General features: G+C 31.1%; 7 protein-coding genes and 2 pseudogenes across 17 annotated transcripts; 6 read left to right on the forward strand and 3 right to left on the reverse strand.

Annotated features, from left to right (window-relative positions):
* The first annotated feature begins 4,358 nt into the window (after window positions 1-4,358).
* LOC148195639 (disease resistance protein RPV1-like) lies at window positions 4,359-11,399 on the forward strand (annotated as a pseudogene).
* A 123-nt stretch (window positions 11,400-11,522) lies between these two features.
* Window positions 11,523-22,839, forward strand: LOC148195640 (disease resistance protein Roq1-like). The gene is made up of 5 exons (XM_088094047.1): window positions 11,523-12,295; window positions 12,882-13,980; window positions 14,283-14,564; window positions 14,654-15,418; window positions 21,515-22,839. The coding sequence occupies exons 1-5, from the start codon at window positions 11,799-11,801 to the stop codon at window positions 22,091-22,093; spliced, it is 3,222 nt and encodes a 1,073-aa protein (XP_087950173.1). The 5' UTR covers window positions 11,523-11,798; the 3' UTR covers window positions 22,094-22,839.
* On the reverse strand, window positions 21,725-29,099 carry LOC148195641 (disease resistance protein RUN1-like). 9 transcript variants are annotated; one of them, XM_088094043.1, is made up of 9 exons: window positions 28,404-29,099; window positions 26,185-27,286; window positions 25,754-26,029; window positions 24,867-25,628; window positions 23,748-24,372; window positions 23,132-23,303; window positions 22,846-22,965; window positions 21,924-21,971; window positions 21,725-21,815 (listed from the first exon to the last, which is right to left on the reverse strand). In XM_088094043.1, exons 1-5 carry the CDS (start codon window positions 28,889-28,891, stop codon window positions 23,902-23,904), a joined length of 3,099 nt encoding a protein of 1,032 aa, XP_087950169.1. In that variant the 5' UTR covers window positions 28,892-29,099; the 3' UTR covers window positions 21,725-21,815; window positions 21,924-21,971; window positions 22,846-22,965; window positions 23,132-23,303; window positions 23,748-23,901. The 9 variants fall into 9 exon arrangements, with proteins under 9 accessions (XP_087950169.1, XP_087950168.1, XP_087950171.1 ...); XM_088094042.1 differs by having other exon boundaries at window positions 22,846-22,998; XM_088094044.1 differs by having other exon boundaries at window positions 21,766-21,815; window positions 21,924-22,012; window positions 22,846-22,998; window positions 23,132-23,287.
* Window positions 29,100-32,327: 3,228 nt separating this feature from the next.
* LOC124820733 (putative mitochondrial-processing peptidase subunit beta, mitochondrial) lies at window positions 32,328-37,744 on the reverse strand (annotated as a pseudogene). The gene is made up of 9 exons (XR_015780656.1): window positions 36,807-37,744; window positions 35,609-35,773; window positions 34,679-34,816; window positions 34,438-34,589; window positions 34,234-34,342; window positions 33,572-33,670; window positions 33,363-33,428; window positions 32,794-32,901; window positions 32,328-32,683 (listed from the first exon to the last, which is right to left on the reverse strand). The product of XR_015780656.1 is annotated as a putative mitochondrial-processing peptidase subunit beta, mitochondrial (transcript).
* A 4,985-nt stretch (window positions 37,745-42,729) lies between these two features.
* LOC124846749 (autophagy-related protein 8-like) lies at window positions 42,730-44,642 on the forward strand. The gene is made up of 3 exons (XM_047324086.2): window positions 42,730-43,148; window positions 43,227-43,323; window positions 43,902-44,642. The coding sequence occupies exons 1-2, from the start codon at window positions 42,869-42,871 to the stop codon at window positions 43,319-43,321; spliced, it is 375 nt and encodes a 124-aa protein (XP_047180042.2). The 5' UTR covers window positions 42,730-42,868; the 3' UTR covers window positions 43,322-43,323; window positions 43,902-44,642.
* Window positions 44,643-92,040: 47,398 nt separating this feature from the next.
* Window positions 92,041-95,534, forward strand: LOC148195642 (transcription factor bHLH62-like). Its single transcript, XM_088095418.1, has 8 exons — window positions 92,041-93,339; window positions 93,569-93,784; window positions 93,875-93,940; window positions 94,043-94,111; window positions 94,243-94,314; window positions 94,415-94,645; window positions 94,943-95,045; window positions 95,161-95,534. The coding sequence occupies exons 1-8, from the start codon at window positions 92,383-92,385 to the stop codon at window positions 95,196-95,198; spliced, it is 1,752 nt and encodes a 583-aa protein (XP_087951544.1). The 5' UTR covers window positions 92,041-92,382; the 3' UTR covers window positions 95,199-95,534.
* Window positions 95,535-106,455: 10,921 nt separating this feature from the next.
* LOC148195643 (uncharacterized) lies at window positions 106,456-107,355 on the reverse strand. Its single transcript, XM_088095260.1, has one exon. The coding sequence runs from the start codon at window positions 107,353-107,355 to the stop codon at window positions 106,456-106,458; it is 900 nt and encodes a 299-aa protein (XP_087951386.1).
* A 4,262-nt stretch (window positions 107,356-111,617) lies between these two features.
* Window positions 111,618-115,543, forward strand: LOC124846534 (disease resistance protein RPV1-like). 2 transcript variants are annotated; one of them, XM_088094027.1, is made up of 5 exons: window positions 111,618-112,182; window positions 112,260-113,319; window positions 113,385-113,642; window positions 113,765-114,490; window positions 115,007-115,543. In XM_088094027.1, the coding sequence occupies exons 1-5, from the start codon at window positions 111,698-111,700 to the stop codon at window positions 115,454-115,456; spliced, it is 2,979 nt and encodes a 992-aa protein (XP_087950153.1). In that variant the 5' UTR covers window positions 111,618-111,697; the 3' UTR covers window positions 115,457-115,543. The 2 variants fall into 2 exon arrangements, with proteins under 2 accessions (XP_087950153.1, XP_087950152.1); XM_088094026.1 differs by having other exon boundaries at window positions 111,619-112,182; window positions 113,418-113,642.
* Window positions 115,544-116,423: 880 nt separating this feature from the next.
* LOC124846523 (disease resistance protein RUN1-like) lies at window positions 116,424-121,978 on the forward strand. Its single transcript, XM_088095261.1, has 6 exons — window positions 116,424-116,459; window positions 117,356-117,882; window positions 118,696-119,758; window positions 119,857-120,081; window positions 120,204-120,929; window positions 121,446-121,978. Exons 1-6 carry the CDS (start codon window positions 116,424-116,426, stop codon window positions 121,875-121,877), a joined length of 3,009 nt encoding a protein of 1,002 aa, XP_087951387.1. The 3' UTR covers window positions 121,878-121,978.
* Window positions 121,979-125,208: the final 3,230 nt, after the last annotated feature.

Raw genomic sequence — 125,208 nt, forward strand, 5'->3', positions numbered from 1 at the left:
AAGATAACTACTAGTTGTACCTACACTTAGTAGTCACTTTAAGTCAATTGATAGTTAAGTTGATTTAATAAAATAAGTATATGTTGCCATTTTAGAATAATAAGAAAAAATATTATAGTTTTAATACAAAAGTTTTAATTCAATTAGTTTTTGTTTAAAATTTGTTAATTGTTGAGTTATTTGAACGTATGTGTGGTTTTTTAATAATTTTTATTTGTATTTATTAAATAAAAAATTAACAATGCTTTAAATATTGAAAGGTGTATTTACCTCTACTTGTTGCTTTCTAAACATAAATGTTTAGTGATTTCTTAAAGATTAATTACATCTTAAGTTTAATTTTTCTTTTACTAAACATATTGGTAATTCTAATAAACACGAAATATTTACTTAATTATAAATTAATAAAATTAAAATTATTGTATGTGATTGTTTTTTTACTCAAAATGAAATATGTTAATGCTTATTCTACTATACTAGTTGTTTACTCTTATTATTTACTAAAAATAAATTGAGTTGTCTTTATGTTTTCCAAAACGGCACTTATACTTTCTACTTTTTTTCATTTATAAGAATAAACTATTTCATATATATATATATATATATATATATATATATATATATATATATATATATATATATATACGTGTGTGTGTTTATACTGTGAAATATGCTCGTGTTATTTAAAGGGATATTTGCATACTATAAAAAGAGACTCGATGTTTTTAAACATAAAAGTAAAGTTAATATGTAATTTTAAATAAAATTAATAGATAATATTTCATAGCAATTATTGTAATATTTTTTTTGTAGATGAGACTGGATACTCTTTCCTCCTTAACACATAATCATTTTAAAATTACCTATATAATATATTGTGTGTACCGTATGGTCCGGACGACCATATATACACCCCACACCAATCATGCTGAATGACTCCAAGGACAACAAGCAACCTAGTGAAGGAATGCGACAGAATTGATAGGCAAGACCGAACGACCGAATATAGGGGCGTCCGACCTTAGCTGATAAACATGTTTTTCTATGAGGATTAAGATAAACGGTAATTAGAGGTATTAGGCTGAGGTTGGACCGTGATTAAGGTTTCACTTATCTCAAGCCCACTGTTAAGACCTCAGCAAACATACCGAATCGTATCAAGTAATAAATTGGTAAGACCAGATATCATTTCCTAAGTGACTCGTGTAACACTAAACGATCGTATAATTGTTTAACTAATTAAGACTAAAGAATGATTCCATTAAGTAAGATTTAAATGCACTTAAAGTAAACAAATTGCATGAATAGTAAAATGATCTTTTGTAGCCAAAAATACTTGGAAATGAATGAGATTTGAAACAATGGAATGGTAATGTTGGGGTTAGACTTCACCTACTTCACTTTCATGCATATTAGAACTTATATTCTTCATTAAAATGCTAATGTCAACTTACTATATTACTTAGAACCCAATTCTTTGGTGTAAAAAGCCTAGACTTGCTTATATGACTCCAATCTCTTGAAAACCCTAATAATCAATTTTGTAGTAAGAAAAAAAGTTCATGACAACTAAAGGTCCTAGCTCCATTTCTAAATACTATTTCCTTTAGGTAGCTTACTTCAAGTCATGGTTCATGAGCTATCTTCCAATAACAAACAAACCCAAACATCAAGTTATGAATGACCAAAACATAACAAGCATTAAGAGTGGGAGAAAACCACTTGCATTCAATGAACGAAGCTTAATGTATTCAAAACATGTTCATATACATGAAGTTTAGAGGTTACATCTTTCCGCAACAAGAAATGAAGTTAGCTCTCCATTGCCATGGAGCTTGAGCTTACAATGGAAGATAATGAAAGAGATTTAAGACCCAAGGAAGAGAAATGGAGAGCTCCCACACGCCCAAACTTGCTCCAAGAGGTCCAAAACTCTAAGGTTCGTGCTTCAGCCGCTAAAAGATGGCACCTCATTGCATGGTAGCCTTAAATAGGTCTAGGGTGCCACATCAGCAAGTGTCACACTCAACGCCAAGACAAGAGGGCGCCCAGGCGAGCTTACGAGGCAATGACGCTCAGTGCCCCTAGAGGGGGCGCCTAGGCGAGACTACAAGGCAATGGCGCTCAGCGCCCCTAGAGGGGGGGTGTTGCTCCCTCCACCACCCCAAGTGCTCCTGGACCTCTCCACTATTTTCTTTTATTCCAAAAATACTCTACACCTCTCCATTATTTTTTTTATTTCAAAAATACCCTACACCTCCCCACTATATTCAACAATCTTTCTCTTTCTCTCTCCATATTAATGGAGCATTCACATGACTCAAATTTAAACTTGTGATATATTGCAAAATTTTATTTACACTTTCCCTTAAATAAGTTTGATTCAATCTTATTTTCACTGTTCAATATATATATTTTTTCTTCAAATTACTTAATAAATGGTAAAATTTTGTTCTAAATTTCTAGAAAAATGTTTATATATATGTGTGTTTTTTTACATTTAATATTTATAATTTTTAATATTATATTATGTTTTAACTTATTGACATGTTTGACTCAAATAACTTGAATAATGTATTTAATTTATTAGATAAATAATATAAAAATATTATTAAATACTTAAAATATAAAAGAAAAGTTATATTTGTTAAAGATTTGGAATTTATTTAGTTCTTTCGTCATTATAAAGTTAGTATATAATAATAATAATATATTATTTACTATTAACATTATTATGTTTATTATTTTGTATTTGCATCTAACTTTTAAGTTTATAAAATGAAAGTGGTAGAAGCATTAATGTTGAAGTTTTCTCATATTTTGCAATATATCACAAGTTTAAATCTAAGCCATATAAATGCTCCATTAATGCAGAGAGAGAAAGAGAAATATTGTTGAGGATAGTGGGGAGGTGTAGGGTATTTTTGGAATAAAAGAAAATAGTGGGAAGGTGTAGAATATTTTTGAAATAAAAGAAAATAGTGGAGAGGTACAGAAACACTTTGGGGTGGTGGAGGGAGCAATACCCTAATACCAATATCCGTGTTGGCCCAATAATAACTCAATACTCATAGGGTGTTGCTCCCTCCACCACCACCCTATACTTCCTCCACCTCCCCACATTATTTTAAATATAATTATATCCTTAAGTTAAATTTTTTTTACACTTTTACCCTATTTTAAATAATTTGAAACCCTAATTTTACTTTCCCAGCACCCACCCACGAAACTCTCTTCCCCTTTCCCCGTTTTCGTTTCACCTCCCCACCTCCCGCACTTCCATTCCTTTTTCTTCCCAGTTTTTTTTTTTGTTTGAAAGCTTCCATTGTTGTCTTGGTGTGAAGGAGCGTCGCCGCCGTGGTGTGGAGGAACATCGAGGAACGACTAGAGCATCAACCAGCGAGGAAGTATACATCAATGGAGGTGACATTCTTCAACGGATGTCCCCTAATAAAACAAACTCTAAAATAAAAAACGTAACCTTTAAACAGGAGGTGACATCTTCAACGGATTTCAACATCCGTTTAAGGTAAAACGGATGTCGACATCCGTTTTTCCTTAAACAAATGTTGACATCCGTTGTTCCTTAAACGGATGTTGACATCCGTTGTTCCTTAAACGGATTTTGACATCCGTTGTTCCTTAAACGGATGTTGACATCCGTTGTTCCTTAAACGGATGTTGACATCCGTTGAAGGATGTTCACATCCGTTGAAGGATGTTGACATCCGTTTAAAGGTTACGTTTTTTATTTAGGGTTTTATTTCAAGGTTTATTCGAATACGAGGAAGCACTCCACGCACTGCACCACGAGATGGAGATTGCATGATAATTCTTTCCACCACCACCAACCTTTGCAACTTGTAGTATCTCACAACGACGAAAGAAAGAGAAAAAGAAATATAATGTTAAAATGAAAGAAAAGTATTTTACTCATATGTACGAGACTAGAATAAGTTATTAATGAAATAGGTTGTGAATAAATAAAATTAAAAAATAATAATCCTAAAAATAAAATTTTACTAAGAGACAAAATAATAAAGAGATGTGAAAAGAAAAAGGTGTGGTGGTGGAGGGAACCACACCCATAGTCATAGGCTATTTTACCAAATAGAACAAACGGGCTTAAATATCTTTAGAACACGGTTCAGTAATATGTCATGTTTGTCGGCGGCGATGCATTGTTGCAAAGCCTACCGGATCAGACACTATAGCATTAAAATATGTAATTTTAAATAAAATAGAAAATATTTCATAGTAATTAGTGTAATATATTTTTTTGTGGTTGAAAGTGGGTGCTGGTTCAAAGTAAAAAAGGTTCTGTGATGGTCTTAACGCGTTACGAGGATAATTAAAATATGTACTTTGACTCGCTTAGGTGTCTGTACGGATAATCTCTTTGGGAGTGATTCATTATTGCTTTCTCTTCTAACAGTTCATTACCTCTCAATTCCCTCCATGGAATTCGCGTCTTCATCATCCAAACTCCCACGGTATTACGACGTGCTCATCAATTTCAATGGAGAAGACATCCTCACGAAATTTGTTTCTCATCTAGATTCTGTCCTCTCGTCCGTTGGACTCACCACTTTCCTTCACCATCAGAATGCAGTGGAGTCAACGCACGTCCAACAACCTATTCTCGATCTGTGTCGGGTAGTAATAGTTGTTTTCACCAAAACCTATTCTGAATCTGCTTGGTGTCTTCATCAGCTTCAACAAATCATTCAATGGCACCAAACTTATTGCCGACATGTTCTGCCTGTATATTACGAAATTCAGCCATCCGATGTACGTTTTCAGAAGGGTGATTTTGGAAAGGCCTTCAAAGAAACTGCACATCAAACATTTTCAGCACAACAACTTAAGCATGGCATGTCCAGATGGAGCCACGCACTCACCAAAGCTGCAAATTTGTTTGGATGGGATGAGAGTAATCACAGGTAAATCACTCACTCACTCAACCATATTTCAGGCTTTTGATTTAACATTGTTAATACATGACTTCTGTTAAACTTGAAGGAGTGATGCTGAACTAGTGCACGAAATTGTTAAGAGCGTTCGTAATTCATCAGTTTTTTCTGCTACTAAATTCCCAGTTGGATTACAATACCCAGTGGAAGAACTGATTCAAACTATAAAAGATAAATCCATGGATGTTTGTACAATAGGGATATGTGGAATGAGAGGATCAGGTAAAACCACCCTTGCCAAAGCCATCTACCATCAAATCCATGGTACATTCATGCATAAAAGTTTCATTGAAGGTATTGCACAATTTAGTGAACCAAGAGGGGGTATACATTTTCAGGAACAACTTCTTTCAGATGTCATAAAAACAAAGGTGAAGATAGATACCCTTGAGATGGGAAAAGATATGATTCGGGACAGACTTTTGGGGAAAAGGATCCTCATTGTACTTGACGATATGGATGACTATCTTTTATTATTATCTCTAAGGGAAAGTCTTTCATGGTTAAGTAAAGGAACTGTAATAATCATGACAACAACAGACGACGACCTATTTAACGAATATCAAGTTCAATCTGTTTTTCGGATAAATCCAATGAATGAACATAGGTCCCTTGAACTTCTTAGTTGGCACGCATTTAGAGAAGCAAAACCGAAAGAAGAATACGATTACCTTGCAAGAAGATTAATTTCTCTTTGTGGAGGACTACCTCTAGTTCTTGAAGTCATTGGAAGTACCTTATTTGAAAGGACGGAAGTGGAATGGTATAGTGTATTGTTTAAATTAGAGAAAATTCCCTCTTACAATGTTCAACAGAAATTGAAAATAAGCTTGGACCGTTTAAGCAATCAATTGGAAAGGAATTTATTCGTTGATTTATGTTGTTTCTTTGTTGGTAAGGACAGAGCCTATGCTACGAAAATCCTAAGTAGCTCTGTAGTAGAAGCTGATAGTGAAACAGGTGTTCTACATCGGTTTAGAGTAGATGCTGATAGAGGAATAAGAGTTCTGATGGAGGGTAACCTTATTAAAGTCAAAAGGAATAACAAATTGGGAATGCATCCTTTACTACAAGAATTGGGAAAAACAATTTTTCATGAAACTTCAAGAAGGAAACTTTGGAATAACGGTCAACTGTTGTTTTATGTGGATGCAGAATATGCATTGAAAGTGAATGATGTAAGAACATTCTTTATATGTGATTTGAAACATCTTTTGAAAGTGTTTAATTTCTCATCTACGCAATGCATTTTTTTCTTTTTTTACTCTTTAAATCACAGGGGAGAAAAGACTATGAGGTATTGCTATCGACAAGAAGAGAACCATCAAGACTTCCGAAAGACGGTGTAAATTCTGAGAACCTTTCTCCGAAATTGAGATGGATTAGTTTCCGTGGATTTTCTACAGAATACTTACCCAACGACTTTAATGCGCATGATATCATAGCGATTGATCTAAAACACAGTCTTCTTCAATTCTTTTTGGAAAAACCCCAGGTTTTATTACGAGCCATTCTTCATTACAAGATAAAGCTTAATTAAAATAAAATAGTGACTTGCTACTGTCTCAATTTTTATTTTCTGTCTCTAATATTTATCAAAAACTATCTTGGTGTAGGTTTTGAAATCACTAAAAGTCCTTAACCTTAGTCACTCCATGTACTTAACAGAAACACCTAACTTTTGGAGACTACCAAATCTTGAAGAACTCATTCTAAAAGATTGTCCGAGATTGCAGGAAGTACACCAATCTATTGGACATCTCTGTTATCTTATACTACTCAATTTGAAGGACTGTAAGAGTCTAAGCAATCTCCCCCAAGAGATATATAGGTTGAAATCTTTAAGAACTCTTATCCTCTCTGGGTGTTCGAAGATTGACCCAATGGAGAAAGATATAGTGCAAATGAAATCCTTGATAACTCTAGCTGCTGAAAATACAACTGTGAAAAAAGTGCCGTTTTCAATTGTAAGTTCAAAAGCCATTGGATATATATCCTTACGAGGATTTGAGAGATTGTCATGTAATCCTTTTCCTTCCATCATTATTCGGTCTTGGATGTCGCCAACAATTAATTCCATATCTTATATTAATTTGAATTGTGTGGATATGGAGGATAATAGTTGGGATGATATTGCGCCATTGCTTGGCAACTTGGCAAATCTTCGAACTGTTTTGGTGCAATGTAACACCGAGTTTCAACTATCTAAGCAAGTAAAAAATATTCTGGTCGACTATTTTTCAAATATTACTGAATCAGAAATTTCAAAGCAGCATTTCAGGTCTTCTTTGATCGGTGTTGGAGCATACCATGAATTCTTCAACGCTGTCAGCAATAACATATCTGAGGTTCTTCTCTCCCTTTTCCTTTGTTTTTTTCATTCTCCATCATTTTAGTTATTAATTAAGAGAACGGAAAATAATCATAAGTGTTAGATATATTATATCTTTTATCTTTTAGTTAGTTTGTTATTATTTCTCATTTGTATTTTGAGCTTAGCCCATATTTCTTCTATTTTAAATAGAGAACCCTATGTGTGTATTTTACACAAGGGAGATTAATCCAAATATAGTTTTTCACTATATTCAACATGGTATCAAAGCAAGTTCTCTGATCCTCTTCTGGTGGTCTCTGCTGTCTGCCAGCGTCCGGCCGCCGGCAGCCCCTAAAATCTCAGTGGGCAGTCCATTTTTTCTTCTTAAATCTCTGTCACAGTCAGCACCAGTCCAAACCTAGTGTGCCACTGCTGTTGCCGCCACTTTCCGCTGCCGTCGCTGCTAACTCCGGCCACCGTCGCCGCAGCTGGCGCCGCTGCCGTCGCCGCCGCCACCGCCGGCCACCGTCACAGTTTCGACGGGTGACCTGCTGGACCGTCTCTTCGAGCGACGGCCAACCACGCCGGTTTCGAGAGCCGCTTCTCAGTCACGCGCTGTCACGCAGCGCTTCTTTCAGGCCACTCCGCTATCGCCAGCCACCGCCGGCCGCCGTCACAATTTCGACCGGTGACCAACGGATCTGAAGCGTCTCCTCGAGCGACGGCCAACCCCGCCGGAGTGAAGCATATACTCCGCTCAACGCGCCTCCATGTGCTGCCTTCTTCTCGTCAGATCTCGGGCGCGTGTTCTGCACGCGCCGCCTTCCCGGTGTCGGAGTTTCACCGCGACACCTCCATAGCTCTCGCCGGACCTCCCTCTCTCTGTTCAGACCTTCCAGAGTAGCCATTGCTGCCATCTTCGTCTGTCTTCGTCTTCGCCGTTGATTGTCCAGGCACCGTTTGCCGCTGTCCAGGCGCCGTTTGCCGCTGTCCAGGCGCCGTTTGCCGCTGTCCAGGCGCCGTTTGCCGCTTTCCAGGCGCCGTTTGCCGCCGTCCAGGCGCCGTTTGCCGCCGTCCAGGCGCCGTTTGCCGCCGTCCAGGCGCCGTTTGCCGCCGTCCAGGCGCCGTTTGCCGCCGTCCAGGCGCCGTTTGCCGCCGTCCAGGCGCCGTTTGCCGCCGTCCAGGCGCCGTTTGCCGCCGTCCAGGCGCCGTTTGCCGCCGTCCAGGCGCCGTTTGCCGCCGTCCAGGCGCCGTTTGCCGCCGTCCAGGCGCCGTTTGCCGCCGTCCAGGCGCCGTGTGGTTCCAACCACTGTAGGCGCCCATCACACAGTTAGTGATGGCAGTCCCTGTAGTTTTGTCGCTTCCAGCCACTATAGGCCCCATCAGTCAGTGATGGCAATTTAGTCCCTGCAGTTTTATAGCTATCAACCGCCGCTTCAGTCGTTACCGTCTCAGACAGACGCAACTGCGTCAGTTCTTCTTGGGCTAGAGTTTAGCCCGATCTTCTTGTGATACACTGCTAAGTATCACCACTTGGGAGTTGTCCAACAAAGAATTTTGGACCTCCAACATGTCTTTGGATCTTTGATGCCTTTGTTTCAGCATTGTAGCTTAATATTTTGTTTTGTTTTAGTGGTTCAGCAACTGTGATCTTTCACATTTCCACCTTCACACTGAGGGGGAGTACGTTTCCAAGACACTGCAAGTCACATAAATATGGGTGTAGTCCCTGCAGTTTTGTAGATTTCAGCTACTACTGTTTCCCGTCACCCATCCATCATTGATGAGGATTTAGTGTAGTCCCTGCAGTTTTGTAGCTCTTAGCTTTCAGCTACTACTGTTGATCCCATCACTCATCCATCATTGATTGGGAATCAGTCCTTGCAGCTTGTCATTGTCCACCACTGCTCTCCTTCAACACTGAGTTCATCTATTCCAAGCTTAGTTCATACAATTTGTATGCTCCAGCTTGAGGGGGATTGTTAGATATATTATATCTTTTATCTTTTAGTTAGTTTGTTATTATTTCTCATTTGTATTTTGGGCTTAACCCATATTTCTTCTATTATAAATAGAGAACCTTATGTGTGTATTTTACACAAGGGAGATTAATCCAAATATAGTTTTTCACTATATTCAACAAATAAGAAAGTATCTAATAGAAATTACAATTCTATACTTTTAGCACTTGTTGCTTCTAGAGCTATTCAACTTTATCCAAAAATTTTAATAATCGAATAACCAATTGATCATGCTTATACTAAGTACTAGGAAATTGATTTCCTCTTTCTTGCTTGACTAGTTTTTTCATTTTTTAATACTCAATGATTATATATACTGAAAGAGACGAAAACAGAAATGGATTCTAAATCCCTAACGACAAGATGGTGATATATACACAACGAAACTACTAATCAAATTTATTTTAATTCCATTGGTATGCTTTAATGGAGTATTGGATTTTGTAATCTTTATCGACAAATAATGATTGTAGATGACAATATGAATAGGAAAATTAAATAAATGACTAAGCTTTTATCTCATGGTACAGGTATTGGCAAGTAGTGAGTCTTCTGATGTCTCTCTTCCAGGTGACAACCCCCCTTATTGGTTGGCCTATATGGGTCAGGGAGATTCTGTTTCTTTCACTGTGCCTCCGGATAATGCCATGAAGGGAATGTTTTTGTGTGTTTTTAATGTATCAACTCCTGAAATTGTGGCATCTGAAGGTTTTAGAAGTGTGTTAATTGTTAATTACACAAAGTGCACATTGCAGATACACATGCATGGCAAAAGAATTTCCTTTAATGATATAGATTGGCAGGCTATAAGGTCAAATTTAGGATCAGGAGACAAGGTGGAGATTTTTGTGACTTTTTCTCAAGGAGTGGTGGTCAAGAATACACATGTCTATCTTATATTTGGTGAATCACATTACTTGGAAAAAGTGCCTACTCCAAAAAAAAATGATCTCCTTAGATTCATAAAGAAAATTGTAATGTGTGACTTTTGGTAAGTCATTTATCTTCTTTGAGAACTGCAGATCCCTTTTGGCAATCCATAAAAGGCTTTTAGTTGAATTTCACTTTCATGGACCTCTGCCAAGAGGAAGCAACTCATCATTCATATCACTCATCCCTAAGGGGGAGAATCCCTAGAGATTTAATGATTACAGACTCTTATCTCTAGTAAGTTGCATGTATAAAGTCTCGGGGATTTCTTCTCCACATGCTTAGAAGACTAGGCTTTTATGAAAAGTGTTATTTTGGATCATGCTCTGTATCTATTTCTGTCAATGAAAGCCCTACTATGGAGTTCGGTATGCAAAGAGGCATCAAACAAGGGGATCCGCTTGCTCGTTTTGTGCTAGAACATTTAAGTTTATCGTTAGATGTTATAGGTAAAAGACTCTTTAGTGTGGAAGTTGAACTTCTGTTGTTTGTTGATGATATGATTTTCCTTTGGGAAATGTCAATGAATAATACATGATATAAAATGCTTGATGAGATGGTCATACGGCACAATTGGGATGAAGAGGAAGAACGTGGAAGAAGAAATTGATGGTAATGAAGGAGAAGTGGATGAAGATGATGATGTTGCCTAGTGTTTTGACTATGCAGATGTTGATAGGAGGTTGATAGCAGAGTTCCTTCTGTTTTATGTGTTCTTGAGGGATTAAGAGGATGAATATGTGTTCAGGAAATTTGTACTGCATTGCCTATTGTGTTTTTCAGTTGCTGACAAAAATGAAGAGGAAAATGGATGAAGAACGGAAGAGGGTCTGGTTTTGGAGGATGGGAAGAATCTGTGTGGATGTCTTGTAGAAGAAAAAAGGAATTGTTGGTGATGGATGAGCGAGATAAAATGTGAAGAACCCGTAATGATGGTCTCTGCTTTTTGTATGAAGATGGAAGAGGCAAAGGAGTGGAGACCGCTGAGGATTTATGTTATTATTTTTATTGTGCAAGCAATTAGAGTTTTCTTGTTAGGATTCACGTTGTTAATGAAAAGACAATTGTCTATTAATCCTTAGATACTTTGACGAAGATATATCCATTATTTATTATTGGCGAAAAGTTTTTAATAGATTAAATTAGTAGATTTTTCCTTTCTGTTGTGATTTTTTTGTCTGAAAATGTTGGTTTATGGGCATTTTCCTCTTTCGTGTAGGGTATACTGGCAACAAGTGGTGTGACTTTTGCTTCCAGTTGTTACTTTTCTAATCTTCCTAATAATTATACACTAAATATCTACAAGCGAAATTGAAACTGAACTGTGCCAGCTATTATTTCTTTCTTCCTCTGATTCTATTTTGCTTCCTCGTAAAAACCGAAAAGCAAGAAAAACAAAATGGACTTCTGTCATATGCTTCGGAAACATCGTTGTAGTTTCGTTAATAGCCGGAGTTACGAGGCATTCAGCCCCTCATATAAGTTGTAAAAAAACACCAAAATGAAAAAACATGCTTTTTCACTTTTACTGGCTTGGTCGTTTTTCATCGAATTCAACCAATGCCTTCTTATTCTTCGTCGCCATCCTTCTCAAAATCAAGATCAAAATCAAAATCAAAACCCCAGTTCACATATGATGTCTTCATCAGTTTTAGGGGAGAAGACACTCGGAGGAATTTCGTTTCCCATCTCTATTCTGCCCTCAAAGACACTGGAGTCAACGCTTTTCTGGACGATGAGAAGCTTGATAAGGGAGAAGAGCTGAAATCTGAACTGTTGCATGCAATAGAAGGATCTCAGATAACCATCATTGTTTTCTCCCATAACTACATTCACTCTACATGGTGTCTTGATGAACTCCTCAAAATCATGGAATGCCATGCTTTTAGAGGACAAGTGGTTATGCCAGTGTTTTATGATATTGGCCCCTCATTTTTACGTGACACCCAACATATTTCTTTCGAAGTCATTTCTGACCAACAGAACAAGATAAAACAATGGAAGAAAGCCCTGACACAAGCAGCAAATTTATCAGGTTGGGATTTGAAAAATTACAGGTAAGCAATCTATTCTGTTTTATTATTATTATTATCATTTAAGTTCAGCACCAGCACTGAAAGAAGTAAAATCTGAGTGAAATTTCCCCGAGTCAATGTTTGCATTAGAAGAATGTTTGTGTAGAAGTAGAGAGATAGTATACAAGAGGCCTACTAATATCATTCCCTTGTAAGCTACCTCTTGGAGTAAATCCCATGAAGGCTTTTATTGTGATACTTTGCTGTTATACCATAAAATTCTTCACGTGGGCTTAAGGGTAGGTCAAAAATTGAACATTAATATATTGAGAAGTATATTTTATATTTCGGAATATGTGAACTGAGAGCAATTTTAGATGAAGAAAGTTCAGTCCTAGTTATGAATATAGTCTTAGAGGAGTCCAGTATAGTTTATGAAACCACACACATCAATTTGCTATTTACGAGATTTCTGATGTACTTGTAAAAGATTTAGTAAAAGTGCTTCTGCTATGAACACTGCTACAGAAAGTGTTTCTGAGGTTGTATACAATTGAAATTTTATTCGAAGCTTATAATCTTTTGACAATTTGTGTCCATTCTCATTTTGGGTTATTTTTTGTTGCAGAAATGAAAATAATCTTATGAAGGAAATTGTTTGTAAGGTTTTGAAAAGACTGGATAGAACATACTTGTCTATCACAAACTTTCCAGTTGGACTAGAATGTCGTCTGCAGCATGCTATTGACTTTATTAGAAATAAAAAAATAGGAACCTGTATATTAGGGATTTGGGGAATGGGAGGGATTGGCAAAACAACCATAGCCAAATCCATTTACAATGAAATTCGTCAAGAATTCAAATATAGAAGTTTTCTTGCAAATATTAGAGAAGTTTGGGGAGGAGATCGGGGCCCAATTGATTTGCAAGAACAGCTTCTTTCAGATATCCTTAAAACAACAAAGACGAACGTGCATAGCATTGATTGGGGAAAAGGAAAGATCAAAGAAATGCTTTGCACAAAAAAGGTACTTGTTGTTCTTGATGATGTGAACATCTTTGAACAATTAAATGCATTATGTGGAAATCGTAATGAAATCAGTCGAGGAAGTGTAATAATCATTACCACCAGAAACGTACGTCTACTCAAAGAGATTGGAGTTGACTATGTGCATGGAGTCGAGAAAATGAATAAAATTGAGTCCCTTGAGCTTTTTAGTTGGCATGCTTTTAGGAGAGCAAATCCAACTAGGGACTTTTTTGAAGTCTCAAAGGAAGTAATCACATACTGCGGAGGGCTACCACTAGCTCTTGAAGTTCTTGGATCTTACTTATACAAGAGAAGCAAAGAAGAGTGGCAAAGTGTATTATCAAAACTAAAAGAAATACCAAATGATAAAATACAAGAGAAATTGAAAATAAGCTATGATGGTTTATCAGATCATATGGAGAAGGACATATTCCTTGACATATGCTGCTTCTTTATTGGTAAGGACAGAGGCTATGTCTCAGAGATACTAAATGGTTGTGGGCTTCATGCTGATATTGGAATACCAGTACTAGTAGAAAGGAGCCTAATCAAAGTTGAGAAGAATAACAAGCTCGGAATTCATGATTTACTACGTGATATGGGAAGAGAAATTGTTCGTCAAAGTTCACCGCTACGACAAAAGCGCAGTAGATTATGGGTTCATGATCACGTACTTGATATATTGACAGAACATACCGTAAGAACTTTCTGTAACTATTTTAAAATTTCAATCATCCATTGTGATCTTATCAAGAACATAGTAACACATTCTGTTTTTATTTTTTCAATCATATTGTTTTTCTTAATCTTTTGGGTGAAAGCCGTAGGACTGTTAATTTTTGGGTTTTGAATGTGTTTGTCTTGGTAACGCACACTATATGCATGCTGAGGCTATAGGCTTTGTGAAAACAGCCTATAGCTTATTACCTTTCTACTTGAAAATAGCATATGGTTAGCTTCATTGAATTGTCAAATTTTCCTGTGCTTATTTGATTACAGGGAACAGAAGCCATTGAGGGATTAGCTTTGAAATTGCATAGACATGGAAGAGTTCACTTCAGTGCCGAAACATTTGAGAACATGAAAAGACTGAGAATTTTGCAATTTGATCATGTCCAACTTGCTGGAGATTATGGGCATATTTCCAAACAATTGACATGGGTCTATTGGCGAGGATTTTCATTAAAATACATACCTGACAACTTTTATCAGGGAAAAGTAGTTGCTATTGACATGAAACACAGTAATCTTAAGCTAGTATGGAAGGAGCCCCAACGACAGGTATATCATCAACAGAGTTTTCTATGGTGAGCGTACTAATTGTTTCCCCATCTACTTTACTAATACTCTTCTAAATATATCTCTTGCAGATACTGCAAAGTCTAAAGTTTATCAATCTTAGTCATTCCAAGTTGTTATCAAAGACCCCTGACTTTTCAAAAATACCAAATCTTGAGAGAGTCATTCTAAAAGATTGTCCAAACTTGTCTGAGCTGCACCATTCCATTGGAGATCTGCCTAATCTTCTTATTTTAAATTTGAAGGACTGTAAATGCCTTCGGAATCTCCCAGTGATAAAATCGAAGTCTTTAAGAGTACTCATCCTTTCTGGTTGTTCAAAGATCGACAAGTTAGAAGAAGAAATAGTGCAGATGGAATCGTTAACAACTCTAAGGGCAGAGAATACTAGCCTAACACAAGTGCCATTTTCTATAATAAGATTAAAAAAGATTGGGTTTATATCACTTTGTGGATATGAAGGATTAGCAAGTGTTTTGTTTCCTTCTATCATATGGTCTTGGATGTCGCCAACAACAGGTCGTGTATCCTCTATGCAATCATTTGGAAGCATGTCAACATCTTTAGTCTCTGTACATCTACAGGATAATAATTTGGTTAACCTACTATCAAAGGTTAGTGAGTTTTCAAAACTTCGAAGCATTTGCGTGCAATGTAACTCAGATCTTCAACTAACTCAAGAATTAAGAAGAGTAGTGGATGACTTCTGCAAATTACATTCTGCAATGGAAACAACCTATGCACCACATATTTCAGAAAATTCCATGGTATCTCGTTTAATTGGATTTGGAAGTCACTACCAAGTCATGGATATGCTTAGCAATGATATGACAGAGGTTCATTCTATCTCTCTAATCTCTCGCCTCTCTTTTTCTGTGTGTGTGACTCATATTAACTTCTTAATTTTTTTAGAGAGCATTGGATAACCTTTACTTGGAAAAATGGAATATGCTTCACTTTTTTGGCATTTAGCTTGGTTGGGAGCACTGCTCTATCACTTCTATTACAAACTGAATCTCATAAAATATTTCAGAAGATAAGTCCCACGTTAAGAAAAATTTACGTTGATGCTTACTTTTCTTGTTATAAATTAGCACATTATTTTCTTAGGAAGACAACAAAATCTATTTCATGTTTTTTCAGTGTACTTTACTGCTTCAGAGAAAAGAAGAAGAATAGTTTCTCCTATAAGGTTCTCCTCTTAGTTATTTTTCTGATTTCTGGGGAGAGGAGAGTACTGTAATTTTCTTTCCTTCAGTAAAATTAAATTATTGTCTATTATCTGCTTATTCATCTTATCATCTTTTATTTTAGTTGTGATAGTTTAGCTGGGACTTCATATGTTCTTACTCTCCTAATTCATATTACACCTACACATCGTGGAAGTTCTAAAGGTTCTTATTGTAACAAGAATATAGTATTCTTCATATTTTAAGTGTGTCCTACTTCAACCCATCATCAATATAAAAATAATATTGAAGACACCTACACTTTAAAGTATGTTCGTGTGTCCATTGGTGACCCACTTCTACTTCAGAATTTACCTACTACTTCAGAATTTACCTAATCAACCCATCATCAATATAAAAATAACAATATTGAAGGACACCCTTAATTAATCATCAATATAAAAATAACAAAGGCCTTGAGAATGATGTTCCTGAAAGTTCAAAGTATGCAAAAAAAAAAAAAGCAAAAAAAGGCCTTAAGAATGAAGGTAAGCAAAAAAAGGCCTTAAGAATGAAGGAGCTAGATTGGGAATGATGTTTCTGAAAGTTCAAAGTAAGCAAAAAAAGGCTTTAAGAATGAAGGGAGGTAAATCAATAGGACATTTTGAGAATGATGTTACTGAAAGTTCAAAGTAAGCAAAGGCCTGAATGGTGATTTTGAGGATGTTTGTGGAAGTTCAAAGTAAGCAAAGACCTTGAGAATGGAGGGAGGTAGATCAATAGGGCATAACTCTAGTGGGAAAAGTAAGCAAAGCATGTTTGTGAAAGTTCAAAGTAAGCAAAGCCGGTTTTGTAAGGTTGAGTTAAGCTTAAAATTCACTTCTTAATATGGTATCTAAAGCTTAAGGTTGTTTTGAAAAATTTTCGTCACCCCTGTCCACTGCAACTGTCACCGCCATCAAAGTCGTCATCATTGCCATCACCCTAGTGTCAAACCCAAGTGTCAACTACTATGTCTTCTCTAGCTCTGACAACTAAGTTTGACCTCTCAATTGCTCTCTGTAAAGGTATACGTTCTACCTATAATCCTTCTCCACATTATATTTCTTTAAGTTATCATAAATTACCTTCATTTTTTTATATTTGTCTTTCATCTATTTATTTTGTGACCATTCCCAATATTTGTTAGTGATGCCTTAGCCCATCCTAGTTGATGTCAGGCCAATGAACTAAGTGCTCTACAGAATAGTGAAGCTCGGGAGCTCATCCCATTATTGTCCAGGAAATTTGTTGTTGGTTGCAGGTGGGTTTTCTCTATCAAAGTTGGTCCTGATGGTAATATGATTGCCTCAAAGCCCGTATTGAGATCAAAGTTTACACAAATTTTTGCGTTAGATTATGGTGATACATTTTCTCGCGTGGTAAAAATGACTTTTGTTCGTTTATTTATAACTATGGTTGTTATTCAAGAATAGCCTATTTATCAAATGGATGTCAAAAATGTGTTGTTTAATAGATATTTGCAGGAAGAGATATATATGAAGAAACCTCCAAGATTTATTGTTCAAGGAGAGTCTTTCGGATTGGTATGTCATCTTCACAAATATTTATATGGCCTAAAACAGTTTCCTACGCCCTGGCTTGGAAAATTTAGCAATGCTTTTCAATAATTTGGTATGAAATAGTGTGAGGTAGCTCATTCAGTCTCTTATTCTCACTCAAGAGATGGATGTGTCTACTTAATAGTATATGTTGGTGACAATTTTCTTCTAGGTAGTGATAACCACAACATCTCCCATATCAAACAACATCCCAGACCAAAGATCTTGGTAAACTCAAATATTTCTTAGGTATTTAGGTGGTCCAATCCAACAATGGTATTGTTATATCTCAAAGAAAGCATGCATAAATATTTTGGAGAAAACTGAGTTGGTGAATTCAAAATTTGTTGACACACCTATGGATCCCAATACCAAACTCATAACAAATCAATGGTAGCCTATGTTAGATCTTGATCTTATAGTTACTCGTCCTAACATTTCCTTGCAATTAGTGTGGTAAGCCAATTTTTTAATTCCTCATGCAAAGATCATTGGCCTGGTTTTGAAAATTTAACAGTGTTATTCAACAATATGGGGCAAATCATTCAATCTTTTAACAGTGTTATTCAAATGTTGATTGGTCAAGATCTCCTTCCGATAGAAGATCAAGTTTTGGATATTGTGTCTCCATTGGTGGTAACTTGATTTCTTGAAAAAGCAAGAAAAAAAGTGTTCTGGCAAGATCTAGTGCAAAGGCAAAATATAAAGCTATGGCATAAGCTACTTCTGAACTTGTTTATCTTAAGCAATTGCTTAGAGAGTTATAATTGGGAGATGTCACTAAAATGACACTTATATGTGTGACAATCAAGTTGTTTTCAATATTAGTTCTAATCTTGTATTTCATGAGAGAACCAAACATATTTAGATTGATTGTCATTTCATTCGAGAGAAGATTGTATTTGGAGATATTAAGACTAAGTTCGTTAACTCAAATGATTAGTTAGCAAATATTTTTTCTAAGTCTTTACAAGAATCGAGAAATGAATATATTTGTAACAAGTTTGGTACATACAATTTATATGCATTAGCTTGAGGGTGAGTGTTTGATATCTTAGATTATTAGATATCTTAGATATCTTATATTTGTCTTTTATCTTATGTTACTTTGTATTATTCTTTAGTTTGTATTTTGGGCTTAGCCCATATTTCCTTCATCATAAATAAAGTTCTTTATGTGTATTTTCTATACAAAGGAGATTAATCCCATATATAGTTTTTTACTACATCTAATAATTATGATGTGAGAATTACCAGTATTATCCTTCGAAGGAGCAAAGTATTTTGTATCATACATTAATGATTACTTTAAGTGATTACGGGTGTACCCTATCAAAGGAAGTCAAATGTGTTTTCAATAGCATTGTGCAAGTAAGAAGCTATTACATGACAATTTAATGTTTCATATACACCTCAAAAAAATGGTGTGACAAAGCGGATGAATAGAACTCTCATGTATAGAACAAGAACTACGTTGAGTATAGTGGGAGTGACTATGTCTTTTTGGGGGATAAGTAGTTAAAATCGCCTATTACATGATAAATTGAACACTGTCAATAGTTATATGTTTGAAGGCCGCGATGGAGATTGGAAATGGCAAATCGATTTATTATTCTTTCTACATGCATTTGGTTGTACCTCATACGTAAAGTACAACTTTCAAGAAAGAGCAAAACTAGATCAAAAATTTAGAAAATATATATTCTTGGGTTATGATGACAATGTGAAAGGGTATCACTTGTAAGATTCTACTACCTACAAGGTTGTTGTTAGTAGGGATGTGGCCTTTGCAGACAATTAATAGCAAAATAAGTACACAAATGACAACTTTACAAAGGATACTACCATAGTACAAATAGAAAGCCTTTGGATAATTCTTCTTAGTCAAAACAAGAGCATGAAGAACAAGAGCCAAATGTAGTTAGTAAGGGAGGACACCAACGATCAACATGAGAAAAGGTTAAACCATCTTAGCACTTACAATATGTTTTGCAAGCCAAGATGTATATTGTCTTCTGAATGAGGAAGAGCCTTCAATTTTTCAAGAGGTTGTGAGCGGTTTAGATGCTTCTTTATGTATGATGGTGATGCAAGAAGAAACAAAGGCTCTATACAAAAATAAGACATGGAAGCTTGTTGCACTTCTAAAATGTCAATAAGTCATTGGTTACAAATGGGTCTATAAGATCAAAAAAGATGACAATGATCAAGTACAACAATGTCATGTTAGATTGGTAGTGAAGTGATATACTTATAAAGAAGGCATTGTCTTAAGCAAAATGTTTTTAATATCTAATTGTTAGATTGACAATTTAAGTTGTTTTAGCCTTGTGTGCTCCATTTGATCTACATCTTGAGTAATTGGATATAAAAATTGTTTTTCTTCATGAAGGCCTAGAAGAGGTAAAATATATTCTCCAAACAAAAGACTTTACAGAATAACAAAACTTGGTTTGCAAATTGACCATACCATTATATGGCTTAAAGCTCTGCCTAGGTGTTGATACAAGAAATTTGTTTCCTTCATTATTAGCTTTGGTTACAACATATTGAGTGAAAACCATTGTACTTATTACAATAAGTTTGATGAGAACGATTTTATCATCTTGTTGTTACATGTAGATGACATAGTGGTAGGCCCAAACAAAGCTTGAATTCAAGAATTGAGGCACAGTTGGATAAGAAGTTTGATATGATCAGTAAACAAGATTTTAGGGATGTAAATTATCCAAGACAAAAAAGATAAGAAGATTTGGTTTTCTCGTAATAATTACAAAAAATCTTGTGATGATTCAAAATACAAGATTGCAAGAAATTTTTTTGACTTATTTCTTGTCAATTGTAAGTTATCCTCAAGTATGAGTCCTAGCAATTAAGCAGATAAGATGAAAATATATTGAGTATTGTATGCATTAGCAATAGAAAACATTATATATGTCGAGATATATACAAGACCAAACATCTTATAAGCAATGAGAGTGGTTAGTAGATTCATGAAAATCCTAATGGAGAGAATTGAAGTGCTACTTAGATAATCCTTAAATAAGCCAAAGAGATATACTACTGACTTTGTGTTTATACTTCCAAGAGGGGTAGTAAGTTGGTTATGGTAGTAAGTTGGTTATCCAAGTTACAACATGTTATAGCTTTGTCTACTACAAAAGTTGAGTACAAGGCAACTACTCAAGCATGTAAGGAAACTATTTAGATTCAAAGGTTAATGGATCAACTCAAGCACAAGCAACAAAATCTTGTTGTATATTGTGACAATCAAAAAGCCTTTGCACATTGTAAGAAATCTTGTCTTTTACTCCAAGACAAAGCACATAGGTATACACTACCACTTTGTTTGAGAAGTAGTAGAGAAATATGCAAAAGATTCACATCAATGAAAACCTGACCAATGTTATGACAAATTCCATTAGCATTGACAAGTTTATGAGAGTTTGATACTACTGTGACTTATCAGAAAAATAGACAACATGATGACAAAAATAAATCATGATGTAAAAATTTAATTAATTTCATCAAAATCTTCAAGTGAGAAAATGTGAAAAGAGAAATTCATATCGGAGAAAATTTACTTTGATGCTTACTTTTCTTGTTATAAAAAGAGCAAAATGTTTGCTTAGCAAGACATCAAAATCTCTTCCTCTTCTTGTATACTGCTTTGATGTTTTAGTGGTTGAGAGAAATATTATTAAAAGAAAAACAAGTTTTCTTCTAAGGTTCTCCATGTCATTGTTTTTCCTATTATTTTCCCCTTCATGTTAGAGAGAAGATTGTTGTAATTTTCTTTCCTTTAGTGAGATTACATTACTCCGTTACCCAACAAAAATCTCTTTTTTCAAATGGGAGTTATGATGGGGAGTCTTATTTTGGAATTGTCAATGACAAAATCTTAAAACTCAATGCACAAGTATTACCTTGAACAAATTTATGGTTTGAGATGATCAAATTTTATTGTAAGCGGGTATCATAAATAAAGTGCATGTGGAAATCTCACCTAACTATTGACTGAATTCATTTCAATCCGTTTCCTTACCTAAATTTTATGCTGTACACTTTTGTTCCTAAACAGACACTATAGTGGCACAAAATATCCACTTGAATTGAATAGCATATAAATACGTAAATGACTAAGATTTAGTTCATGATACAGGTCCTCAAAACCCATAGTTCGAGTGATTTTCTCCTTCCAGGGGACAAGTATCCTTATTGGTTAACCTATACAGGGGAAGATTATTCAATACCTTTTCAAGTGCCTGATGATATTGACTGCCCAATGAAGGGGATGATTTTGTGTGTTGTTTGTTCATCAACCCCCGATAACATGGCAACTGAAAGTCTTGCTAGTGTATTCATCTTTAATTACACAAAGAACACCATTCAGATATACAAGCAAACAGCAACAATGTCTTTTAGTGATGAAGATTGGGTAGGCATAATATCAAATCTAGGACCTGGTGACAATGTCGACATTTTCGTAAGTTTTGAGCATGGAATGACAATAAAAAAAGCAGGTGTCTATCTAATATTTAGTCAGCCAATTGTAACACAAAGTCCATCACCTGAACAGAGCACACAGCCATCAGGAGAAGGGAGTGCGCAATCATCACCTGAAGCACAAATGGAGCCATCTCATAATATCCAAATGGAGCTACCAAAGAAGCCAAAGAAAAAAAAGAAAAAAAGAACTTCAAAAAGTGCAAAGAAAATTAAAGCATGTTTATGCTTCTAGTAGAACTTTTTTTATTGGACATTAAACAGCATCATGTGGGATTTAAGTGTTTCTAGTTGAGTGTATTAATGAAATATTCTTGTCAAGAAAAAAACATTGTTTTGTATGTACATAATTTAAATTATATATATATATATATATATATGAAAATGAATTAAATTACACTATATAACTTTTATTTACATCGGTTAATCTATTAAATCATCTTTTCTAAATTCATAACTAGTTTGAAAGTTCACTTTACAAATTATATATGCAAAATTTTTTATTAATATAAAGTTATCTGATTTCTTACATAAATAAATCAAATCGAAATCAGTGTAATCTAATGTATACTTTTAAAAATTTGAAATTTTAACAAAAATTTGATATGGATAATCATTATTATTTTTGTTCAAATTTAATCTGAGTAATCATATACGATTGTTCAAATTTAACAAAATTTATAAGGATAGAAATTATAATTTAACAATTAGATCAACAAAATTAATTTTTTTATAAAGTTATTTACAGTCTAACATTTAACAAAAACTACGCCTATCTAATTTGACTTTACATTTTTTGGAAAACTTTGTGTAATATACTGCTGTTCTAACTTCAAGCACAAGTTTCTAATATCTTCTCTGTGTATTTTCTAATACTCGACTGAAAGGGTCAAATAAAACAATATTTGTACGTAAACGTCATTATCAATGAACTACATTTTATTGTCATTTGAGGATTATAAGAGACTTTGGATCTTTAGGTAGTACCTTAAATTTAGATTGGAACCCCCTTGATACTTGAGATTATCATAAGCTTGATACAACAGGATACTATTGTGCAAGTCTAGGATAGAAAAGCTTGTTCGTCGGGTATTGTACCCATTTCTCCTATGTGAAGTTGAAAAATTGAAGAAACGGATTCTGAGGAAGTTGTCTTGTGAAGATCAGTCCACATTTAAAAAGTAAAAATAAAAACATCATTTTAAAATGTAAAATTTGGCCCAATTTCATCTAAGTATACTTTGTCAAATACTAGCAGTATTACCACTTTTACCTCTACATTGTTGGATAATGTTGTATTCCTTAAAATTTGAAAATGCCTCTAAGCCAAATCAGAGTTTACATTCCAACCAACATATGTAAATAACTTAAGCTTGAGAGAATATTGCCATTTTCTCCACAGCAGTGACAACATCATTCTGTTTCAGAGCTGAGCAAGAGAAAGCCTGTCAAAATTTTTTATTTTATATAACAATGAATCAATTAATCAGATCTAGTAGCACAAATAACTAAGCAGAATAAAAATTCAGGTTCAATCCTTACCCTGTAATTTTCATCATTGAAAATTAAAGGCAAATAAGAGAAGTATCATTAGAGTAAACAAGTATATTATACCCCATAAAACATCAATACCCAACTGCATATATAAAATACATACTAACTAAAACAAGAGTTAGGAAATAATGGAGGATACACACATCCTGTAAATGAACGACCTTCATCTGCTGAAAATTAGATACATACAACAATGTGCATGCACAAAAATTTCCTTCGGAAAATAGAAAGAAAAAGACAACTATTTGCATTTCTTTTTCTTCCATCTTTTAAATTTTACACAAAAAGTGCTACAATAAATTAATATTATTTGCTACGATTCTTATGCATCATACCTTGAGAAACCATGAGGCTAGCACAACGGTAAGAAAGATTGAGGAATGTTTGTAACATAGATATCCCTCCTCTCCCCATGAATACGAATAGGTATCCCAGACTGAATTTGGCGGTCCGGGCAAAATTGGCTGAAGCCTCTACCCTTTTGAAATCTTATATTAAAATTTTCTTTATAAATCTTTCAAAGACGTTTTTCTTTGGTTCCTTCTTTGGCTCAGGAGAAGGTTTGACTTCCTTATCAATTGATTCATCACACATTAGATAGATAACTGTCTTCTTGACCTCCAATCCATGGCCAAAATTCACAAAAATCTCCACCTTGTCTCCAGGGCCTGAATGTGATATTATGCCCTGCCAATCTACATCATTAAAGGAAAATACCGTCTCTCGCTTGAATACCTGGATAGTGTACCTTGTGTAATTAACCATTAAAACACTAATAAGATATTCAGTTGCTGTGATTTCAGGGGCTGATAAATAAACTACACACAAAGTCATTCCTTTCATGCGACAATCCTCTGGCACAGTAAAATACACTGAATTTCCCTCACCCATATGGGCCAACCAAAAAGGATCATTGTCACCTGGGAGAAAAGCATCACAAGACTCGCTGGTTGCCAATCCCTGTATCATGAGAAAAAAGTTTAGCCATTTATGTAATTGTTATATTCAAAATGGATTCCTACAATCATTATTTTGTCATTCCAGGCTTTTTAACAATATAACAGCATAATGCATAAATTAAAACATTGTTATGATAACTAACTCAAAATTTTGGATAATAGTTTTGTTGTGTACTCTATAACAGATCATTAGGATGCATTTCTGTATATATCACACAGGTCTTTCAACCTGTTTTTCTCTGGGAGTATAAGAAACATGAAGGAAGCATGGCAGGAAGAAAGTGGGAATCAATTTCCTAGTGCTTCATATGAGAATGATCACTTGGCTTGTTGAGTATTAAAATAAAGTATTTTTAAATGAAGCCGTGTGATTAGAGAAGGAAAAAGAACTAAAAGAACCAGAACATTTAAGTTTTATTTAGATATGTCATGTTCACTAAAGTAATAGCTAAATTGAAAAGTGAAGGAAAGCAGACAAAGGAAAAGGGAAGGAACCTCAGATATGCTAGCGCTTAGAATATTGAAGACTTCTTGATAACTTCCAATTCCAATCAAATAAGACCTAAAGTAATGATTTGATATTTGAGATGCTATTTCGACCTGTGTAAAATTTACACTGTTGCCCAAAAGTGCCCTTACTTGCATAGAAACTTGAGACTCTGTGTCACATTGAACCAAAACACTTCGTAGATTTGAGAGGCTGCTAAGCATTTGTTCAAGATCACCCAAACTATAACTTTGCATATCCATGGAAACTAGATATGACGATGTGCTACAAAATGGATGAACATAAGATAGGGGATTCATTGTTGGTGACATCCAAGAACGAATGATAGAAGGGAAAACATTACGCGAAAATCCTTCAAATCCACATAGCGATATATAAACAATGCTTTTTGACTTTACTATTGAAAAGGGCACTTGTTTCATAGAAGTATTTTCAGCAATTAGTGTTGTCAAGGATTCCATCTGCACTATATCTTCTTCTAATTTGTCAATCTTCAAACAACCTGAAAGGATGAGAGTTTTTACAGATTTCAACTTATAAACTCCCCTTGGCAGATTGCCAAGACTTTTACAGTCTTCTAAATTTATCAGTAGAAGATTGCGGAGACCTCCTATGGACTTGTGTACCTTGCACAAACGTGGGCAATCTTTGAGAATAAGCTTTTCAAGATTTGGTAGTTTGGAAAAGTCAGGAGTTACAGTCAAGTACTTGGAGTGACTAAGATTGAGGATTTTTAGCCACCTCAAAATCTACAAGAAGATAGTTTTAGTTAGGAAAAGATTAGAGAAGGAAAAAATTGAAACAGTGGTAAAGTGGAAAAAATTCCTAGATTAGTTAAATTGAGTTTTAAAAGAAAACGGAATGTGATACGTACCTGAGGTTCTTTCCAGAAAAGTTGAAGATTACTGTGTTTTAAATCAATCACAACTGCACCTTCCAGAAAAAAATTTTTAGGTATATATTTTGAAGGAAATCCTTGCCAACAAACCCACCTCAGTTGCTTAGAAAGATAACCATAATTTCCAGTAAGCTGTACATCATCAAGTTGCAACAGTCTCAATTTCTTCATTTCCTCAAAAGCATAAGCTTTGAAGCAATCTTTGCCAATGAAATCTGATTTCAGAGCCAATCCCTCAATAGTTTCAGTTCCCTGTGATGATAAGAAAAAAGAAAAAGAAAAATGGAAACCTCTTTTGTTAGCTCACGATAAAGTTATACTTAAAGCTCAGCCTAACCACACATATATTGAATGTAAAAAGACGAAAACTTTCAAGTTTCAAAACTGTATATAAAGAATGTACTTACTGTATTCTTTGTCAATACGTCAAGTACATCCTCACGAAACCACAATCGACTCCGCTTCCCAGGATCCTTTCTTGAACTCTCACAAATTATCTCTCTTCCCATGTCCCGTAGCAATTGATGCATTCCAAGTTTGTTGTTCTTTTCAACTTTTAAGAGACTACGCTCAATAAGAACTGTTATTCCAATGTCAGCATGTAACCCACAACCATTCAATATCTCTATAACATAGGCTTTGTCTTTACCAATAAAGAAACAACATACATCAAGAAATATATCCTTTTCCATGTCATCACATAAACCATCAAAGCTTATTCTTAATTTCTCTTGAACTTGATCATTGGGAATTTTTTCTAGTTTTAACAATACACTTTCCCAATCTTTCTTTGTCCTCTCTATTAAATAAGAACCAAGGACTTCAAGAGCTAGTGGTAGGCCTCCACAATAAGCAACTACATTTCTTGCGAGCTCATCAAAGTCTTCTCTTGGTTTCGCTTCTCTGAAAGCATGCCAACTAAAAAGCTCAAGGGACTCATTTTTGTCCATTTCCTCCATTTTATAAACATAATCAACTTTAAGTAGGTCAAGTAGGTGTAGATCTCTAGTTGTAATGATTATTACACTTTCCTTACCAAACCATTTACGATTTCCACATAGATCTTTTAATTGGCCAAAATCATTCACATCGTCAAGTACAATGAACACCTTCTTTCTAGAAAGTCTGTTCTCGATGACAGTTGTTCCCATCCCAACACTATGTATCTTGACCTTTGTTTTTAGGACATCTGAAAGAAGTTTTTCTTGTAAGTGAACATGCCCTCTTCCATCTGTTTCACGAACTTCCCTAATATTTTCAATGAAACTCTTATCATTGAATCTACGATGAATTTGATTGTAGATGGCTTTGGCCATGGTAGTTTTGCCCGATCCACCCATTCCCCAAATTCCTATGGTGCAGACCTTGGCGGATTGATTTTCTATAATTCCAACCACTTCTTGCACACGGGATTCCAATCCAACAGGAAATTCAGTTATAGACAAGAGTGCGTAGTCTAGTTTTGTCAGTATGTCATCAACAATGTCCTTCACTAGTTTAGCTGTATTCCTTCAAATTCAATAACGAGTACAAACAATCAAAATGACGACGTACTAGAAAGATACTCTTTTGTTTTTTATAACAACCAATATTAACTCATTCACAAAAAACTAAGAAACTTAATTAATTTACTTAGTAGCGTTATATCAGTCCTAAATTTATATGTTCTTCCAAAATTCTTCGAATAATAACAAGACATGCTCCTATTCATTTTTCAAATACTTTTATTGGCTTTATTTCTTGTAATCTCTCTCATATATATTGCTCTAATTTTATAAGATATGCATGTGAGCATGGAAGATTCCCAAAAACTATTTTGTATACAAGGCAAAGTTAGGCTTCCAAAGAGTTTTAAGACAGTTAGGTATTGCACTTATTATATGTTAAAGCAGATATGTCTCAAATTAGGAAAAACTGAGTGAAAATTTAATGCAAGACACATTTCTAAATTACTACTAAACTCAAATTACTTAATTCTACACTAATTAAGAATGTTATGAAACTTCCTGCAATATTCTTGATTTCATAAGTACATTCTACAAATTACAATAATTTAATAATTTAAAGGCAAATTAAGATTTTACACTGAAATAAATACATATATATGTGTGTATATACACACCAAATTTTAAAACAATTTTGGTAAAATAATTTTGAAATTAATTAAGTTTTTTAAGTAACTCATATTTTTAATTGATTTTTTATTAAAAAATTTCATTATATTAAGTCTCAAAATTTTTGGTTAAGAACCCTACTGTTCGCCATCAACTCATTTATTTCCTCTGTCCTCTTCCAATTTCAAGTTACTCTTTTTCTCTTTAATCTCTTTCAACTATCCGATTAATTTGTTCCTTCTCTTTTCAAGAATGACCAAGTTTGAGGAAATTAGAGAGGGAAAAAAAGCAAGTTCATTGGTGAGTTGAAAAAAGCAAGTTCATTGGTGAGTTGAAAAAGTAATGTTAGTGAAACATTTGTGGAGACAAATTTGGAAAAATTAGAGAAAAAAAAATGTCCAAGTGAAAATTAACAACTTCATTCAATTCAAAATTTGAAATCTTTTAAAAATATTAAAACTGCAGTATTAAGCTTAAAACACGATGTATTAAGTCTCAAACCTGTGATGTACCTGTGATTCTTCACATCCCAACCAGAGAAATTTGCAGCTTTCTTGAGCACGTTTTTCCATCTCGACAACCCATACTCCCTATGCTCTTCGGAAAACTTTTTCTTCGCAGCAGCTTCCAAAGCCTCACGAAAGCGACCTTTGGGATTGCGTAGAATGGACGGTTCGACGCCGTGGAATATGGGCACAACGATTTGGCCGTAGGATTCGTTGCAATCGATTATTTTCTGAAGCTCGGTTAGACACCAAGTGGATTCGGTGTAGGTTTCGGAGAAAACGACGATCGCAATCTGAGAGGCTTCGATCGCTCGCGTTAGCTCCTCCAGCGGCGTTCCCTTGAGCAGATTCTCGTCGTCGAAGAAAGTGTTGACGCCGGCGTTGGAGAGGGCGCAGTAGAGATGCGAGACGAAGTCTCTGCGAGTGTCTCCTCCCCTGAAGTTGATGAAGACGTCGTAGATCCATTGGGGTTGTGATGATGAAGAAGAAGACATTGGGGTCAACAATAATGCAAAAACACGCAGAGAAACTTGCAAAAGCTGCTTAAAAGAGAAACGCGTTTGACTGCAGATGAACTTATAATCTTGATTTCAGAAAGAAATTAAGTGTTGAATGAAGTTGAAATCAATAGAATTTTATCATTATTACCGGTTAATTTCTAAGTTCTTTTTCTCGGTTAGTATGCTTTTCAAATCACTTCGATTTCTTTTTAAATTACCTAAAAGGTTAAGGGAGTCTCATACGAACGACTTTTGAACAAGTCTTTAATTGTGAAGATGAAGTCATAAGATGATTTTCATTAGGATTAATTTTAATTACTTATATACTTAATTTTTTATTACGTTGAAGTTGTGTATTTTGTTTAAAGATTTTTTTTCTAAAACAAAGTCGTTTTAGGTATAGACGACGTCTTTCAAAATAATTTACATTGAAAGTTGTTTTTTTTATATGATAACTCTCATAAAATAAGTTTTATTGAAGTCATGAGTAGGTAACTTTTGTCAAATTTTGGCAAAAAAAGAAACTCTTAATCGTAATACCATGTCATGATATTAATCACAACTAAACTAAACACAAAATCGAAGTAATTATATCTTAACTTCAATTCAATTTGTATTAAACTAAAGTTATCTTTATTTTAAGAAAAGATGACTTCTCTTATTAATTTTTTTGAAAAATTTTAAATAAAGTTAATTATAAAGAAAGATAATTTCAGTCTTAACATAAAAGTCGTTATAAAAAAATCAATAAAATTATTGATCAAATTAGTTATTAGTGATTTTAATCTTATCATAATGTGTTTTTACGACTTCACTCCCATAGTCAAAAGTCGTCCATAAACATAACAACTTCTTCCTAATGAAGTTCATAATGAAATTATGTTATGTAAGCAATGATCTTTCAAATAATTCTTTTAAAAGAGAGTTTAGATATGCGATTTTGAAATGTAATTGACTAAAAACCTAATTTTTATATATAAGAAAGTAATTATATATGAAAAATATTGATTCTAATCTTATTTTTTTTAAAAATTTTCTTCTTATCTTTACATTTTGTTTTTTCGCAGTTATAATAATTAGGATGATTTTTTTAACAATTTTTTAAAATGAAATATAAATATATAACTATTTTTTATAAAAACAATTTTTTATGTAACAATAAGTAAATTATATTGTCTTAAATAATATAATAATACAAAGTTCATAAAATTTAAATAATATCTCTAAAAAAATTCGACTCGAATACCTGAAAAATGGTTGAATAAAAATATCTAATAATATCTACCACTAAGTAAAATAGTAGATTCAAGTATTATTGTTAGTCTCACTTAGGTACTTTTTTTAAGTTGGAAACCCACCTATCTTATCACCTTTAAACGTTCTTTTCTATGTTGCCTTTTGATGTCCTATAGTCTTTGACTTTAGAGGAACTTTCAAAAATACCAGACAATTATTTCGTTGTTGTTTTCACTCTTTTCCTAATATAATGGTTATTCATATGCCAACTTGGTGTATTAGTGAATGGGACAATTATTAAAGTTTTGGACAGCTATAAATTTTATACTAGAGTTACCTTCATATGTCAACATACTTCTACATAAAAATCAACTACAACTTACTGTAAGAATAAGTTTCAAATAATCTAATACAAGTTATATCTTGAATATCAAGAGCTTAAAGATGCATCCATGAAGACAACTCAAAATTTTGTTTTCTTCACTTCCACTTCTCCTTTCTTGTCTTTTATTTCTAAAAATATAAATTGTTTTAATTTCTATTACGGGAGCAATAAGTTGTATTGGTTATTAAGAAACGTGAATTTCATCGCTTTGTCGCAAACCCGTTATTTTCATATGGTTTCTCATTGAAGAAAACTGTCAAATAGGAAGTAAAATTTTGGCTTATTGCAATTGAGAACAAGATTAGATCCTTATATTGTGTCTTTGATTTCTTGTCAATTTTATCTTGATTAATAGGCTGTGATTTATCTGGGTTAATAGGTCGTGAACATTTATCAAATTTGGGAGTTCATGAGTATTTTTAGAAATGTAACATGTGAAAGCGCAACAATTATAGTGTTTTTTATCATGATGCTTGATGAATTTCTTCTTTGTATCAATTTAGTAGTTAATGCCCTTGGTTATTCAAAGCAATTTTGGCTGTACTCCAATAAGTGACATTGAGCATTATTACTTGCACACTAATCGAGTATAAACAAGTTTAGGAGAAGTTAATTGAATCTTCTACCATTAACATTGCTAAAAAAGATTCAATTATAACTTAGCATTCTATGTTAATGGATTAAAATAGTTCAACTCACGAAATTAGTATTAATGACAAATTTTTTAGCAATAGAGGTAATTTCAATATGCTAGAAATTTTAACCAAAAATGGTGATTTTGGATGACAATAGTAGTGGTACAATTACCTATTACGCAATATGAACAAGTTTGTACTATATACAAGTTTATCATACATATATTAGATGAATTTATTAATACATTTAGATGATTCTATTTATTATATAATTAAATGAGTCTTACAATATATATTATATAAGTTTGTACATTAAGAGAAAAATAAAGAGGAAGAGGAAAAAAAAGAAGAGAAGGAAGGAAAAGAAGAAAAAATAAAAGAAGAGGAGGAAGAAGAGAAAAATGACAAAATTTTAAAATATACCTATGAACAAAATTAATCAATAATTATCTATTGATTTTGGTTTTTGATAATTATTAATAGATTTTGGTCATTTGATATTACCAACAAAATTTTTTATTTGTCAATAAAATTTATCTACGCATTTTATCGATAGACTTTCTATGACAACGAGTTGTTAATAATTTTGATTTATCAACGAATTTTGATCATTATTTATAATTTTTTATTATTGGTAGTTCGTTTTTTTTTATTAATAAAGTTTCAAATATGTCATATTTTTCGTGAAGGTAATTATTTTGTTAACTTTTGAGATTCTAATATATTAGACTTAGTGGCCAATATATATATATACACGCGAGAGTGTACATGTACACCTCCTGATTTTATTAAAATTATTACTAAGTGTCTAAAAAAATTATTTTAATCCCACTAATCTTAGATATTTAATCCCGCTTGCCCTCCTCTATGATAAACCATATGTAGTTCAGAGTGTACAAATATACCACTTTACATTCAAAGTAAATTGCTTTCATTAACTTAGGGTCTCGTATCCACCACTTACTTGGTTTAATGTTCTTCATTTATTAGTTTAAACTTTAGTAATATGTATCAATTCCTAGATTTGTTTTATAACATTGTATTTATTAGAGGTTTGGTTGTATGTTTTTTTAACATGAATTTAGTTTGATCTCCATGTTTTTGTGTTTGTTTTTCCTTTTTCTTTTAAGCAGATTTCCATGTGATAATATGATTGTTGAACTTTGAATCATAATAACACCTAACAAGTAGATTTTTAATAAAAAATTAAACTACCATGTATCACTAACTAGACGCGCATTCTGAGGATTCGGAGTCAATCACAATTACACCGTGAAGAATAGCATATTTATTTCTCCCTGTGTTTTAAAAATGCCTATACCAAATAAATGAATAAATAGATAATTGAATGTTGTAACAACTATTTGGAGATACACAAGGTGTAAATTTGATTCCTTGGGCACATCTCTCGGGAAGTTGAAGAAACGTAAACTATGATTAAAACTAATATCGATTCCAGTATGTTCTTCGTCTGAACCAGTTGTAATCAGGCAAACGCTGAACAGGTCCCATGGCAGCAATTGCAATATCCTGCAAGGCCAAATGTAATGAGTTCAGAGACAAGCTGACGAAACAAATTGCCTAATGAACTAGCGTTCGTGTTACTGAAAGATTAACAAGATAAATGGTTCCAACAAAACCTTGTCATAAATAAATCTGTTAGCAACACGTTTTATTGTGCTTGCATCAACAGCATCAATTCTAGCAAATAATTCTGCAAATGGTATTCTTCTGTTGTAGGTGAGTAGCTGAAATAATGACCACATAAAAAGTAAATAAAAATTGGAAACATCAAATGGAAGCAACAAAACATTGTATTGATTCAATTATTTGCATGGTATAAACAGCAAGGAAATTTCAGCATGATATTGGCCATTGAAACGACTTCTAGAGAAAAGTAACGAGCCAAGATAAAAGAAGGTTTTATACAACCTCTTACCAAAAATATTAAATATTATGTAAGCGCAAAAAACTGTCAGCTTTTCTGCATTCAGAATTTGGTTCTACTATTATTACCTTTTATTTAATCATCATATTCCTAATCCAAAATGGGAATCTTTTTTTTTTTTCACAACTCATGCACCCATATATCTCCAAATCATAAGTATTTTTTTTCTTAAAATAAATTTGTGAACAGGGTAAACTACACTATTCTTATCATACCCTCTTGCTTTTTTTGTGTCATGAATGTTGTTAAGATTTATTGTACCTGGCGCCCAATATCTTCAGCTACTGGACTTGTTCCATCTATGTGGAGCAGGAGTGAAGATTTCAACTGTGAAAAATACAATTCTAAGTAGCTACCAGTGAACAGAATACAAAAGTAAATTGAGCACCAACTAATCCAACGTATCTTGCATGCAAAAGCCAAATTAGCAGGGTAAAGAGACTGTGAAAAGTAGGAGTAATGGTAGACACCTGATTACGAGCTCGAATAACATCATCTTGTGAAACCTTATACGCCAACTTGGTTGTCTCATTCATTATTGCATAGCTTAAGTCATCCAAGCAATCCTTCTGAAAGCACAAATTAAAAATGGATCTTCTTCATTAAAAAAAAATGTAAAACTTGTCGTAGAGCCAGAGGTTGCAGAAGAAAATATATTTTGCATACAACTTGTACATAATGTTCTTTAAAAGAAAATGCTCATACACCGGTTGAAATAAAGGAATTCATGTACATTGCACACAGTTAAGAATACCGTAGCCACAACACTCTAGATTCTAATAGGTTTATACAGATAAAACACTATATATTCTAATAGGTTTATATAGCTCTGCCCAAGTTTTTTCACCTATTTCTAGTTTAAATTTTTGTTTTAAACATTATATATCATTTATATCTTATATTTGAAGTATCTTTTCATTATATTTGAATTTTACGATTCTAAACAAAATTAGGATAACCATGATTGGAAGCATAATAAGAAAGAAATGTTGAAAAATCAAAGATGATTAGAAAGATTCAAGATGGCTAAAAGTTAGTATGTGATGTGGAGATAGATGGTGCTTGTATTCAAATCTATTTGTAAACAATAAACAAATGCATTGTGAATCTTAGAATCTACACAATGACTCACCTTAGCAACAGCATAAACACCAAAGAGACCTGTATCCTTGTAATTAGTATTGAAGGCCATAATGCTTTCTGCAATTTCATTAATGCCAACTCGTTGCGCCAACCCAGAGCTGTAACAAGTAAAATTTACTCTGTTATGTGATCATGAGGAGGCAGAGCAGCTATTTTATATTTTGGGGTTTGAAAAAGTGCTTAAGTGGTGTACCCCATGTGCTTTCCACCTCCTGTGGATTTATTCCAAGAACCCAACATAGCTTGCATGACCATCAGAGCAACGGAATCAGGATCTGTCCAGGCAGCACCTTCAAAAGCTACAGCAAATTGTGCAAGGGGAATATCATCATCCAAAATTCTAACCTGTTTTAAAAACACATTAAAATAGCATTAAATTTCACTACACAAGACAGGTTTTTCTGCACTCAACGTGTTTACTCTAATGATCTTGCCTCGGAACCGGTAAAAATGGCTGGTTCTTTTGCAGCTAATTGAGAAGCTGTGGTGGGATCTGTTGACAACTTAGTAAACAATGTTTTTACTTGCTCAACAATTTCTTCATGCTTGACAGCTCCAGATGCGGCAACCACCTAAGAAATCAGACCCAAACCAAACAGTTATAGTTCCATTTTGTGGTAAGGAGGATTAAATATGTTTACTTCCTAAACTTTAACGCAAAATTGAAATATGTCTATGTTTTAAAACTTTAATATATTTTAGTCTTCTAATTTAAAATATGAATAGTCCTCTTAATCTAAATGTCTTAACATTTCTTTTACATACTTTTTTTTTATTTAAACACCCTTAAGAATCTCTTAATATTTCCAATTAAATCTTCTTGTTCTTGAATTAAAAAAAAAAAAAAAGTTGTCTTTTCCTTACTAAGAAGAACCTTAATACCAAATTCAAGTTTCATCAAACAAGTATTTTTTAAATTAAAATGAAACATTTTTTTCCATAAATTTTATAAGATTAAATAGAATCTTATAGAGATAATAAAAATATATTAAATTATGTCTTTACTAACAAATAGTTGTGTTAAATGACTTTTCAGACTGACATTTAAATTAAAATATTTAAATAGTATAAAAAATTTAAATCTCAATCTAAAATACCATTTGATACATCAAAACAATTTAATGCACTTAGGTTAAAAAAATTATATTTATTTATTTTTAAAATTTGAGAACTAAATTGTATTAATATTTTAAAATATAAATGAATTTTTAAAATTTAGAAATAAAAATATATTTAATCTTATTTATAAATAGAAAGATATACTCTATGAAATGTCACAAAATAACAATGTAGTAAGAATATATATGATATGAATTACTAACAAGAGGACATGTACCAAAAGAAGCTCAAGAACTTCTGCATACCATTCTAGGAGCTGTGTAGTGTGCCTGAATATAGCTTTGCAGCTGATCTTTAGTGATTGTCTTGATATTCTGAGCAGGTCCAAGAATTGTTCTACCAAGTGGACTGTACTGGAAAGCAGTTGCATGTAAATGGTCAAAGATTACTTCTTCCATTTGTCCCTCAACCTATAAGCAGTTAGTGTTAGCCTTTCATAAACTAAATCATGAAAGAAACAGGAAGATAGAAAAAGGAATTAAATAAACTCAAATAAGTAAAAGAGTGATATTGTATAGCAATGCACTTAACACGACAGAAATATATACACACATAACATTAAAAATCTTTCTACTTGTTTATTAGTTTATTATTCATATATTTATCAAAACAAGATTAGGCTTTGAACTTTGGTTCCCTTTTAAACAGTACTATATATACTTTTTATGTTTGATTTAGATGCATTTTTATTCGAAAACTGAATTAAATTACATCTCAAAAGGCCCCTAATTACACTATTTCATAAACAGCTACCCTGCTAGATATAATGAAATTGGACCACATTTCATCCATCATTTTTTTAGTAGAAGAAAATAAGATTACAAATAGGAAAACCATTTTGGCATATAACATGTAAATGCAAACATTTGAACTTAGAACAAATGTGTTGTAGTTCCACATAACAACTTACTCATCCTACTCAAGCTAAAGCATTCCATGAACTTGTTTAACTGGTAAGAAGAGATAGACACGTTGCGTAAATTATCCTCAAACTCCATTAAATTGGAAACAAAAACCATTCCCGTTTGGATATCATTTGATAAAGATTCTTCCAAAAGACCAAAATCCAATCTTTTCTTCTAATGAAAAATCTTAAAAAATAAAAAAAAAACACAACTCAATTCATTTCATACTCTACTGTTCATCGGCTCTCTGACTTCCCATCTAAACCAGAAAACACCTCTACATCCAATTTCCCGAAAATAATACCTCTAACATAGAATAGAGAAAAAGAATCGTGAGATCCTAAGATTTTACTCTCACGAAACCTCTACACCGATCACATCAATAAATATCAACACATTCAATATTAGAATACACAACAAAATTTATCCCCTTCATCTCCCACAATTCAAAGCAAACAAACACACAATCGCATAAAAAAACTAACATTTAAAATCAACACAAGTAAACAAGAAGAAAAATATTACATTAACCATTTACCTCTTCCATTTCCCTCAGAATCACGTCACGCTCACGGACAATCCTATTATCATCGAACTTCGAATTCTGCAAGATGTCAGCCAGAATATCAAGAGCCTTGGGAACATCCTTGTTCATGACCTTAGCGTAGTACGTGGTCTGTTCGCGTGAGGTGTACGCATTGAGATGCCCTCCCATGTTCTCGATCTCCTCCTCGAGCCCTTCACGGTGCGCTTCGCGGTGCCCTTGAAGATCATGTGTTCGAGGAAATGCGCGGTGCCGTTGGTTTCCTCAGTCTCGAACCGCGACCGGCGTCGATCCAAACGCCGACGGTGGCAGTGCGTGCGGCAAGGGAGGACTCGGTAGCGACGCGAAGGCCGCTGGGGAGCGTGGTCACGCGGGTCTGGGGCGCGGCGAGGACGCGCGTGTGGTCGGTGATGGAGGGGACGGGGCTGCCGTGCTTGAGGAAGCGGGGGTCGGGGTGGTCGAGGCGGCGGAGCTTGGCAGTAGTGGCGGAGGCGAGGCGGTCGTAGAGCATTGGCGGGGCGGGGCAGGAGGAGGTCATCGGGGCGGCGGAGAAGGGGCGGGCGGTGGGTGGAAGGCGGAGGAGGCGACGGGTGAGGGTGATAAGGTGGTTGGAGGCCATGGCGGGTGGGTATGTGGGTTGGATCACAGTGAAGAGAATAATGATAACATTACTATGTTAAGGAGAGAGTTGTGATCACAGTGTGTTTGTGTTTGTGTTTGTGAGGGAAAGGGTGAAAGAGTGAGTTTCACTTAGTGTTCCACTTTCAATAGCATCTCATTCGGAATTCATTTGACCAATGCCAAACACACAATTTTGTTTCTTTTTTAAGCCACAGAGTTAGTTAGGTAGTTACCTTCCCCAAAAGGTGGAGGATAGAATGAGATTGAGATTCATATATCTCTCCATTTTCTATTCAAATTTCTCGTTTCCTATTATTATTATTATTTACGTATTGCAGCTTTTGTGATGTTGAGCATGGGCGATTTTTGTTTTGTACGTTGTTGTGCATGAGTTACTGTCTATTGTCCGTATAGTAGAAGGAAAGGTTTTTCGAACTCTTGTTTGTCTGTGCAGTGGAGGAGAATCGTTTGAGGGATTAACGAGTTCAAAGTTTTTCTTGTTCGAACTGAAACATTATTTGAAAAGTGAGATTTTTTAAGAGTAATTTTTGTGATGATGGGACACAAATATTGTGCAGTTCTTGTAAGTATGAACAGTATTTTAAGACAGAGAAAGTATATAAAAGAAGATGATCACTTTAATATGTAAGGATGGTTGTCAAAGATCTAAAAGTGATATTATAAGTATGAGGAGCATGAAAAAGATGTTTTTTATACTAATTAATCTAAATTGAAGATTAAAAAATACATATATAGTGTTTTAAAATAAGAAAACTCGCTTTCATAACAAAATTATTAATATTAAAACTTTTTGATATTAAAATAATTCAATCTCATTATTTTTATACCACCGTTGCTTCAAAAATGTTATTTTTCAAAGTTTTTATATATTAGAAATAAAAAAATTACAATTAAATAAGTTTATTAAATTTACAAAGTAAATATTAAATTGAACTTAATAAAACTGTAACACAACAAAATTGTATAAAGGGGTGATTGAATAAAGTTTTAAGTGTTTAATTTCCTTTGCAGAGGTTAGATAATTTGCAATGTAGTTAAATGAGTTTATAAAACAATGTTTAGGAAAACCTTTGAAAAATAAAAGTAATAAGAAACACTTGTTTTTATATTGGTTTACTTTAAACAAAGTTTTAAGTTCTTCCTTAAATACCTTTAAGAGGTTTCACTAATCACAAAAAATTGCAACAAGTTTAACTACTGCTAATATACAACTAATCCACTGACTAGAACAAGTATAATCACTCCTTGTATCAACTAGTCTAACTAACTATATGGTTTTGCAAAATACAAGAATAGAATTTGTAATTCTCTTAGAGAAGATTTGAAATCAATACAATAAGATTATGAAAACTTGTAAAGAAATTTCTTTGTCAAAGAACAAGTCCAAGAGACAGGGCTTAAAGAGAGATGTAGCTTGAGTGTATTCAATAACAATTGTTCTTCTTGTCTTCTTTTCAAGCAGTCTTCTTTATATAGACTTCTTCAAAACAGATTAGTTATTCAAATCTTTGACTTTTTCTAGAGGTGTAGCCTTTATAGTACTATGTTAGAAGCTATGTTGTATCTTGGCAAAAGAATTGTGTTGTGTGTACGGAAAAGACAGGTAGAAAGCATGAAGGAAACCTTCCTTGAATATCTTCCAATCTCTTAATGTTATTATGATCATAAGCAGACCTTTGAATAAAGGTAGTGATATGCACAAAATAAGAGAGCACATTACAATCAACAAAGAAGTACTACAACGTACATGTTTTAAAGCGTTAGACAATTATGCATAATACGTGTACTATCATTTAGGTGTTGTCTATTTAAGTTACTTACATTGTTTAAGATAATTTTAATATATAGCCTCTTTACTTTTATCCTAGACAATTTAAACTGTTTTAGATGCTACTGTTAATAGACGCTTTGTTGTAGTTCTTTATAACATTTAGGATACTGAAGTTATAACTTTTAAAACTTTTTATCTTAGACGATTCAGATTTAGACGATATTTTGTTTATACATTCTATTAAACTTTAAAACAATATTTGCTTTAATGATCTTCTCTTAAAAATAAATATTATGATAAAAAAAAAATCAAATACACAAGGCTAAATATTTCTGCTAGTAAAAAAGTAAATGCAAATTGTGGTTATTTTACTTTAGCAAATTCATATGTGCTCATTGTTCACATTTCTATTATAATTAAATGAGTGAAAATGTCATGCGTAATTATGTGTTTTTTATAATAATAAAAAATTTATCTATTTTGTAAATGATTTTTTGTTATATGTAGCTATTTTAATTTTAAAAAATATTTAAGTTCATAAAAAATAGATAAATTAAAACGAAAATGACTAAATTAAAAACAGAAAAATACTACTTAAAAGATAAAATTTGAATAAATTATTTTAATTTAAAAAAATTACTTATTAGAGTAAAATTAGAAAATAAAGTATAGAATGAAAAAGAGTGAATCCTTTATATATGATATAAATAAATTAATGGTTTAAACTCTCAGATTGTCCTCGTATTTGTTGGAGAATCTCAAGTGGGTCATTATTTTTGCAACTGTCTCAATTAGCTCCATATATTTGAAAAATTGAGTCAATTAAGCCCTATCCGTTAAGTTTTCACAGACAACATTAAAATTTGCTGACGTGGTGCATACTTGATCTGTTGATGTATACATCTTATATTACATGGAATTTGTTATTAAGTCTTGTATAAGTGTTATATGACGTGTTATGTTATACTATTTAATTGTTCAGATCAGGGATTTCCTTGGATTAGGAGATTTTTAATGAAATAGGGTTAGAGAAAGGGAATTATTGATTTGGTTAGTGCGAGAAGACGAATTGGAATCCTTGAGAGCATTCTCTTCAACTCCGATGAACCACTCATTTGCACCGAATACAACCCAAGCAGAGGAAGGAGCATTGGATGACCAGTTGGAAAGCTCAAGGCCAGAAGCTATGGCGTGTCGTGGCCGAAAAGGACCCCTCCGCCAATGACGACGATGATGGTTGTTAACGGTGGTGAGCGATGACGATCAGTTCGTAGATGATGGTCGGAATTTTGCCAACAATTGTAGGAAATGTTGCAGGGACGCCCTGGTAACATAGTGAAAAATAAAACATTAGAGAAATTTGAAAGCTTGGAGAAAAATAAAAAGGGAAAAATGAATTGAATCGGAAAAATGAAGAAAAAAAAAGAAAGAGATTGATAAGATATGGAAATTAGGAAATGGAAAAGAGGGATTTTGAAATGGAAAAGGGAAAAGATGAATCTGAATTAGGAGACTAATTGCTCTATATTTTATATCATGCAATAGTTATTTAATAAGATATTTTACCTTGTTATTTTGATAGATAATCTTTAATTGTATTTTGCATAAGAAAATATGCTAAATCTAATACTTGTTATATGAAATATATAGTTCCTAATATGGATGATAACGAGTCAACCAAGTAGGGTAAATAGTGTCTGCGGGCTATTTTTGGTCTAAAAATATGTATTAATATTCGTTGAGTATTTATGAAAAATATTTATAAATGTTTTTATATTCATATGTATATATGAATATCTGTAGATACTTTTATATTTTATTTTTAAAAAATATATATTGTTAAAGATCTTACATCGATTGAGATAAAGTGAATTTACAGTATATAGATGGATACAAACCTCATCTTACGAGGCTATTATATATATAAAGTTATTTAGACTTAAATTCCATTTATTAACATGATATTAAAATCATATATTAGAGTCTATCCTAACTAGATTGTTGATTGTTCAACTTATTATGTTACCATATACCGAAATATTTATTGTTTGTTAGACCTATCATGTCACCTACTATCGAGCTGCTATCAAACTATTCATTAAAGTCTAGTCTCACACTCAAAATGTATATATCTTTACATGAGAGGTGTGTTGGGATCCCTTAATAATTAAAAATAAGACGAGTTTATAGTATATAAATGAATACAAATTTCACCTTACAAGCTGATTTTGTGATATTTACTTAGACTTAATAAATAAAATCATTTAAAAGCAAATATTTAAAATATAAACTTAAATAAAAAAAAACTTAATTTTAAGTACAATTCAAATCAATTTACTCAATAAAATATTAATACAAAAAACAAATTTAAATGAGATTTAAAAAAATATATTTTTTAAAATAATTTTAATTTTATAGGTCTAAATAAAAAATAAAAATATATGAAATCAAATTTTAAGTTATTATTTTATTAGTAATTTCTCTTCTACTGATAATTTTATTTTAATTACTTGAATTTAAAAAAAAAACTTAAATAAAAGTCATTAATAATTATTAGAAAGCAGGGAATATATCAGATACCATGATACTCAATCCCACCTCATTAGTAAGTGGATAAATAAATACATGTATCCATTACTTACATATATCCATTAAAAATATTCATGTAGTATGAATTTTTTTTTCATTCTAATCCCGTAGTTCTTAAATACATTTTGGGTAATATTTTCAGTAATACACCAAAGATTTTAAAAGAGTGCATTTATTTTCAATATAAAGATTTTTTATTTAAACTATACTATTTGATTAGGAATTAATGAAGTATAGATTAGTAAAATGTTGGTAGTTTAAATAGGAACTGAGGAAGTGCCAATAGCATGGCCCAAGAACAATTTGTTTGATGGTCCTTATCCGTTTGGTTTTTGAGAAATAACACACCTGAAGGTATAGCGAAAAAAGAGAGAGTAAAACAATAACTTATCTAAATGACATTCCATTTAGTAATTGCACTATATTTTATTGTGTCGTTGTATTTTTAATTGCGTTATTTAACAATTGGAAAATCGTTTAACTGCAGTAAAAATTAACTTATCCATAGTACTGTTCTCATAATTGATTTAAGAACATCTGATGAACTAGGGCATAAATCCTGCCAAGATATTTTAGTGTCCCATTTATTATAATAGCGATGCAATAATATATATATATATATATATATATTTATTTATTTATTTATATATATACATATATATGCTAAAGTAGATATAGAAATATTTATCATGTATAGTTTTCCTTTAACATTATTTGTATAAACTATTACAAGTTACACAATAAAATAAAGGTTTAATCATTCAATAAGTCCCTATTTTCGCATGGAATCTCAATTTGGTCCCTTTCTTTCTGAAAATATCAATTGGGTCCCAAATTTATGAAAATTTTAACAATTGGATCCTTTCCGTTAAATTGTCTCCAACGACGTTAGTGTTTGTCTGATGTGGCACGCTGTAGTCAGTTTCTTAACTGACGTGGCTGACTGAAGTCACTTGACGTGGATAATTCAATTTTGGACGAACCCAAAAGCAGAGCAATAAACCCTAAGCCTTGCCATCTTCATTGCCAACAGTAATCATAGCAGAGATAAGAGATGAAGGGAGACGATGTCGCCGACACCTACTCCATTTGCAAGCCCGGTGGTGGCCATGGGTGGCGACTAGGGGCACCAACGGAGACGTTGACAGAACCTCTGGTGGTGGCTTGTTCCAAGGTGGAAGGCACAACGACATCCCCCAAGTCGGAGGGAAGACGCCGGCGGCAAGCTCCATTGGCCCTAGGCAACGCCGGCGACAAGCTCCACAGTGGCGACCACGCGATGGTGGTGGAGAAGGCTATTTTTGTTTTCATCAACGACACACTACCTTCAACTGGTAAGTATCCAGTCATGCCAAATGATGTTTTTACCTTTTTAGCAATGAGTATGTACTGATTCATTCGTGTTGTTGCAGCTGCTCTGATGTCCGCTATTTATGAGGAAAATAAGGATAAAGATGGCTTTCTTTACATGACTTACAGTGGAGAGAACACCTTCGGATCCCATTAGGCGTAATGCATGTTAACTTCTGTAAATAAATTCTGATATTTCTCTGCACCTAATTGTCAGTGCACGTTTTTTAGTATTGTTATCCTACATTCTGATTAAACTTATCTTTGAATTATGATTTGATTATCAATGCATTTCCTTTTGGAAAATTCTATGTTACCAAGGATGAGTCGTGTTGCTGGGTTTTAGTAACGTTGATATACTTTTTTTTTATACTGCTTTTTGCGTGAAAAGTATGGAAGAGCACTATTGATACAAAGTTTTGAAGTAGGAAAGTAATTTTTGCACAAACACTTCTCACAAACTCAGTAGTGGGCTCATACAAACTATTTTAAGAACAAATTAATAGGAGTTAATATCCAGTAACGAGGTTTCGGGGTTGTCCGAACTTAGGGTATTTCTTTCTACATTTCGTTAATTTCTTGTGGATTGAGTTTTCTGGAATCTAAAGTATATTTTTCAGAATGAATGGGACATTGGAATAAAAAAATGAAGTTTCTTTACTTCTAAAAACTAAACAGTGATTTACATTGAAAGAAAAATCTATCAATTTTTTATTAATGTTTTCTCTCTGAAACAGATCCACCTTATAAAAAGGAACATTGGGCTCCAATTGCCAATGATGCAGCGATTCGCAATACATATATCAACCCACTCATCTTTCAAGTGGGTTTCTGTCGAGCTCTCTCCACCACCATCGCGTGGTCGCCACTGTGGAGCTTGCCGCCAGCGTTGCCTAGGGCCAATGGCGCTTCCTAGAGCCGGTGGTGCTGCTCCCCTCTTCTTTTTCTGTGAGATATGTCTTCCCTCCGACTTGGGGGATGTCGTTGTGCCTTCCACCTTAGAACAAGCCACCACCAGAGGTTCTGTCAACGTCTCCGTTGGTGCCCCTAGTCGCCACCCATGGCCACCACCGGGCTTGCAAATGGAGTAGGTGTCGGCGACATCGTCTCCCTTCATCTCTTATCTCTGCTATGATTAATGTTGGCAATGAAGATGGCAAGGCTTAGGGTTTATTGCTCTGCTTTTGGGTTCGTCCAAAATTGAATTATCCACGTCAAGTGACTTCAGTCAGCCACGTCAGTTAAGAAACTGACTACAGCGTGCCACATCAGACAAACACTAACGCCGTTGGAGACAATTTAACGGAAAGGATCCAATTGTTACAATTTTCATAAATTTGGGACCCAATTGATATTTCCAGAAAGAAAGGGACCAAATTGAGATTCCATGCGAAAATAGGGACTTAGTGAATGATTAAACCTAAAATAAACTCATTTAAAGCATTCTACTAGTATCATAAATATCAATCATATGACATTCTCACTAAATATCTTTCTCTTTTTAATTTCATTTTCGTTTAAATTATGTTATCAATTATCAAAAGATAGATATAAAATAATTGGAGTGATAATCAAATTCAAACAATTAAACACTAATTATTTGATTATTAGTTATGCCTTTTAATTCAGTGATAAATATTGATTTTCAATGAAATAATTTCCTCGAGGAATCCTGATTAGGTAAACAAATTTATAAATTGAATCCTGATTAAAGAATGTATACCTTACATTGAAAGAAAAATGTATAAAACTATAAAATAGATACTTTTTGGAAAATCATATTAAATTTAAATTTGTCATATTTCATTCGCATGTTATTTTTCTGTTTTAAAATCAGTTTTCGAAGAAAAATTTAATACTATTCAACAATCAAATTCTCATCCAAATCTATTAAGTATTAAAATTTGTTTCCAAAATAATCCTCAAAAAGACACACACAGTGGGATGTTTTCTTATTTACTTCTTTCATTTTCATCATCGTGGCTAATTTCACACTTTACTTAGTGATTTCACCAACTAAAGAACAACATTATATTAAATTTTTCAAAATTAAAATTAATTTATTTTTTATAAAAAAAAATAAAACATGCCTTTACATTTTTTTTCTTTGCTTCTACTTTCACATGTTTAATCACTTGAAATTAACACTTAATGTATCATAATTGAAATAAGAGACTTTACTTAAATAATCAATCATATTCCCTTCCACATTTAGCAATCAAAATTAAGTTTATTTTATTCAATTTTTCTGTTTCTCAGTATTAATATCATAACTATTGCAGGAACTGTTATTGTGAGCTATTTTCACTGGACTGTTTTTTTTTTATTATTTATTTTAATATTGAACTTTTCACGTATTATTATAAGGAAATAATAGAAGCAGTTTCGAAAAGTTCAAGATCTGAGTAGCAAAACAACATCATCAGCAACCCATGGTTTTGCCAAATTCTGCTGGCAGACAAGGCACCGACATATACATATAATAATAATTAAAGTTATTATAATACTTACTTTATTTTAGTAAAGACATAATATATTACTAATGAATAATGACAAGCAAAAGTGCAAAGCCAAGAGAATATTTTTTATTTTAATTATAGTTTATATATTCGTAGTGCTTGTGAAATTTTAAATTATAAAAATACTTTCGACACGTATCCTTTTTTGTATGTATCCTAAGAGCTAGAATGAAAGAAAATGAACACACAAAATATTTACTATGAAAATAAAAAGTTTATAAAAAACAGAGAGAAAAATATTTTAATATTTATAAATACAAAACAATTAAGTTTTTTGTGCTCCTACATATATATATATATATATATATATATATATATATATATATAATCTAATTATATTGTTTATATGGAATTTAAAATTTAAAAAACTAATTACTTTTAAGTTTGTCATCTATTAAGTAATTTTTAATTTTGTTGTTAAATTATTATTTTTGAATTGGACTCCACAACTTGTATTCGTTTTTAGTTATTAAAATGTACTTTTAGAAAAATAATCACATACACATGTTTTTTCGAATGTGATATGAATACCAAGTTTAAGTCAATTGATACTTTTGCTTAGATTTTTTGAATTTTAACTTAATTCAAGTGTTTTTTCTCTAAATTGTTTTTAGGCTAAACTCAAATAACAATTTGGCATTATAAGGTGGAATCATTTTAATAGTATTTCAATCTGATCATTAGAAAAAAAGAATTATTTATTATACTTTTCTTATCTTCAAGTTGAATAAGATTAGTATAATATGTAGTATTAAAATACTAATAAACTATGTTGAATAATAACTTGACATAAGACTCTCACAACTTCCTCAATAATGAATACAGTACACTTCAAAACTATTTGTTTATTAACTAAACTTTTAATCTAGTATTTGTAGTTAAATTTCCTTAATGACATTTAAATAAATTAAATGAATTCAATAATAATAGTCTTCAATATGAAAAAGTAACGTCATGATTGTTTTCATCTTCTAAAAAACTGTGGATAGGACAATAAACCATTATTTTTATTTATGCTTTTATTTGAGACAAGGATGAAAATTCTGACGTACACTAACTTAATAAGGACAATTTAGTACTACGATACAAAAAAAAATGCATTTTTTATAATAATACTCGTGGAATTCTCTACTTATTTTTTTTTTATTTTCCAATATTTCTCTATTTTTCAAACATATAAAATATATTGTTAGGATATATTCATAAATCTTACATCCCTTATAGAATATATTTTCATCTTTAATTCTTCAAATATATTTTTTAAAAACAACATAGTAAAAAAATCTCAATTTTCAAAAAGCATTTAATAACTTAAATGTAACATAACTCTAACACTTTTATTTCAATAGTAACGTAAAAACATATATCTAATTCTAGTTTTCTCTTTCTACTTTTATAAAAGAATCTTATAAACTTAAATGTGTTTATGTCTCTCCCATAATTTTTATTTTGCTTTAAGTTACATATTCTTTGTCGAACTGTCAAATACATATCATATATTATATTATATATAGTTGAATACTTCGCAATTTTTTAATTATATTTTTTAGATTATTTAAGACAATAATATTATACATGTTATTGGATATTTAATGTAGGATAGCTTGTAATTAATAATGCGCTTATTAAATATTTCATGAATAAATCACTTAGTATTGAGTGGCGAAAATTATGCTTTCTACATTAAAAACTGTATTTATTTTGATAATAATATTGCACATTAAACTAAGTATTGCGTATTAGTATCTCATCATACATGTTAAAAAAATTATCTTATTAGATAGTTTAATTAAAAACTAAATTGACCATAAAATCTGTAGGCCAATGTGTTATAATTGTGACTGTAAAATATCAAATTCTCACAGATAATTCATAATTTATACATTGAAGCATTACATTTAATCTTACATTTGAAAATTTATAGTTGATTTATATATATGTTTTAAACTCAGATTTCAACTATAAATTCATAAATATAACTCGAATTCTTCTACTTTATTTTTCTATCTCTCCCTTCCTTGGCATTGAGTCAGACGACATTCTTTCATCTGCTTCCGTATAACGAATTATACGATCATCGCACATACCCAAACACAAACACAAACAAGTAGGGTGAGCTAACATACAACCAATCATTTATAAAACATGCATATTTACTTTGATGTACTCAACAAACCTCATATAATAATTATGTCAGACACACTCATACCATCATACAACAATCGCATCATAGATACTCATTAATTACTTTGATACACTCAATAGAAACTCCTTCCACAATTCCCAATAGACACTCTTTCCACAATACCCGATAGGCATTTATCCCGACGATATGTTGATGAGCGGTTAACGGGAGGTTACGCACTTGTGATGCCTTCTTAGTCCTCAACATTATGTCCAAAACCAACACATAGACCAGGACCTCCTACCCTCCATACCATCCACAAGGTTAGTCCTCAACACTATGTCCAAAACTGACACATAGACCAGGACCTCTTGCCCCTCTCACCACATAATTCATCCTTTTCTACTTGAGACTAGATGATTATTAGAGAATCAGGATAACCTCCAACTCAAGACCCTCAACATCAACATATACACACATACCATGACATTACAGAATCTCTCCGCGAGACTCATACCATGCTCACATTCCTCAACTCATATTATACCCTTACGAAATCTCCCCATAATACTCATATCATGTTCAGATGCATAAATTCAAATCCAATATAATAAATTACAATCATCACAGAAATCATACAAAATGAATATATCACAAAATAAATTAACAATACTAAAATATCACCATAAATGGTCACCGGAGAAGAATCAAATGTTTGACGAATCAAACTCACCATAAACGCCAGTACATATGACTAGTCACAACTGACTGGATTTGACCAGGGCTGCTCTATGACCAGGGATGTACCAACTCTGGTTTTTAAGATTCCTCTATCCTACCATCACAATTATAATTCATAATTTCATATCTACCACAACAATATGAATTCATCACACATTCACATTCCAACGAAATATATTGCACAATAGTTTAACAATACATAATCTGTTCAACAAGATTTAAGTTAAAAACTTGTCGAGTAGACTTTCAGACTTGTCAAAAATTTTACTATTCATCAATTTTTTAATATTATTTCTTATTTTCATATTATTTTATTATATTAATATCTTAATCACCACTTACATAATTGATTCCTCAATAATATCTTCAAATCTGAATGTTTTCTTCATTATCAATATTTTAAATTTTATTTTACTTTTCTTTTTTCTTTTTTTTTAAACAAAAAAGGTAGAAAAGAGTTTGAACTCATCACCAAAATTTTCTACCAAACTACCAAATTTTTTTATTTAACTTTTCACATTTTATAAACTTATTATATTTTCCATTCACAAAAATATTTATTATTATTAGTAATAAAATTGTTACTGTCAGTTACTCATTTGAATAGGAACTTATGACAAACAACATTGTGACTCACTTGAGTAGGAACTTATGGTAAATAACATAAACCTGGAAATAATATTTTAGTTATAATTTGATTCCACTTTTATATTTAATTTAAATTTGATCAAAATTTTTGATCAATGACTTGAATGTTGGAAGATAGTACCTTACCATTCGATAGTAGATAGAGAAAGTTTGGATGACTAATATTAGATAATGAAGAGTTGGTGACAGTAGAAAATAATTTTGCAATATACGTTAAATTATGAAAAACATATACAGTATAATAAGAATTAATAATTCCATTAATGATTGTTTATGGGAAAATGACAAAATTATCCTTGTTTAATTAATTTCAACACCTTGAACATTTATTAATCACAGTTTTAAAACTATAAGCTGTAATGAAAAGTATGTTTCTAGTTCTTCATTTTTTTAAACTTAAATTTAATATTTCTCGTGTTCCTAAATTGACGAAATCCTCTTTCATCTTTTAAGAGAGCATTAATTTATTTATTTTATAAATAAAATTAGAAGAAAAATCTGAGATAGAAATTAATAATTAACAAAAGCAAAGAAGTACTTTATACCACCTTTATAAAAATCTTAACAATTTAGGAGTAATATGTTATGTCTCACATAATTGAAAGAAAACTAATTCATACTTTGAAAACTGAAGAAACTAAAAGTATTATAAGCATATATTTTATTTTCCATAGCACTGCTTCCTGTGAGAGCTGGATTGTGATTGGTGTCACATTAGTTGGAAAATATATAATAGTTTATGAATGAGGTTCGAATAAATTTCAATCTTTTGAAAGAAAAAGACAATTAAAAACAAATAAGTACGTTATGCTAAAGTCAAGTTGAGTTGTAACTCATCGATAGAAAGCCAAACAATGTCTTCGTCAGCAGTGTCTATTTTTTCTGATTAAAAATAAATAAAATACATTTTTTTTTATCTTGGAAAGAAAAATAATAGTTTAATTGAGCAGAATATAAAGCAAAGATACTTAAGTTACTAACTACCCCACTTTAAATTAAAAAATTAAGACTAATTTACTTATTAGGGTTTGGTGATGATGAGGCATAACAAACATATTACATTATCATCGTAATTTCAGGACAAAAAAGGTAGGTAGAGATTTATGTGTAGTTTCTTTTGCAAGTATCCACCAATTTATCACATACATTGAAGGAAAAAAAAATAGTAATAGTAAAAGAAAGTTTCATTTTCACAAAAAACTTCAATATTTGTTATATATATAAGACTTATATGCTATTGTTTTTTAAGATTTTTAACCATAGATAATTCTATTTGTTTCCTTATATGAATTTAACTTGGATGTTATTGTTGTTAAATATAATAAACGATTAATAGATTTAAATATAAAATTACACTAATATTCTCAAATGCATTGATAAATTCTCTAATACTTTTAAATTTGACATTGAAACATAAAATAATAAAATCTCAATCAGATGTTTCAAAAATCAAATAAAATGTTAGTCAAATTATGGTTCCAGTAAAAACAGTTATGTTTTGAATAAGTTTACTCCATATTTGTATGATATATACTAGCAATTTCTATTTCAGTTTCTTTACTTTGATGTGAGGCTATATAATAGTGAGATTTACTTTTCAATAAATAGAGGGTGATTTTTTCTTTCCTTTTATCTTTTAGGTATTTTTTTGTGAGATTCTAAAATTCTGGTATCAAAGCTTCATCATAGGGCTTGATCCATAGTAGAAGCAACTATCTTCTAGGTGCACAAAGCTATGGCATCAAAGAGTTTGTTTGTGCAGTCCGTTATTCCAAAGAATGTATGGTATTCTTTAAAACAGAAGTACCAAGACACTTCACGAGTCAAGTGTGCACAAATACAAACTCTAAGAAAAGAGTTTTGAAATCTCCATATGAAGGAGGGAAAATTTGTGAACAAGTATTTTGCTTAAGCACTCACCATAGCCAACAAAATGGAGACTAATAGTGAAAACAAAGGAGATGTTGCAGTAGTTGAGAAAATTTTGAGATCCATGATCCGAGTTTTGATTATGTTGTGTGTTCCATTGAAGAATCTAATGATACAGACACGTTGACCATTGATGAATTGCAAAGTAGTTTACTCATGCATGAACTTTTGTGGACCAATCAGACCTATCTCTAATAGAAAAAGGAGGTTTTTGCTCACTTTATTGATGATTTCACTAGAAAAACTTGGATTTATGTCTTGAAAAAAAAATAATCAAAAGATCTCCCTATCTTTAAGAATTTTAAAATTAATGTTAGAAAGAAGACAACTCTTTAATTCGAGGTTTACACACCAATCGTAGATGAGAGTTTACATCTTGGGATTTCACAGACTTTTTCTATGACAATGGTATTCATAGACAACTAACATCTGCATACACACCATAACAAAATTGAATCGTTGAACAAAAGAATATAACCATTATGAACATTGTTCATAGCATTCTGTTAGAGAAGAAAATGCCTAAAACCATTTAAGCTAAAGTTGTCATCTGGTCTGTGCATATTTTGAATCGGCGACCCACACTAGTAGTTCAAAATAAAACACCGAAAGAAGCTTGGAGTGGAGTCAAACCTTCAATTAAGTATTTTAGAGTTTTTGGATGCATTTTTCATGTTCATTTGCCTGATGCTAAAAGAACTAATCTAGATGACAAAAGTCTATGTTTTGTTTTGTTTGGGGTTAGTGAAGTATTAAAAGCATACAAACTTTATGATCCAATTTCACAAAGGATCATAATAGGCAGGGGTGTTGTCTTTGATGAAGATAAAAGTTGGGATTAGGATAAGAAGTATGAAGAAACCATCTTATGTGATTTTGATTGGGGTGATAGGGATGTGGCAACAACTCTTGCAGAAGAAGAAAACATTGAATAACATGAGGCATGACATAATACTATTATTCTAGAAGAGGATATTAGTTCCTTTGATTCTATGGCTAGTCCCGCTTAATGAAGGTGTAGAAGACCATCCATTTTGATGGAAGAGTATGCAATTATCCAAGGTTTTTCTGAAGGTAGTACAAAAGTTAATCTGACTATATCTGATAGTGATTCTACTCACTTTGATACTACTGCTCAAATTGAAAAAAGGAGGAAGGCCATGGATGAGGAGATGGCAACCATTAACAAAAATGGCACATAGAAATTGGTATAATTACCTAACCGAGCAAAGAAAGTTGTAGTCAAGTGGATTTGCAAGAAAAAAATTCAAAGAGAATGAAGAAGTGGGTAAGTACAATGTCGGGCTTGTTTGAAAGGGTATGCATAAGAATACGGGGTAGACTACATAGAAGTATTTGCACAAGTAGCTTGCATGGAGACAATTCATTTGGTAATAGCACTTATGGCTCAAAAGGGATGAACCATCTATCAACTAGATGTAGAATCAACATTCTTAGAAAATGACGAGTTGATGACCTTATTTTTTATAGGAAATGACGAGTTGATGTTTACAAAATTTAAAAGTTCCATGAAGCATGATTTGACGTGACAAATCTTGGTAAAAAGAGGTATTTTTTGTGTCTTGAAGTAATGCAACAAATAAATGTCATCTTATTTCAAAAGAAATATGCCTAAATGTTGCAAAGGTTTGAAATGGATAAAAGAAATCCAGTGCAAACTCCAATTGTCCTTAGTGTTAAACTCACCAAAGATGACATTTGAGTAAAGGTGGATAAGACTTACTATAAACAAATTGTGGAAAGTCTTATGTATCTAACATCTACTTAACCTGATATGATGTTTCTGGTGAACTTAATCAACATATAGATGAAGAATCCTACTAAGCTGCATTTACGTGCAATCAAAAGAGTGTTGAGATATTTAAAGGGAACAATTGATCATGGAATTTTCTATGTGAAGGAAGGGAAAAAAGAGCTTGCTTATATTGTGATTATGCAGGGGTTTTAGATGATAGGAAAAATACTTCAAGTTATGTTTTCTTATTATCTCCAGTTGTTGTTTCTTGGTCATCAAATAAACAACCAATTGTGAGTTTATCAACTACATAACTAGAATTTATGGGTACAACTTCATGTGCTTGTCAAGCCATATTGTTGAAAAGAGTGTTAGGAAAATTGTGTAAAGTGAAAAACCAGGCTACTAAAATTTGTTGTGATAGTAACTTTACTATTAAGCTTTCGTATAATCCAATTTTACATGGTCGTTGTAAATATATTAATGTCCGATTTCATTTCCTTTGAGATCAAAGGCTGAAACTATCTAGATGATGCATTATGGAACACAAGAACATGTGGCTCATATTATGACCAAACCACTCAAATTAGATACTTTCTTAAAGTTACACAAATCACTAGGAATGTATTCAAAATTTGATATAAACTAAATAACATTTAGTTTAAGGAAGGATTTGTTAATCAAATTATGGTTTTAGTAAGAACAGTTATATTTTAAAAAAGTTATCACATTATTATAAAGTAATAAATCGTCTTATATACAATGCCAAATTTGCTTCTCAATAAATAAAAAGTGATTTTTTTTTCTTTATATTTATCTTTTACGTGTTTTATGTGAGATTTCAACCTAAAATATATCAAAATGCAACTTTTAAATGTTTTTAAGTGGATTTTTTCTACTCTATAAATTAAAGACTAATTACAATAGTGTGATTGATCAAACAATAATTCTATTTTTTTTTCAAAAGTGGTTACACGAAAATTTCTCAAAATAATTGAATTTCACGTGCTTTATTTGAACATTTCATTTTGGAATTTTGTTGTGGCTGGAAAGAGAAGAGAACTTGTGATAATTCAAACATCATTCAAAGTCATACATTGTCGTCTATTCCTATGCATAATCTTAATATTGTGTCGAGTGAATTCTGAACTTGATGATCAAAAGAGTCTCCAGTATACAACCTGTCAAAATTTACGTGTCGTTCATTGTGTTGTTGTGCCGACTATATGTCATGCGAAGCAATGAATGCACGACCACCACAACGTGCAATTTAATTTAACTATCTGAAACCAAACTTTCAACTTTCTCACCAATCAAAATCCTTCACATATCTCTGACCAAACCATTCATATTTTCGTTTTCAGTTTGCTACCTATTCGGATATTCCAAAAGCAAATGTGTATGTATTAAAAGTTGTACACTGTTCCATTTGAGTACACATTTTTCATGTTTTCAAATACAATGGTGGATCTTGAAAACAATCGTAATAAAATAATAAAATTGTAATAATAATAATAGTAAGTTATATTCGTGTCTCTCTTTTTAATTGGCTCACTAAAACAAATATATTTTCAGAGTTGAAATTAACATTAATTTTTCATTTTTTTAATTAACTTAAATTGATGTGTTTACTATGGTGTGGGGATAAAAATAAAATAAATTAAAGTACATAACTGTTTTATCAATTGTTCTTGCATTTTTAATTTATAACTAAGTGTGAAACCTCATAAAATTATATTTTAGAAGTGATAATAGCCTAAAAATAGTGAAACTCGATTATTTTAACATTAAACGATCTTATTATAAATAGTTTTGTTATAAGAGTTTCATTATTTTAAAACGTACCATCCCTCTAGAAACCACTTTTCTAGAGTTCTCTACTTTCTCTTTAAGAGTTCTTGATCTCAAGTTGTATGTTCGACGATCAGGAAGTGTCTAGGCGATCTTGGTGTTGAAGGCTACAACTCATACCGATCAATTTCTTGTTTTGAGCCGGTAAGTTATTCCTCCTATTTTTTCGTACGTTCTTGGACTATGATCATGCAACGATTCCTATTTGCATGTATCTGATTGTTTCTCTTCAATTTCTAGCTCAATTTGGGTTCTAAGGTTGATTTCCTATCACAAATCGGTGAGTTGTAGGCTTTTGTAGAATTTCCTTACGACGCAAGCTTCTGTTATGGGGTTTTTGTGAGCTGTGCTACGTTTATCTAAGGTAAGGGAAGCTAGATTTTTGTTTAAATTAGTAGTATGACATGTGTGTGATAAATTTTGTTATGGTTCTATTTGAGTTGAATCTTAGGTTTTGAGTAGATTAAATTATTTGTTCTTTGAATGCCAAATCATGAAACTGTGAAATAAGGGTTGTGAACTGAGTCGAATGGTGTGTGCAACTGTAATTGAACATATTAAATGTGAGTAATCTGTTATAGTAGTGATTAGATAGAAAGTGAAGTGAATTATGCTTATTTAGAGTATTTTTAGAGGAAGTGAGGTAGTGGAAATGAGAATTGGAGGTCAAGGGCTCAATTGATCTGTTGGGACAGTTTAGGTAAGTCGGATTTGACTTGGTTGAGTCATCAAAATGGTCAATATGTACAAAGTGGTAGAATGGATTTTGGGTCTTTAAGTTGAGAAATTTGATGTTCTAGAATAGGATTTGGTTCATAATCACTTTAGATTGGTGGTAGGAAGGTTTAGAATCACTTAGATAAGTCTAATTAGGTATATAACAAAATCTAGGGGTGTTAGTAGTTGGGAAATATAGTTAGAAATGGTGAGTGGTGTATGAGTTGCATTATTCTGCAGAATTCCATTCTGTAGATTATGCAGACTCATTGTGCGAATAGTTTCACACAACGAGTCCTTACAGCGAGGTCCTCTCTGTTCAGTCATTCGCACAACGAATTGGTGCGTTGTGCGAGTGACTGAAGAGGGTTGTTCTCTGTCTGATGATTCCCATAGCGAATCTGGGCGTTGTGCGACTGGTGTTGGTTTAAAATCACTGTTAGTTTATATTCGAATAGCGAAAGGGGGCGCATAGTGAATGAGTGAGGGTTTTGGTCTCTATTTGGGCTTTCTCATAGCGACCTGGGTGCGCTATACGAGGGGCTTGAAGTTTGGTACCTTTGTGAGTTAATTCGCACAACGAGTTGTGTCGCTGTATGAGAAACTCCTAGTCTCGCTCTACAAATGGGGGTGCGCTGTGCGAAAGTTCTGAGTTTAGTTTACTATCTTTTTCTATCATCTTGTCTTGTACTATGTTGGCTGTTGTTTGGTTTGTGAATTATGTTTGAGAGTGTTTTGTATTATATAAAAGAGGATAAACATGGATGTTAACTACACATAAAAGTATGTGATTCAAAGGTATGAATGGTGATTTAAAGCGAATGAAAGTATGTGGTTTTAAAGTAGGTTGATGGACATAATTCCATGATTCTCACGAAGAGGTTTCATGGTGGTGTCATGTGTAAGTTTAGAATGATTTGTAGGGAGCTCAGTCCTGGGGGTTATCCTCAAACTCCAATGGTCTTTCATTCTCAAGTAGAGAGGATTGAACCATGTCGTGAGGAGTAGGAGGAGGTCTTAGTCTTGGGGGCTTCCAGTATGCCTTAAGGCCCGGAACAAACTAACCTCGTGAGTATGGTAGGGTGAAACCCATTGACAATGGTTTTGCAAAGCAGTAGAGGCCACCATAAGTGCATGACCTGGAATAGCTCGACAATCATTCTAAGTCCAGACAGTCAAGTCTAGGTCATAACATGTTAGGATGTCTGAACTAATTTATCTTGTTTGAATAATTATGTGAATGTGTTATGTGATACAATTGTATGAACTCTTTTATATCTAGCTTACCATTGCTTTTCTGTTGTTTATCCTTGTATGTTTTCTCTTTTGTGATGATTACCCGATTGGTGTGAGCTTAGGGAGACATCTGTTTCAGTTACTTCAGTAATAGGTGATCGAGGGAATTCAGTAAAGAAGTCGGACAAATCTACAGGTGTAAATATTGTTTTTCGTAGGTTTGTTTCTTGTATTAGTTAATTTATCATATATGTAATATTCATTTTAGTAGTATTTTACTATTAAAAATGGGATGTTACAGTGTTTTAAAAGAAAAAGGATAAAATAAAACGAGTCTTAAAATTATGTTAAAATTTTATTAAAAAATAATAAAATGGTATTAATAACATATATTTTTAATAAAAAAATCTTATCTAACTAGCTTTTTGTTTATTATTAGTGTTTTATATAAAGCTATGTATGAAATCAGTCATCTCACTCTAAAAAATATATCAATATATATCTAATAATTTTTTCCATTTGCCTTCTATTTTTATATATTGGAATTCATTATCTTTTGCTGATAAAAAATGAATTATTTTAGGTCAATTTTAACGAAGTAATTAATCTCTTGGTGTATGAGTTGAGTTGTGGACAACTGTGAAGAATGATACACAATTGAACCAAGGTTCACGTGTGAATGGTGTTCTAATATTTGAATTAGTAAGTGAAAAGTAAACATGGTTGAAAAATTTAAGTGTAAGTCTAAGTATCACACTAAGTAAACATGAGAATGTTGAAAATTTATAAATTCATTCTTTTAAGATTTTTTATTGGAGGTGGTGTCAATTTCTTATGTGTGAGTTGTGCTAATGTCTCATTAGTGTTGTATCTCCTTCATCCACAATATCCGAGTTGAATGTTTGTTTTGGTGGTCAACTCAAACGAGTCCTTGTATTGAAAATCCTTTTGACAAAGGGTCAGACAAGTTTGTCTCGTTATGTTAATAAAAATATACGTAAGTCTAAGTTTCACATTAAATAAAAATAAGAAAGTTGAACACCATATACGAATGAAGACTCTTAAATTATTGTCTTAAGGTTTTTGATTGAAGGTGGTGTCGAGGTTGGACTCATATATATCTTAATAGTGATGTATATGTTTGTAATTATTCTCTCTCAAAAGGCTCATTAAATATAAGTATTGAAAAAGTGAGTTGAAGAGCGTTTTCCTATTGCAAAGGTATATGTAAACAAGCTTTTGTAGTTTTATTTTTTTCATTAATTTTGTAATCATATTAAGCCTTACGATGTTTTTTCAATTAAATAATATTTGGCTTAATTAGTGATTTAGTCCTCTAATTGGTTTAATTTATTTTGGTCCCTTATTATTTTTCGGTTCAATTTAATTCTCTAATTTTTTTTAAAAAGATTTAATTTGGACATTTTCATTAAGTTGACGTTAACTCCATGTTTGTACATGCCGCATGTCAATTTGTGAATTTTTCTTACTTTTTTTTTTAATTTGAAAAATCATAAAAAAATTAAAAAACTTTCAAAAATTTAAAAATTAAAACAAAATCCATCTCATGTTGCCTCTAACACGTGATGCCTCGTTTGGTCTTAGTCACTAGTATCCTCCTAGCCAAGTAATCCTAAACGCCACACTGTATCTTCATAGTTTTTGACCTACCCATCTCATCTCCCATTTTATTCCCCTCAAAACCTTTCCTTATAGATTTTCTCTAGAACCACCTAGAGTTCTCCACTAAAATCTCAGATTCATAATGCACCACAAATGGTAAAAAAATCAAACTCATAACATCAAGCAAACAACATCCAACACCTCATACAAGTACCAACATGCTCTCATCATAACCATATATCCCCAAATACATAGCATCATGTTATAAAAAAACATTTTGTTACCATATGGTCACGTGCTTAACCATAACATTGTGCATATTCATATCCTTCATCCCATTAAACTCATCACAGGGTAGGGTCACATACACAAGCATACCAACACATTTATTCACAACAAGGAATCATTTTCAACAAACAAACCATTCAAGACAAATAAATAATAATTATTAGCTTCCCTTACCTTTCAACACATATAATCTCAAGCTTACAATAAATCTACCACCTACCATAACCTCCTTTCACATAGGGCCTCTTCACACGCTGTGATCCAACAAGCACAACCAACACCGACAAAAGTGAGACATAGAGAGAAAAGAGAGAACTCAACAAAACTAAGAAATAAGAATGTGCGAGCAATAAGGCTTGCCATTAAGCCTCCTTTGACCTAATATAGCGCAACATTGTCTTTCTAAGGGGAAAACACAATACATTTTGGCATGCTCTAAACCTATTCTCTAATAGAAAGCAAAATAGTACTATATTACAGCTTGGGTCAGCTTTTATCCTAAGAAAGGACAACATATCAAGGCGTTAGTGTACATTTTTCTTATAAAATCATTACAAATTAATCATCTATCAAATTATAATTAAATTACATGTGTCAGAGCGGTGCAACGTAATCGTTAGTGTAAACAACAAATCAAGAGGGGGTGAATTGGTTTCTAATTGTAAATCTTGCCTTTAAATATTTTATCTTTTAATTCAATCTCTTTAACGATAAATTAAAACAAATAAGAGAGTAAGGAAGAGAGAAAATTGCACAAGTGATTATATACTGGTTCAGATCACATGGATCCTACGTCCAATTGTTAATCTCAAATGAGAATTAACTATCCAGTATCACAAACCATCAAACTGTTACAATCACAAAGAAAATAAAAAAGTTTAAGGTTAAAACACTTTTCTTGTTACCCTAAGTGATGAAATTCATTTCTCCTGAAACCCACAAGGGATGAACACCTCCTTCGAATGTTTCATGAAGGATGACCACCTCCTTTGAATCTTCACAAAGGATGACAGACTTTAACTCAGCAACAACAACACTTAATCACAACTTTTGTGAAAGTTCTCGCTTTTTGCCAACACCAAGTTCTTACAACCACAACACAAGGGTTACACAAACCCTAAAACACATTTATCACAACATACAGCAAAACATATATGCTTTTTGAAATTTACGTATTTCGTATATTAGAAGGAAAGTCACAACTTAATAATAGAGATTTCACTCAAGAATACCTCCAAAAATCCGTTGTCAGTTACTTAATGCGTGATAATTGATTATCCACTTATGGCAATCGATTATGTATCTAATGAATGCACAACAATTAAAAAAACATGCCTAAAAACTCCAATTAGTCGTGATAATTGATTATGTAATTGATTATTCCTGACCAAAAATGAGTTTTTAGAGTTTTCTAATTCCAAAAACGAAGTTCAAAGAATACAATACATGGAATTAAGGATAAACAACACCCTATATATAAATATGCTAAATTATAAAGGCTTTAACATAAAAACAAGTTTTCATGAAGATCTTTTTGCAACTTGAGCACTTGAGACTTGACTTTGAGACATGAGAAGTAGAGCTGGTCAATGGTAATATAGTTGAAAAAGGTTGTCGTATCCTAAGAACTAGGAAGTATATTAACAATTATTATTTTTTTGTAAAATTTCATAGACATGAGAATAACAAATGTAAACTTTAGAGAGAATAAATTAGAGAATTCACAAATATTGATGGAATGGAAACTTAATACAATGATTGTGATTATCATTGTGATTAAGTGTTGGGAGTGAATGATATTTGAGAGCTAATATGTCTATGTTGTTCATACATGCAATTATCTCACATTTATTCCTATTTTATAAGATTAAATCATGTTCCTTAATCTTGTTTTTTCTAAGAATCTAATATTTTTAATCCATCCCTTAGTTAGAGTAATTTGATCTCTACATTAAGATTATTATAGTTATAGTCAAAGAGACTTTTTTTTTCAACAACTGTAATATTTGGTTGATTTAATTTAGATTACAAAAAGAATACACAAAACTAAATCAAAATGGAAAACAAAATGTACTTGCATGTTTGAATTAAGAAGTACACAGAAGTTACAATGTCGCTCAATCCTAATGCAATAAAGTTTAACTATCGATTATGAGTAAGATAATTAAATTATATTATATGTACCGGATGGACCGAACGACCATAAAGCCACCATGTGATCAACCTAGCCGGACAATTGATAATGAATGGTCGGCGAAAGTCCATAATAAGGTATTGCTACAAAGATTAAAGTAAATAATGATTAGAGGACTGAGATTTGGCCGTGATTAAGATTCCGCTAATCCCAAGCCCACGACCAAAACGATAAATACAGGTCAAAGGTAAGAGATAGGGGATCACATTTATTGTGCATTTATTACTATTACATTGAAATACTGAACAGACAACCTACTGACTTTTGCATCAGAGCACCTTTGGTAGGTACACCTCCAAACATAAGAGCGAAACAGGAAACCATAAAGCGAGACCGAACAACAACAGAGAGCAAATTGTGAAGGTGTTTGGAGTGACTCAACCTCACAACCGAAACACTATATAACAATACAAGAACAAAGAATAACTAACTTGTAAAACTATCTAAGTTCCAAAATCAAGTCCCTTGGCCAATCAATCTTCTTCTTTATGTTTATAATGTCAAGCATGTTTGTCTTCACTGGTTGCCTACGCTTAGCGCATAGGCTTTTTGTTCAACAAATTGTCTTTTCTCATCTTAAAAGTTTCTCTTTTGTTGAACACATTTGGATCTTGCTCATTGGATTATCTTTCCTTCTCTTTAAGGTTTCTCTCATGTTGAGCAAATTTAAAGCTCACTCTCACTCCCAGGAATAGATTTTTGAATTATTTTTCAACATTAATTGGTTTAGCTTCAATTTCCTACACAACCTCAAAGACGCTAAATGAATCAACTGCCTCTTACTTCATTTGTTGCATTAAAAGGATATGTAAACATAGATTATAAGATTAAAGTAATTTTTGTGAATGCCAATATTTTAAATTTCTATGTTGGTACTTTTTTTTATAAAAAGTAATCAAAGTTATGTAATTTAAGTGTCTAAATAAAAATATATTAATAGGTTGGCACTCATTAATATTTATAATGTCATAAAAAAGATGATGTCATTTTCCTTTTAAGGGTCATAATGGGAATTTGATTAGAATTATATATGTAATGCCTTTTTCTTTTTAATATCATTCATTCATATTTATTATGTCTTCTTTTTTCATCTCTGCAACCTGAACTTTGAATCTATAAGTGACTAATGTTTCGTTTATCTTGCTTGTTAATAAATTCAATTTATTTTGATTTCTTACCAAAACAATATTATCAATATCTCATAATAAACTTAAAATGTTTTCATTAAATATTAAATATCTCAAATCAAATTAATAAAGTGAAGTTTCTTTAAGTAAAGCCAAATGGATATAAAACATGAACTGAACATTAAAATGTAAATCTATATCTATATTTATATATAAATCCATATATAGTTATATATAAAAGGAGTTCTCCTTTTTTGTGTTTTTCTTTTCATTTTTATCTTTCAAGTTATGTTTTATTTAAATTTAACTAGTTTTTTTAAATTTAATTATATTAAATTTAAATATTTTTAAATTAAATAAGTAAAAATCATCTTCTAAATAAATAAAATTTATATAAAAAACAAATAAAAACATTTATAATTAAATTATAAAAACTATTTATATTTATTTTTATATTTAAAATTTCATTTTTTTGTTATAAAAAAAAAGTTACCATACACGTGTTCTTATATAAAAATTTTAAAAAAAATCAATATCTTCTCAAAAAGATGTTCTGATATAAACTTTATAATATTTTTCTTAATCGTATAATTATATTAAATTTTATGATATTATTATATTTTTAGTTATAACTTATTTATAAATATTTATATTATATTTCAAATACATATGATATACAATAAAGTCAAATTCCAGTTAGGTTTTTAGAATTATCATATAACAATATCATATATTCATTTCATTTCATACTTTATGAAAAAGATAATAATTTTGTATTTTAGGATAAATTATCTCACTGACACATGAATCATCCATATCCGCCGTAAAGGCTCGATAGGGGTTACGGCCTCTCGTTCTGAACTCATTGATATATGCGCCAATCGACATGTCCTTTTCTTATTCAGAAATTTATTACATAAAATAATACCAATATGCTCATCCCATGCATGTAAACAAACACAATTCTACACCGTAAGTATAAACATTGATATAAGTTCACCAAATTGCCAAAACTTTTGTGTTAAAACATAATTTATGTTCATTTATAATTATATTTATGATACTTTAAAAATACTATCAAATAAATATAATTATTTATATTAATAAATTGTTTAATGTTGTAATGTGTTATCAGTTTTTATCTAAATTTATTAAAAGAAAATCACCAAATAATAATTAATTTTAGACACAAAATATGATTAATTATAATAATGATTAATTTATATTAAAAATTAAAAATTATTAACATCTAAAATAAAATAAGAAACTATAATTGTTTTTGTGAATTAGAATATAAATTGATTTTTACCATTAACTACCATTTGTTTTAGCTAATACGAAATATTTTTTTAATTTTAGATATATGAAAACTAATTTAGATTCTAATTCACAATTAATTATTATATTTTATTTATAATAAAAAAATTAATTTATAAATTACTATCTACATTAGTAATAAAATATTTTTCTTTCTAAAATTAGTTACAATTTAGTGATTCTCTAAAATGATCTCTCTAAAATAAAGTAATTTTAATATTTTAAAATATATGAAAAACTTGATTTGTATACTAAAATCAGTCCACGGTAGAAGGAAATCAGAAACTTGACTCTAATTTTGCATGCTAAAAGAAATACATATCGACGTTAACCTATAAAATAATTAATGTTGTGCTGGTGCAGAAATCAATGTAATAAAGAGAACCCTATTTTGTTTGCAATTTTGTTAGAAAATATCATAATAAAATTTACATAAATGAAATCTTTTCCGGTAAATTCATACAAACGACATTAATTATTTTTCTCTTTCTTTAATTAACGCCGTTTGTACGGATTTAACGGAAGAGATTTCATTCATGCAAATTTTATTAGATGAGGACGTAATTAACACATTTTTTAAAGAAGGGACTAATTTGATATTTTCGAACGAAATTGGATATTAAGGTAAAGAGAATTGTATAACTTTACATTAACAAATGCCGTGTGATTGATGAATTTTCTTTGAACAAAAAGAAGTGTAAATGTTGGACTTGGACTTTAAATGGTCCAAAAGTAGTACACTGCATATTTCACGTCAAGAATTTAATGTTATGAACGTATTTATTCATTTATAAGATAAGATAAGGTGTTCGGGACCTATCGGGAAAAATATTAAATGATGCATACCAATTAACGCAAGCCAAATAAATGTATATTCAACTTTTTCTTTTAATTTAAAAAAAAGTTGGAAGAAAAAATATTAAAGGGATAAGACTCTACTGTTTATTGAAATCACTTTCATTTATTAATTGCAAATGATTTTCAATCAAAATATCTGTTTTTGTTTGATAGAGATAGACAATGTCAATCTAACTTCATCATGGAAAATAAAGTTAAAAAACATTGATAAGTTTAACTATAACTTTATTGTCTTCTATTTATGAAAAAATTACTTTTAAAATATTTTTTTATAGTTATTAATAAATGGTTTTAATGTATACTCTTACATAAAACACTCTTAAAAGGATTCTCCTATTTTGTTTATACATTTCATGCTCTTATTTTATTCTTTTTAGTATAATTGTTGTTAATTGAATTCTTAAAGAGTAATTACAATTTTTTATTTTTTAATAAAAATCAAATACAATTAATAGCAAAAAAAAATGATAAATTTTAATTTTTAATGAATTAAATATGTTTTTAGTCTCTTAATTTTTAATAAAAATTGAAATTAGTTAATCTTTGAAATTTTAGACCAATTTAGTCTACCATGTGTGAAACTGTATAAACAACTCAAATGCTATTATGAAACCTGTTTGAAACGTTAAATAAATTTAATAAAATTTAATTAAAAAAATTAAATCTACGCATTTCTAAAGTTCAGAAATTAAATTGGACCAAAATTTTGAAAAGAGCTATTTTCAATTTTCACTTAAATTTAAAGGAGAAAAAAACATATTCAATATTTTTTTGATTTTTGAATTATTTTTATAATGTTAAATATCAATAGCTTTTATTTTTAATAATTAAGCATATTTCATTCATAAAAATTACAGTAATTAATTTATATTGTTTTGTGGAATCATAATGCAACACTTGGTGCAAACAAAACTAAAACATACTAAAACTAAAACTACCTATAATAATTTATTATATTAGATCAAATATATTTTTATATTATCTCCTTACTTTAAATATAATACAGGTATAATGATTATATAATAATGTATATATATAAAAGGTTACATAAACAGGATTCAGTAAATCCTAAATTCTTATTCATTTAATGAAAAGAGAAAAGAGAAAAGAGAAACTTAATCCTTTTATTTTTGTTGAAAACATTCAAGATTTAGGTTTCATAAGTTTTATAATAGTATAACAATTTAAATTATGTCATTTAAAAGTTATATTATTTTTACTTAATCACAAAAAAAATTGATTTCTATATTATAAGTTGTATGTTTATCTTTATTATATTTTTTTATCATTTGTTAACACCTCATTTTGTAGTGAATATTGTCTCTGTTTTGACTTTATTTTACTGTTTGTATTCTCTTTATATCGGTTAATCGAGTATGAAATTCATAACATCAATGTGATTTATAGTTTTTTTTTTCAAATATTTATTGTTTATTGAAGACATACATAAACAAACAAATTATTATACTATCTTCTCGCTTTAAATATTATTACCTTCTTCTATATTAAAAAATATATTTAAATTCATTTAGTTTTTTTCTACTTAATTTAATTAATAGATATTATGATTTCAATAATATTAAACATAATTGTACTTTCATGTTCTATTAAATATACTATAACAACCAATGAAAACTTAGGTATCACAACACCTTTGTGTCCAAGTTTTTTAAAATATTTGTATTATAATACAAGAACTTTCATTTGTGTCCAATTTTTTTAAAATATTTGTATTATAATACAAGAACTTTCATTTCTAACAACTTTCAATAACTAAATCAATAGAGTTCAAACTAAAGTCATTGAGTTCAAACTAGCATCAAGTTCAAAGGCGTACTCCGAGACAAACATTGAGTTCAAACTAAATCAATAGAAAGCCTTAAAACTAAAGTCAACTACATACATAACAACATTTAAAAGAAAAATTCACAACAAAGTCTAAAAGAGTCATAAATGCCCAAATTGCCTTGTATTGGAACACAAGTCCCCGGCAACGGCGCCAAAATCTTGTTGGCTGCAAAACCAATGGCAAGTGCACCGATCGCAGCGTAGCCAGTGATAAATATCGTTCGCTCCCAAGGGAATTGTGCAACACATGATAATTCTTCCTTTCATAACTCAATTAGACATCAAAGTGCACAAAATAACACAAGAAAATCTTTTTGGTATTTTATCGAAAAATTCGTGTGCAAGGAATTTAATATAGTGTATTTACAATTTGTCAAGACTAGAATTCATCCATTTCATTCTCATGAATTCACAAACATCTCAATTCCATCCAATAGGTATTCAATTTCAATTCTAGGTTCAAATCATATTTCTCAATACATCAAGAACCAAAAATCATGCATGGGTGATCAATCCAAAGCAAGCATTAAACATAGAAGTTGAACACGAATGTAAAATTAAAGAGCATATATCATTAGCATCACAAAATACATAAGAATTCCATGTTTTACAACTAATCTCAACAAATAGGAAAAATCCTCAATGGTGGAGAACTTAGGGTTCTAAAAAACTGAAGAGATAGGGAAGAAATTGGAACCAAAGAGAAGATGCATAGCCTTTCCCAAGGTTCTTAGCAGTTTCTCCATGCTCCATTTGTGCCTCCCCTTTGCAATTCCATTTCCAATTCGTGACCCATCTTCTTCCTTAACCTATAAGGGGCAAAATCACCACTGATGAAGCTTGAAGATCCAAGGAGGAGTGGGAGAGCTTCCCAACACCCCAAAAAACCTCCAAGGGTCCCAATTTCTCTAGGTGAAGAATGAAGTGTAAGAAGAGAAGAATGCCCAAAAAATCGCGAGAACCATGCTTAAATAACTCATTTTGACAAGTCGGCGTCGTCACCACTCAACTGCACCTCCGTTGCAGCCCAGCCGTGACATTCCAAAGGGCTCACACTTAGCTGCAGTGTCGCGGTACCATTCTAGAGAGTTGGTGCTCAGTTGCACGCTAGCTACAACTTAGCTACAACATTCCAGAAACAGATAGCTCAGCTACCGCTCAACTATAGGCAGTTTTGATAGCATTCTAAAATTCAAGTTCTTGTGCAATTCCAAAGGTGTCCAACATGGGTATTTGCTTTAAATTGATCTTTTATTGTCCCAAAACATGTTCCCTTGAGTTATTGCGTGTTTTCCTCCACTAGAATTGTTTCCTATTCATTTATTTCACACACTCATGTAAAGAGATTAGAGGTAAAAACAAGCATAAACTAACTAAAATAGAAGAAAACTAGAAAACACACTAAACTTGAGGATAAAACAAGGTAAAAGTTATGAAGGAGTTGATTTATTCACCAAAATATATACACAAAAACACGTAAAATCAACTATTATCAGGAACATATCAAATTTCATGTTTTATGTTCCTTCCAAATGTTCTTCCTCTCCTCCATATGCCTTTTCAGGGTCAATTACACACTCAACCTTTGCAGTGTCTAATGCTTAAAGCATCTATAACTCATACAAGGAATAATCATCTAAGATATCACTCGTCTAAGATATCACTCGTTTAATATATTACTCATTTAACAAATTGAGTTCATCTACTCATTTAACAAGTATTATCTAGTGCCTAAGTAGATAACTACATGTCAACATACCTTCCTCCTTTTTCTAGACTCGTCTAACAAGCCCAGGGTGTCATCTAATGACCTTATCTTACTCACAAACATTTTCTTCCAAGCTTAAGACTCATATAAGGTCTAAACCTTAAAACTCACAATGTTTAGGCTAAGGCATATATAATTTCTAGGTCTTACACAATGGAGATATATAGCATTTACCTCAATTACGCTTTTGGACCTAGAAAGAGTCTAATCTAGTAAGAGAAAAACACCTACCACCATATAAAAACTCACAATCATTGATTCATACGGCAAAAACAATCTCAGAAGATAAGTGCATAATCTTAAGCCAACATAGTACTTAATGAAAATATCTTTTCTCTTGTTGTGTGTTGTAGAGAATGTTTATTTCTTTTATCTACTAAGAATACTCATAAAAGTTTATATCTTATCAATAATCTCTTAAGAAAATGAGCTATAATTGTTTACATCAACAACTCCCTGAAGCTTACTTTATCAACCTTGGAAAAGACTTTTTGCCTTTTACTGATCAATGCTTTACATAATTTTGAGTAAAGGAACTCTGATAAAGGAATGATAAGTTCAACTAAATATTAAGATGTTAGTTTAAAAGGAGTATAACATGGAATGTGTAATGCACCCTTACACTCAAGTTGTTCAAGTCGCAATGAAGATGATCTTATGATATGAAGATGCTTAATGTTCATAAAAGAATTTGCAATGAATTTTTACATCAACACCTATTTAAAGTTTGATTTTCAAAGTGTTGAAATGCTATTCAAATAATTGGTCTCCTAAATCTTTGTAAATTTCTGTATTCGTTGCAATCCTAGAAGTGAGAGTTAAACCTTTTAAACATCAAAAGACATTACCTCTCTTTGGTGACCAACCACGCTATCTTTTTACATCACATCTTAGACAAATCTTTGTCTTATTTAAGAGTGATTCTTTCTTAAACAATACTCAAGATTTTAGCTATAAGAGAATAAGTCTTAAAAAATACTTAATAAGATAGACAAAAGTAACTCCATTTCAAAACAATACTCATATGTGTTAGTCAGGAGTGACTTCAAGATGAAATAATGCTCATGTTGTAACTCACTTAGTTGCATAATATAACTTAATTTGTTGATTGGAAACTAGACATAATTTACACTAATAAACGAACAAGAATAAAAATCATTGAGTATTTTCCTTCTTTTATTTATGGAATATTCTTTTATGTGTAGAATCCATACGTGGTCCTATATGATTATTGTATATTATTTGATTAAATAAGATTATTTATGTGTTGTTGATAAAATTATTCTTTCTTATATGCATTTTATCATAATAACTTATTCTTATGTTTTGTTTATGTAATGCCTTGCTAGGACTCTATATTATATACAAGTGCAATATTAATGTTTCGGTAGGGTTGAGATCCTTAACCCAAAGTATTTAAAGTTGTCTATTCCATCCTCTAATTGCGCTATTCTCTCTCTTCTCCTTGTCCTAGGGTGCCTGCAGAAGACACTTTGACGCTCAAGTTAGTGACTTTACATAATAATCTTGTAATAAAGATTAGTCAATTAGAGTCCATTACCTGCCTTATTATAAATATTATAGTGAGCTTACCATTAAGTCTGACTCATTAATCACCAATAAATAGATATTATTCTTGTTATTTGTCAATCAATGACTATTATTGTTTAGAATAATTTTCAGACTTGTTGGTCATTTTGACGCCCCGATCCTTGACTGACCGGTGGACATGTAGTACAATTAACATCTAGAAACTTTTATTTAAAATATTTATATTTATATATATTTTTTGTTTAAGTTATATTTTTAAATTATACTTTGCACAAACCCTTTATTAAATTATATTATATGTTTTATGTTTGTCTGAAAGTGTTACATATCATTAAAAAAGATCTTAAAAAATGTGCAAACTATTCTTAAAAAACGCCATCTTTTCTATTTGTTAAATCCTTCGTCTCCTACTATTGTGAAATACGTGCAATATGTGCATGTTAAGAGTAAATATTAGAAAGAAAAAAATCAGTTATATACCTTTTATTAAAATACACGTGAACACAATTTGGCAATAGTAACCTATGCATTATACTTTTGACAAGTTAACGATGTTCATGATTTGATATTCACTCGTCCTAAAAAAATATCTGTGATTTGTCAATATTGATAAGATTACTGTTAAAAGCTAGCATTGTCATCAGCTTCACAAACGAAAATGAATAAATAAATAAACTTTCTACTTTCGGTTTGGACTTTCTTCCTTTTTTTTCATGATCTTGAATTGTTTTAGAAACTGACGCAACCTTGATAGTTAATGAAAACTAAAAAGGATTTTAAGTTGCAATTATTCAACTGAAATACAAGTTCTGAGTTCATTAATATTTGTCATTCTTTTATGAAGCGAGTTGTCTATTCCGCAGGTAAAGTTTCCATCCTAAGGTACTAGTACTGTCGACCCTATAGTTTAAAGATCAAACTTTATCACAACCTTTTGCTTTTGTGACATGGGTTCTATGGCGAGCTAGTGTTTACACTTGCCTTAAAGGGATCATAGCATCAATGATGATTTAAAAGGAGATGGTGGTAGATGGCCAACATTTTTAAGTATATTGTTACGTTTTTATTTTTAAAAATTAATTATGTTGTAATTTTTTCTTAAATTTTAGTATTTTTAATAAGTATATACTAAATTTGTTTGATTTATTGAATATTCAAATTTTTTTTATATTTTTCAACTGAGTTTTCGTTGTTTATTTTTTCTGTTAATTAAGTAACATGACTGTGATATTTGTCCTGCCATTTTATTTTGTTTTTTTCATGTGTTAAGAAATGTAAGTTTTTCTATCAGTATAAAATGAAATTATATGATTAATGTAAAAGATAAATTACTTTTATTGTTTTAGTTGAAAATATGCTAAATAATAAGATTATCATGTTTTTGATAAACTAAAAGATTATTGTCGTTATTATCATTGATGCAGATGACAACAATTATATAAAATCATGTTTCTTGGTTAATAAAATAATTACATAAAAAGAACTTGATTGAAAAATATAAAATTTTAAATATTTAATAAACCAAAAACAATTATAAGAATTTAATTGAAAATATTAAAATTCATAAGAGATTTACAAATTAATTAAATCTCTTTTTAATCATGTGTTTTTAAAAAAAATTTGGTTGTTATAATTACTTTTTTTTATCTTGAATATCTTGATTAAGTCTTCACAATCCCTATATAATATATATAATATGCCTTTCCAAAGTTGAAATATAGTAATCCCATGAAACTTGGATACCTTTAAACTCAGGCCAAACTATGAATTCAATATTCAGCGATGCACACTATTAAAACATTGTTCAAAGTGATGACAATGTAAAGTTTTATATGTCACAAGTTTGCAAATACATGTCATGCGTTGCTGGAATTCTATAATATAATGGAAGAAAAGTAAAATATAAATTCATAGGACATAAATTAATGAATTATAACTATAAATTAGTCTATATATGTTTTTAATTAACCAGATATATTTAGTTTGACCTTTACTATTGATATATATACTTTAAGATTTTGACTTTAAGTCCCAAGTTTCATTTTTTAGGTTTCTGTTCCTGTAGTAGAGTGTTTATCAAAAGAATACGTGTGTTGATATATTACTCGTGACAGCAGGAACCAAAATGAACGAAAATTGCGGAGATTAAAATCTAATTAAACTTTTAAGTTAATATTAAAATTAAAATCAAGCTATGTTTTTGGGAGCGCATAAATTTAAACTTTATCAATTATACACCAAGCTAAAAAATCAAATGTTCATACTTTTTTAAAACTTATGAGAGTTGAAAGTAGAATTTTAACTAAGGAGGTATTTTTCTGAAATTAGATTTTATTTCTTTAAATAAAGTCTTGAATTAAAAAATTAATTGATATTATTAATTTTAGACTAAAATTAATCATCAATAAAATCGATTTATAAATGAAATGATTAAAAAAAACAGAATTTTACAAACTGATAAATTTGTTTTAGGGTTTGATGGAAAGCAGAATCAAAGAGTGGTTTTTCTTTTTACTAGTTGTTGTAGAGTATCCTGTTGGTATGATGTTTCTAACATTTAGTATTAGAACTTAGGAAAGCACACATTAGATTAAGGGAAGATCTTTTAGAGACTGAAAGGAAGGCAATACTATTTTGGATTTTAGTTTTTTTAGGAGACTCGATTCTTTTCATTGAAATGACTGAATTTTGAGGCATTATTTGAATGCAACTGGGTTTTCTTTGTTAACCCTATACTAATAAGCATAGTAAATAGATAAGATTAAAGAGAAGTTCGAAAAGACATGAAATCATTCTTTGAGAAAAGTAAAATGAAACGTTATTAACTAAATTAACAGATGGACTGAAAATTTATTGATATTATTAAAATTTAAAAGTTTAAACTGAATCTAACATAAATTAATAATTTTTTATAGGTAATAACAATTAAATAGATATAGAAACATTTGTGTAATTGAATTATTTACAAAAATAAAAAACATATTTACATGTCACAAAACAAGCTAGCAAATTAAAAACTTCAACACGAATCATCAAATTTTGGTAGGCTAGTGACTTACTCGCGGAATGTGGCACACTTTACCACCCCTTTATACATCATATGTTATTTTTAATGAGTGTAGTACTTTTTGGATGTGTCGACCTTAGTGAGTGTATTGTTTCATTTTGGATAGGTAGTGAGAATACTAGGATGACATTGTGGTTCCAATGGTTAAAATATTAAATATGAAACTTAAGGAAATAAGATATCTTATGTTTAACTAATGACCGAATTAATTAGGTTCAAATATCAGGTGGTAAGAAGTTAAAGAAATTTATACATCATATTATTTCAAAATAAGTGAATGAACTACATTGAATAGTAAATTGAGCATAGATTTTCATTATCTTTTTGAAAGGTCAAATATTAGTTTATGATGAAACATGCTTGATAATAGTATTTTGAAAGACATCCAATATAACAAATTACTTTGTTTCTTTGGGATAAGGTCGAGGATTCTTATATCTTGATTGACGATGATTTAAATATAACTTGTGGTGTATGATGTGTTGATAGTTTATTGAAATTGATATATGTGTGTTATGTATATCATGTTGTATGATGTATTCCTTTTCTAAATTAGTCTACTCTTGCATGTATATTTGTGAATTGTATTATATGAGAGTAGATGATGTTACAAGTGGGGGATATGGGGATACTCAAAGTTAACTTTTATTTCTACTAGTGTGGTTGTAGATTGTCTTTTGGGGAACTTAAGTTTTCGTTATAGTGTAATATACAATATTTACAAGTACCAAGTTTAATGTATGTAATATACTACTTATTATATTAGCTAGTACATATTAATATTAAATGAGACGTTACATCATTAGTATGAATGTTATTCAAATCTAAATTAAACATATGGAGAGTAGGTACAACTATGTTTTATAGGGTAGATATGTGTTGAAGGTTATGAAAGAATTTGTTTAAAATATTGTGTGGATATTTATAACCACATTTTTTTTATGTTTAAGATAAAATATACCCATTACACTTCACTTTATAACAAATATACTACCACAAAATGCTACCATGGCACAACAACATTAGGCTACATGGCAATAACTTAAGACTATTAGACAAATAGTAGAGATAGTAACACTAGTTTACCATGCGTTTAATGTTCTTAATGAGTTTATAACCAAAATCAATGGGAAATCTAGTTTAAATTAGGCAAAATAGTGGATAAAAGATATGAAGAAAATATTTGATGTTATATGGTGCTTGGAGGAGAAAAAGTTACCTTATGTTCCATACATATTAAAAATGATGTTAAATTCTTGTGGATGGGATAAGGTAGGTGATATATGCCAAAGGTAATGTCCTTTCAAGGGACACTTTTAGAAAAAACTTCTATACAAGTATTTTCTAATAACATTTGGTAAGTAGAGTGGAGTTCATGTCGTTGATGCAAGAAGATATTATGATGTTGAAGTATCTCACTAGGTTTAAACACCTAGTTAGATTCTATATTTGGTTATCTTTCAGGCTTGGAGAGGCAGAAAGTTTGAAAATGGTTTGAGACATGAGATAAATAAGGTAGTGATTCTTTTGCCTATTAAAGAGCCTTTAGTTTTGGTTTAAAAAGTCAAGGTGGTTGAAGGGTTGAAGACCACGGTAGAATGATAAGGAGACATGTGGTATTTTAATCGACAATAAGAAAGTTGATAAGAAGAAAATATTCTTGACCCAGTGATCTAAAAGCAATGAGTCAGGACTTCATAAAAAATCCTCCTGAAAATGATTTGCTTCATAGTCACGTTTTATTATGATTTCTCATAGTCTTCTTCTCAAATGATTTGCTTCATATGTCAGAAATCATATGTATCCAAAGATTATAAATCTAGAAATTAATAAACTTATTTGGGTTTAGTTGTACAATAACCAACAAAAGTCTTTGTTATTAATGGAGTTGAGGTGTGAAAGTCTAACATCTTGGTACAAGGCACATGCTTTATTACAAGTCCAACTTTCAAAATGTTATATGATTTTTGAGCGACACAATCCTTTTTGTCCAATTTGTGGCTCATTTGACTTAGTTATGTAATAAAGATCAAATTTTTTTATTTGTACATAGAAGTGTGAGGAGAGTTTCCTAAAGTTGACTAATATTTTAGTGTTGATTATTCCTTATCTAAGTAAATCTTTGAGGTTTATTGTAATGCGCCTTACCAATTTAGGTTGTCTATTGATGCAAGATAAAGAAAGTTGTTGCTTATGCTTCCAAGAAGTTAAAGAGTCATAAGAAGAACTATCTTATCCATGACTTGAAATTGATATAGTTATGGTGTTTACTTTGAAATCTTAGAGACATTATTTGTATGGTGTTAAATGTGATGGGTTCAGAAATCACAAGAGTTTAAAATACTTGTTTGATAAAGAAAAGTTAAACATAAAACAAAGAATGTGAATAAAATTCATGAAAGATTATGACTTTCATATAAATTACCATCTAGGGAAATCTAATGTGGTTGTTGATGCACTATATAGTAAAATAATACATGTCTTGTATGACAATTAAAGTTGGTTAAAGCTTTCAAATACATGGACTTGAATGACAATGAGATATATGTTGGATCTATCGAGGAGGAGGTTCACTAGGGAGACATAAACACTAATGAGATATGAGCCCAATCATATAAAGGATTGACACCACCCTCTACCCAAAACCTTAAGGAATGAGTTAACAAGTCTTTCATCTTTATATAGTGTTCTACTTTCTCATTTCTATCAAATGTGAGACTTAGACTCACACTTGGATTCCCAACAATATATTCACATTAATTGCGACATGTTGGTTATTATCAATGATTTCATTAGCATGATTTGAGAAAAGTGATTCTATGGTCCTAGTTTGAAACATACTAGAGCTTTTTAAAACATTGATCGAGATAAAAATTTTTCACTTGAATTTGATTTAATACTAAGTTTTAAGAGGAAAGTGTGTGTACTAACTTACGATGGTTTAAAAGAATGATTCTTGATTAAGGTAATAAGAGTAGGTTGAGTTTTCATCTTAACATAAGAAAAATATATCAAAAGTTCATATATATATATATATATATATATATATATATATATATATATTTTTTTTTTTTGTTGACTTTTCAAAAGTCAAAGATAGAACATAAAAGATTAGGTGATGTGCATAATAGTTAAGCGTTCCTATGTGGAAATGAGATAACATTTTTATGAATTTTGTTATCCATTTACCAAAAACAATGAGGAGACATGATCTTATGTGAGTCATTATAATTTTTTTAATTATTAATGCTTTTTTTTTTGCGTTAGTAGATTTGAGGATATATATGTAAGATCTAACACATAAGTATATTAGAAGATAATTATATTGCACGGGGTACGCATGAGTATAAACTAAGAAATATGAGGTTCACTTATAAATTATAGCAAACATTATAGGAGGCTGTAGAGACAAAATTAAGGCTCAATTCAAGTTGTCATCCTTATACAAATAGACAACTAATTAGAGAGAATCATCCATTATTCAAAAGATCTATCAAAGTTATCACAAAAGTATCAAGATGAGATCGTACGAGGTATTGTATAAAAGAAATTGTAGAATATCTCTTTGTTGGTATTAGGATGAAAAAATATCTTGGTTCTGCAAGAGTTATTGTAGCACACTGTTAAAAGGATTTGATAGATATGGGATTAAATAGAACTTCTCAAGGCAGACAAAAATTTCATGAAAATCGAAAAAGAAAACTCTAGATTTGTTAATCAAAGTTATGTTTTTAGTAAGTAATTCATTTTCTATTAAGGATTTTACTTCTTTTCTTTTCTTGTTTAGTTGCTTAGAAAATAGAAGGATATTATGAATATAGGATTTGATAGTTAGAAACTTACTAAAAATCTTATGAGATTTATAGAAGTACAAGATAGGAGATTTCTTGTAGACACAATATCTCATCATAAGAGAAATTAATTATTACATATATTTATGAGGGAATTGACTATATAGAAGAATAATGAGTATATATGGTATCTAAAATTAATGAAACTTACATGTGGAGATGTGATTATGCATTAAGTGAGTAATTATGAGCAATGCAATACTTTTGTAGTGGGTAATTGATAACTTTTTGGCAAGTATACCAAATCGTTCCAAGTAATATAGAGTAAGTTCAAAGTATTGTTCTCCCAAGGAACTTGTGCAACACATGACAATTCTTCCTTTTATAACTCAATTAGACATCAAAGTGTACAAAAAAACACAAGAAACTCTTTTTGGTATTTTTATCAAACAGTTGGTGTGCAAGGAATTATATTTAAAAGAAACTTTGTTGGAATTGGGTTTCATGAATCATATGAAGATAAAACTCTGTACAATATATCATTATTTCATTCAAACATTCAGATCAAGGCATACTAGTGATAATCCCTTAGCAACTAGTTCTAAATTTATATATCAAAATGCTAATCCCTTAGTCCATTTAACATACAATTTGCATTAAGTCCGATGCTAAAAATGAGCAAGTTATTGAGTTTATCCGTAGATCCCAAATCACTTAGGTGCTCTATGTATGTTCATGTTCAAAATTATTTTTCGCTAATCAGATACATTCAAATAACATTATATTTCCATACAATGATAGTAAATTCAAGAAATAACATATGAACTAACAAGGATATATTGAACAGGAAAATTACATCACAGTGAGTTCATTACATCCAATTCCAACGAAAGAAAAACTACTCCTAGTCATCTAAACGTACACATTTGAAGCAATCCCTTGCAAAAATGGTGTCTTGATGCCTTGAAGTAGTCTTTGGAAGTTCCTAAGATGTTTTCGTTTCTTTCTTTTGTCTGGAACTTCTGTCTATTTCTGTCTTTCTGTAACGTCTTTTGAAACCACTTAATTTCATTAATTCGCTCAGCACACATGTACTGGTGCGCTATGCGAATTTTCTTAACTGCTGTACTTTACCTGATGTTATTCGCTCAGGTACTGGTGAGCTATGCGAATTTCTTTCTTTTGACCGTGCGAATTTTGGCTTTCGCTTTGCGAAAATTGACTATGTACAATATTTTACATAAGAATCTACTATCTATTACAACTTTTCAATAAGAAACAACATGAATAATTACAAGATTGAGCTCATTTATAAATATAAAAATAACTCTTTTTTACATTTATCAATAATAAAATTGATGGTTTAGGTATTTTTTCTCGACTTGAATTCCTTTTATTTTAGAAATGTTATCAAAACTAATATCGCTCAAGTGTTGATACACTGTTTTAGTGATATCTAAGAAGTGTGTAATTATTATTTGCATCCTCCACTGTCACTCAAGTGATAACAAACACTCAAACAATTACATGGTCGTTTGTAACAGTGGTTGTGCATGAGTTTATGAAATGTGTGAAATCATGCAAGTTGATGCTCAAGTGATGATGTAAGCACTCAAATGTTGGTGAAATGGTGTATGTAACATCCAAAAATTTTACAATGCAATTATTTTTATTGCAATATATATATATATATATAATATATATATATATATATATATATATATATATATATACTTAATAATAAATATAATTAGTTATATGGAAAATATACTATTATTTACTCACACAACTAGGATTCAACAGTAAAGTAAAGAAGAAAGTTTAATAATATATAACTTTCTTTCATTCTTTTTATGTTTTTTATAATATTTCTTTAACGTATTTTCTTTTTCTTATTTTCTCAAACATAAAATACCTACATATCCATATATATTGTAGAACAAAAATGATTAATTATAATCAGTTACAAAAATGCATTATTTAAAAATAATATATATATATATATATATATATATATATTAAACTTAAAGAAATATCTAATTGCAAAGTAATTAGTTTATGTTTTTTTAATTATTCCATTTAATTAAATTATATAGATATAAATAATTAATTACAATTAACATTAAGAGCTTTTCATATACAAATATAAAAAGATTAAAAAAAAATGTATTAGAATTTAGCATTTAAAAGTTGGATCTATGTATTACTGTTAAGCAAAGGAAATACAGTATCACCTACTTGGAATGGCATATTACATTTAATCACGTTATCCTTTAAGATTTTGCGGACAAGAATGCGGATTTTATTAGATATTCACTGCAACCATTAAATCCAAGTGATAAGATGGAATGAAATTTATTTCTTCCACACTGTAAACACTCTTTCGTTGCATTTATAAATAGATACAAGGAAAGTTGAAAAGTAAGAATAGAGTTACTGTGTGAAAAAACAAGAAAGAAAGAGAGAGAATGAAGTCAGATTAGGGAAAGAAAGAGATATACAGTGACTCAGACTTACAAAGTGAAAGTAACTTTCTTATTTCTTTTTATAAATTCTTTCTTCGGTTAAATAGATTTTGGAGAGGCTCATTTGAATGAATTTGAAAGTAAATTTTTTATTGTTTATTTGAATAGATTTAGAAATAAGTGAAAATGGATTTGAAAACAAAGTTTGTGAGAATTAATACAGGATTTGATTGATATGACAGATTAAAAAAATTTACTTCTAAATTCACTCTCACTTACCTCTAAATCGACTCAAATAAACAACAAAAAATCTACCTTCAAATCCTCTCAAATTCATTCAATTACTTTTTCCAAAATTCATTCAAGTGAACAAAATATAAAGAGGAGACTTCTATCATTTTGTATATTTTTCTTATTTATTTTTATTTTATATATATATATATATATATATATATATATATATATATATATATATATATATATATATATATATATATATATATATATATTGTCATGATCTGAGAAGAGATGGTATTGTAATAATGTGGAGATCATGAGTTAATTAGATGTTTTATTTCTATCGGCCTAATTATATATATTTCATTGTTGTTTAATATACACCGTATTAAGAGTATGTAATAAGTAAGAATTATGTCAACTAGTACATTAAATGGAACGTTACAAAAGTTATAAAATATATATATATATATATATATATATATATATATATATATATATATATATATATATATATATATATATATATATATATATATATATATATATATATATATATATATATATATAAAAGAAGTTAGTGAAAACGCCCTGTTTAAAAAAGGTTGCTAAGAATATTCTCCAACAAGTTCTGTTTCTAATGTAGAAGCAGATTGCTTAATATTTACTTAGAAAACAGTTCAATTACTTTACTGGGTAAATCTTTTACACTAAAAAGTTGCAGATTATTATTATTTTTTTTTAACTTTTGAACTCATTTCTAGTTTTGTTACCTGTTTTATTTATATGAAAGTATTGGTAAAATACATTTTCTTGGAAGAAATGTAAACTAAAACAACATGCAATAAAACATATTGCCCTATAGGAGCAGCTTGGTTCATGGTGAGCAATAAATGAAGGCATATCTCACTGATTCTCATGAAGAAGTTACCAATTTGCATAGCCAAAATCTAATGGGCAATCAAATTGTGAAGAAACTATGTTTTTCAATGCCTTATTTCAAGGAAACACCCATAAATAATATATAGTACATAAATGTATACATATTGCAACGTGTGATAACCTTTTCTTGCACTTCTCAGAAAGATTAGGGTTTTTTTCATATTTGTTTTGGTTTGTGTGAGTAAATGATGGAACTATGTGAACCCGACAATGACCGGGTTAAACGCCAAATTCAGCATTAAAGGCAATCATTGACTCTAAGAACAACATGAAACAATTTTTAAATGAAGGGAAAATAGTTTTTTTATTTGTTTGTGTTTAATATATGGTGTAATGTTGGTGAGTATTAACCGTCCAATAGAAGAACCTATTTATATTTGCTTTGACTTTTATTTATCTTCTCCCTATGAACAGATCCAAGATGTTGACTCCAATCATTGCCAAATTTTAAATTTGTCTTGCTTAAATATTACAATTTTCAGATCTTTTTTATCACCATAATTTACAAGGGGATACTTCAAAGAGGTTTGTGTTGATCAGTGTTTTCACTTATTAAAAACAAATTAGGTTTAATAATGCTTTTACTTTGAAACTTTTTGAGAGAATCTGGTTATGGTTTCTTAGGTTAAAAGGGTTTATTTCAGTCTGAATTTAAGATAAATATGATTTGATTTCTAAACATTGAATTTGACAGATTAAATTTAGATTTTAGAAATAATTTTCGTTTCTTTTAATTTAGTGTTCAAAAATTTAAGCTATATCTTTCGCATTGAGATGTTAAATGACTTTTTTTTTTACATTAGGAGAATAAAAGAAGATTTATCCTGAAATCCCGAATAAAAACATAATAATTAACTTCAAATTTAATAAAAAATGTTTTTAGAAAATTATTTTATGAATACTTTGGATTTGTGGTAAAGATGTGTCAACAACACTTTTTTCCTAGACTTTCTGTACTTTTAATTCTTAATTACTACTATAAAAGCGTAATACACACTAAGCGTGCATTTAGTTCAAATCCTTAAATAATTCTTTCTATTTAATAAATGAAGAAGAATCTAGTGTATTTTAAATTTCAATAATAGAGTAACTTTTTACTCAAAACATTTTTCATTAGATATGGATTAGTAAGAATATATGCTATATTTTATAAAGGAAAAAGTTTTAACTGATTAAGGATTTAATAAAAAAATATTGTTGAAAATCATATTAAGATTGTTGGATTGGCAAAGATGCTTAGTAATACTCTGTAATTAACTTTTTTTATGATTAGTGTTTTGGTAGGTTTATAATATTCTTACATCGATTATTAAGATTAAAAATAATTTCTGTATATTTTATTTTCTTAATGGTACGATATGCTTGATAAAACTATAACCTCAAATATGATTATTGTCTTTGACGATTCTATATCAATAGAGGTATAGTTGAAACAATTAGTACTCTAAAAACATAAATAAATATTATTGCATTTCGAACTTTCAATATTATAGTAACTTTTTACTTAATAAATATTTTATACCATATTAGAATGATAAGTAAGAATAGTAAGAGTGTGATAGAAATATATTTAATAGTAGACTTTAATGTTTTACTGAGAAAGGCCTGATATGTGAGAATTTAATTGAATTCAACACTGCACGAACAATTTCAAAAAAAATAATAACTTTTTTTTCTGCATTGCAGTTGACCGACATCTAAGACGAAAGATCTATTATTGGAAGCAATAATTTTTATTTGTAAATAAAAAATATAATGGAAAACAAATATTTTTTAAAATATCATAAACTAATTATACATATTTTTTTTAATGAATGTTATGGATAAATGAAAATTTACAATATATATAAATAACAATAAATTTTATTGTAGGATTAAATTATTGAGTACGTAGAGTTCGAATGGTTTACTGTATATTTGCAGATTGAAGATTACTTGTATCAGAAGAAATTGTACCGGCCTTTGTCCAAGAATAAACCACAAACTATGTCTTAAGCAAACTGGGAGTTCCTAGATTAATAGGCTTTAGGCGTCGTCAGATTAACATTGGCGAAGAATGTTGCTTACAATATTGTCAACAAGAAGACGACATATGGATTGATAAAGGCCTTATCAAACATGTATGAAAAGTCATCAACATCAAACAAGATATTTTTAGTTAATATGAAGATCGAGAAGGTGCTAGTGTTATAGATCATGTGAATGAATTTAATTCCTTATTGTCAAAATTAGTTTCAGTGAGTATTAAATTTGACGATGAAGTACAAGCCCTTTTGTTGTTATCTTCATTGCCTAATATTTGGTCGAGAACTATCACAACTGTAACTAGTACATTTGGGACAATAAAATTAATCTTTGACGGAATTAAGTATTTAATCCTTAATGAGGATGTCGTAGAAGGAACACCAAAGAATCAACATGTTCCTTATGAAGCACTAAAAGTATAGGCAAAATGCCTGAAGATAGTCCAAAACTTGCAAGGATATTACCTTTTGGAATTGTCAACCAACTTTAAAAACCAATACTCTTGCTGCTCCTAAAGAAAAGAGACATGACAACATAATGAATGCAACATAACAAGACTTTGATGATACATTAATTTGTTGTTTTGAGAGCAAGTTTGAATCTTAGATCATGTATTCTGGTGCATCTTCCATGCTTCTCCTTGCAATGACTTAATGAAAAATTTCAGAACTGAAAATTTTGGCAAAGTTCGTGTACCAGATGATGAGCCTTTAGACATTGCATGCATGGGAGATATAAATCTTAAAACTTCTACTAGTATAGTTTGGACATTGAAGAATGTCAGATATGTTCCAAAACTTAAAAGAATGTTAATATTTGTGGGCATGCTAAATGTTCAGCGATATCAAGTCATATTCGATGATGGTCAATGGAGGGTGTTTGAGGGTACTCTAGTTGTTATTCACATTTGAAAGAAAAGAACCCTCTACATGGTAGAATTACCTATAGAATAAGTAAACTCAATTAGTGATGATGTTGATCACCCTTCGATTTTGTGGCACCAAGACTTGGTCACATATGTGAGAAGGGTATGAAGGTATTAGTCACAAATCAGAAGATTCTAAAAAAGGTAGAAATTGGTTTTTGTGTGTTTAAGAAGAAGAAAAAAGTTACTTTTTCCAAGATAGAAAGGATGCCTAAGGTTGAGAAGTCAAAACTTGTTCATACAAATTGTATGGGTCAACATTAGTCACAACATTAAGAGAATCATGATACTATGTCACCTATTTTATGATTCCACTAGAAAAGGTATAGATTTATTTTTTGAAGCAAAAATAAGAAGTATTTAATACGTTTAAAATGTGCAAAGTTGTTGTTGAGAATGAGATAAGGTTAAAAATTAAATGCTTAAAGTCTCATCATGGTAGTGAATAGTACGTTTGAGTTTAATTTAATGTTCATTTCTTAAGAGAATGTAATAAATATTATTTAGACAGTTTTACTGCATGTAATTGACTTGTCTTGTTCCATAATTTATTTTCAATAATTTTTTTAAAAAAAATTCATTTGTTTTTCAAAGAAAAGAAAAATATAATGTTTTTTTGTTTAAAACTATTTATCATCTCATTGGTTCTTCCTAATCTTGGCTAAATATAGATTCAAGCTAAATATAAGTTACAATATATTTTAAGAAGTGGATTTAAGTTTAACTCAATTTTAAAACACTAAGTTGTAAAATAGTTTGTACTTATAGATATACCATAAATCTATCTTATGTCAAGATTTCCAACAATATATAAATTCAAATACTACTTCAAATATTTTCAAAGTAATCAATCAATATTTATAAATATAACATAGAAATACTAATAATAAAAATATAATACATGTGGTGTGGCAATGTGTGACATGATCAATGCTTTGGGCTAGGCTATAAATGTTTCTGTGACCTCCCTCACAAAATGAATTTATGAAGTCGGCACATGCACTTGAGCGTGGGGATCACGAACTTCATCAATCGTCAAACACACGTAGTGGAGTAATAAGGGAGCACCCTGAATAGTCTGTCCACCCTCAAGTACTAATCTGACAACCATTACGCGTGGGGGATCCCCATCAACCAATAACTCATACTGACCATTGTAGTCAATACGGTCTAAAACAAAGCATGATCCTCTTGTGCTCACCTGAGGTGCTATTGGAGCTTCAGTAGGCAACCCCATGGTATCCTGAGTCATGGAATGCAACTTTTCTTCAAGCACTTGTTGTATTTCTTTTTGTACTTATAGTTGCTCCATGAATCGTTGCTCCATAGATCTCATGCTTTGGTTGAGCCTTTCCTCCCACTGAACCTCCATCTTCCTCAGTTCCTCCTAACTCATGGATTCAGTGCTTCTTTGTATAGGGCCAAAGTAGTCACGAAGATCAATCGCCCCTCTAACCCCACACATACACCTTGGGTGGTCGGGCTTTCCAATGGTCGTTGTCAGAATGTCGTCCCTACCTTGGCCAATAAAGGAACCCTAAGTTTGCTGCTCAAAAGACTCATCCTGCATATGACAATGAACTTTGTTACATTTCTTTCTAAGATCAAGGCAGTTGAGGAGGATGTCACGTTTCTATCAGACTCAGTACAAGCAGCCTTCTCGTACCTAACAGGTGTAGGTGCTAGGTCGGGGGGACTTAAGTCCTAATATCTCTACTCGACTCTTTCTCATTTTTTTCTCAAGTAATGCATAACCACCTCATGATAACACATGTGGTGCATCATTTAACCTTTTTCTTTCTTAGGCGGCTAACCTTTTACCCTGACAAACCATATATATTCATAAGTGTAAAATCACAATTGAATGCATTATCTGACTATAGAAACATGTTAAGAAACAAACCTACCACTCTCCAAACTCTCTAGATGCACGAAACTGTATCAACTCCTCTTCAGTTATTTTGTACCTAGCATAAGGAGACTAATGTTGTTTGTCTCCAAAGACGTATAGATGTATCAGCCTTGTCTTAAAATCCCTTTATTTAATCGCTATGTGAGATAACATTTTCTTTCTAATTTGACCAATGTTGGAATATCAAAATTTTGCTGTTTAAAAAAAAAACATGTTAATGACATAATAAAAACAAGGTAAACAATATATCAAATTTCTTTTAAGTAAACATACATGAATGTCTTGCCATAGGAGATTCTTATCGACCTTTGAGCATCATCCCAAGATGCAATGACGATAGAAATTTCTATTCAACATAGTATTATATTAAGTAAAGCTTTCTATATAAAACATCTGATGAATGACCTTTGAAACACTTTAGTCTTTGAAAGTACTTCATGATAATATCATTTGAGAAATATATATGTGATTTGTCTTACCAAATGATGTATTTATTAATGAAATGAAAAATTATATAATGTCTTGACTCTATTTAACGATTATAAACATTCAAAATATTTAACGCATGTACGAAAAAGTACTTCAATGTTTGTATACTTTGTTCTTAATATCCATGCAGATCAATAAAGAAGAAACATGTGATCAGAATCACAACAACCAAGAAAAAACATTGTGAGAGAATAAGAACATTATGGGATTGTTTCCTTGAAGCCTTTTTCTCTATCGCATCGTACAACTCAAGTTTCACTTAAGGTTACAAGAAAAAGCTTTGGACCCTATAAAGTAGACTAAAGTCAAACTTCACATTGAAAGGCTACCAACTCTTCAGAAGTCAACTTCTTGGTCTAACGATCATCTTTCAAGAAAAGTTATAAATAGAAGAAAACTTGAAGAGAAGATGTTGTTGATGAAAAAGCGCAAGAAAGAGAACATAAGAAAAATAACATGGAAAGAGAGAAAAGCTTAAAGTGTTCTTATATCATCTAATGGTCAATATCTTTTGAGAGAAAAATCTTTGTAAAGAGAGAAACACTTTCAAGTATTTATAGATTGTATTGTATTTGAACATATATCCTCTCGTTGATAGTTATTTGTCTATACCTTGACAGTTATTCACATTATAAAAACTAGCATCTAAGCATTCCAAAAACCTTTACTTACCTTCTTTGCAAAGATATTAGACACTATATTGTGAAAAGATTTGAAAAACACCGTTTACCCCTCCTCCCCCAAGTGTTATTCTTGTAATTTCATACAGTTTGATGGATCAATTACATATTGTACATTTATTTTCTAAAATATGTTTTTCACCTAGTTTCCCTTAAATTCTTTTTAAGGTTGAAAATGTTTTGAAAACAACTTTCAAATCCAAGCATAGTCACACTGAGTTTGTTATTGTACATTTTCGAATGACAAATGCTTCAATTATATTTATGGACTATATAAAGATGATTGTTCATCCTTTCATAGAAATATTCTTATTGATTTACTCTAGCACTCATGAGAATCATAAGGAACATTTCACGATAGTGTTGAGTATTTTGAGTGAGAAACAATTATATGTCCAATTATTTAAACACAAGTTTTGCATTAAAAAATATCGCTTTTATTATAAATCATATCAACCCACGACATATTAGCGAATCCTTCTAAAGTTTAGGCAATTCTTCAATGCAAACTCCCAAAAGTATTTCAAAGATAAATTTTTTTGTTAATTTAGATGGCTAAAGCACATTTTGACTTATACATTGATGTTGGTAATCCTTAATAAAAATGAGTCTTTTGAAGCCTTTTATAATTTTTCTTATCAAGTTATGTGGCGTATTTTAATAAAAGAGAAAAATGATGTTGTTGATGATCTTGTTAGCTAAAAGTACATAAGAGAAATTATTCAACCTATGGCTTAGAATGACCATAGTTGTTTTTTTCTTTGAAGGTGCGGAGATATTATTTGTATGGTTTTAGTTTGATGTGTTTAGCGATTAACACAATGTGACATATTTTTTTAGCTAGAAGGAGTTGAATATGAGACTTAGGTTATGGATAATGTTCTTTAATGATTATAACTTTTAGTTGATGTACCACCGGAAAGAAATAAATGTGGTAGTAGATAATTTAAGTACCAAAATAGGTGTAAACATCAATGATGATGATACATGAGTTTAAATTGATTAAAACATTCAAGGACTTTAATTTGGGTGTGACAATATTTTCTAATAGCATTAGTCATAACATGTTAGTTATTGACTTCCTTTATATGATCATAGAAGAAAAAAAGTTGATGGATCCTTGTTTTAGATGTACCATGGAATTGTTGGGTGTTAATCAATCTAAGGACTTCTATATGAGATCTAATGATTCCTAAATTCAAAAATAGAGTTTCTTATCAAGTAATTTTCAATTAAGAAAAATTAAGGGACATATAGCAAGGTATGTGTTTGTTGACTTGTCAAAAGTCAAAAGTTTAACATTGAACGACTTAAAGTAATGCTACAATAATTAAACATACATATGTGAATATGAGATAATAATTTAGTGGACTTTGTTACTCATTTGCCACATATAATGAAGAGGGATGATAATGTATGAGTCAAAATGTTTCTATTTATTAGTCTAGGATTAAAAACTTTCAGTTAGATTAAGTTATTACTATTTTTTTATCCTCACATTTTGAAATTATGAAACTCTTTGGATTTTATTTGTGTTCTTTGGAAAGTTTAACCTACTATAACAATAATTTTCTTAATTAGTTATCTTTAGATAAGAAAGGCTAACTTGATCTCCTCTTTCGAAAACATAAAAAAAAATTGTATTAATATAATGAAAGGATGATTGAGAATGGTTTGGTATTAAATTGAATATTGAATAATATTTTAAAATGTTGAAGAATTAATTGAAACTAAAATTGTATGTTTTATTAAAAAAATTGAAAATGTTATTTGGCTTTTGAATGAAGTAAATCTAGTTGTTTTGAGTATAACACTTATTTGTATAATTGGATTGTGTACTAAAAAATTGTTGTGTTTTGATATTGTTTTTGTATATGTCACTTAAGTGTTGACTCAAGTGACATTGACATTGTGAAAATCGTTATTAAAATAGAATATTATTTTCTAATCATTTTTAATCAATCAAAGTAATATAATATTTTATCATCACTTAAGTTATGACTTAAATTTTTTTTAAAAAAAATTCAAAATATTTTTTTCTCACCTAAACTTCTTATAATTTAAATGATAAAATGTTAATATGAATCCTAAAAATTAGTAACTACAAAAAGTGATATTGTTCATACATGTGTTTCACTTGAACAAAAGAATTAAGATTAATTATTTCTTCACTAAGAATTAATCCCTCAAACATTCATTAAACACTAAAAAAACAAAATTGAACCGACACTCTTTTCTTAAAGATATAAACTCTTATGTAGCATAAATTTACTCAAATTACAATACATATAATTCAATAGTGAATTTACAACTTAAATGAAAGATATAATTAATACATTTTCCTTTAGTTAATTAACTAATTTAATTTTATTATTAAATTAAATATTTCTCTTCATTGTCAAAAGTCAATTAACCGAGACTTCTACAAGTATGACGAAAATTGGTGCCGTCTCATTTACTTTACTTTGCACAATTTTTTAATTCAACATTTTAATTTCCTTTAAATAATATTTGACCGAAAGTAAATAATGTTGAATACACCGACAATTTTAGACGAGAAAAAGTTATGGTAAATAAAACAAATTCGATATTTTTAATAAGATACTCTTTTGTTTTCTCTGTGAATTGTATAATTAAAGAAAACTAGAAATCTCCAGAGGAAGAAAACATAGGCTGAATTAGCTCGAAGGACCTCAAGCTTCTTAAAATATATAAACATGTGACTGAGGATATAATATTTTTAAATGACTAACTAGTGCTTTACTTTCAGAAAGTGATAAAATTGCTTAGGTTAATTAGAGAAATTATGAAAAATCAAATATTTTTTTCTAAAATTAAATAACTCTTTAAATATTGTAGGGTCCATTTCTATTTTCAAAAACCTTTTCGACTTCCTTTAACTTAAGGGCACGTGATATTTTTGGTGCAAACCAATCATTAAAAAAAAATTCATTTATTCTAAAAAAATATAACAAGACAGTATTTTAACATTAAATTCAAATTTTTAAAAATAATTTAACTATAACTAACTTGATATCGAGTTGAAATCATCATTAAGGACAAAATCGTTATACTTCTTATATTCATATACTAAATCACAATTTTCATTATAAGGTACGTTAAGATAAACTTTTTTAAAGACTAGTTTAGAGATAACCTAATTAATCTTAAGTATAACACTCTTTCTCTTAAATTTTTTATTAAAATGTTTATCCCATATATAAGAGTTTCGTCTCATATTATATAAAAATAAGCTTGAAGATCAATATTTAAAGAAAAAAATATGGATATATTTATTGATTAAAAAAATAAGATTTACATTTTTTTTTCTTAAAATTTTGAATTAAAAGTAGTATTTTTATTGATGTTAAATCTTCTTTATTCGTATTGCGACAAGAACTTAACATATTGATATACAAAAATAATAATTTATTCATAAATTAAGTATTAATTGAGAGATGAAAAGAAAAAGATTTTATAAGTAATTTTGAATTGAAGTGTAATCATAAAAAAAAATAGAAAAAATAGAATAAGTTTAGTAGAGCTGTCTATCCTTCCTGGCTTCCATTAGATCCGTAAAAGTGTGAAGAAAAGGAAAGCAAACGACGACACATTTTGGTGTTCTGACGTCCAATGCTGCCCAACCAACACCCTCCTCCGTCTTTTGCGGGGAGATATAGACACATACTATTCATTATTTTCAACATTCTATTACTATCATTTTTTCTTTATTTCTTTTTTAAATAATTATATTAGTTTTTTTAAGTTAAATATGTTTTTATCCTATATGTGAAAATTACAATTATTTTTCTTTTCAATACAGATTTAATATTTTAAACCAAATTTTGATAAATTTATTTGATATTCCAAATTAAACCAAATTTTGATAAATTTATTTGATATTCTAAATGTATGTATTTTATAATATTATTTGAGTTGTTTATACTATTGATATATTTTTTTTTATATTAATTGAAAAACACATTTAAATATCAAATAAATTTATCAAAATTTGGTTAAAAAACTAAATCCACACCTTTCTAAAATTGAGAGACTAATTTTAATTTTTACTAAAATATAAGAATAAAAACATATTTAGTCATAATTCTTCTTTAAATATGTTTTTGGTTATCATTATAGTATAAAAGATTTTGTTTCATACCTAAACTAAATTATGAAATATTTTATTTTTACGAAATATATATATATATATATATATATATATATATATATATATATATATATATATATATATATATATATATATATATATATATAAAAGGTCATTATAAAATTTCTTGTTATATGGTAAACTCTCCAATAACTTATAAGAATGGATGTTTAAGATAAATTCTTTAAAATATAAAAACAAAATATTTTATAATTTAATCTTTTTTAAAATAATTTAAGAAAAAAAAAACATATTTAATAGTCTTTTATATTACATCATATCTCTTAATTATATAAGAAAATGATTTTGTTTACACTTAATTGATAAGAGAGGAAAAAGAAACATGAGAAATTTATATGTGATAAATTAGTGAAAAGTACAAAGTGACATGTGAGAAAAAAATAAAAAGGAAACAAATTTATATAAAGATACAACATAATTTATTATGTTGCACACATGATCACATGATCGACTACGTTATTGCAAAAGAATATATATATATATTTGAAATGTTATATGTATTAATAATAAATTATAAATTATCTATAATTAATTATAGGTGTTCTTTTTGTTTTTTTTTCACTTTTCAATTATAATAATTTTGAAAAGAATAAATAAACTTTTTAATGACAATAAAAGCATACCATGTTCCAGTCATTTTTATTCAATTCGACCCCCTTTTATTGTCTTTTTTATTCATTATCATCTTTTTTATCCTATAACTCAAAGAATACAATAGTGTTTTTAGTAAAAATATATTTATATAACTTTTTTATTAGTTGAAATAACATCTTAGTGGGAGTATGACATACATAGATTTCTTAAGGTGGAAGATAATTGTTTCTCGTATCAACAATTCCTACTAGAGATAAAATCTTTATAATAGTAAATATGAATATAATTTGAAAAAGAAAACATAAAAATGACAATTAATTTAATCTAAATTCAAATATAGAGAAAAAGAAACTAACAAATAGACTGTAACTTACTAATGACTACTCACACTACTTTTGTCTACCCCACTACCTAACCTAAAATCAAATATTTTATATCACCTTTATATAAGTATTCATCAACTTTTTATAATAGAATGAATACATCGCAGATGTATATATTAGAAATCTGTGATTTGGTTTTAATTTAGAACGTTTAGTGTTGAAAAAATGTTTATATATATAGTTTCTAATTTGAAAATTTAATTGATTGTGTATTTTCTAAATTTAATTTTTAATGAAAATAATCTTTTACTAGATTTTTTTAATCAAATTAATATGAGGTAAGACCTTTGAAAAACTGCTAGATCAATTTTTAATCGTATGATAAATTTAACTCAAGCTTTATTTGATATAAAAAAATAAAATTCTGATTATTATCTCACCTTTAAGCCATTGTATGAACTATTTTAACTCAATATTTTTTAAAAAAAAATTATAGATACTTTTATAAAACTTAATTTAGATGTACTAAAGGTGTAAAAATTTTATATTACTATTTTATTAATAATTTACATTAATTTTGTGATAATTTTATTGAAATTCATTTAAAATATATTTAATTAGTTTAGATTATAAAAGATAAAAATAAAATCTACCCCATATACATTTCTTTACCAAATTAAGCAAACAAAAAACATTTGAGATTATTATTATTTTTTTAATTTCACATCAATTAATTCTTTATTCATTGAGTTATTCTATTTTGAAGTATATTGATACTTCTAATTATATGTCCCAATTGGTAAGTTTCATTATTTTTCTTCTACAACTTTGGCTTATCTTTGTTTTTAACTAGGATATTATAACACATATTATTTGTTATTATTAAAGATTAAAAACCTAAACTACTTCTCAACCAACATTAGTGCTTTTTCTTTTTATATATACAAAAGAAGAGGAGATTATGATAGCAAATACATTTGTTTTGATAAAAAGGTTGTCTTTTGATTTATTTACTATAGCATTTGACACATCAAAATAACCCATTAAGAAATTAAAAAAAGAAAAGGTCAATAGAGTGTTTCTCTTGTTTTGGGTCTATTTAACCCCATTGTAGTCCCCTCTATTTTCTTCCCCCCTCCTTTCTCTTCTCTCTCTCTCTCAATCTTTTCCATCTTTCTATTTACCAAACTCACTTCCCTTTTCACACCAAACTCTCCTTCTATTTCTCTTTCTCTCTTTCTCTCTCTCTCTCTCTCTTCTCAACTCCAATCCAACCCACTTCATTAATCACTCCAATTACACCCATTTGTCCCACATTTCTACACTTCTCCTTTAAATCCTCTCCTTGTTTCCTAATGTAATTTCCCAAAATCACAATCATTTTGCTTCAGGTTCCAGGGACATAATAAACCTTAACTTAACCAACTCTTCCAAATTCAGTTCCTTTCTGTTGTTTCCTCTTTCTGTCATTGATCTCCCAATGGAAAATCAGTTCTTTATCAATTCTGGGCTGTCACAAACACAGCATCCCCTTCACTTTGAACCTTCACCACCACCACCACCACCACCTTCTTCTTCTTCAGTGCCCTCTTGGCAATCACTCTCACCCACCATGGGAATTCAACCAACACTTCTGAATTGTGCCTCTGAGCAGACCCATGATTGCTTTTACAACCCCAATTGGGAAAAATCAACAGATCATGCACTTCACTTTGATTCCTCAGCACTCAGTTCAATGGTCTCGTCTCCTGCGGCATCATCCAACCCCAGCAGCAACATGTCCAATGATAATTTCATCATCAGGGAATTGGTCGGGAGATTGGGAGCTATTGGGAGTTCTGATGAGATCCCACAACACTCTCCTCACCCTTTGGTTGTGGCCTCTTCTTACATGAATAATGGCAGTGGCAGCCCCAATACTTCTTGTTACACCACCCCTTTGAGTTCCCCTCCGAAGGTGAAGACTGTGCAGAGCTTGGTGAATGAGAGGTTGGCAAATTTGGGAGGAAAGTCAATTACTTTGAATTCCAGTGTGGCCGAATTCTCTGCTGACCCTGGTTTCGCGGAGAGGGCTGCAAAGTTTTCTTGCTTTGGTAGCAGGAGTTTCAATGGTAGGAACGTCCAATTGGGGGTGAACAATGGTGAATTGGCTCAAAGATCTGCATCAGTGGTGGAAAATGGTGGAAAGTTATCTAGAATCTCAAGTAGTCCTCTGCTCAAGACACTCGGATCTCAAATGGGTACCCCAGAGAACAAGAATTCAGCAATTCAGGACCAGGAGAAAGTGGAGGTTGCCAATTCTCAAGAGGAATCTACCATATCTGAGCAAACACCAAATGGAGAAATTGGGATGAAAAATTGCCAAGATATGACGAATTCCAGGAAAAGAAAAGCATCTTCCAAAGGAAAAACCAGAGAAACTTCTAACTCCATCAAGGTAATAATAATAATATAATAATATAATAAAAACTGTTTTTGAAGTCAAACTTCTATTTTGTTATGGTTTTTTCGTTCTGCATAAAGTTTCAAACTATGGTCATGGTTGTGATTTTGTCTCATTTCTTAATATTTCGAGAAATTGTGACTTATATTGTGAAGGATCATTTTCTACAACCTTGATTCTGCAAGGAAAATTTGCAATCTGAATGGTGTCGTTTTCAATTCAGGGTGTTGAAGTCAGTGAGGATTCAAATTCAAAGCGAACCAAGCCAAACGAGGGTGAGGGAAACGAAGATGGACAGGTAAAGGTTGAGGAAGAGTCCAAAGCAGTGGAAGATAAACAGAACAAAAGCAACTCAAAACCTCCTGAGCCACCAAAAGATTACATTCATGTGAGAGCAAGAAGAGGCCAAGCCACTGACAGTCATAGTCTTGCAGAACGTGTAAGAATCAGTGCTTCTGGTTCCTATTAATGACACTTGCAACAAAACGTGTGTAGCTTTCATGTTGACATTTAATCAACCATTAAACAGGTACGGAGGGAGAAAATCAGTGAGAGGATGAAGCTGCTCCAAGATCTTGTACCAGGTTGCAACAAGGTGAGAAAACAAGTTAAAATCCAAAACTTTTTAGTGTTGGTAAATGTAAATTCAGTACTTTTACTAACTTGGGTGCATCAATTGTTTCTTTATTCCTCATAGGTCACTGGAAAAGCACTTATGCTAGATGAAATTATAAATTATGTTCAGTCATTGCAGCGTCAAGTTGAGGTAACCAAAAATCTTGGCAAATAAGCATCTCAATTTTCAAATGATTGTCATCATGTGTGTGTTTGTATTCTTGCTCACTAAGTTATGCTCTCTTTTTCTCTCTCTCTCTCTCTCTTTCTCTCTGAGAACAGTTCCTATCTATGAAGTTGGCTTCTGTTAACACAAGGATGGATCTTAGTATTGACAGCCTTGTTTCAAAAGATGTAAGTTCCATGGTTCACTTTTTCTCCACAAATTTTGTTGCTTTTGAGGTCTTTTAAGAAGATTCCTAAAATGGGGTTCTTTGGCTTTTGATGTTTTCAGGTATTTCAATCTAATAATTCTTTGGCAACACACCCAAATCCAACATTCCCTCTAGATTCCTCAGCACAAGCCTTTTATGGGCACCAGCATCAGCAAAACCCAGTTATCCATAATAACATACCTAACAGAACGGTGACCCACTGCTCAGTGGACCCATTAGACACATCTTTGTGCCAAAATCTTGCAATGCAATTACCCCCCCTAAATGGGTTTAATGAAGTTGCCTCTCAGGTAATAATAACCCTCTTCCACTTTTTCTCCATAAATTAATAATCAAAGAAAAATGGTACATTTTGCATTACTACATTCTCTGTTTACTTTTTACATGTAAAATCATCATTATTGTTAGGTAGTTATGCATTACAACTTGTTTATGACAGTGACCTAAAGTTATACATTAAACAGTCTTATCATAATTGATAAGTGCAAATGTAAAAAACAGTCTTAAACTTGGGATTACTACAGTTATTACCTTAAAAGTAAATTCTGGTTCTGTCTCTGATTTTTCTGTGTCTGATTGTTTTTCAGTTTCCATTAACATTCTGTGAGGAGGATCTGCACACCATTGTGCAGATGGGGTTTGGGCAAACTGCAAACTGGAAAACACCAATCCAATCCCCAAGTTTCAACGGTAATATAGCAGAAAAGTCAGACATTATTGACATGTTAATTGAATATTAGGCACAACAAAATTGACATTATTCTCATTCTTATTACATACACTTTTTTTTTCTGGTACAACACAGGTTCAAATAATGTACCCCAGATGAAAGTTGAGCTCTGATCAGTGAAGACTCACCCTTCATTACACCTCCATCGAAGCCCAGAAGATTAAGAAAACTGCTGTATACAACAACAACAAAAGATTTATTAAGCCATCATATTCAACAGAACCCTTTCTTTTTTTGTCTTTTGTTTTCTCAATTTTTTACCCCTCTTCTCCCTTTCAATGATTCCAGTTTCTTATCTTCTGGGGCAGGTCTTTTCCAATATTTTTTTCCCCTTACAATTATTCACTGTAAAATCTTAGGAAGATTCTGTATTCTGTGGTGCAAATTCTTATTATTATTCTGGCACCAACTGTAAGATATATGGCTAATTAAACAAAGACTTTCTACCAGCTTTCATTGTCTCTCTTAATATTATACTGATAGAGAATTTCTTAAGGTAAGAGATATTTCCCCTTGTTCTTTCTTTTCTAATTGAAGAATTATTTGTTTATCCCAAAACTTTGGTTAGCGTATGCCCGTTAATAATTGGCACATCACATCAAACCACTATGAATTTTCGTGGGTCTTCACTAAAATCTCGTTAAAGGTCATGTCAATTAACCCATGCTAAATCGCAAAATCTGGTGGATATGATTTCACTTGTGCTGTAACCAGCTGTATTAATGGGGTCACCCTTTTCTCTCAAAAGTCTAATTACAAATGATTAGGACATTTCGTTAACTTCACCCTGAACAAAAATTTCTCCCATTTCTTTCCAAAACAAGAAAAACTAACAGTAATAACCAATTTAAAATATATAAGTAAATGCAAATCTTTATTTTTTGATAAGATATTAGTTGTTTTAGGTCAAATTTTCACGCATTTGCTTTTGATAGTACTTCAAAAAACTTTTACTAATGGAGATATTTATGTGTATATAAACACATGTCTAACTCCTCTTTTATTTGATGTGAAACTTTGTTTGTACTCCAACATAAGTAGATCATATTTTCTTTCTCCGATCGATTTAGTAAATTAGGTTAACCATAAATGTTATTATCTTAATTAATATCAGAAAAATTAAGAGTATATTTTAGTTAAATGTTGAATGATACCATTTGTTTGTTATAAACTCCTCAATTCTCATATTCCATATTCTCTGTATAAGAAAACAATGTTCAAAACATAATAAATATATTGAGTAAAGATAAAATCAATATAAAAGATATAAACTGTGATAAAACCTATTTTATTCACTTTTACGTCTGATAAGTATAAAGTGAAAGCTAGCATAAAAGAAAACCTTTATAGTTTTTTGTTTTGTGATTTTACTATGCAGCATAGAAAAATGTAAGAGGTAGATATATAGAGGTTAGAAAGAAGTTGGCTTTTGAAGAAAAGAGATATTTTAAAGTAATTTATGTGAGCATAAACAGAATCCCAGGTTGGCAGTGGTGAGATTCTGACTAGGCCCAATGAATCATAGAGCTTTATAATCTCACCAACTTTTGCTATTTACTTGTGAATAGGAAAAGGGGTTTTTAGTGGACTTCAGCTTTGGAAAGATACACTTCAAATATTTGACTAATCTCTTTCTGTTAGGAAAAAATCCAGTTTTTAGGGGTTATCATTACATTTTTAGAAATTTATTCAACACTTTCATAATTGAATTCAATACTTCATCTATATCATCAAAAATTATCAACTATTAAACTCACTTTAATAAGTTTCCACAACTCATACTTATATATATATATTTCTAAAAAAAAAGTATTTTGCTAATTAGATTAATGTTTTTCAACATAAATATAAATCATCGAAATGGGTTTCTTTTAATTGGTTTAAATGAATGTTATTTTATATGTATAGACAAATTTCTACATGTGAAAAAAAATATATCTTACCTAAATTAACATTATTTTATGCATTCAAACTAATTTGCCAAAAGTTGTCTCTTAATTTATATAAAAAAATAATTTTTATTTCTTTAATTTGATTTTTTGTCCTAAAAATAGTTATACAAAACTCTTCCAAACATACTTCTTTACATCATCAAAAGATCAAACTTTGTGATCATGTTGAAAACTCAATTATCTATGAACACTTTGACAAACATGTTGGTAAATTGTATGTACGTATAAATAAAGTATGAATAAAGAAAGTGTGCAATGAAAAGTAAACTACAGCTATATTAATATGAAATAAAGTAATGGACATAATAAAAAAATATTATATGAATAACATATACCGAAATAAAACATTAATAAGTTGCAGTGATGGCCACATATTTTTATTTTGAATGTATTATTGGGGTGTAGATTAGTGTGATTTAATAATTAGAAAGATGCTTTGAATGTAGTACTGCGACAGAACAGTTGTGCATGATAATGTATTAAGATATTTTATTGTATAATAATAATAGCAAGTTTCTTATTTGTGGAGAAGATAATGAAATGGGAATAGAAAATGTTAGTGTGACAGTGTTGTCTCCAAAAGCTACAAACGCCCAATCATATTACGACGTGTTTGGGGATTGATTCTTTTGTTGTTTTTTATCATCTTCCTCGTTTCTCCATGCTGTTTTATTCTTCTTTTCAGTATTTTGGTTTTAAATTTATGCCAATCATAATGCTACTAACTAAACAACAAACATAATCTTCACAAGGAACATACAGAGTGTAGTTCTTAGCAGCTACCAAAATTTAATCACTTCCATTATTTATTTATTTTTTTAATAGCCCTTTTGTTCAATTTAATTTTTTCTGTGTTAGATTGGTTTTGGTAGGTTGGAAATTACTCTATTTTAAAATATCATTCTCTTAAAAAAACTTCCACGTAAAATATTATTGAGCACAAAATACAACCTTTTTTTAGCAAGAATTCAATTTTCTTAAATAACTCCCTTAAGAGAAAAAAGAAGGTTAATTTGCTGACATGGTTGAATTTTACCAGAATAAATGTTTTAAACAAAAGTATCTGTATAAGTAGTGGAGTGAAAATACAACTTCAATAAAAATTTAGACTTTGAAAAACGACTTTTATTTTATGTTTTCCCAAACATAGGAAACCAAAATAATGTTAAAAAACAACAATTTTTAAAAATTGTTAAAGTAAAGTGGCAGGACTTTAGAATTTATTCAGTTTAATTCAATCGTTACTTCTTCTTTTTCTAAATATTGAACAAAATATTGGTTTTATTACACGTTCTTGAATTTGTATTTATTTTTAAATGAAATTTATTTGAACTGTTAAGAATATCTTCAGTTATAAGAAAATATGAGAAAAATAATATATTATTTATAAAATAATAAGTGACTAATAAATTATTTATTCAGAAACTAATTTATAAAAAACACTAAAATATTATAGGCAGTTTAGATGCTTCATTATTTATGTGAATAATTATTATGATAACGACGACTTTCATCACCACCATGTATAATTTTTGGACATTTTTTTATTTGATTGACCCATTTTATTATGTATGTGTAGTATTAATTCTTTTTAATGGTTGTCGTTGCATGGTAGGATCTTGAACAAAATTTGGATGAGATCAATAGATGCAAAATATTGTTTTGACTAATTATATATATATATATATATATATATATATATATATATATATATAATATATATATATTACTTTTAAAGTAGAATTTTGCATTATTGTGTATGAACCTAGAAAATATAATGTTAGAGTAGATATGTATTTTAAAATAATGAGACCAAATTTTAAAGTTAAAACAATTCAATAAAATAAATAGAATTTTTTAAACTCATCTCACTACATAAAACACAAACTATCTCTAAATCTATTTTTCTTATCTTCTTCTCCCTTCTCTCTAAGATTTCTCACTTCTCTCTAAGATTTCTCACTCCTCGATTATCTATTTGACGATCAAAAAGTTCTTAGTGTTGGGAATCCAAGTGAGTCTAAGTATCACATTGGATAGAAATGAGAAAGTAGAAGTATATAAAGGTGAAAGACCCATTAACTCATTGTCTTAAGGTTTTGGGTAAAGAGTGGTGTCGATCCCTTATATAGTTGGCTCAGATGTTATTGGTGTTTATGTAACTCACAGGTAACCTCTTCCTCGATAGACCCAACAGTGGTATCAGAGCCGATGGTTTGTCTTGGTGACCGGCTCAAACGAGTATAATGATCCCTATACCGAAAGTCTTCCTGGCAAAGGGTATCCAAGTAAGCAAGTTCCGTTAAGATACGGTGGTTGGAAAGGGCTACTCGTGGTTGTGGTTGATTGGGAATGCTTCTGCTAGAGGGGGAGTCTATGTGGAAGGGACTCACCCTTGGGAGATGTTGGGAATCCAAGTGTAAGTCTAAGTCCCACATTGGATAGAAATGAGAAAGTAGAGCAGTATATAAAGGTGAAAGACCCATTAACTCATTGCCTTAAGGTTTTGGGTAAAGAGTAGTGTCGATCCCTTATATAGTTGGCTCAGATGTTATTGGTGTTTGTGTAACCCACAAGTAACCCACAAGTAACCTCCTCCTCGATAGACCCAACACCTAGGAGATCACAACTTAATTATCTCCACTTCTATCCGATCAGAAGTCCTAGAATCTCATTCCGTTTCCAATTCGGTGTTTTATAGGTGTTTCCAAAAATTCCTTGTGTTTCAAGTAATCAGTGAGGTATTCTTAGAGTTTGATTTCATTCCCTTAAGATAAGGGAAGCTGAACTTTGTTTTAGATCATGTTGTAGTGTAAATTTAATATATCCATGAATGATAAGATAATTTAAATGTAATTTTGATATTTCTTTTAGTACTCTTTATGTTTAGTCGATGATTATCGATAATATGATGTTTGTATGCTTGATATTTCTATTAGTACTATTTTCCCTTACTTTACACCAAAGCTACAAAGCTCTAAATTCACTATCACCCTTTCTTCCGACTCAAAGATCTTAGAAGTGCCTACAAACTGCGGAATTGAAAACAAGGTGGGTTCCTTAGGACCACCGATCAACAAGAAACAAGAAAAGAGAGGTAGACGATAAATGCTTCACCCCTAAACCAAATATTTTCGAAATACACAACGAAAGAAAAAAGGAGCAAAAACTTACTTGCCCTATAGAAGAAATTGATCAGATAGAAACGTAGTCCTCATGGGGTTGCGGTCGTTTAGGCACCTCCTGGTCGTCAAAAATGATGATTGAGGAGTTAGAAAAGGTAGAGAGAAATGAGAGAGAACTCGAAGACAGAGTTTTAGAGAGATGATTTGTGTTTTAAGTAATTGGACTAGTTTAAGAAATTTTAATTTATACTATTGAATTATTTTAAAATAAAATACTCAATCTCATTATTTTAAAACACCTATCTATTGTAATACTCTATTTTATAGATTCTTACAAAATGCATCAAATTTATAATGATTATGATAAATTGAATGAAAATACTAAATTCTAAAATGTTCAATTATATTGAAACCAAGAACCATAAATAGATAAATATGCCTATAAATATTTGAATGAACACCTAAAAATTTGACAAAACAAATATAAACTTAAATTTAAGTTGAAAATTTAATGAAATCCAATTATGAGAAAATTGAATGCATGCATAACTAATGTTGAAACTATTAACTAAAAAGTGAATGCAATATTAAATAAACAAAAAGAAAACAAATAAATTAGATGTAGATTCTAGAATGATTACAATGTATCAAAGGTGATTGTGAATGATGTGGGTATAAAAGTGATTTGTGAGTGAATATGGGAAACTATAATTTAATAAAATAAAATTATGGATGCAATTATGAAATAAAAGGTAAAAAAATAAAAATAAATCAAGTACTTAGTTTAAATAAGATAGCTAAACAAGTAGCTAAAAGAAATTAGATCGAGAGCATGGATGAATAAAGCAACTTGGATAATATAAAATTAGAAGTTTAAATAAAAAATGTGAAATATATTAGAGAACTAACTCAGAATTTGCATAAACTCTGTTATTTGACTCAAACTAAAGCTGAAACTCAAAATTATAAGAAAATAAAGGAGAAAGAAGGGAAGTTTTTTTTCCTGATTTTTGTGTACATTGTGTTTTGTTTCCAAGTCTCTGTTTATGCAGGACTAACCAAGAATGTTATTACATAAACAAATCTTGGAATTAATTCCAATGAAATAATATTGATTGATGCAATTCAATTTTTTTCTAATTTGAATGATCATGAAATATATTACATTTAATTTTTGAAATTTTGAGGCTTTTAATTTAGTTAAATTTGCTTCCAATAATTAATTTGATTGATTATTAATCTTCTTATGTTGCCTCTTTCAATTGTCGACCACATCTCTAATGAGCTACACAAGATTGGGTCTTGATTTTTATAATGAGCTACACAAGATTGGGTCTTGATTTCCATCAATTAGGCCGATGTTAAATAATCCATGTGGAGATGAAGGTATACCTCAATGCTAAAATTATGAAAAATGCAACAAATTTAGTAAAATTGAATTATGCTTTGTTTTTTTATTAAAATATTCTAAATGCATGATTTATAAAGATAGTCATTATTAGCTTAGAAAATGTTCTTAGATCAAGAAATAAAGAGTAGAATGACATACATCAAAGCTCATAGTCTTTTTTTGTGTCTAGCGATACTAAAGTTTTGCGGAACACAATTGAGATAGTGAGACACTATTTGGTTGGTGCCTAGCAGACAAGGACACCCAATGTTGCAACACAAAAGTTAAGTTTCTCTATAATATTTGATTGATCAATTTAACTCTTCTTGAACTATTCACCACTTAATAAATTTCATTTGAATGCAATATAATTCTATTTAACAAGGAAGCACCACTTTGATCAATTTGTTATTTTATAGAGAAATCCCATCATTATCCAAATAACATAACATTAGCACTTCAATTACAAATTTATAGCTTTTAACCTAACATGCCAAACTGTCTATCCATATACCTAAGTGAGGTAAATCTCTAATTATTTCTAACTCAAAGAGTAGTACTATTAATCTAACTTTTCCTACCTAGATAAACCCTTTAAACTTATAAGGTGTTTTACACATGCTCTACCTTACATAGGTTGCTCTAGCTACTCACTAAAATCTCTTATCAACGATCAAAACACACCCTTACAATAATAACCGAACAAATATTCACCTTGAGCTCTTTAACATCACATGCTACACCACCACACATGTAAGAAATTTACTAACAAGACTCAAAAGAAGAGTAAAAGTTGAACTTACCTTGTTCATACTATGATTAGTTATGATCGTGTAGACCTCAATACCAAGAGTCATATGGTGTATTTCGATTTTTAAAGAGATGAATAATAGAATCAAAGTTATAGAGAGAAAACAAAGAAAGGATTTAGGAGAAAGTTTCAAAGAGATAGTGATTCTTATAAAAAAAATCAATTAATAAAAAAAAATCTACTTATAGAATGACTTTTAATAATAAATCTACTTTTAATTATTTTCTTGGTTTTTACACAAAAGTTTAAAATCAAAATTTATAAATGATAAGATGAATGGTAAAATACGTAAAGAGAACGGGCCAGACTTGTAAAGAACGGGCCCAATGGCCTTTAACCCAAAACGCACCCACTAATACCAAAACGCAAAACTACACTTGCATTAGAAGATGCCTTGCGATCAGATGGTGGGTGGCTGGCAATGTAGGACGCATCTCGTGAATGGAAAGGAAGGTTCTAGGGCTTCCAGGGAAACCCATCGTCGGAGCAAGCAACTACCTTCACCGGAGACGATGGAAGAGAAGACCGAAAAGAAGAAGGAGAAAGACACGATTAAAGGTTAGTGAAAGAGATCCCTGTTTACTCTTTAGAAGAAAAGAATATCTGATGTTATTGCTTGAAAAATGTACGTTCTTACAGAGAGGTATGTTGAGGGGGAAAACTCTATTTATAGAGTTCTGAAGGGGAAGGGAAAATAACAGAAAAGAGAAACTAACCTAACACGTAACCTAACTCGATTACTGTATTTGAAAACAGTAATCTATTTAACCAACAATACTTAATAGCCTCCCCTCAAGCTGGATGGTGTATAGTTGCCAGTCCAAGCTTGGGAACAATAGATTTGAACCGAACACGGTGAGGAAACTTGGTAAATATGTCCGCTAGTTGTTCATCTGAGCGAATGGGGAGAAGATGTAGAAGATTAGCTTGCACCTTTTCACGAACAACATGGCAGTCGAGCTCTATATGCTTGGTTCTTTCGTGAAAGCTCTGATTATGAGCTATATGTCGGGCAGATTTCTTGTCACAGTATAGGGCTTGAATCCCAGCTTCCTTGATCTGTAAGTCCTCTAAGAGATAGTGTATCCACTGTAGCTCACAAGTAGTGGCTGCCAAAGCACGATATTCAGCCTCAGTGGAGGATTTGGAAACAGTGCTCTGTTTTTTTGATTTCCAAGAGATGAGTGATGACCCAAGGAAGACGCAAAAACCTGTAGTGGACCTCCTACTGTTGGGGCAAGTGGCCCAATCTGAATCACTGAAGGCCTTTAGCTGTATGGGAGAGTCAGCTGGGAATAATAGTCCTTCTGAGGGTTTAGACTTGATGTACCTGAGAACATGTTGAATAGCCCGATAATGGTAGTCAGTTGGAGATTGCATAAATTGACTCAATAAATTAATAGAGAAACACAAATCAGGTCTAGTGTTAGTGAGATAGAGCAACTTCCCTATTAATCTTCGGTATGAGGTTGGATCTTTCAAATAGCTGTCATTTTTGTATAGGGTGCTCGTGTCACTCAAAAAAGGGGTTGAACAGGGCTTGCAACTCTACATTCCCGTCTCCTCAAGTATGTCTAAGGCATATTTTCTTTGAGACAAATGAATTCCTTTATGGGACCTTGCCACCTCCAATCCTAGGAAATATTTGAGTTCTCCTAGATCCTTTACTTGGAACCTGTTATGCAAAAGGCTCTTTATGTGATTGATTTATGTCATAGAATTCCCTGCTAATATGATGTCATCAACATAAACAAGTAGGGCTGTGAAACCAATAGGTGTCCCTTTGATAAAGAGAGAATGATCACTTTTTGACTGTATATAGCTAACACAGGTAAGAAAAGTGGACAACTTTTCAAACCATTGTCTACTAGCTTGCTTTAGGCCATATAATGACTTAGTGAGTTTGCAGACTTGGCCTTCCTTATGAATATTAAGACCAGGAGGTGGCTCCATGTAGACTTCCTCATTTAAGTCTCCATGCAGGAAGGCATTATTCACATCCAGTTGATGTAAAAACCAGTTTTTAGAAGCTGCTAGCGCAATTAGTAATCTAACGGTAGTTAGCTTGGCAACGGGAGAGAAGGTGTCTAAATAATCTATCCCTTCTTGCTGGGTGTAACCCTTAGCAACTAGGCGGGCCTTGTACCTTTCTATGGTGCCATCAGCCTTGCATTTAATCTTGTATACCCATCTGCACCCAATGGCAGTTTTCCCTTGAGGAAGCTGTGTTAGAAACCACGTGTTGTTATCCTGCAAGGCTTTTATTTCCTGGTGCATTGCCTCTGCCCATTCACTCACATCTTTGGCCTCATTGTAAGAGTGGGGCTCATTGTTAGCAGTGATAGCCATGGTATATCTTGAATGCTTTTCTGTCAGAGAATCACAACATAATAGATCAGAAATGGGGTAAGGGGTTGTAAACTTATTTTTCACAAACAAGGATTGATTAACCTGGTGGATGTAGTCATCTAGATATCTTGGAGGCTTTCTGATCCTGTCAGATCTCCTATATCCGTGATCCCCTTCATCGTTATCAATCTCATTATCAATGCTATTCTCTTTGACAATGTCATGCTGTATTTCTTATTCTGCAAACCTTTCATCATTATTAGAGGCAGAATTGCCTAAGGAATCATTGAGAAAGGTAATTCGATTAGCTTCTTCACCATCCACTCCTGTGTTGTTCTGCTGATTCTTCCAAGGAAAAATATCTTCATAAAAAATAACGTTCCTACTTATAAACAGCTCTCTAGTGTTGATGTCAAGGACAATATAACCCTTGACTCCACTTTTGTATCCAAGGAAAATTCCTTTCCTTGCTCTTGGGTCAAGTTTGCTCCTGCCAGTTGCAAGGGTGGAAGCAAAACAGAGGCATCCAAAAGTTTTTAAATCTAAATAAGTGGGGGGAACATCGTAGATACGATCATGGGGGGTTTTGTTGTTAAGAATGGGAGTAGGCAATCTGTTTATTAGGTAGACAACATGGCTAACAACATAGGACCAATAGGCATTAGGTATACTGGATTGGAACATAAGGCTACGGGTGACATTTAAAATGTGTTGGTGCTTACGTTCAATAACTGAATTCTGCTTAGGGGTCTCAACACAACTAGTTTGATGACTAATACCATGCAAGTTATAGAAGTTGGCACAGTTGAACTCAGGTCCATTATCAGTTCTAACAGTTTTAATAATTTTACCAAACTGATTCTTAATCTTAACAATAAAATTCTGTAATAAGTCTCTAGTTTGGCCCTTATTGTTCATCAAAAAAATCCATGTATGTCGGCTATAATTATCAACAATAGTAAGAAAGTATTTATGTCCATGAACAGAAGAAATAGAATAAGGACCCCATATATCACAGTGAATCATCTCAAAACATTCAGTAGATAGAGAATTGCTTATAGGGAAAGGCAATTTATGTTGCTTAGCATAGTGGCAAACATCACAAACTGTATCAGCATTCATTTTGACATAGGAAAAATGTTCACAAATTCGTTTGACAGCCTTGTATCCAGGATGGCCTAGTCTATAGTGCCATAGATTTATATCAACATGTTTAAAAGAAAAAACAGATTTTGGAACAAGGTCCTGATCAGAATTTGGAAGGATTTGTAAGTAGTAGAGACCCTTGTAAGAGTTAGCACACCCAATCATCTTCAATGTAGAATTCTCCCTTATCTAACAAACCTCAGAAGAAAAAATTAGGCTACAATTCAAGTCTTTTATAAGACTTTGAACAGAGATTAAGTTGAAAGAAAAATCAGGGATATAAAACACATTAAAAATCACAAAGTTTCTAGAAAATTGAACAGTTCCTGCATGTTTGGTAGTGATAACAGAATTATTAGGCAATTTAATAGTAATGGGTTTAATCTTGTAGAAGGTAACAAAATTCCTTTTCTCATGGGTCACATGATCAGTGGCCCCAGTGTCAATAATCCAAGAGAGAGTACCTGGTTTGTCCTCCTTGTCATTCCTCTGCATCTGATTGATCTTATGTGTAGGTTCATCAGCTTTCTCAATCATTTTTAGGAGTTTTTCAATTTGTTCTGGGGTGAGTTTGTTGAAAGTAGTGCTGGTGTCTCCCTAATGAGTACTATCTGGTCCAGAACTGCTTTGGCAGACATTAGTAGAATTCCAGCCACTTCTCTTCTCTGGATTGTTGTCATTCTTTTTGTACCAAGGTGGAAAACCATGCTTGGAGTAGCACTCATCCATAGTGTGATTCATCTTGTTGTAGTAAGAGCACTGTTTCCCGTAATTAGGATTCTTTCCTCTGCCTCTTCCCAGACCATGTGACCCAACACCACGACCTTGATTTTTCCAGGTCTGGTCTGGTTTCCAACTGCTGTTCTTGTTAGCAACATTGGCTATGACTCTACTGGTTTCAGTATAGTGATTATGGCTTGCAGTGCCAGATTCAGACCTTTCTTGTCTCTCTTGTTGCATAATGAGAGAGAAAACACGATTGATGTTTGGTAGAGGTTCCATCAACAGAATCTGGGTCCGGACAATATTATAAGTGTCATTTAACCCTTTTAAAAAACATATAACGTGCTCTACTTCTCTGTATTTCAGAGAAGTTTTTGAGAGTTCACAACTGCAAGGTATTTCGCAGGTACAGTTTGGTATGGGTCTAAGATATTCCAATTCTTCCCAGAGGATTTTTAAGTCAGTAAAGAATTGATTAACAATTCTTTCCCCTTGTTTGATTGAATGGATGTCTTGGAGAAGATCAGAGATTTTAAAATAAAGTACCATCATGTTGCATCTTTCCCATGCATCAAACAAAGCTTCATTTTTCTTGGGTTTCTTGATAGACCCATCAATAAATTTGATCTTGTTTTTGGATAGGAGTGCTCTTCTCATGCTTCTGCTCCAAGAGGAGTAATTATTCTCACCCAGGACTTGAGAGATGAGGGTTAATCCTGGATTCTCCCCTGGGTGTAAGTAGAAAGGGCTGGCAGATTGGTCTGTGGTATCCATGGTAGAAGGAAACAAGAAATAGTGCAAGAAACTATGCAAGAATCATCAAAGAACGAAACCTGGGCAGCGGAAGTGAGGTGGGTATGGTTTCTGTTCTTGATACCATAAAGAGAATGGGCCAGGCTTGTAAAGAACGGGCCCAATGGCCTTTAACCCAAAACGCACCCACTAATACCAAAACGCAAAACTACACTTGCATTAGAAGATGCCTCGTGATCAGATGGTGGGTGGCTGGCAACGTAGGACGCATCTCGTGAATGGAAAGGAAGGTTCTAGGGCTTCCATGGAAACCCGTCGTCGGAGCAAGCAGCTGCCTTCACCGGAGACGATGGAAGAGAAGACCGAAAAGAAGAAGGAGAAAGGCACGATAAAAGGTTAGTGAAAGAGATCCCTGTTTACTCTTTAGAAGAAAAGAATATTTGATGTTATTGCTTGAAAAATGTACATTCTTACATAGAGGTATGTTGAGGGGGAAAACTCTATTTATAGAGTTCTGAAGGGGAAGGGAAAATAACAGAAAAGAGAAACTAACCTAACACGTAACCTAACTCGATTACTGTATTTGAAAACAGTAATCTATTTAACCAACAATACTTAATAATACGTAACTAAATTTAATTTTATATAAAAATTATATTTGATACGAATTAAAAAATAGTTTATAATTGATCAAATTACATACCTATATTCATTTTCAGAAACTTCATCTTAATTTATAACTCTTTCATTCATTCCTTTCTAACCTTCAATGTTTTTTTTACGAGAATAGGGATAAAAGAGAAACCGAGTAATATTATTTAGACTAAAAATGCATTTATAAAAAATATATATATTTTAAGGAACATAATACAAACTCAAACTTACAACTTACAATCAAAGTAAGTAAAAACATTACTGATAAAATCATTTATCTGTAATTATTTAAAAAAGAACAGCACAAACTGCGCGTATATACTAAAGAAAATAGCCTGTCATTTAACAAAACCTCTGTCGTCGCACTTATGCATTATGATATTCGTGTATGCGAATATAATATGAAAGTAACATATTATATCTAATAAATATTGTTAGGAGGGATTATGATATTAAAGTAACATATTATATCTAATCAATATTGTTAGGATGGATTATGATATTAAAGTAGAGAGTTAAGTTTAAGTTAATCTAAGAAAATGATGTTGCAAGAAAAAATGATGATATAAGATAAAGTTTTACACCAAAGTTAATTTATCGAGTTCCCTCTCCTTTTACATTTTGCTCATCAGAAGCATAAACTTTTCTTGAAGTTGTTGCGTCCAAGTCTTAGAATAAAAGTTGAAAAAAATGAGGAAGAAGAACCTCATAATAGATGTTAAAAATTGCCTTCCATGATATTTTTAAAACTGAAATTTATTCTCTTTAAAAAATCATTAGAATTAACTAATCTGAAAATAATAAAGTAATTTTCCGTTCACAAAGTCTGGATCTATCATATTTAATACATGTTTAGACTAGATTCCATTCTTTCATAATTGATTCTAATTTCCCTTTCAAAGTCAAAACAAAAATAATAATAATTTTTCAAATTTTTATTATGATTAAGAAATTAAAATCAAGGTTCATTTGAAAATCAAGGAAAGTTGGTTTTATCTAATATGGTTCACTAACAAAAATTGATTTCAAGAATATAAATTTAATGTAGATACATTATTCTTTGGGTAAATGTAACATTTTGACTAAAATTAATTATATGAAACTAATGATTACCTTTTAATGAAATTTTGAATTATAATTATTAACCCTTTACAACTTGATTTCACACCATTGACAAGACTTTTGAAAAGGATACCATTTTCCATAAGTGGAAAAATAAAAATAAAAAGTTGGAACTGAAATTCTTTGTTTGGAAAGAGTTGTAAACAGCTTTGTTAAACGTGTTTTTCAGGAAAATTTGCATAAAAAATTCATGGGTTCAACCAACATCAACTCCAGCAGCCTGTAATTTATAAGATATACCCATAAAAAAAATAGTGTTCATATCACAATATTATAATGGAAAAATGTTTTCTTTATTGACCAAGAGAATGTTTGGACAAAATTTCTCTACTAAACTTCTAAGAAAGAAAAATAAGATTAACTTTAGTTTATGATCTTGAGGTGATTTTCTTCCTAATATTTATTACGAGAGAAAACTAGAAAAAAATGAAATATTTTGTTTCATAAACTAAAATTATCTTATGCATAAGTTGATTTATAAAAAAATATTATATAACTTTTAAAAAATTACTTATGAAAAAATCAAAAGTTTGTGTTGATATTATTTTATACACATTTATCAATAATTAATGAAATCTTAAAAAAAATTATTAAAAATTGATAGATCTCTCACATCTCGAGAATTAACTTAATATATCATTGACAAATTATGCAAAACAAACCAAAACAATATTCTAACATGTTTATATTACAAACTACTAATAAGATTTTTTTTTTTGAATAAGAATAATCCATCCACTCTTAAAAGAAATCAAGTCAAGAATTCTGGTATAATCATGAAAACTTTCATTGGGTGTTTCAGTTATGATAAATAAGAAAAAAAAAATAATGTAATATTGTTTGAATATGTAAGGTAACATGTTCTTTAAAAAGAAGAATATAGATTAATAACTTCAAACTCTCAAAACACTTAAAACTAAAAAAAAAAACTATATATTTCAAGTGTGATTTTATGACAAATGTATTCTTTGAGTACAAAGTTTCTCTTAAAGTTGTGGTATTGTTTCTTTGTGTGTTTCTAAAATAATTAAATTTTAATCTATTAAAAATTTATTGATATATTTCAAAAGATTTTGAAAATCCAATAAAATGATAGCATAAAAAAACTGATTAAAATCACTTCACATCATTTCAAGGATCATGAATTGATTTTCCTTTTCTTATCTTTTCTTTTTCAAAACTGGCACCCATCAAATTATGGGCAAAGATTGATCTTTCTGTATTATGTAGAGGTGTGAAAAGTGGTCGACAGTAATATACGGAACAAAGCAAATGTGAATTTCATGGCTGTTGTTTATCGCACTCCCAGAATTATTAACTGCACCCTCATAACGTTAGGAAAAGACTTAATCATCTTCTATTAATGTGCCCTACATTATAGTCATTGTTACAGTCACAATGCTGCAGAGGAAGAAGAAGGAAGAAAACACTACAGAAGAAGAAAAAAAAGAGAAAAAATGTAGAAAAAAAAAACATCATTTTGAAAATATTTTTCTAGAATGTATTTCACTTATTTCGAAAAATCTTTTCATAATACATTTCATTTAAGTGTTCCGGATGATATTATGAGTTTTGGAAAATCTTTTCCAAAAATCTCATTCTGAAATATTTATTTCAAAACACATTCTGAAAAATCTGTTTGGAAAATCACATTTTAAAAATTTCATTCCAAAAATTCTGTTCAGAAAATTTTATTTCAGAAATATTATTTCAAAAATTGCAAAATCTTTGTTCCGGAAAACTTTTGAAATATATAATTTGGAAGTGATTTTTCCAGAGGATAAAATGGTTATTTTAAAAATTTGTAGGGATTGAGGAAGAAAGAAAGAAACTATGGGGTGCATGAAGTAAAAGCCTAATTTCATAGCTTTTCAGCCCACACAAGCTTAATTGGGCTATACATATTTTATTTGAATTTATTATTTGCACCACCTTAAAATATTGATGACAAAAAAAATTGTCACCCAATTTCGTATTTGATACCCCAAAGTCAAATTTTGAGTTTTTAAGCCCAAATTAAAGTTTCTTTGCACCAGTTATGTTTATCTGTAAGTTCCTTTTCATGTACAAAATTTTGGGTATATAGTTGTGTGAAGTTCTAAATAATTAAATCTGTGAGGATCAAGTAAGGCTATTTTATTCTCTTCCTTTACGTTTTCTTATTTTTATTTATTTTATTTTATTCTCTTTTCCATCTCGATTTATTTTGGTTGTTTGTCTTTCATTTTTCCTATTTTGTTCTGATTTTATTTTATCCTTTTCACTTTAATTAATCCTCTTTATTCTGATTTTAATTTATTTTCGTACACCCTTGTTGTTTTTAGTTTTTAATTGAGTCCTTTTTTCCATCGTTTTCTTATTTTATATTCTCCCTTTCTCCTTTCCTTTCTCATTTCGATTCTATCATTTTCTACTTGTCCCTTTCATTTTATGTATTTTATAACTTCGTATTCTATACATTGTATTTAACATTTATTAATAGAAGATTAAAACTATATGATTGTTATAAGATGCATTCATCTCCTTCTCTGTCTTCCAGTATTGCTTTCTCTTCTAACTCTTACTGACCTCTCATCAATATCTTTCCATGGATAACGCCTCCTCATCATACAAACTCCCACGGACGTACGATGTGCTCATCAACTTCAACGGAGAAGACATCCACAGAAAGTTTGTTTCTCATCTCAATTCTGTCCTCTCTACTGTTGGTCTCACCACTTTCCTTCATCACCACAATGCAGTGAACTCAACTCACATCCAAGAACCTATTCTCAGCCGCTGTCGTGTAGCAATTGTTGTTTTCACCCAAACCTATTCTCAATCTGCTTGGTGTCTTCATCAGCTTCTACAAATCATCAAATGGCACGAAACTTATTGCCGACATGTTCTCCCCGTTTATTATGAAATCCAGCCATCTGATGTACGTCTTCAGAAGGGTGACTTTGGAAAAGCTTTGAAGGCAACTGCACAACAAACATTTTCAGGACAAGAACTGGAGGATGGAATGTCCAGGTGGAGCCATGCACTCACCAAAGCTGCAAATTTCTTTGGATGGGATGAGAGCAATCACAGGTACATCACTCACTCAATCAACCATCTTTTAAACCTCGGATTTCATTTTGTTTATATAATTGCTCTTGCACTTGAAGGAGTGATGCTGAATTAGTGGAGAAAATTGTTAAGAGCGTTGTTAATTTACCAGTCTTGTCTGCTACTAAATTTCCAGTTGGATTACAATCCCACGTGGAAGATCTGATTCGAACTATAAAAAATAAATCCACTGAAGTTTGTATGATAGAGATATGTGGAGAGGAAGGATCTGGTAAAACCACTCTTGCCAAAGCCATCTACAATCAAATTCATTGGACATTTAAGGAGAAAAGTTTCATGGAAAATATTTCACAAGTTAGAAGAATAAGAGGGTATCTTCGTTTACAAGAACAACTTCTTTTAGATGTCTTAAAACAAAAGGTGGAGATTCCTAACATTGATTTGGGAAGAAGTATGATTCGGGAAAGGCTTTCTGGAAAAAGGGTGCTCATTGTACTTGACGGTGTTTCATGCTTTAGTTTATTCGACCTATGGAACTGTGGTAAATGGTTCGGCGAAGGAACTGTAATAATCGTTACATCAACATTTGAAGGAGTGCTGAACGATGCTAATTCTTTCTTTTGGGTAGAGCGAATGAACGCAGAGGAGTCCCTTGAGCTTCTCAGTTGGCATGCATTTAGAGAAGCAAAACCAAAAGAAGAATACTATTACCTTGCAACAAAAGTAGTTAGTTATTGTGGAGGACTACCACTAGCTCTGGAAGTCGTTGGAAGTAGTTTATTTGAAAAGACGAAAAAAGAATGGGACACTATATTGTCAAAATTTGCGATAGTTGGGAGGCATCGTTCTTCAGAGATAATAAAAATAAGCATTGAAGGTTCACTGAATGAAATGGAGAAAGATATATTCCTTGATATATGTTGTTTCTTTGTTGGTAAGAGCAGAGCCTACGTTAGGAAGATCCTAAACGGTTGTGGAGTAGACGCTGATATTGGAATAAGAGTTCTTATCGAGCGTAACCTCATCACAATTAACAAGAACAACAAATTTGGAATGCATCCTTTGCTACAAAAAATCGGAATACAAATTATTCAAGAAAATTTTGTAAAGGATCTTGGGAAGAACAGGCGACTGTGGTTTGATAAGGATACAAAATATGTAAGAAAAGTTCTTTACATGTGGTTTGAAACTTCTTTTGAAAGCGCTTTCTTTCTCCTCTGTAGTACATTAGTTTTTATTTGCTCTTTCAATCACAGGGGACAGAAGACATGCAGTGGATGCCTGTGAAACTGCCTTCAGTTCTCATTGCCTTAAAAACTGTACACTCGACTGTAAATTCTCAATACCTTATTAAGAAACTAAGATGGATCAGTTTGCGTGCGTTTTCTTCAGAATGTCTACCTAACAACCTTTATGAGCCTGATGCAATAGCTATTGATTTAAAACGCAGTCTTCTTCGATTTCTCTGGAAAACACCCCAGGTTTTATTACCACCCACTTCTCCTTAAAACCCAACTTAATTAAAATAAATTACTAGCTTCCTATTATATCATTTTTTATTTCTACTCTAATATTTCTAAACTGAAAAACTATCATGGTGTAGGTTTTGAGATCGGTGAAAGTCCTTAACCTCAGTCACTCCAAGCATTTAACTGCAACCCCTGACTTTACCGGATTACCAAGTCTTGAACACCTCATTTTCAAATATTGTTCAAGATTGAGCAAAGTACACCGATCTATTGGATCACTCAACCGTCTTATACTGTTAAATTTGAAAGACTGTACAAGTCTAAACAATCTTCCAACAGAGATATATGACATGAAATCTTTAAGAACTCTCATTCTTTCTGGTTGTTCGAAGATTGACATAAAGGATAAAGATATAACAAAGTTGGAATCCTTGATAACTCTAATTGCTGAAAATACAGCTGTGAAAGAAGTGCCTTTTTCAATTGTAACTTCAAAAAGCATTGGATATATATCCCTACGTGGATTTGAGGGATTATCTCATAATCTTTTTCCTTCTATCATTCGGTCTTGGATGTCCCCAATAATGAATCCCATCTCTTATATTCATTCGTTTTGCATGGATATGGAGGATGATACGATTGATATTGCACCTATGCTTAGCACCCTTGCAAATATTCGAAGTGTTTTGGTAGCATGTGACACCGAATTTCAGTTATCTAATCAAGTGAAAAATATTTTGGTTGAATATTTTGCGAATATTACAGAATCAGGAATTTTAAAGCAGCACTGCAGGTGTTCTTTGATTGGTGTTGGAGCATACCATCAATTCTTCAATGCTGTCAGCGAAAACATATATGAGGTTCTTCTCTAACTTTGTCTGTTTCTTACCTTCACTGTCATTATAGCTATTAATAAAGAGAACATAAAATAATCCTAATAAAATATCTGACTGAAACTACAATAATCAATTTTATCACGTTTAATTTCTATTGCCATAGAACTTCATCTAGAGGTTTCTTATTTAGGTAATCAACTAATCGTGTGATTTTTCTTTTATTTCAATACTTTCTTACTTTATTATACTGGCTTCATGATTCTTATATTTCCAGTCGTCGAAGAAATATACTTAAACCGACAAAAACATAAATGCTTTGTAAATCACTAACGAGGTAATAATGATACATGCAGAACAAAACTCTCAATCAGATTTGTTTAGATTAATTACCATTGGTATGTTTTGATTATGTACTGCAATGTTGCTTGTTTGACTATACATGTCCACTTTGCAATTATTAATGTTAAAATAATGATTATAGAGGACAATTTGAATATAAAAATTAGATAAAATGACCAAGCCTTTTATCTTATGATGCAGATATTGGCAAGCAGTGAGTCTGGTGATATTTGTCTCCCAGCCGTCAATGATCCTTATTGTTTGGCCCATATGGGTGATGGACACTCTGTTTCTTTCGTTGTGCCTCAAGATCGTTACATGAAAGGAATGACTTTGTGTGTTGTTTATTTATCAACTCCTAAAATCATCGAACCTGAATTTACTACTGTCGTAGTTGTTAATTACACAAAGTGTACATTCCAGATACACCACCATGGCACAGTCATTTCCTTCAAAGATGAAGATTGGCATGACATAATGTCAAATTTAGAATCTGGAGACAAGGTGGAAATTTTTGTGAATTTCGGCAATGGATTGGTGGTCAAGAACACCACGGTGTATCTGATATGTGGTGAATCAAAGAACATGAAAAAAGCGTCTGAGCCAAAGAAACATGGTCTCGTTAGATTCGCAAAGAAAGTTGTAATGTGACTTCTGATAAATCATTTATGTTCTTTGAGAACAACATGATCACTTTATTGTTGGAAATAATCCTACTGTTCTTGTTCTTGATTGCTATTTATATATTCCCATCCTTTCCTTGTTTTTCTTTAGAGTATAACTTCCAGTTAAGAATTTCATGTGTGTTTTGTAAGCTATTTTATATTTCAATTTATAAAGTTGTTTGTGGTCCCACGTCGGCTAGAAACAGGTCAAATTATAATATGTCTAACGATTTTATGAAATTGAGTTAGACTTAAAACTTCCTTTCTAACAAAAATCTACATAATTTTAAATTTTATGATTCTCATAAATTCGTTATATACATAAATATGAAGGAAAAAAACTTAACTATATGTATTGCAAAGTTTTCGAGGTCAAGACAACCTCCTTGAAATTATAGAGATAAAAGAAGAGAAATAATTTTTCCAGCTTCCTCTTTTCATTTATTATGCTGAAATAAATATGCGTATTGGTTGCCGATCATTGGCTGACCGCATTTGAAGGAAATAGAAACTAACAACAGGATATTCTCTTAACAGAATCTGTGATCAATTGACAAGATGCAAATAGGCCTTGTATTGGTTCAATTGCCAAGATGCAAAGCTAGGCTCCTTTAGCTAACAAAGTCTTCGAATAAAAGCTGGAAAATAATGAGGAAGAAGAATCTCATAATAGATGTTAAAAATTGCCTTCCATGAGTGTTAATTTTAGAATATAGATATAATGCAGTTCGTCAAACACACATGAGACTTCATTTTCGTGTTTAAAATGTTTTTTCTTAATAAATATCCAAATTCATTAGTTTCTGAAAGACCATGCTTGTAATTTATAAAAATAATTAGAATTTTAATTATACATCAAATCATTTTAATTTATGATAAAAAAAATAAAGGTATTCTCAACTTTCTATAAGCATTCCTATAGTCAATCCAAAGAACCAAGTTTGTACAAAGAAATGCCTCCATATCCTATTATAAAGTCAAAGTTTCTGGTTATCATGATTAAACAATGAAAAAAAAATATGTATAAACGGAGTGAAGCAATAATTTAATATAGAACATAACTTTTTTCTTATAGACTTTCTTATCAATTTTTCATAAATTTTAAAACTGAAATTTATTCTCATTAAATAAAATAATTTTCCGTTCACAAAGTCTGGATCTATCATATTTATTATGTGTTTAGACTAGATTCCATTCTTTCATAATTGATTCTAATTTCCCTTTCAAAGTCAAAGCAAAAATAACAATACTTTTTCAATTTTTTATTATGATTAAGAAATTAAAAGTAGTATTCAAATATGCATTTAATAAGACTAATTTCTTTACCATTTGAAAATCAAGGAAAGTTGTGTTCTCTAATATGGTTCACTAACAGAAATTGATTTCAAGAATATAAATTTAATCTAGATACATTATTCTTTGGGTAGATACATTATTCTTTGGGTAAATGTAACATTTTGACTAAAATTAATTATATGAAACTGATGAGTACCTTTTAATGAAATTTTGAATGATAATTATTAACCTTTTACAACTTGATTTCACACCATTGGCAACACTTTTTAAAATGGATACCATTTTCCATAAGTGGAAAAATAAAAAAAGTTGGAACTGAAATTCTTTGTTTGGCAAGAGTTGTAAACAGCTTTGTTAAACGTGTTCTTCAGAAAAAATTGCATAAAAAATTCATGGGTTCAACCAACATTAAATGAGCTGTCAATTTTAAATATAAATAACAAGTTGTTATCACGTAGTGCAAAAGTCCAACAAAAATGTGATAAAAATTGAAATGTGATGATGTATGCGTTAATATTGTATTTAACATTTATGAATAAAAGATTAAAACTACATTGTATTTAACATCTTCTCTGTCTTGCAGTATTAGTTTCTCTTTCTAACTATTGATCACCTCTCATTAATTCCCTTCCATGGTAACGCCTCCTCATCAAACAAACTACCACGGAAGTACGATGTGCTCATCAACTTCACTGGAGAAGACATCAACAGAAAATTTGTTTCTCATCTCAATTATGCCCTCTCTACTATTGGTCTCACCACTTTCCTTCACTACAACAATGCAGTGAAGTCATCTCACATCCAAGAACCTATTCTCAGCCACTGTCGAGTAGCCATTGTTGTTTTCACCCAAACCTATTCTCAATCTGCTTGGTGTGTTCATCAGCTTCAACAAATCATCAAATGGCACCAAACTTATTGCCGACATGTTCTGCCCGTATATTATGAAATCCATCCATCTGATGTACGTCTTCAAAAGGGTTACTTTGGAAAAGCCTTGAAGGCAACTGCTGAACAAACATTTTCAGGACAAGAACTGGAGGATGGAATGTCCAGGTGGAGCCATGCACTCACCAAAGCTGCAAATTTCTTTGGATGGGCTGAGAGCAATCACTGGTACATCACTCACTCAATCAACCATCTTTTATGCCTCGGATTTCATTTTGTTAACACATGACTTCTTCTATTTTGCTCTTCAACTTGAAGGAGTGATGCTGAATTAGTGGACAAAATTGTTAAGAGCGTTGTTAATTTACCGGTCTTGTCTGCTACTGAATTTCCAGTAGAAATATTACAATCCCGCGTGGATGCTATGTTTCTAACTATCAAAAATAAATCCACTCGTGAAGTTTGTATGATAGAGATATGGGGAGACCAAGGACATGGTAAAACAACTCTTCCCAATGCGATCTACAATCAAATTCATTGTACATTCAAGGAGAAAAGTTTCATTGAAAATATTTTACAAGTTAGCGGAATAAGAGGGTATCTTCCTTTACTGGAAGAACTTTATGAATCGGGAAGAATCATTGATTGGAAAGAAAGTATGATTCGGGAAACACTTTCTGGGAAAAGGGTGCTCATTGTACTTGATGATGTGCCTTACAATTATGAACTTTTAGCACTATGGACTTATAATCATTATTGGTTCAGTGAAGGAACTGTAATAATCATTACAACAAGCGATGAAGACCTACTGATTTGCCAGCGGACAGATTCTTTATTTTGGATAGAGCGAAGGAAAGGAGAGAGGTCCCTGGTTTATAGTTGGCCATTTAGATCTTGCACACAATCATACGAAAGCCCATACAAAATCCCATACGGAAGCCCATACCAAAGCCTCGCACACATAGATCTCGACACAACATACGTACATCTCCACACTTTGTTAATCCATGACTTCTTCTATAACTGCTATTGAACATGAAGGAGTGATGCTGAACTAGTGGACAAAATTGTTAAGAGAGTTATTAATTTACCGGTCTTGTCTGCTACTAAATTTCCAGTTAGATTACAAACATACGTGGAAGATCTGATTCAAACTATCAAAAATAAATCCACTGAAGTTTGTATGATAGAGATATGTGGAGAGGAAGGATCTGGTAAAACCACTCTTGCCAAAGCCATCTACAATCAAATTCATTGGACATTCAAGGAGAAAAGTTTCATTGAAAATATTTCACAAGTTAGCGGAATAAGAGGGTATCTTCGTTTACTGGAACAACTCCTTTTAGACGTCCTAAAACAAAAGGTGGAGATTCCTAGCATTGATGTGGGAAGAAGAATGATTCGGGAAACACTTAATGGAAAAAGGGTGCTCATTGTACTTGACGATGTTTCATACTTTAGTTTACTCGACCTATGGAACTGTGGTAAATGGTTCGGCGAAGGAACTGTAATAATCGTTACATCAACATTTGAAAGAGTGCTGAAAGATCATGCTAATTCTTTCTTCTGGGTAGAGCGAATGAACGCAGAGGAGTCCCTTGAGCTTCTCAGTTGGCATGCATTTATAGAACCAAAACCAAAAGAAGAATACTATTACCTTGCAATAAGAGTAGTTAGTTATTGTGGAGGACTACCACTAGCTCTTGAAGTCGTTGGAAGTACTTTATTTGAAAAGACGAAAAAAGAATGGGACACTATATTGTCAAAATTTGCGATAGTTGGGAGGCATCGTGTTTCAGAGATAATAAAAATAAGCATTGAAGGTTCACTGAATGAAATGGAGAAAGATATATTCCTTGATATATGTTGTTTCTTTGTTGGTAAGAGCAGAGCCTACGTTAGGAAGATCCTAAACGGTTGTGGAGTAGACGCTGATATTGGAATAAGAGTTCTTATCGAGCGTAACCTCATCACAATTAACAAGAACAACAAATTTGGAATGCATCCTTTGCTACAAAAAATCGGAATACAAATTATTCAAGAAAATTTTGTAAAGGATCTTGGGAAGAACAGGCGACTGTGGTTTGATAAGGATACAAAATATGTAAGAAAAGTTCTTTACATGTGGTTTAAAACTTCTTTTGAAAGAGCTTTCTTTCTCCTCTGTGGTACATTAGTTTTTATTTGCTGTTTCAATCACAGGGGACAGAAGACATGCAGTGGATGCCTGTGAAACTGCCTTCAGTTCTCATTGCCTTAAAAAGTGTACAACCGACTGTAAATTCTCAATACCTTATTAAGAAACTAAGATGGATCAGTTTGCATGCGTTTTCTTCAGAATGTCTACCTAACAACTTTTATCAGCATGATGCAATAGCTATTGATTTAAAGCGCAGTCTTCTCCGATTTGTCTGGAAAACACCTCAGGTTTTATTACCACCCACTTCTCCGTAAAACAGAAGTTAATTAAAATAAATTACTAGCTTCCTATTATTTCATTTTTTACTTCTACTCTAATATTTCTAAATTGAAAAACTATCTTGGTGTAGGTTATGAGATCGGTGAAAGTCCTTAACCTCAGTCACTCCAAGTATTTAACCACAACCCCTGACTTTACCGGATTACCAAGTCTTGAACACCTCATTTTCAAATATTGTTCAAGATTGCGCAAACTACACCCATCAATTGGATCACTTAACAGTCTTATACTCCTAAATTTGAAAGACTGTACAAGTCTATACAATCTTCCAACAGAGATATATGACTTGAAATCTTTAAGAACCTTCATTCTCTCTGGTTGTTCCAATATTGACATAAAGGATAAAGATATAGCAAAGTTGAAATCCTTGCTAACTCTAATTGCTGAAAATACAGCTGTCAAACATGTGCCTTTTTCAATTGTAAACTCAAAAGACATTGGATATATGTCCCTACGAGGATTTGAGGGATTATCTCATAATTTTTTTCCTTCTATCATTCGGTCTTGGATGTCGCCAACAATGAATCCCATCTCTTATATTCATTCGTTTTGCGAGGATATGGAGGACAATACGATTGATATTGCACCATTGCTTAGCACCCTTTCAAATATTCGAAGTATTTTGGTAGCATGTGACACCGAATTTCAATTAACTAAGCAAGTCAAAAATATTTTGGTTGAATATTTTGCAAATATTACACAATCAGGAATTTCAAAGCAGTACTTCAGGTGTTCTTTGATTGGTGTTGGAGCATACCATCAATTCTTCAATGCTGTCAGCGAAAACATATATGAGGTTCTTCTCTAACTTTGTCTGTTTCTTACCTTCACTGTCATTATAGCTATTAATAAAGAGAACATAAAATAATCCTAATAAAATATCTGACAGAAACTACAATAATCAATTTTATCACGTTTAATTTCTATTGCCATAGAACTTCATCTAGAGGTTTCTTATTTAGGTAATCAACTAATCGTGTGATTTTTCTTTTATTTCAATACTTTCTTACTTTATTATACTGGCTTCATGATTCTTATATTTCCAGTCGTCGAAGAAATATACTTAAACCGACAAAAACATAAATGCTTTGTAAATCACTAACGAGGTAATGATGATACAATACAGAACAAAACTCTCAATCAGATTTGTTTAGATTAATTACCATTGGTATGTTTTGATTATGTACTGCATTGTTGCTTGTTTGACTATAAATGTCCACTTTGTAATTATTAATGTTAAAATAATGATTATAGAGGACAATTTGAATAGAAAAATTAGATAAATGAACAAGCGTTTTATGTTATGGTGCAGGTATTGTCAAGCAGTGAGTGTGGTGATGTTTGTCTCCCAGCTGTGAATGATCCTTATTGTTTGGCCCATATGGGTGAGGGACACTCTGTTTCTTTCGTTGTGCCTGAAGATGGTGATATGAAAGGAATGATTTTGTGTGTTGTTTATTTATCAACTCCTAAGATCATTGAACCTGAATTTACTACTGTCGTAATTGTTAATTACACAAAGTGTACATTCCACATACACAACCATGGCACAGTCATTTCCTTTAAAGATGAAGATTGGCAAGACATAATGTCAAATTTAGAATCTGGAGACAATGTGGAGATTTTTGCGAATTTCGGCAATGGATTGGCGGTCAAGAACACCGCTGTGTATCTGATATGTGGTGAATCAAAGAACATGAAAAAAACGTTTGAGGCAAAGAAACATGTCTCATTAGATTCGTAAAGAAAGTTGTAATGTTACTTCTCATAAGTCATTTATGTTCTTTGAGAACAGCATGATCACTTTAGTGATGGAAATAATCCTATTGTTCTTGTTCTTCAGTACTATTTATATATTCCCATCCTTTCCTTGTTTTTCTTTAGAGTATAGCTTACAGTTAAGAATTTCATGTTTGTTTTGTAAGCTATTTAATATTTTAATTTGTGAAATCATAGAGGATCTTAAATTCTATGATGCTCACAAATTCTCAAATACTCATATACATAATATGAAGGAAAAAAACTTAACTATGCAAAGTTTTCTTAATCAATGTTTTCCTATCCTTTACTTAATGATATAGAATTACTTGGATTAGAAGTCTCCTTCAATTAAAGTCAATGTATCTTTCGTTTACATAAGAATGTAACATTTTCCACCTTTTTACAGTGGTAATTATCATTAACTTCTACTAGTATTTTAAAAACATTTATTGAATATTGAAAATGCCTTTCTTGGAGTGGGAAGAGATTTAATTTTAATGACTCTAAAATAATCTCATAAGTTTAATACATTTATATTCTAATAATCATCATAAAATAATCTCTACATTAAAGTTGTTCTTTAAATTATATGAACCAAATATTAATTTAATATAATTTAATATTCACCAATTTGGTTTATGTGATGACTTGATGATTTAATACTAAACTTTAAGTGTGCACCATTCATTAGAATTATCATGTTATCATCGTTGTATTGACTTATCCATAATGTCCATACCTTCAACATGGCCAATAAAAAATTTAGGCGATAGTCATTTAGTTAACGGATCTGCTATCATATAATTAGTACTAACATGCTTAATCAACACTCTATGTTTCTGCACTTTTTCTTTGACCAACAAGTACTTCAAATCCATGTGTTTTGTACCCTTTGAGTACTTGTCATTTTTAGAGAAGAAGACGATTGTGGAATTATCACAATAAATCTTACCAGCCTAGCAATATTGTCAATAATACCAAGTCTCAAAACAAAGTTCCACAACCACAATGCATGAACAATGGCCTCAAAGCATGCAACAAATTCAACCTCCATGGTGGAAGTACTAAATTCCAAGAAATTTCTCCCTCATCCAATAAATAAACATACCTAATTGTGGATTTTCTCGAAACCACACATCCAACATAGTCTGAATATGAGTAGCCCATCACTTCAAAATTATATGACCTTGTGTAGGTGAGCATGTAGTCTTTGGTACCTTGTAAGTACCTAAGAACTTTCTTTGCAGCTTTCTAATGATCCATTCTAAGATTACTTTGATATCAACCTAACATTCCAACAACAAAACTGATATCTAGTTAAGTACAAGTTTGAGCATACATCAAACTCCCAACCATTGACACATAAGGAATGGACTTCATGGCCTTTCGTTCCAAATCGTTCTTAGGACATTCCATTTGACTAAATTTGTCCCCTTTCTGAATTGGAACTACTTTAGGAGAGCATTTTTCCATTCTAAATCACTCTAACACTTTGTTACCATAACCTTGTTTAGACAAACTTAAGAATCCATGTGATCTATTACGGAATATTTCTATTCCTATCACATAAGATGTCTCATTCATATCTTTCATTTCAAAGTTGCTAAAAAGAAACTTATTTACATCCTGTAACATACCAATATTATTAGCAATAAGAAGAATGTCGTCAAGATATAGAACCAAAATAACAACACCATCGATCTTTATGTATATACATTGGTTAAGGGTGTTCTTTACAAAACCATATGAAGTTATGGTATCATTAAATTTTAGATATCATTTGTCAGGAAGCTTGTTTCAGTCCATATATCGATTTCTTCAAAACAACAGCATAATATTAACACAGAAATTCAATATAAATAGATATACAACAAGCACATATGTTTTTCATTAACAGTATTGACACAGAATTTCAAGACATGAATAGTAATAAAACAATACTAAATCATAATATAAAAGCTTAGAAAGGTTAGCTCCCCCTACCTCTATTCCAAACTTAATCTCTTGCTTAGAATTTATTTCCCCGAAAACCCTTCAAAATCACTACTCTTCTTGCAACTAAAAATTTCTTCCTAACTCTTTCTTCTCTATTTCTCAAGATTTCTCACTTGATTCTTCCTCTCTTTGTGCAGAATAACCTCCCCTCTCATGGCTATTTATAGTCCAAAAAATTTATTATTTAACAATTTTTTTAATATTATTTATTATTTTAATATTATTTTATTATATTAATATTTTAATTACCACTTGACATATGTGATCCCTCAATAATTGACTTCAAACGTGGAGTGCTTATCCATTATTATTTTTTTTCACAAAATCTTCTAAAATAGGTTCTCAAAACTTCGAACCCTTCTTTCTGAAATTACTATAATTTTATATCAAAAATTTTAATTTTTCTACCATAATTTTCTATTTAATTATACTTTCTATCCATTAAAATTATTATTACTAATAAAATGCTAAAATTTACTACTATAGATATTTTTCATGGGTCTTACACCTGGGCGACGTCTATAGTGATTTACACGTCGGTCCGCCTACCAAGCCCACGTCTAAAGCATTTAAAAATTTATTTTGGCGGAGCCTTTTGGCGTCCAACTTTGGGGGGCCAACATCTAAGGGCTATTTAGACGTCGGGGCTGACAAGCCGAAGTATAAGGGCAATGGAATAGTCATTTTTTATCTATCTCTACAAGTCATTAGGCGTCTGATGAAGGTGGGCTGACGTCTAAATACTAATTAGACGTTAGGGTGACGGGATTAGACATCTAAATGGAGTAAAAAAAAATGACTTTTGGGATTCTGGCTGACCATTTTGGCGTCAAACAAGGGTATCTGACGTCTAAATTGCCCTTAGACGTCGAGGGCTCTCAAGTCTGACGTCTAAAGACCAATAAAAAAATAATTTCTAGCATAGTTTTAGCGTCCATGTGGGGGGAGCTGACGTGTTCATAAGTATAAATGTCGAAGTCCCCAAAGTCGACCTCTAAATAGTTATTTTATTTGCGAAAATGTCATCGGTCATTTTTTACGTTGGATATTTAGTAATCTAACGTCAAAGGGGTGAAGTTAAAAGCCTTTTTTTACACTAGTGATAGTACCTATTTGTTATTCGACTCACAACATAAAAAAGAATTGTCTACTAGCCGCGTGGATACCTGTTTATAAAATATCTGCAGATATTTTAAAATTTGTGGATACCCATGAATATTGCGAATATTTAAAAAAAATATTTTATAAATTTTTAAAATAAAATTTAAATAAAATTACAATAAATATATATATATATATATAATATAAATTAAATTAAA

Source organism: Vigna umbellata, chromosome 7, assembly GCF_029865625.1.
Source record: "Vigna umbellata cultivar VRB3 chromosome 7, Vumbellata_1.0, whole genome shotgun sequence".
In the NCBI taxonomy this organism is placed as follows: Eukaryota; Viridiplantae; Streptophyta; class Magnoliopsida; order Fabales; family Fabaceae; genus Vigna; species Vigna umbellata.

Excerpts from the sequence above, each read along its gene's own strand:
- LOC148195640 (XM_088094047.1), top strand. The coding sequence starts at position 11,799 with ATGCCTTCTTATTCTTCGTCGCCATCCTTCTCAAAATCAAGATCAAAA. Across the intron at positions 12,296-12,881 it reads TGGGATTTGAAAAATTACAG|AAATGAAAATAATCTTATGA; the intron begins GTAAGCAATCTA and ends TTTTTGTTGCAG. Across the intron at positions 15,419-21,514 it reads TTAGCAATGATATGACAGAG|GTCCTCAAAACCCATAGTTC; the intron begins GTTCATTCTATC and ends TTCATGATACAG.
- LOC148195641 (XM_088094043.1), bottom strand. The coding sequence starts at position 28,891 with ATGTCTTCTTCTTCATCATCACAACCCCAATGGATCTACGACGTCTTC. Across the intron at positions 27,287-28,403 it reads TGGGATGTGAAGAATCACAG|GAATACAGCTAAACTAGTGA; the intron begins GTACATCACAGG and ends TTGAATTTGAAG. Across the intron at positions 26,030-26,184 it reads ACGTATTGACAAAGAATACA|GGAACTGAAACTATTGAGGG; the intron begins GTAAGTACATTC and ends TTATCATCACAG.
- LOC124846749 (XM_047324086.2), top strand. The coding sequence starts at position 42,869 with ATGAAGGGAGACGATGTCGCCGACACCTACTCCATTTGCAAGCCCGGT. Across the intron at positions 43,149-43,226 it reads CGACACACTACCTTCAACTG|CTGCTCTGATGTCCGCTATT; the intron begins GTAAGTATCCAG and ends GTGTTGTTGCAG.
- LOC148195642 (XM_088095418.1), top strand. The coding sequence starts at position 92,383 with ATGGAAAATCAGTTCTTTATCAATTCTGGGCTGTCACAAACACAGCAT. Across the intron at positions 94,112-94,242 it reads CATTGCAGCGTCAAGTTGAG|TTCCTATCTATGAAGTTGGC; the intron begins GTAACCAAAAAT and ends CTCTGAGAACAG. Across the intron at positions 94,315-94,414 it reads ACAGCCTTGTTTCAAAAGAT|GTATTTCAATCTAATAATTC; the intron begins GTAAGTTCCATG and ends TGATGTTTTCAG.
- LOC148195643 (XM_088095260.1), bottom strand. The coding sequence starts at position 107,355 with ATGGATACCACAGACCAATCTGCCAGCCCTTTCTACTTACACCCAGGG.
- LOC124846534 (XM_088094027.1), top strand. The coding sequence starts at position 111,698 with ATGGATAACGCCTCCTCATCATACAAACTCCCACGGACGTACGATGTG. Across the intron at positions 113,320-113,384 it reads TTGATAAGGATACAAAATAT|TACATTAGTTTTTATTTGCT; the intron begins GTAAGAAAAGTT and ends TCTCCTCTGTAG. Across the intron at positions 114,491-115,006 it reads TCAGCGAAAACATATATGAG|ATATTGGCAAGCAGTGAGTC; the intron begins GTTCTTCTCTAA and ends CTTATGATGCAG.
- LOC124846523 (XM_088095261.1), top strand. The coding sequence starts at position 116,424 with ATGCCTCCATATCCTATTATAAAGTCAAAGTTTCTG. Across the intron at positions 116,460-117,355 it reads TTATAAAGTCAAAGTTTCTG|TTTCTCTTTCTAACTATTGA; the intron begins GTTATCATGATT and ends TTGCAGTATTAG. Across the intron at positions 120,930-121,445 it reads TCAGCGAAAACATATATGAG|GTATTGTCAAGCAGTGAGTG; the intron begins GTTCTTCTCTAA and ends GTTATGGTGCAG.